Below are 144,179 nucleotides of genomic sequence, written 5' to 3'. Positions count from 1 at the left end.
GTACCACGTCTCACTGAGGCGAGAGGGCCTCTAGCTGTTGTAACTGGTCCTTGATATCCTGCGTACTGTCTCTGAGACGCAGCTGACGTCCGAGGTAGACCACCCCCCCCCCCCCCCCCCCGGCCTTCTGTTTATCATCAACCGCTACATTTCCCGTACTGTCACCAAGAGAAGGTATTTAATTATTTGTAGCGTTCACAGATTTTACGTACAACCGATTTTTTTTGTTTTTTTTTAGAATCTGCAGATGAAGAACATTGCTCTCAAATTCGTTAAAAGAGTCTCTCATTGAGCTTTTGACAGCTGCTTTCGTTTCGCATAATTTCTATTTGTCAGCGAGGCAGTGACTACGTTTGAAACGATTGTCCAAAATTCTCTGCTTTCTCAGCAGTGTGACGTCACGAGTTCGTTGCACTGCCCGTGTATCTCGTTGGTCCGCGATGGCGGCTGACACACCCTGACGGCACGAGTAACACCGCTGTGGCTCTCCAAAACACGGTGGAAGCATGGGACCACTTCCCTGGTCGCCTTCGTTCGCGGTAGTGAGAAAACTCTATTCATCACTGAAGACAATGTGACGCAGTGCATAAGCAGTGGCTTGGCTCAAAAATGGCTCAAATGGCGTACCGAAGAAACACATCTGTCATCGGTAACTTACACCACATTGCCTCATCTCGCCACTGCTGCCTTCTCAAGTGTTCTAAATGGCTCTGAGAAGTATGGGACTTAACATCTGTGGTCGCCTAGAACTTAGAACTGATTAAACCTAACTAACCTAAGGACATCACACACATCCATGCCCGAGGCAAGATTCGAACCTGCGACCGTAGCGGTCACTCGGTTCCAGACTGTAGCGCCTAGAACCTGACGGCCACTCCGTAAGCAGTGGCGACAGCACTCAAAGCGCTCCCGTTTGTGTCGTGTTGTGTTAACGGCAGCCTACGCACGGGACGCAAATTACTCAGCCAGGCTGCTGCTACTTTCTGACCAATTGTGCGTAACGACGCAGAATTTAGCAGGGAGTCCGTTACCTGTTCTCGGGTGGCAGCTGCAGAAGGCGTGCTTGCTGAGAAACACGGGACGCTCGCTTGTGGTGCTGAGACGAGGGCGGCCGGAACCTTGGCAACTACTGTGCCTACCTTCAGTTCAGCACCAGCCCACTGAACATCGAATGCCCCACATATCTCAATATTGCACGATTCGACCAGCCGTCCAGTGACGCCTGTGGTCTGAGGGTGACACGGCGGCCGGTCGGTACCTTTGGGCCCTCATGGCCTGTTCGGGAGAAGGAGTTTGACAAATAGCCCTGTTTCCAATCACATCTTAGGCAGCTACAATTCTGGCAACTAATTCCATCTCTGTATCCACTGGGGTCTCATACACAAGTGACCTTAGATACCCCCGTAGGAAGTAATCAAGGAGATTCAGCTTAGGTTTTCTCATAGACCGTCTCTTCAAAATCGGATGTGTGAATGGTCCTTATGTTGCCAGATCCCTCGTTTCTTCTTCCAGATGAACCATTCTCCCGCATCGTCGATTGAGAAAAATGATAGAAATGATCATTGGTCCTGATGGACGATGCCTGTCAGGAATTCGTTGTCTGTACAGCCTTTCAATAGCGAGAGCATTGCGACGTACTTACCCATGCACAAGGTGCATGTTAGTGAGTTCTGCGAACCTGTACCAGTGCTGCTCCATCGTATCGTACTGTATGTCTCTGACAGCACTGAGTAATAAATGGGTCTGTCGTTGATTCATAGCACATTCTGTCATGGGTCAATGTAAATACGATACAACAGAGCCACCGCACGGACAAGTAAACAAAACCTGTATCATGACTTCCAGGTAATCAAGCTCGTCGTCCTTGTTTCCTTGTAGATAATAAAGTAGGTTCACGTAGATAAATAACATAGTACCTGTAAACTTGTACGCGTGTTAGTTGTAAATAGGCTGGAAAAAAGTAATTTTAGACAAAGCGATACATAAGTTCACTACCACATCTCATTAACGTGGCTTTTCCGACCCCAGTTTCCCTACTTTAAGGGGAGATTTACTATCTTTTGGTTAAAAAATCGATATTTTTAAAAGTGCATTTTTGGATCCATAAAAGTGTTTAGAATCCACCCCTGAAACGGTTTTTCCGAATACGGAACAGAAGTGTTTGTTATTCGCGGTTGAAAAAAAAATGCACCTGCCTGAAATCGGCCTTTTTCACGTACCAGTCTTTTTTTTCCGAGGACGACTTATTGTACCGGTGCTTGGGAGGAAACACAAAATTCACATGAAAGTTTGAACGCGTGTGTTTGGAAGATAGCCCCCGAGAATTTGCATTCTGGTGCGAAGACTTTGCGACTTTCCTGGCAGTGAACAGCTTCAACGAAGGGTGTTCAGCAATTCTGAAGACCATGACAACGATGGACGTCACCCTGGGACTCTATTAGACGCAGTTCGCCAAGCATTCGGGCGACCACCGGATTCGAGCGGCCGAAAACCGCTTGTCACCGGCCGTACGAGCGGCTCTGGAGCAGCGCAGGAAGGCCCAGATCGAGCAGAACGCCCTCCATGAGGAAGAGGAAGGGCTAATTTATGGACCTGGAATAGCAGATTGAACGCAAATGGCATAATATTGCATTTATATGTAGTCAAAACTTCAACCGCGTTTTTTCCTATCGCGCGGTATGGTAACTTCAAATCTACTGAACCTATTGGCATGATTTCCGACGAAGCTAACTAAATTGTCTAAGAGTTGTACCACTTGTATTTCAAGCCATCAACTACAAATATTTTTACTTGGCCGAAAAATCGACGAAAAAAACCCTATTTGCTTTCAAATGGCCGCCAATTTGTTTCCTATGGTCCAAATAACTTAAGCGAGGTCCAACTCCTGAAGAATCTTATATACTTCGCTAACGTCAACTCAATTTTGATTTCAGACGAGCCGGCTGACCTATGACATACCGCGCGCGGAGGTCTACATCGAAATATTGTTTCGTTGCGACGGCACTTCCGCCTTTGCTCTTCGACATTTCCGGTCGAAAAAATTCCATTTTGTAGAGGAAATATCAATAAACATTTTGACCAAATTTTTACACATCTATAACACATCCCGAGAAAAAAATTCTCCAAGAACATGGTTTTTTTCAGGCCAAAGATAGTAAACCTCCCCTTAAATTATTCAGTGGAGCGCTCTCTCTGTTCTCTTACATTCCTGCATGTTCTTACGGAGACACCCTGTACACCCTACCAGGCTTGGGAATGACGCTGAGCACGAAGAGCGCTGAGCTGTGTGGTGGCTGTTCAATCTGACGCAAAGAACAGCAACACCTATCATTTTCGTATCCACCGATGGTTCAAATGGCTCTGAGCACTATGGGACTTAACTGCTGAGGTCCCCTAGAACTAGTTAAACCTAACTAACCTAAGGACATCACACACATCCATGCCCGAGGCAGGATTCGAATCTGCGACCGTAGCAGTCGCGCGGTTCCGGACTGCGCGCCTAGAACCGCTCGGCCACCGCGGCCGGCTCCACCGATGGTAAGTGCATGTACGAAGAAGAGGAGGGGATGACTAATAAAGTCATCAGAAGACCAAAACAAACTGCAAAACGATTTAGAAAAGATATCTGAATGGTGCGAAAAGTGGCAGTTGACCCTAACTAACGAAAAGTCAGAGTTCATCCACATGAGTGCTAAAAGGAACTCGTTAAACCTCGTTTACACGATAAATCAGTCTAATCTAAAAGCAGTAAATTCAACTAAATACCTAGGTATTACAATCACGAACAACTTAAGGGGGGTAAGACGTCGAACGGGCCGACTTGGAGCAGGAGAGGCAGCACAGGACATTTTAATTTCCACTGTCTATACTTTTAGAAATAAATTCATAAAACTTTAACAGCATGACAAGGAAGGATTCAGTATTCATAGTCATAGCAGTGGAAGCTCAAAAACGTAACAAAACACTTTTTTTTAAGCGTGAAATTTCATCATTTTTTCACTTACTACTGGCTGCATTTGTTGCTATAGGTACACTTTTTTTCCTAAGTAAGAGAGATTCATCGATGACTTTTGCACAGCATACAAACCATAGTTACAGGTGTAAGAAACTCTACAAGTTATTTAATTTATGAAAAATGAATGAACTGTTACATTTTAAACTTCATGTTTAGAAAAAACTCAAGTTTTATAGTTAATTATCTCAATTTTTTCCACAGTTTTTTAAAATTCTAGAGTTTCATACACCTGTAACTACTGTTTGTATGCTATGAAAAATTCATGGAAGAATCTCTCTTACTTAGGAAGAAACGTGTACCTATAGTAACAAATGCAGCCAGTAATAAGTGAAAAAAATGATGAAATTTCACATGTAAAACAAGGAATTTTGCTACGTTTTTGAACTTCCACTGCGATGAGTGTGACTCCTCAATCCTTCCTGGTCATGGTGACAAAGTTTTATGAATTTATTTGTAAAAGTATAGACAGTGCAAATTAAAATGTCCTGTGGTGCCTCTCCTGCTCCAAGTCGGTCCGTTTGACGTCCTACCCCCCTTAAATTGGAACGAACACATAGAAAATGTTGCGGGGAAGACTAGCCAAAGACTGCGTTTTATTGGCAGGACAATTAGAAAATGTAACAGACCTACTAAGAAGGCTGCCTACACTACACTTGTCCGTCCTCTTTTAGAGTACTGCTGCGCGGTGTGGGATTCTTACCAGGTAGGACTGACGGAGTACATCGAAAAAGTTCAAAGAAAGGCAGCACGTTTAGTATTACCTCGAAAGAGGGGGGAAGAGTGTCACAGAAATTATACAGGATTTGGGCTGGGTATAATTAAGAGAAAGGCGTTTTTTCGTTGCGACGGAATCTTCTCACTAAATTAGAATCGCCAACTTTCTCCTCCGAATGCGAAAATATTTTGTTGACATCGACCTACATAGAGCGGAACGGTCACCACGATAAAATAAGGGAAATCAGAGCTCGTAAGGAAAGAGATAGGTGTTCGTTCTTTCCGCGCGCTATACGAGATTGGACTAATAGAGAATTGTGAAGGTGGTTCGATGAACCCTCTGCCAGGCACTTTGCAGAGTGTCCATGTAGATGTAGAGGCAGGAGCGACAGTCGTGGCGTGCAAAGTATAGATCTAGTGTCAATAAGGAGAGCTGTAATTCGCGTTAGGGTGTGCGCGTTACGCACACAGGATCTCGAGCAGTCGTTTATGTCCACCGTTGTGATGTCGGCCTGTACGGAGGGGTCCAGTTAACCCAGACATGAGGCCAAGTGAGGTGTCCGCCGCTACTCGGAGTGCATGTGTGTCCTGACCTGGCGCACTGTATTGCCGCCTGCGATTCGTCCGGTCTCCGTGGTGGCAGCGGGCCAGAGGCCGTCCCTGCCCCACACATCTGTCAAACCGGTTTGCGGCCACAACAGCCGCTGGAAATGTGTTGCCGCCTGGGAGGCCAGACTAGTCTCTCTCTCTCTCTCTCTCTCTCTCTCTCTCTCTCTCTCTCTCGGCGACATTTCTGCCACCACACAGCAGGAGAAGCTGACTGGCAAGATGCTTGCTGACATCGGTTTCTGGAAATCAGGCACAGGTCTGAAGCATGTTTCACTACACGACGTCCCGTCTCCTACTGCGCGGGACCCAGCCAGTTGGTTATCCGACACTAACTTGCTCCGGTGGGCGGAACTGCCGGAATTACCATTAGTCACCACTCAGCGCTCCAGTCACGACGTCATCCAACAGCTGTAGAAGGACGGGATTTGCACAGACGAATGTTAGGGATAGACGTCTATGGGGATAAGAGAAATCCTATCTGCATCTTCATCCGCTTCCGTGGGATACTAAAACTTTAACGGAGCTGTAGGTAGTAAAAATTGCAAGTGAACAGAGAGGTCAGAATACATATAACAAGTAACAGAGGTCGTTGGCAGCGAGTGCTAATCGAAAATACAGGGTGTACATAAAGTTCGGGAACACTTTCAATTACTTACTGCACAAGAACTAAACATTGTACAGATGTCATACATATTGCATTTTGAAGGGAAACCCTGAAAGTTTTTTCCACAAACATTCGATGTACGAACCATGCGCTATGCTGACTTGCTCGGAATATATGTAATGCTACGGGTCTACAAAGTGCGCAATGAACTTCAAAAGCGCTTTTCTCAAAAATCAAGGCTCGTCGCTAAAAAACCGAATAGCCAGGTACTCGGGGTATGTGCCTGTATAACGTATTTGAAGCGCATCAAAATCCGTGATTTACAGTATGGAGGGTCCCTTTGTTAGTGATCCCAGTATGAAGACGCGTTGTGTTTCATAGGCGCGCTTACCCGCAAATCGTTGTACACCGGTCAGCGATGCTGCGGTACTGTACTCCTCCCGCACGTATGGCTTTTCAGGCGTGCCGGTTTCATTTTTATGGATGTTAATGTACGACCGCAGCGAACGTAGAAGGTGGAGCAGCTCTTGGAACGAGAGGATACTCGGCGAATGGACTACCATTGTCCCGACTTAAATCGCACTGGGCACGTATCTACTACTACATTCTACATCTACATTTCGCAAGCCACCCAACGGTGTGTGGCGGAGGGCACTTTACGTGGCACTGTCATTACCTCCACTTTCTGTTCCAGTCGCGTATGGTTCGCGGGAAGAACGACTGTCTGAAAGCCTCCGTGCGCGCTCTAATCTCTCTAATTTTACATTCGTGATCTCCTTGGGAGGTATAAGTAGGGGGAAGCAATATATTCGATACCTCATCCAGAAACGCACCCTCTCGAAACCTGGCGAGCAAGCTACACCGCGATGCAGAGGGCCTCTCTTGCAGAGTCTGCCACTTGAGTTTGTTAAACATCTCCGTAACGCTATCACGGTTACCAAATAACCCTGTGACGAAACGCGCCGCTCTTCTTTGGATCTTCTCTATCTCCTCTGTCAACCCGACCTGGTACGGATCCCTCACTGATCAGCAATACTCAAGTATAGGTCGAACGAGTGTTTTGTAAGCCACCTCCTTTGTTGATGGACTACATTTTCTAAGGACTCTCCCAATGAATCTCAACCTGGTACCCGCCTTACCAACAATTAATCTTATATGATCATTCCACTTCAAATCGTTCCGCACGCATACTCCCAGATATTTTACAGAAGTAACTGCTACCAGTGTTTGTTCCGCTATCACATAATCGTACAATAAAGGATGCTTCTTTCTATGTATTCGCTATACATTAAATTTGTCTATGTTAAGGGTCAGTTGCCACTCCCTGCACCAAGTGCCTATCCGCTGCAGATCTTCCTGCATTTCGCTACAATTTTCTAAAGCCGGAACTTCTCTGTATACTACAGCATCATCTGCGAAAAGCCGCATGGAACTTCCGACACTATCTACTAGGTCATTTATATATATTGTGAAAAGCAATGGTCCCATAACACTCCCCTGTGGCACGCCAGAGGTTACTTTATCGTCTCTAGACGTCTCTAAATTGAGAACAACATGCTGTGTTCTGTTTGCTAAAAACTCTTCAATCCAGCCACACAGCTGGTCTGATATTCCGTAGGCTCTTACTTTGTTTATCAGGCGACAGTGCGGAACTGTATCGAACGCCTTCCGGAAGTCAAGAAAAATAGCATCTACCTGGGAGCCTGTATCTAATATTTTCTGGGTCTCATGAACAAATAAGGCGAGTTGGGTCTCACACGATCGCTGTTTCCGGAATCCATGTCGATTCCTACAGAGTAGAAAAATGGCTCTGAGCACTATGGGACTTAACATCTAAGGCCATGTCCCCTAGAACTTAGAACTACTTAAACCCTACAGAGTAGATTCTGGGTTTCTAGAAATAATATGATACGCGAGCAAAAAACATGTTCTAAAATTCTACAACAGATCGATGTCAGGGATATAGGTCTATAGTTTTACGCATCTGCTCGACGACCCTTCTTGAAAACTGGAACTACCTGTGCTCTTTTCCAATCAATTGGAACCTTCCGTTCGTCTAGAGACTTACGGTACACGGCTGTTAGAAGGGGGGCAAGTTCTTTCGCGTACTCTGTGTAGAATCGAATTGGTATCCCGTCAGGTCCAGTGGACTTTCCTCTGTTGATACTCGGGTGCATCGGAGAGACGTGTTGAAACTCGTCGCCTTGTACTAAGGATGACGCACCAGTCGTCGACGGCGGTGGTAGAGGAACTGGACGCGCTGCCGCAAGATCTCCTTACCAACATTGTGGCCAGAATGAGTGCGCATTGTATAGGCACGCCGTCCATCAGATGTGATCTCACACCCTATTAAGTACCGTGTCCCGCCGTTTCTGATGTCCAGTGGAACACAATAAACCGCGGTGACCTCAGTGTAATTGTTGTCTTTGAATAAATATGGCATTTCTGTTCGTCTCGCTGCGTATTCCTTTCAGTTACCTTCTCTATTACACTGCAGCAGTTCTCTCAATGTATGGTCCATCTTACTATGCTACGTCATTCGTTAGTGACATCACATAAAAGCTACTTTCGTCCTTACGTTTTGTCCGCCAGTGTACTTGTAAGATGTGATGTGGTGAAAATGATGAATACCAACCTTATAATCGGATTTTACCGGTACATTTGCTCTTTGGTGTATGCATTTCCCGGCCGGGGTGGCCAAGCGGTTCTAGACACTACAGTCTGGAACCGTGCGACCGCTACGGTCGCAGGTTCGAATCCTGTCTCGGGCATGGATGTGTGTGATGTGCTTAGGTTAGTTAGATTTAAGTAGTTCTAAGTTCTAGCGGACTGATGACCTCAGAAGTTAAGTCCCATATTGCTCAGAGTCATTTTGAACCATACTGTATGCATTTGTCTTACAATTACCTACACCAGTGGTTTCCAACAGGTGGTCCGCAGACCCCCCAGGGGACCGCGAGCTATGCCACAGGGGTCTGCAAGATGCTATTCGAATAAAAAATATTTTAAATGTATTTCGTATGGTAACAGATGTTTTGCTTTGCTGCTTCCTGCATGAGCAGAGCTTCAACGAACGCTAACTTCTGCGTCTAGTGTCTTCCTAGAGTCAACTGACACTAGCACACTCTAGCGCAAAACTATAATTAGATAAAGGCAAATAGTTCTATTGTATGCTATTAGACTGCGCACGCTGCCTCTTTGCAGCTGACAACTGACAGTCACTTTACACAGAAACTCGCATTTCAGGCGACAATTGGCCATTGTTGATTTGTTGCCAGTGCATTCACAGACCGTGTTGTTTACATATTCAATATTCTATTTTAATTTTTTCCTGTAATTTTCAGTTCATACTCAATTTTTATTTTTTTAAGGAGTTTGTTACACTAAACACCCAGATTTGAATACAAAGAGTTTGAGCAATAATCAAAAATTCAACAATAACAATGATGGCTAAATTGAAAAAGTTTTAAGCTCAATATTTTTTCAATAATGAATATGTCAATGTTTTTTTCTATCAAAAATAGAAAACGTGTAAAAACTCTCTTAATTTGGCTTTTTTATGTACTTTATACTGGATGTGACAAGGGACCGATCATGCTGGATGAGAGGGTCCTCGAGAAAATTTTGATAGGGACCCCTGATCTACACTGAAGGGCCAAAGAAACTGTAACACCCGCCTAATATCGTGTAGGGCCACCGCTAGCACGCAGAAGTGCCGCGGCACGATGTGGCATTGACTCGACTAATGTCTGAAGTATTGCTGGAGGGAACTGACACCATGAATCCTGCAGGGCTGTCCATTAATCCGTAAGAGTACGAGGGGGTGGAGATCTCTTCTGAGCAGCACGTTACAAGGCATCCCAGATATGCTCAATATTGTTTGTGTGTGCGGAGTTTGGTGGCCAGCAGCAGTGTTTAAACTCAGAAGAGTGTTCTGTCCGCACTTGTGGTGTATCGCATTGTCCTGCTGGAATTCCTCAAATCCGTCAGAATGCACAATTCACATGAATGGATGCAGGTGATCGGACAGGATGCTTACGTACATGTCGCCTGTCAGAGTTGTATCTAGACGTTCTGACATCCAGTACCACTCCAACTGCACACGCCCCACACCATTACAGAGCCTCCACCAGCATGAACAGTCCCCTGCTGACATGCAGGGTCCATGGACTCATGAGACTGTCTCCATTTCCGTACACGTCCATCCGCTCGATACAATTTGAAACGAGACTCGTCCGATCAGACGACATGTTTCCACTCATCGAACAGTAAAATGTCGTCTTCACGGGTCCAGGCGACGCATAAAGCTTTGTGTCATGCAATACACGAGTGGGGATTCGCATCATAATGCCCATATCGATGATATTTCGTCGGATAGTTCGCACGCTGCCGCTTGTTGATGGCCCAGCACTGAAATCTGCAGCAATTTGCTGAAGGGTTGCACTTCCGTCGCGCTGAACAATTCTCTTCAGTCGTCGTTAGCCCTGTTCTTGCAGGATCTTTTTCCGGCCGCAGCGATGTCGAGATTTGATGTTTTACCATGTTCCTGATATTCACGGTATGCTCGTGAAATGGTCGTACGGGAAAATCCCCACTTGATCACTACCTCCGAGATGCTGTGTCCCATCGCTCGTGCGCCGACTATCGACTATAAGACCACGTTCACACTCCTTTTACCTTGATAACCTGACACTAAAGCAGCAGTAACCAACCAAACAACTGCGCCAGACACTTGTCTTATATAGACGTTCCCGACCGCAGCGCCGTATTCTGCCTATTTACATATCTCTGTATTTGAATAAGCTTGCCTATACGAGTTTCACAAGCTGCGACATTCTTGCGAAGAAAACAGTGACACGAATATAGAATAAATTTGCTTTACTTTACGTCTATGGTCACAAACGTTTTGTCAACAGATTACCCGTTTCGGTCTATAATGACCATCTTGCATCTGTTTTATAAATCAGATCTGAATATGGTCATTATAGACCGAAACCGGTAATCTGTTGACAAAACGTTTGTGACCATAGACGTGAAGTATAGGAAATTTATCCTACACCAGTTTCTTGGAGGCTACAAAGTAATCGGATTTTAATGGTATTTTTGTCGTTCGCTACATGCAATTGTCTTGACTTTATCTACTGGGTGATTAAAAAGTCAGTATAAATTTGAAAACTTAATAAACCACGGAATAATGTAGATAGAGGGGTAAAAATTGACACACATGCTTGGAATGACATGGGGTTTTATTAGAACAAAAAAGAAAAAAAAAACAAAGTTAACAAAATGTCCGCGTGAAAGATCTCTTGCGTGCGTCGTTTGGTGGTGATCGTGTGCTCAGCCGCCACTTTCGTCATGCTTGGCCTCCCAGGTTCCCAGAGCTCAGTCCGTGCGATTATTGGCTTTGGGGTTACCTGAAGTCGCAAGTGTATCGTGATCGACCGACATCTCTAGGGATGCTGAAAGACAACATCCGACGCCAGTGCCTCACCATAACTCCGGACATGCTTTACAGTGCTGTTCACAACATTATTCCTCGACTACAGCTATTGCTGAGGAATGGTGGTGGACGTATTGAGCATTTCCTGTAAAAAACATCATCTTTGCTTTGTCTTACTTTGTTATGCTAATTATTGCTCTTCTGATCAGAGGAAGTGCCATCTGTCGGACATTTTTGAACTTTTGTAATTTTTTTCTTTAATAAAACCGCATGTCATTCCAAGCATGTGTGTCAATTTGTACCTCTCTATCTATATTATTTCTTGATTTATTCAGTTTTCAAATTTATACTGACTTTTTGATCACCCAGTATATTTGAAGACAGCTACGACTCGTTACAGCAAGTGCAAAACTAATAATCAAGAAATCGCTTCACATGAATATGTGTTACCATAAGAGATTTTTGGATTCCTTTACCCGCCGAACTCAAGCCGTTCTTAAGGCTACAGGCGGTGGATTCCGGCATCAGGGTAATGTTTTTCCCTGGGTGTGCCTTTTTTTACTTGGCCGGCGCGCTTACTTAAAATGCTTAGTAAGATAATGTTACGTTAGCTTTCTGCAGAACCAGGAGCCCGTCGTGGTGGCGGAGCGGTTCTAGCCGCTACAGTCTGGAACGGCGCGACCGCTACGGTCACAGGTTCGAATCCTGCCTCGGGCATGGATGTGTGTGATGTCCTAAGGTTAGTTAGGTTCTAAGTTCTAGGGGACTGATGACCTCAGAAGTTAAGTCCCATAGCGCTCAGAGCTATTTGAACCATTTTTTGCAGAACCAGGAGGTGGCAAAAGATTTGCGACCTGTTGTGCCTGAAGGGCTCCGTGGAGGCAGCAACCAGCGCGGGCGAGTGCCAAGTGAGCCGGCGCAGCTGCTCTGTGCGTCCGTGGACAGACACTCCTCCCCCTCCCCCCCCCCACACTCTCTCTCTCTCTCTCTCTCTCTCTCTCTCTCTCTCTCTCTCTCTCTGTAAGTGCCAAATCTTAGGGATTCCGTTAACTGGGAGACTGTAAATCCGCCTCTGGCCAGACACTCGCCTGCAAGTGTTGCAACGTATAGTCTCACTAAATGTCACTGGTATTCCTCCGGGTTCACCAACGCACGGTAAAGAGACCAAAGGGTGTGTGTTTTGTCTACAGGGCGTATAAAGACATATGTCTGAAACTTCAGGGATTTATTCTACACATCAAAACATTACAGAGAGTTCATACGAGCACGGGTCTGAAATCACTTCGCTGCTGAGGCATGATCGGAATTCCAAGTTGGTCATGGTACTCGTTTTATTCTACTGTCCTTGGTTCTGTTTTAGTGTAAACATATTTAGTATCTGAAATGACGAATATGCTGTACACGTACGGCCTAGCACATGGGGTGTGGACGCAGAGCATCAGCTTTATACCGGACTTTACCGTGAGATTCAGTTAATTACCTTGATCAGGATTATTAATGTGACTCCATCAACACCTGCGAGAGACAGCCTCGTCTGATAAGAGGATTGCAGATGGTGGGAAACCATGTGATGTACGAACGTCTGAGTCTTTGTATGTGTTGCTATAACAAGGCGGACTGCGAGAAGGGAAGGAGTTAACCACATGACAGTCTGGAACATTTCGCGTGAAAATCATCTCTACCAGTACCGCCTTCGAGTCCACAGTAGACTTTCAGCCAAGTGTAGCTTCCTGTCAGTGTACAGGGCTACTACAAATGATTGAAGCGATTTCATAAATTCACTGTACCTCCATTCATTGACATATGGTCACGACACACTACAGATACGTAGAAAAACTCATAAAGTTTTGTTCGGCTGAAGCCGCACTTCAGGTTTCTGCCGCCAGAGCGCTCGAGAGCGCAGTGAGACAAAATGGCGACAGGAGCCGAGAAAGCGTATGTCGTGCTTGAAATGCACTCACATCAGTCAGTCATAACAGTGCAACGACACTTCAGGACGAAGTTCAACAAAGATCCACCAACTGCTAACTCCATTCGGCGACGGTATGCGCAATTTAAAGCTTCTGGATGCCTCTGTGAGGGGAAATCAACGGGTCGGCCTGCAGTGAGCGAAGAAACGGTTGAAAGCGTGCGGGCAAGTTTCACGCGTAGCCCGCGGAAGTCGACGAATAAAGCAAGCGGGGAGCTAAACGTACCACAGCCGACGGTTTGGAAAATCTTACGGAAAAGGCTAAAGCAGAAGCATTTCTTAAACAGGAGATTGGAAAACCGATGGATCGGTCGTGGTGGAGGTCATGATCAACAATTCATGTCATGGCCTCCACGCTCTCCCGACTGAACCCCATGCGATTTCTTTCTGTGGGGTTATGTGAAAGATTCAGTGTTTAAACCTCCTCTACCAAGAAACGTGCCACAACTGCCAGCTCGCATCAACGATGCTTTCGAACTCATTGATGGGGACATGCTGCGCCGAGTGTGGGAGGAACTTGATTATCGGCTTGATGTCTGCCGAATCACTAAAGGGGCACATATCGAACATTTGTGAATGCCTAAAAAAACGTTTTGAGTTTTTGTATGTGTGTGCAAAGCATTGTGAAACTATCTCAAATAATAAAGTTATTGTAGAGCTGTGAAATCGCTTCAATCATTTGTAATAACCCTGTATGTTAGTGCAGTGTGGTGTCTTTTGCAGGTCTTCGCAAGTATTTTATTCATTGGCGACACTGGCTTTTCACGTCATGGGACCTTCAGTTGTCATAACAATCACTTTTGGGCTTATGAAAACCTTCATGAACTACGACAAGACAGACATCAACAGAGGTTCAGCCTCAAAGCCGGCCGGAGTGGCCGCGCGGTTAAAGACGCTACAGTCTGGAACCGCACGACCGCTACGGTCGCAGGTTCGAATCCTGCCTCGGGCATGGATGTGTGTGATGTCCTTAGGTTAGTTAGGTTTAAGTAGTTCTAAGTTCTAGGGGACTTATGACCACAGCAGTTGAGTCCCATAGCGCTCAGTGCCATTTGAACCATTTAGCCAGGTTCAGCCTCAAACTGTGGGGTGAAATCATTCATGACCAACCTATTGGCCCCTGTTTCTATAGAGACATACCAGATCGCAACCTTGAATGCAATGGATTTCTCCTTTACGGGAAGTTTATAATCCCTGGTGTACTCAACTTCCGCACCCAATGTCACTGTTATAATGGAGCTTATCCAAAATTTATTTGACCAAATACGGAAGACATCAGGAGTTTCCGACAATGTAGGATATAGCAGAGTATGGAAAGCAGGCTCAAGGAATGCACGGAAGCAGGAGACGCTCACTTCGAGCCACTTCTGTCAATATAAATGTGTTTGGTTATGAATAAATACCTTGATAGCTCTCGATCTAAAAAACTTGTCGCACCCCTTCATACAAACTTTTCAAATGATGTGATGTCAAGTTTTCTCTAGCTAGGCCGTGTATTTCCAGGACGGCCTTTTCCCGTTATTTACCGCGGGTCCCATGGTTCCTCTACAGGTTGCATTACTGCCAAGGATTATGTGACCATTTCGGCTGATCACATTCATCCTGTAGTACAATGTTTGGTCCCGAATGACGACGCTGTCTTCCAAGACCAGAGGGGTCACTGTTCATACAACTCGCATCGTCCATGGCTTGTTTTTTGACCACGAGGATGGTTCGCCGCATCTCCCCTGGATACCACAGTCACCAGATCTCAGTATCATTGAGCCTTTGTGGTCTACTTTGGAGAGTAGGGTACCTGTTTGCTTTCCACCTCCTCCATCGTTACATGAAAGTGCCGCTATTTTGCAGGAATAATGGTACAGGATTCCGTTGAGAACGATACAGGATTAGTATTTATCCATTCCGAGACGACTGGAAGCATTTTTGAATGGCACCTCGTTTCATACACCGTATAGACTTCCGACCTGGTGACTGCCGTTTGATCCAAGAGGATGAAAGCCCAGGACATGTCTGGAAAAAAAGGGAAAACAGAAAGGGGTATTCGGAGAAGATAGAACAATATAAGGATTATAATACAGCACACTTTAGAAGGGCAAGTATAGCACGTCCAGTTTATCTGGTCACCTCCCTGCATGGTCATCAAAGTAACGAGGACGTTTCGAATTGATATCGAGACAGATATTTATAGCTTTGTTTGAAATCACTGCCTACTACTATCCTAATGACAGTAAAAGCATGAAGTGAAACTGAGGTTCATGTCCTTTTTTTAAATTTCGTGGAGCCGTTAATTTTTACTTAAGATATTTTCTTGAATGTTGAAAGGAAAGATATATAAATTTCAAGAAACTCTTGTGTAATCTCGACGGCACCGCAGGGTTGCACGGAAAAGAGGTTTCTGACTCATCAGTTTTCTGACTGGTTTGATGAAGCTCGCCACGAATTCCTCTCTTGTACCAACCTCTTCATCTCCGAGTAACACTTGCACCCTACGTTCTCAGTTACTCCTCCGCTTTTGTCCTCTACGGCTCTCTCCAGTACCATGAAGTCATTCCCCGACGTCTTAACAGATGTCCTACCACCCTGTCCGTTCTCCTTATCAGTGTTTTCCACATATTTCTTTCCTCTCCGATTCTGCGCAGTATCTCCTCATTCCTCACCGTTCACCCAATTTTCGACATTCTTCTGTAGCTCCGGTTTTCCCACAGTCCATGTTTCACTACCATACAATGCTGTGCTCCAAACGTACATTCTCAGAAACTTCTTCCTCAAATGAAGGCCTCTATTTGATACTACTGGACTTCCCCTAACCAGGAATGCCCTTTTCGCCAGTAGTAGTATGCTTCTGATGTCCTCCTTGCTCCGTCCGCCATGCATCCCAAGCAGCAGAAGTGGTTCAGATGGCTCTGAGCACTATGGGACTTAACTTCTGAGGTCATCAGTCCACTAGAACGTAGAACTACTTAAACCTAACTAACCTAAGGACATCACACACATCAACGTCCGAGGCAGGATTCGAACCTGCGACCGTAGCAGTCGCGCGGTTCCAGACTGAAGCGCCTAGAACCGCTCGGCCACCCCGGCCGGCGCAGCAGAATTCCTCGACTACTTCTACTTCGTAATCGCCAACCCTGATGTCATATTTCTCGCTGTTCTCATTACTTTCGCCTTTCTTCTATTCACTCTCAATCCACATTCTGTACTCATCAAACTGTTCATTCCATTCAGGTGGTGATGTAAAAAAAACGTTGTTGTTGCCGTGATCTTCAGTCCTGAGACTGGTTTGGTGCAGCTCTCCATGCTACTCTATCCTGTGCAAGCTTCTTCGTGTCCCACTACCTACTGCAGCCTACATCCTTCTGCATCTGATTAGTGTATTCATCTCTTGGTCTCCCTCTACGATTTTTTCCCTCCATGCTACTCTCCAATGCTAAATTTGTGATCCCTTGATGCCTCAGGACATGTCCTACCAACCAGTCCCTTCTTCTTGTCAAGTTGTGCCACAAAATTCTCTTCTCCCCAATTCTATTCAATACCTCCTTATTAGTTATGTGATCTACCCATCTAATCTTCAGCATTCTTCTGTAGCACCACATTTCGAAAGTTTATATTCTCTTCTTGTCTAAGCTATTTATCGTCCACGTTTCACTTCCATACATGGCTACACTCCATACAAATACTTTCAGAAACGACTTCCTGACATTTGAATCTAAACTCGATGTTAACAAGTTTCTCTTCTTCAGAAACGCTTTCCTTGCCATTGCCAGTCTACATTTTATATCCTTGCTACGTCGACCATCATCAGTTATTTTGCTCCCCAAATAGCAAAACTCATCATCCTTAAGTGTCTCATTTCCTGATAGGAATCTCACAGAATCACCTGATTTTATTCGACTACATTCTATTATCCCCGTTTTGCTTTTGTTGATGTTCATCTTATACCCTCCTTTCAAGACACTGTCCATTCCGTTCAACTGCTCTTCCAAGTCCTTTGCTGTCTCTGACAGAATTAAAATGTCATCGGCAAACCTCAAAGTATTTATTTCTTCTCCATGGATTTTAATACCTAAATTTTAATACCTGTATTTTACACCTGCCACCTTTAGAATTTGAAAGAGGGTATTCCAATCAACATTGTCAAAAGCTTTCTGTAAGTCTACAAATGCTAGGAAGGTAGGTTTGCCTTTCCTTAATCTTTCTTCTAAGATAAGTCGTAAGGTCAGTATTGCCTCACGTATTCCAACATTTCTACGGAATCCAAACTGATCTTCCCCGAGGTCTGCTTCTATCAGTTTTTCCATTCGCCTGTAAAGAATTCGCGTTGGTATTTTGCAGCCGTGACTTATTAAACTGATAGTTCGGCAATTTTCACATCTGTCAACACCTGCTTTCTTTGGGATTGGAATTCGTTAGTGTAGATAAACAGGAGTTCCAGCCACACACTGGCGAACGGCTGCAGTAAGAGGGAGTCGCAGGCGCCCCTGCGGGCGTAGCAGGTGCGGAGGCGGTTGTGGGCGGAAACGCGTGCGGCTGCGCCGCGCCGCTGATGGCGACGTGAAGAGGCGGCCCGTCATTACTTAGTGGACACAGCTCGTTTGCCCGCGACGACAGCGGCCGCGGGCGGCCCGCTGGAGGCCGGCCAACAGCTTTGCAGATGTAGAGCGGCGCGCCCTCCCAGTCGCTGGTGTGCTGGCGGAGGTGGTGGAGGGGGAGGGTGCGGCCGCTTCGATCGGCGCCCGCCCGCAGTCGGCCCGCAGCGTCGGGACGTCCTGCCCGCCGCCTGCCTGCCTGCCTGCCTGACGCCGGCGTCCCGTCTGCTCTACCTGCCTGCCCAACTCCTCTCCCGCCCTGCCCAACAACTCTCTCTCTCTCTCTCTCTCTCTCTCTGTCTGTGTGTGTGTGTGTGTGTGTGTGTGTGTGTGTGTGTGGCACTACCAGTGCGGTTCAACAACAACAACAAAAAATCATTCATAATCATCCTCTGTCTTTCAGCAAGATCAAGCCATTGGGAGGCAACTGAATAACATATGACTGATTGGCTCAACAAAACCACTCTAGAGAAGAAGATGTCAAACGACTGGTCCCAAATTGGAAACAGAAGTGGAGTACAGCTGAATGACCCAATTGCGAGGTGCCGGGGCTAGCAGTGTATTTAACGCTAAATTCTTCTAGAATCTTCATATGGAAATGATGCTCTAAGCCCCCCCTTTTCTAACTCCTACTTTTGCTGTTGACCATAGATTAAGAAGAAACGCGAACTGATTGTAATCGACCCTGCAAGTGGAGTAGAAAAAAGTTTGGCACCTGCAATAATTCAGTCTGATAGACATTAATTAGATAAAGGAAAGTTTCATTAACATAGTGAGAAATGAAAGGGTTGCTCTACTGATTAACAGAATGAAAGTTCTGTCCAAAATAACAATTTGATTTATTATGACTAAACTCATAATAATAAACAAAACACATGAAACATTTACAATACATCAAATTGGCTCAAATTGGATACTCAAATAAATGCTGTGAAGGTGAAGTTGTCCATAAGCTAGATTGTGACATTTATGACGAAGTGGAATGTGGAGCCAATTCCTTGCAACTCAAATCTTAAGAGAAACACCCAGCCAACCCAACATTAATTGCTGCTACAATAGTCATAACTCAGGCAATTAACACCCAAGACAGAACCACGTAAGGAAAGACAGGAACAGGCGCGCTCTGCTGAGCTCTGATTACCACCTAGCAAAATTCCCTGATTTGTCGGTGCTCCGGACGTACATTACCAAGCTGTCTTCTTAACTGCAAGGACACGATCTGGCCTACCGGAGGCGATGGCTGGTTGCTTCGACGTCCCGTCGTGGTGATGATAATGTCGCCAGTATAGCCCGAAACAAATTATCCTGGTCTGGTTGTTCCAGACTTCCTAACAACACAAATACGCCTCTGAGGGAGAAGAAGAAGGCTCGCTACACAATCACTGACGGTACAGTGAGTGATTTTGACAAGCGAAGTCACACAGTAACTCCGATACAGTCAACTTTAGCCAAAACTGCCCAAGACAGACAACATAATCTGCTTGTACGCAGACCGCTCAATTGCCAACTGTACCCGGAAAATTACGTTGAAGTCGAAACTTCAGCAACTTCGTCAAACAGTTACAATTAAATGAAAGTATATTAGACAGACAACGGAAGGCAGGCCGTCCAGAGCAGCGAGAGCTCAGTCTTGTAACCTACTCCGACCGAAAGGCGAGAGCCGACCCCCCTCAAGAGCACCCGTACAGGCCGAACACAGAACATTCCTGCCACCACGGCAATGGCCGTGGTTAATACGTGCCAATCAGCAACTCGAAAACCGGCGGAAAATTCCACTCTATTGCCGAAGCACTACTATTCCACCAATGGACATACTGGGCGCCAATTTCTGTGCTGATTTTGCGGCGTCACGGAGCAGTCCCCTGAGCAAGCCAATCACAGTTATGATTTTGCAGAAAACGCGAGAATTTGCCCACCAAGACTGCCTGGGAACAGGAGTCATTCACACGCCTCACTGGTACCCCGCCAGAAAGTGTTTTCACAAAGTTTCTGCGAAGTAACGGAATCTCTAGCACAGCCGCTCCGTCAGGCCCCTGTGGTCGTGTCGCCCCCGCTCTTATGACAATGTCGGCGTCTGGAAAGCATCCACTCGACTCCCTCACACCCGTCGGCTTAACCCTCTCTAGATCAGCAGATACCGCCTGTCAACGAACCACCCGGGTGACGAGAGACGCTGTGTGGGAAGTACGCGGTGTGAAGGAATAGCAACTTTTCACCGCATGCAATTAGAGACGAAAATCGAATTACTCAGAGTAAGTCAGAAATATGAGAGGGGGGCGCATGTCACCTCTCACAATTACCGACCTATACGTCTCTGATCTTACATTCGAGAAGATTCCCAGCTGACCTTCCAATTTCACGAGCTCATCCCATGAAATTATTTTGACATGCACGCCTTCTGACCAAACTGCCTATGGAGCAGAATGTACACTACCTGCCGAAAAGTATCCAGACACCTCTCAGTGGACATTAGTGCGGGGTACATCCACCCTTCGCCTTTACAGCGACTACAATTCTGCTGGGGACGTTTTCAGCGGTGTGTGTGAATGCCTATGGCGGAATGGCAGCGCGTTTTTCTTCCAGAGCCGAAACCAGAAAAGGCAGTGGTGTTGGATTGCTGGCACCTGGAGTGACATCAAAGTTTAACTCATTCCAAAGATGTTCCATCGATCATGGGCAGCTCTGTCCATTTCAGATGTTTGGTTTTGGGGGGCGCTCAACTGCCTGGTCATCAGCGCCCATACAAAGTCACAATTTTTACAACGTCCAATCTAGCCACTGTCAAGAAATACGATGATGAAATGATGAGGACAACACAAACACCCACTCCCCAGGCAGAGAAAATTCCCAGGAATCGAATCTGGGACCCCGTTATCCAGAGGCAGCAACGCTAGCCACTAAACCGTGAGCTGAAGTCCGTTTCAGGAATGTTACTGTCTACAAGCCATTGCATCACAGAAGCAGCTGTGTGGCAGGGTGCACTGTAATGCCAATGAAAACAATCATTCCCTCCCACCTGTTCCTCCAGTGTCCACAATGCTGTAAAATGATCTCACATCCTTCCTCTTTTACCGTCATCTTAAGCGCTACAACGGGAGGACACCGTCACTACGACAGACACCTCCATATGGAACACTACCCCCTCTATACTTTATGAAAAACATTCTATTACTTTAGTGCACTCTAGTGGGCACAATCAAAACTAAAATCACAGTCCCCCCTATCCAATATTGTCCTCAATCGGCTGATACATAAACTATGTGAGCGTCTATCTGTCACTATCCAGCTCTGAGACACATCTCCCACTTAACCGCCTCCAAGGCAGGACCGTTATACGGCGCTACGCCTCAAAAGTAGCGCATAATCTAATATGGTTTGCCCTCTGAAAGTACATTATGTGATCAAAAGAATCCGGACACCTGGCTGAAAATGACTTACAAATTCGTTGCGTCCTCTAACGCTAATGCTGAAATTTAGTAGGGTGTTGGCCCACCCTTAACCTTGATGACAGCTTCGACTCTCGCAGGCATACGTTCAATCAGGTACTGAAAGGTCTCTTGAGGAACTGTAGCACATTCTTCTCGGAGTGCTGCACTGAGGAGAGGCCTGGCACGAAGTCGGCGTTCCAAAACATCCCAAAGCTGTTCTATATGATATCTGTCTCGCGATGATGATGATGATGATGATGATGTGTTCCAGGACCCAGGACCGCTGTTCACACGGCTCCCATTGCCCAGGACTGGTTTCGTGAAGACGAGGATCAATTCCCGCATATCAGCCAGCCACGACAGGCACCACATCTCAACGTTACTGAGCCTCTGTGGTCTACTTTGGAGACATGGGTTCTTGAACGACCTCCATCATCGTCACCTGGGCTTGGCGCTGTTTTGCAGACACAGTGGTGTAAGATTCCTTCGAGAACCACGAAGGATCTATATTTATCCATTCGACCGGAATCTGTTTTGAATACTACCGTTTTTCCTGCAGCGTAAAACAACCTTTGGTGACATTTAAAGCAACGGTGGTAACATTAAGAGTGCAACGGGAATTCCACAGTTCAATGCAGAGGAGAGAGCAGATAGGTGGAAAGAATACATTGAAAGCCTCTATGAGGGTGAAGATTTGTCTGATGTGATAGAAGAAGAAACAGGAGTCGATTTAGAAGAGATAGGGGATCCAGTATTGGAATCGGAATTTAAAAGAGCTTTGGAGGATTACGGTCAAATAAGGCAGAAGGGATGGACAACATTCCATCAGAATTTCTAAAATCATTGGGGGAAGTGGCAACAAAACGACTATTCACGTTGGTGTGTAGAATATATGAGTCTGGCGATATACCATCTGACTTTCGGAAAAGCATCATCCACACAATTCCAAAGACGGCAAGAGCTGACAAGTGCGAGAATTATCGCACAATCAGCTTAACAGCTCATGCATCGAAGCTGCTTACAAGAATAATATACAGAATAATGGAAAAGAAAATTGAGAATGCGCTAGGTGACGATCAGTTTGGCTTTAGGAAAAATTAAAGGGACGAGGGAGGCAATTCTGACGTTGCGGCTAATAATGGAAGCAAGGCTAAAGAAAAATCAAGACACTTTCACTTTCATAGGATTTGTCGACCTGGAAAAAGCGTTCGACAATATAAAATGGTACAAGCTGTTCGAGATTCTGAAAAAAGTAGGGGGTAAGCTATAGGGAGAGACCGGTCATATACAATATGTACAACAACCAAGAGGGAATAATAAGAGTGGACGATCAAGAACGAAGTGCTCGTATTAAGAAGGGTGTAAGACAAGGCTGTAGCCTTTCGCCCCTGCTCTTCAACCTGTAAGTCGAGGAAGCAATGACGGAAATAAAAGAAAGGTTCAGGAGTGGAACTAAAATACAAGGTGAAAAGATATCAATGATACGATTCGCTGATGACATTGCTATCCTGAGTGAAAGTGAAGAAGAATTAAATGATCTGCTGAACGGAATGAACAGTCTAATGAGTACACAGTATGGTTTGAGAGTAAATCGGAGAAAGACGAAGGTAATGAGAAGTAGTAGAAATGAGAACAGCGAGAAACTTAACATCAGGATTGATGGTCACGAAGTCAATGAAGTTAAGGAATTCTGCTACCTAGGCAGTAAAATAACCAATGACGGACGGAGCAAGGAGGACATCAAAAGCAGACTCGCTATGGCAAAAAAGGCATTTCTGGCCAAGAGAAGTCTACTAATATCAAATACCGGCCTTAATTTGACGAAGAAATTTCTGAGGATGTACGTCCGGAGTACAGCATTGTATGGTAGTGAAACATGGACTGTGGGAAAACCGGAACAGAAAAGAATCGAAGCATTTGAGATGTGGTGCTATAGACAAATATTGAAAACTGGGTGGACTGATAAGGTAAGGAATGAGGAGGTTCTACGCAGAATCGGAGAGGAAAGGAATATGTGGAAACCACTGATAAGGAGAAGGGACAGGATGATAGGACATCTGCTAAGACATGAGGGAATGACTTCCATGGTACTAGAGGGAGCTGTAGAGGGCAAAAACTGTAGAGGAAGACAGAGATTGGAATACGTCAAGCAAATAATTGAGGACGTAGGTTGCAAGTGCTACTCTGAGATGAAGAGGTTAGCACAGGAAAGAAATTCGTGGCGGGCCGCATCAAACCAGTCAGCAGACTGATGGCAAAAAAAAAAAAAAGAAAGAAAGAAATTACGCGTAATAACGTGTGTTCTTGATGTTTACAAGTTTTTCACCACCCTTTGCGTGTCGAAGCATGTTGAACTCTTTGTATCAATTTTGCCCGCATCTCGTGGTCGTGCGGTAGCGTTCTCGCTTCCCACGCCCGGGTTCCCGGGTTCGATTCCCGGCGGGGTCAGGGATTTTCTCTGCCTCGTGATGGCTGGGTGTTGTGTGCTGTCCTTAGGTTAGTTAGGTTTAAGTAGTTCTAAGTTATAGGGGACTTATGACCACAGCAGTTGAGTCCCATAGTGCTCAGAGCCATTTGAACCATTTTTGTATCAATTTGACGATCGTTGGATGCTGCCATCGTTACGTGGTATTTTAACGGCAATCAGTATAGAGAAGGCCTTTGATCACAATTAGATCAAAAACGGCTTAAGACGATGATGAGTGCTAAAGATATCGAAGAGTCAAAACCAGAATCTTTATGTGTAATGTTATTTTCCACATAGACTGCAAGTATCCAATGCATGAATTTTTGTTACTTCGGTAATTACGAGGGTCGTTGAATAAGTAATGCCCACATTTTTTAAGAAATGTGTGTGTGAATTCCTAAAGGACCAAACTAGTTCAAATGGGTCTGAGCACTATGCGAATTAACTTCTGAGGTCATCAGTCGCCTAGAACTTAGAACTAATTAAACCTAACTAACCTAAGGACATCACACACATCAATGCCCGAGGCAGGATTCGAACCTGCGACCGTAGCGGTCGCTCGGTTCCAGACTGTAGCGCCTAGAACCGCACGGCCACTCCGGCCGGCTAGGGACCAAACTGCTGAGGTCATCGGTCCCTAGACTTACACACTACTTTAACTTACGCTACGGACAACACACAAACCCATGCCAGAGGGAGGACTCTAACACCCAGCGGCAGGGGGCGCAATTCGTGACATGGCGCCTCACGCCGCGCGGCCACTCCGCGCGGCCTTTATTTATTTTTTTTAAAAGCCATTAATATACACAGATAAACGTCCTTGTCGGTGCTTCACATTTGATGATTGTTTTCTGCGCCGGTGAAGTTTCCAGTTGTTCTGGCAGATGTCAGAGCCGTAGTACATCGTCAAAATGGCGTCTATATACGACACACGTTACAAGCAGGGTACTGTTGTTGAATTCTTCTGTGCAGAAAAAGTAACCATGATGAACATCGATAAACTTTTGTGTGCACTGTATGGCGATGCTGCAGTTGATAGGAGTACAGTACAGGGCATCACAACTCGACAATTGACTCTACAGTTGTTGGTCAGCTTTCGAAGTGCAATGATCGAGACTCTCGGATATTCAAAGAGGTGCTCACGATGGGTTCCACGAATGCTCACAGCGGACCACGAGGTTATAAAAAAGGGCATTTCATCTGAATTGTTGGAGTGTTTTGAGAGCGGCGGAGAGGCCTTTCTGTCACGGATCGTTACGGGGGAGGAAAGCTGGGTGCACCACTTTGCGCCGAAAACAAAATAGGCCGTCCATGGAGTGGCATCATCCTCATTCACCACAAAAGACGAAATTCAAGACAACTCCCTGTGCCGGAAAAGTCATGGTAGCAGTCTTCTGGGATCGTGGTAGCCTCATTCTCGTGGATGTGACGCCAAGAGGGTCAACCATCAATTCAGAGCCGTATGTGAAGTCTCTGAATAAACTCAGGAACCGTTTCCGACGTGTTCGCTCGGACAAGAATCCAGCAGAAATCTTGTTCCAACACGACAATGCACGCCCACACCCAAGTCTGGGAACTCGAGAACACATCGCCAAGTTGGGTTGGACACGATGGCCTCGTCCACTCTACAGTCCAGGCACGGCACCCGCGGACTTGCATTACTTTGGGCCGTTTACACATTCTCCACGGCGAACACACTTTGAAGATGAGGACAGTGTCAGTCGTGCAGTGAAAACATGACTACGCCAACAGGACAAGAGCTTCTACCAGCAGGAAATACATGACCTTTCACAACGTTGGCGTACGGTCATAGACCGTCATGGAGACTATGTAGAAAAATAGGACGTGGACAAGACATGTCGATGTATATTGCCACCAAATTCTGACTCTTAACAATAAATGTGTTTTGAGAAATAAAGTCTGGGGCATTACTTATTGAACGTGCCTCGTACAAAACAACATTGTAAATTGACTGGTGGCAGAAAATCAGTTTCTCTGTGGGAAGTAACCCTTCATAATGACACACTTCCCCCACCTCATACTCTGATGCTGTGAGAAGATTTATGGCTGTACTCGCAAAAAAAAAAAAAAAAAAAAAAAAAAAAAGGCCTAACATGCCAGTGGAGTTACACGCTCTTCGTTAATGAGTTCATGAACTTTATCTTGTCCTCCATCAACTTGCACAGTCGCAGTAACTTAACCACCGGTGACCATAAAGCAATTGGCTGGCTGACAGAGACTTGACGCGACGCACACCTGGGGGCAACGCAGGACACGAATACCTGTCTCGGGCGCTCCTTCGGCCGCAGAAGTTTCCGGTAGCTGTTAGCAGGGCGCGCTTACCTGCAACAAAAAGAGAGACACTTTCTTAGAAACGCACCTTTAATACGACAAGAGGCAGAAAAAAAAAGAGAGGCTGCACCTTGAAACACACTTCCATCTGTTATAATTTAACCTGAGTGCATATGACTCAAATATTAATACACTTATTATTCCCTTTCGTATGAAAATTGACGCGTACATACACAACAGCGTTATCTGACTCTAAAATAAATGAAACTTTCATAGCGCCACGGAAATATATAAAAGAAGCCTTTAAGATAAATTAAAAAAGATAAATTGCTATCAAGGTTCTAAACCGTCCTAACAAACCCTCTACAAGAATAAATGTCTTTCTCCATGAAGAAGAGACGCGTGCTATGCAGATGTAAATGCACACGGCGTGCCCTACAATTTGACGGCAAGAAAACGCTTCTTAGCGCTGCGACATCTCTAAGCATTCAGTACTGCAGGACGTGACCTTTTAAGTTTTTCTGGAACTCGTAATTATCTTGCATGTCTGAAGAACTGCACATGAAACGGGAATATAATGTGTCTGCCTGAGGCAATTTAACGCCTTTTTAATTCCGCAGAAGGCAATTCATTTGAATATGTTGCACTTGCAGCGGCACTAACACGACCAGTAAGTGAGTATATTTGTTTATAAGCATAAACGATACTAGTACTGAAAATTACTTCTAGAGTATGGGTGCCACCGAATATTAGGGATTGCCTCTACTCTTCTGTAGCTATACAGTGGCCCTACGTCAGTATGACGAATATGTGTATTCTATTTTCTGCTGCTGCGTCATTCACAAGGTACGTTAGCAAAGCTAGAAGCTTTTCTCAGAAAGATGTTAAGAACCTCTAACAGCTGAAGACAAAAACGGTAGGCATTTCACAAGTAAGGGAACCGATTTTTTCGTTTGCCTACACAGTGACCCACGTCTTGTCCAAATGGTTCGAATGGCTCTGAGCACAATGGGACTTGACATCTGAGGTCATCACTCCCCTAGAACTTAGAACTACTTAAACCTAACTAACCTAAGGACATCACACACGTCCATGCCCGAGGCAGGATTCGAAACTGCGACCGTAGTGGTCGCGCGGTTCCAGACTGAAACGCCTAGAACCGCTCGGCCACATCGGCCGGCATCCACGTCTTGTCACAGTCGTTTAATACAGTCTTTCTTCTTCTCAATAATGGTCAGACTGTTAATCATGGGAAACTTACTATTCAAAACATTCATGCACCGAATGGCAGTGGCAGTAAAAGCTGTTGCAGACGAGGAGAAATGTAGAACACGCACAGGTTGTTCCAAGTCTGACAACATGTACGTCCGAGTCAGGTCGGCGCGTGTACGGGCTTTGGCGAGCACGAGCCTAAACCTCCCATCCGAAACTATCTACACCTGTATCTACACTCGAAGGCCAAGGCAGAGGGAAGTTCTCATTTTACCAGTAGTTAGGGCTTCGACCCTTTGCATTCACGTACGGGACGCTAGAGAAGGACGACTGCCCGGACGCCTCTGTGCCCGCTGTAATTAGGCTGGTCTTGCCTATACTGTCCTCACAGGAGCCATACGTAGCGAACTCTACCGCATTCCTGGATTCCTCACTTAATACTTTTTTAGTCTACTCATTAGTTATTGCAAAAACCGTGACTAAAAAAACACGATAAAACTACATCATTGATTCAAACATCTGACTATTTTTTTTTTCAAATTTCTAAAAACCGTGCTAGTACTGCGTGCGCAATACCCCATACAGTTAGTTTCACAAGAAAGTGTACGTCGTTATCAGTACGAAATAAAAGACACTATCATAAATACATGTTTACGTGAAACATATGTTTTTGCTAATTGAACCATTACGTAATAGTTAATCCAATCGTCGCCATTATCGATTATAGCTTGGTACCCATTTGGCGTGCTTTCCACAAGATTTTCTGCGTATTCTCTCGCTAGCGATCTCCATATCGTACTGATTTTATACGACTGCTACTTCAAAGGATATTGTAGCGATGCAAGGGGCACCAAATCTGTTATGAAAGTCAGTAAATTGCTCAACGGACAGTATTTTTCAGTACAGGCATTTCGTTCATTCCAAGCAAGTGTCGATTCGTGACGTCATCGTCCAGGCACGAGTTGACTGTTACCTGAATCCGTTTTATCGAACTAATAATTTCTCTCAGGCGACAAAATTTTATTGATTATCAAATACAAGTTCCTGAAGTCTAATCAGAATCGGAAATGTTTCATTAGTAATTACATGCCATAATTTATTTGTTTAATATAAAGGTGTTTTGAATTTTGTATGAATTAAAAAAAAAAATGGTTCAAATGGCTCTGAGCACTATGGGACTCAACTGCTGTGGTCATTAGTCCCCTAGAACTTAGAACTACGTAAACCTAACTAACCTAAGGACAGCACACAACACCCAGCCATCACGAGGCAGAGAAAATCCCTGACCCCGCCGGGAATCGAACCCGGGAACCCGGGCGTGGTAAGCGAGAACGCTACCGCACGACCACGAGATGCGGGCTATGAATTAAAAAAGTGTGAATTTATGTGCGGCTTTTACTCAGAGACGAGTTATCACAGAGTGCTGAAAGTGCGCGTGTAGAGTTCGCTTACCTATGTGGTGAATTTTATTTTGGGAGCTTGACCCGAATGGAGAGTAAATCCAGTTTCATTTAAACTTTACGGGAGATAGACACATCACGTTATTACAAAAGAGTCGTTTAGCCCATTAGGGGAAACTAAATCCTGAGCGCTCGATTTGAAATACGTTACACTTCAGTGCGTGATCGAGTTGTCCAGTAAATCGAGTACAATAGTTGCAAATGCGTTCGGACTTAATGCACCAAGTTATAAATTAATTTAGAGACAAGTGCTCATTTTGACAAAAAATGAACCGAAAGTTTATTCAAAATATCGACGTCAAATTTTAATTGAGACACGTATCACCTTGTTGATTAGTTGCCTAGCAAATACTGTAAAGCAGTTTAATTAATTAATGAGAACAATTTGCGACGTAGTAAGAACCATTACACACACAAAATGTTACATGAAGTTTGCTGATCGCATGAGAGTGTTCCTTTCCGTAAATGGAAATAAACCGGCAGGTTCAAAAGTTAGTACACTGTTGTGTAATTTCATTGATTGTCCTGCATCGCCGGCCGATGTGGCCGAGCGGTTCTAGGCGCTTCAGTCTGGAACCCCGCGACCGCTACGGTCGCAGGTTCGAATCCTGCCTCGAGCATAGATGTGTGTGATGTCTGTAGGTTAGTTAGGTTTAAGTTGTTTTAAGTCCCATAGTGCTCAGAGCCATTTGAACCATTTTTTCGTCCTACATCACTACGGAACTTGTTGTATCATGTCTCTTCACAAGACAAGAAGTCGGGATAAACAAGAAGAAGAAAAAGACTAAAGAAGAGGCATTGGTATAATATATTGGCTTTCATCGAAGCTTTATCTTAATATACGACCAAACATTCTCAATCGGATTTGCATCCGGAGACATAGCGGGCCAGTCCATTGTGGCCACCCCATTGTCTGGTTTCTACGCTGTGGGGAGACGGCTGCGATGTTTCGGATCGTTACCCTCTTGAAGCCCCCAGTTTCCCTCGTTCGAACCAAATAGCTTCTTAGCGGACCTCATAAGGCATTTTTGATAAATATTGCACTTTTTTCAGGGTTTAAATTGGCTGTAAATATACTGACAAAACGATACATTCAACTCTCACCCTGTTCATCTATAAACTGCGCAAAAGCGCATTGATTAGAAATTCAGGAGCACTACCTGGAGGAGTCGCTGAGGACGTTACATTTAAAATTATTTGCGGACTGCGCGACTTCCATCGTGGAGACACCTCATTTTGGGCAGAAAAACTTTAATTACTCGGATGTGGGGCATAACTATGAATGAATTTCTTTAAAAAATCAGAATATGTTTAAGTATCAATAAATAATGTGCAGAAAAATTTACGCTGATTTCTTCATTAGCATTTCAGAAAAGATCGTAACAATAGCTTATTTTACAGACTGCCTGAGCAGAATGGGCCCATAACATTATCGCGGCCTTGGGCTCTCCGCAGAGGTCACGATAGCCGCGCCACCCCAGCCACCCACACTCCCGTGTTCAGAGGTGGAAGGCGCCAGCCCCGCTACGGAGTCCCGCGCTGTCCCGGGAAGTTCTATTTCTGGCCGTCTCCTCAGCAGCAGCAGCAGCAACTGCAGCAGCCTGTCCTTGCCTCTGAGCCCGACAACGTCCACTCCTTACCGAGACGAGAAGCCCAAAACAGTTTCGGCGTAATAACATACACGCACTGCCGGAGAAATTGCAGATCGACGACAAAGTACGTTCCGAATGAGTAGTTGACAACCGCTAAAGATCTTACAATTAAATTTTATCCGAGGCATTTCAGTCTCGTTTTTATCTACGATACTGATGGGCGCTGAATAAATGAATTAAAATTTTTGCTACTGCCGAGACTTGAACCCGGGTCTCCTTTGCTTACTAGGAATGCTGACGATTACGCCACCGCAGCACTATGGCTAACACTTCTCCACAGACTACCGAAGTCGAACGCCCTCCGTAACACAAACTTCAGCTCATATCTTAAGCTTATTTTCCCCCAAATCATCACAATTGCCAGGTCTCTCCGGCATTGGTGGTGGTGGTGGTGGTGGTTAGTGTTTAACGTCCCGTCGACAACGAGGTCATTAGAGACGGAGCGCAAGCTCGGGTTAGGGAAGGATTGGGAAGGAAATCGGCCGTGCCCTTTCAAAGGAACCATCCCGGCATTTGCCTGAAACGATTTAGGGAAATCACGGAAAACCTAAATCAGGATGGCCGGAGACGGGATTGAACCGTCGTCCTCCCGAATGCGAGTCCAGTGTGCTAACCACTGCGCCACCTCGCTCGGTCCCGGCATTGGAATAACACCTCAGCGTTGGACGTAACTGAAGTTTACGTCAGGGAGGGCATTGGACTTGGGTAGTCTACATCTACGTGCATTGCAGGAGAAGCCCTCGGACGTTCGCGCGCCAGGTACATATAGTCTGCGCCCGCGAGCTCGGCTCCAGTTCACCACCCGCAATGGAGGGTGAAGCTTTGACAATGAATGCCAGCCACTCGTGCTGGCGAAACGTCAGAAAAATCATTAGATGAACGTCGGCCGAAGAACCCGAGACAGAAGCCAGTAGGCAGTTTGTCAACAAGTGGCCACGAAAGCCTCAACAATTTTGCATTGCAGTAATGTTGGCCACAGTGCTGCGGTGGTGTTATGAGCAGCGTTCCTACCTGCAGTCCCCCTTTAGCCGCGGAGCAGCTCGGACTTGTTTACGTCCCGGCTGCGAACGTTCGCGGAAGAAGTGGTGTTTACACCGTCGTCACTCGCGTGTGTTACTGTTTGAGTCGAACGCAGTGGCACACAATTTCCGAAAAACCACGATACAGTTCACGTTCTGTAACGAGTATGCACGACCGAAGGCTTTCGAAATCGAACGTTTCTTGAGGGACGAAGTGCAACTTAATTACACGGAGATTATTGGAATTCATTTATCAATCGTAAAGATGATTGACGTCGCAGCATGCGATAGGATCATTGAAGCCGATTCGAGTCTTCGAGCTGCCTTTCGAGGTACCCGAATCATTGGTCGCTGAATCACTCCAGCCATATGGCAGAGTTATTAGTCATACGGCCGAACGTTGGGCAAGTTTTAGTATGTATCCAGTACTCAATGGTGTCCGACAGGTGCGAATTGCCCTTACGAAACATGTGCCATCGTACATAAACATCGGCGGCTGTAGAGCTATTGTCATCTATGATGGACAGCCCCGGACATGCTCCGGGTGTGGTGGTGAAGGACATCTGCGATCTGCGTGTATGCAGAGGAGACTCGTGCAACTCCCCAGCGGAGACTTCCAGAATCCGACTACACCGACGTCACTGCCGATGACTTACGTGACGGCACTTCGCGGGGAGGTGACGCCGAGGTCGGAACACCCTATCGAACCGACGCCGCAGTTGATTGAGGAGCCTTCGGACCCCACTGAAGAAGGAATGGCTCCGACCAACCTTCAATCTCAGACACTACAGGCGGTGCAGAAAGAGGATGACAGCATCCCAGTAGGCATGGAAGCTGAAGTGGAGCGGCCCCAGGGCGCTGTGGCGGTGGCGAGACAGCAGGAGATACAAGATTCGCCCACACCAGAGGCCGAGGTTAGGGCTCGCAAACAACGCTCGCCAAAGCGCCGCAAGAAGCGCCGACTAAACTCTGCGGAGACGCTCCCGTCTCTTCTTGGGAGCCCAGATGAGTCTTACTCCATGGACCTGTCTGACTTGGAACCACAAGCTTCGGATGTCGCAGACCATATGACTTCAGACGGTGAAAAGATGTCATGACGTTCAGACGATGCATCCGCTCAAGGGCCTGATACCCCTTCTGCGGCGGAGTCTAATGCTGCGAAAGAACAGCAGATGTCACACATCAATGCCGCACTGGAAAATTTGGAGCACCCCAATAATATCAGCTGGTATGAGCAGGACGACGAAATCACCGATGCGGACCATTCTATTGGTGGGGACTCGCATCCGTCCGCATCTCAAGACACCTAATGCCGCAGGGACACGTCCGTCGGGCGACCCTCTGCGGATGTGCAAAGGGACTATCGATACGGTGAAACTATGCCATTTTAACATCATGTGGAGATGACAGCTACTCGACCCCAGGCATACAGAATAGGGACAGTGAATGTAAATACCATTAGATCGCCCGTGAAACAGCAGTTGTTTAGGGACATGATATATGCGTCGGATGTGGATATACTGATGGTGCAGGAAATTTACATTCCTGAGTTCCAGGAAGTACATGGATGCATCTCCTACATCTCGCCGCACTCGAACAACGACAGTGGAACGGTGATATTGGTCCGGGACGGGATTCCGGTTCGCGACCTCGTTTATCTACCTTCGGCACGAGGACTGGCGATAACTGTTCATGGAATTCGCATTCTCAATGTTTATGTCCCTTCCGGCACAGACAACAGACGGGCGCGTGCGAGATATTATTCAGAAGAGATTGTGCCCTTATTTACCGGCAGATTCGATCATTTCATTATAGGTGGTGACTTCAATTGTGTTTTAGCCCAAAAAGACCAGACTCCACATTACAATACCTGTCGTGAATTGCATGTGCTATGCCGGGATCTGGAGTTAAGCGACACCTGGGACTTGATGCATAGGAATCGTGAGGGATATACTTTTTTTACCAGTCACTCGGCGAGCAGACTCGATCGAATATATGTTTCGGTTAGCCTACAGGATAAGGTGGTCGACGCGGAACGATGGCCTGCGGCATTTACTGATCATCTGGCTTACATTTGTACCATGTCACTCCCTAGGCAAAGTGTGTGGAGAAGCCGCCGCACATGGAAGCTCAATTCGTCACTTTTGGCGGACCCCGAATGTCGTCAGAGAGTCGAGGCGGTATGGACCACATGTCAACGCCGTCTACCAACATATACCTCCGGACTTCAATGGTGGCTAGAGTGTACTAAGCCGGCAATAAGAAGAGCTCTAATACAGTACGGTCGGGATAAGACGAGATGGCAAAGAGGCACTCTTGATTACTATTACATCATACTTTGTGAGCTGTCATTCCAGGTGCCGTCTGCAGAACATCATGCGGAAGTTCATCGTGTCAAGGCACAAATCCTATCGATCACGCGACGGCGGCTGGGTGGCCTCCCAATACGGGCAAGATGTCTCGGTACCATCACTGGGGAGCGTACCTCGATGCACCATGTGTCGCGGGAACATAAGCGTTACCGCCGGGCATTGGTAACAGTGCTCCACGGTTTAGATGGCCGTCAACTGACAACACAACAGGACATTGCAAAAGAATTCTTAGAGCATTTCCGCCACCTTTATGCCGGTACACCGACAGACCGTCTGGTGGGGGAAGAGATACTGCAACATCTGCAAACGACACTGACAGAGACGGATAAGGCAGCGCTTATGGAGCCACTCACAGAAGACGATATAAAGGTGGCACTCACAAAAGGAGCGGCCCATAAATCACCAGGGCCAGATGGGATTACGCTAGAGTTTTATCGAGAATTCGTGGACATGATGATGCCACAGTTGGTGTCGATGTACAATGAGGCGATGAGTCCGAACATGCGCCTACCGTCGGGTTTTGTGACGGGCTTTTTTCTTCCTATCCCGAAGATGGCGGGGAGTCGCCGTGTTAATCAATATCGGCCTCTCACTATGCTAAACACCGACTATAAAATCTTTGCACGACTACTAGCGTCTCGTGTCAAGCTGGCGGTATCCAGGACAATATCCCCTGATCAGGCTTGCCTACGGGGTGCGAAGCAACATCTCCTCGGCGTTAAGTGAATACCGTGACGTTATCGCCGTTGGGGAAACGTGTAAAATGCGAGCAGCGATGATATCTGTGGACTTCGATCGTGCGTTCGACAGAATAAACCATGGCTTCTTGTCGTTAGTCATGAGCCGAATGGCGATTCCACCTGTCTTCATCTCCATCGTTATGAGGCTCATACGAGGGGCTACATCGAAGGTGATTGTAAATGGTCGGGAAGCGGGCTCGATTCCTATTAACAGCTCAGTCCGACAAGGGTGCCCACTCTCCATGATGCTGTTTGCGATAGCGCTTGAGCCGCTGATGTGTGTTATGGGGCGCTCACTTACTGGGATAGCGCTTAATGAGAACTCTTTGTCGCGCATATGCGGACGACCTGATCCTTCTTGTCAGATCAGGACATGAAGTGCGTCAGGCTGTTGAACATCTAGACTCTTACGGGACGGCAGCAGGCAGTGTCGTTAACATGACGAAATCCAAAATTATGCACATTGGACGGGGTCTGGAAGACATACCGGGACCGTTTCAGACGGTGGAATCGCTGAGATGTCTGGGGATTACATTTACCCGTTCACTACGGCGGTCAGCGGCGGCGAGTTCTCGGCGGCTTCTGCAGAATGTTCGTCTGACGATAAGCAACAACTCACTGAGAGCCTTTGGCATGATCCAACGTGTGGCATACACTAACGTCCACATAGCGTCACGACTGCCCCATTTAGCGCAGATCCTACCAATACCGAAGGGTATTGCAGACCGCCTTATGGCTGCCTTTGGTTACTATGTTAGTACTGAGATGTTATTTAAGATCACATATGACACGTTAACGCTACAGTTCCGGAACGGTGGCCTCAACCTCACAAACGTGCGAAACAAAGCTCTGGCACTTTACATGCGAGCGATGATACGAAATTGGCAACAACGTAAGCATACCATAACGTCAGCTCTGATAGAAGTACTTGTTCCGCCTTCGTACGAACACCCTATTGCGGTGGGCAATATTTCGCCTTCTCTTGCACACATTGCCTCATTTCTTGTTGATTACAGTTATGTTCGTCTGAAAGTACCTTCGACGAGAATACCCACGACTCGGGAGATCTATAGGTGCTTGATGGATCACCATGGCCGCAACATAATGGAATTCAAATATCCGTCGAGAACGTGGAACCACATTTGGTGTGCAGTGCATACTCCGTTACTGTCAACAGCAGCGAGATCGATGTGGTATATTCTTATAAACCGCAAACTTGTGACCAGGAGTCGATTACATACAATTCATATGGTCGATTCTCCTCTTTGCACAAACTGTGGACTGTTAGCAACGAAGAACATGGTTTAGTGTGTGGCGCAGCGAGGGACGTCTGGATGCTGACGCGTCGAATACTGGCCTTCCTTCGGCGCACTACCTACACAGAAATCACATCGGATGTACTCTTTGTACCGGACAAGACCATTTTTCCCAAACAAAAGACGTATGCGGTCAATTGGATCGCTGGACATGCGACGAAATATTTGTATTCGTACGATATTAAGTCCGTGATGGATTATTGGATGTATTTACAAGAACAACACGAGCTCATACGGAGTCATACGAAATACAGGACTTACTTTTCCAATTTTTTAGGAAGTGTTTTTCACAATCCGCCCGACAGCTGGGGTGTCCCAGAACTGGGAAGACTCCTGCAGCAGAACGACTAGAGACAGTACTGCGCGGTTCAATTATATTGGCCTATAGAACACTGAGAAGAAAACTGGCCCCCACCTGTTGGCGCCAGTTATGACTGCATTATGTTACCGTGAAATAAAAAACCACACACACACACACACACACACACACACACACACACACACACACACACACACAACGATGGTAAACACGGAAACCGCCTCAGATAATGGTCCTTGGAATGGTCGACGCAGGAGAAATAACTACCGCCCACACTGGCAGAAATGGTCAAGATTATATGGCTTTCTGCCAGGTTTATGATGCGACACCGCGTGCTGCAGGGATTGTGATGCAGATGATAACTTCATTTTCACTCCCGCCCGTGACTAGGATTGTCATTTACTTTATTCCTGTTACAAAAACAAAAAAAGAAAAAAAGAGGGCGGCCTTTACGTTGATTTTATATTTTATGGTTTTCAAACTGTTTTTGCTGTCTCGATACTTTCCCCTAGGACAGCACAATTGTACGAATAAACATTTTTTTTACCCTGCCTTCCCGTTACCAAAAAAAAAGTGGTCGCGTTGTTGGACCATAAAGAGAAGGAATCGCGTTTTTATTTTTATTTTACCTTTTCTTAAAAAAAAGGAAAAAAGTAAGCAATGGAGACGCGGGTTCAAGCCCTGGTTGTAGCAAAAATTTTAATTCATTTATTCGGCGTTGATCATTATCATAAACACCAATGAGCTAAAACATTTTAGTAACTGACCATATTGACTGTTGGGGCCAATTTTAGTATCCGATTCCACCCTCCAGCTTTGATCAATGATGTCATACCTAAGGCAAAGACGCTACATAGAGACAATCTTTGAAAGCACCTGATGATATTTTTAAACGAACGAATTTACAATACGATAAAATTACAATCACAGTTCACGTGATTAATTGCGAATTGTATCAAAAAGAATTGACGGTAACGAAAACAAATTACATCAGAAAAAGAGAACTATACATCTATTACTATAAATATATATGCATATACAGTTTCCAATTCGAATCATTCCAGGGTTAGTTATTTAGATCGTTCAGATGTATGCAGCGAAATGTAATACGATTTCTGCATTTGTAATTGCTATGAAAAAGTAACTAATATCGGAATCGGTAATTAAAATTACTGTGTACAGGTCAACTGTAGTTATTACTTTTTCTCAATTTTTTATTTGTGTATTTTTTTGTATTTATGTATAGGTTTCTTTTTTACATTTCACGCTACTGTTTCATATACCTTGTTATTTCTTTCATTTTCCTGTTGTGTTACATTTTGGTTTCTCCCCTGCCAGAACTGCCACTTTACCGCGGTACTCCCGTTACATTCTTTAACTTTTGTTACAAATTAACGCTGTTTTATAATATTACGATTTCACCAAGCGTAATAATGTAATGCAATTTAAACGTACTCTGTGCTTTTCTTACTTCAGACTGAAAAGTCAAACTGGTACAGCTGCCTAATATCGTGTAGGACCCCCGTAAGCATGCAGAAGTGCCGCAACACGACGCGGCATGGACTCGACTGATGTCTGACGTAGTGCTGGAGGCAACTGACACCATGAACTCTGCTGGGCTTTCCACACATCTGTAAGACTACTTGTAAGTGGAGATCACTTCTGAACAGCACGTTGCAAGGCATCCCAGATACGCTCAATAATGTTCATACCTGGGGAGTTTGGTAACCAGCGTAGGTGTTTAAACTCGGAGGAGTGTTCCTGGAGCCAGTCTGGACGTATGGGTTGTCACCTGCGAGAGTCGTATCTAGACGTATCTAGGAGTCCCGTATCACTCCAACGGCACACCCCCGTATCATTACAGAGCCCCCACCAGCTTGAACAGTCCCCTGCTGACATGTAGGGTCGTTGGATTCATGAGGTTGTCTCCATATCCGTATACGTCCATCCGCTGGATACAATTTGAAACGACACTCGTCCGACCAGGCAACATGTTTCCAGTCATCCACAGTCCAATGTCGGTGTTGACGGACCCAGGAGAGGCGTAAACCTTTGTTTCGTGCAATTAACAAGGGTACACGAGTGAGCCTTCGGTTCCGAAAGCCCATATCGATGATGTTTCGTTGAATGGTTCGCACAGTAACACTTTCTGATGGTCCAGCATTGAAATCTGCAGCAATTTTCGGAAGGGTTGCACTTCTGTGCTACTGAGCGATTCTCTTCAGTCGTCGTTGGTCCCATTCTTGCATTATCTTTCTCCGGCCGCAGCCATGTCGGAGATTTGAGATTTTACCGGATTCCTGATATTCACGGTACACTCGTGAAATAGGGGTACGGGAAAATCTCAACTTCATCGCTACCTCGGAGATGCTGTGTCCCATCGCTTGTGCGCCGACTATAGCACCACGTTTCAAACTCACTTAAATCTTGATAACCCACCATTGTAGCAGCAGTAAACGATCTAACAAATGCGCCAGACACTTGTCTGATAAAGGCGTTGCCGACCGCAGCGCCATATTCTGCCTGTTTTACATATCTCTGTAGTTGAATACGGATCATTATACCCTCTTATTTCTTTCCGTTACCTTCCATTCGTTTCGATGCAATTCATGGCTAAGTGAACAATCGCGTGAACTGTGATTTAATTTTATAATATAGTACAGTACTTTGTTTACGAATATCATCCTCCCGCTTTCAAAGATTCTCTCTATGTCGCGTACTTGTGTCCGGTGTGACGTCATTGCTCAAAGCCGTCGAGTGGAATCGGACATTAGAATTTATCCGAATGTCGCGTGGTGGCGTTGTGGGCATATGTCGCGGTGAGGAAAGAATATAAGCCGATCAGAGAAGCATTCGAAATCATTCTAGAGACGACACGGACCGCAAATCGAAGAACACGCCGACATAAGCGACTTTGACGAAGGGCAGACTTTCACCGCCCGGCACATGAGAACGAGCGCGAGGAAAACGGCAAAGCTGGTCGGCCGTTCGCGTGTGGCCATCATCAGCGTGAATGAGGGGGATTGAATGACGCTGAAACCAGCAGTAGCTGTGGGCGGCAAGGTGTAGGACGTAAATATCTTATCTCATCAGAGGCCTGCCCGCTCTGTAAAAGAAAAGATGCGCGGCGATCTGTGTCAGACCTGACGGCGGACTAGAATGCTGGCGCCGACAAGTGTTTCGAGGAGGACGAGGAAGAGATTAGTGTTTGACACCCTGTCGACAACGAGCCTGTTAAGGCACAAGCTCGGATTAGGGAAGGACGGGGAGGGAAATCGACTGTGCTCTTTCAAAGGAACCATCCATGCATTTGCCTTAAGCGATTTAGTGAAATCACGGAAAGCCTGAATAAGGATTGTCGGACGCGGATGTGAAGCGTCGTCCTCCCGAATGCGAGTCCAGTGTAAGTGTTTCGCAACACACCGTTCAGCGCACATTATTTTTAACACTATCTGGTACCCGCTCGCAAACAGTTTTCGTTTGACTGGTTTGTGGCTTTTGTTTTCATCTGGAACATTTGACAAGGACGAAATACTTTGTTATAAAATAACATATGATCTGGAGTTGAAATATAAATAAAATTTGGTTGTTTAAAGGAGTGTAAAGAAAAGGAGTGTAAAAAAGGAAGAGTGTGACAAAAAAGAAGAAGAGTGTGACAAAAAAGAAGAAGAGTGTGACAAAAAAAGAAGAAGAGTGTGACAAAAAAAAAGAAGAGTGTGACAAAAAAAAAGAAGAGTGTGACAAAAATAAGAAGAGTGTGACAAAAAAAGAAGAGTGTGACAAAAAAAAGAAGAGTGTGACAAAAAAAAGAAGAGTGTGACAAAAAAAAGAAGAGTGTGACAAAAAAAAGAAGTGTGTAAAAAAAAGAAGTGTGTAAAAAAAAGTGTGTAAAAAAAAGAAGACAGGACAGAACTGAGACATGTGAGCGCCATCACCGATTGTGACTTGCGGTGAACGCACTGGAATGGCTTCTTCGACTTGTTGACCGCCAGTCATTATAAAATAGTTTACAGTTAGTAGTAGATAAATGGTACTGCTAATATTATGTATTAACATTAGATATCCATCCACATACAACACTATAAATTATTGGCTAGATTGCCTGCACCTTACTCTGCATTCACTCTAGCATTTGCTATCGTTTACCATTATTTGACTGATATGTACAACTAGTCAGTGCATTTCGGCATGTTGTCTCTGATTCGTAAGTCTGTGTGTCTTACTTTTTGTTAGATTTCATCTTCTATCTCCTCCTGCTGCTCTCCAGCGCCACCGTTGTCCATGTCACAGTGGGTGTCGCTGTCCACCCTCTGGAGACTGCTGTTACGTTGCGTATACACATGTCTGTTATGCAGTGTCGGGGTGCACTCTTCATGTGCTGTTTTTGAAATACTGTCTGGTAATGCATGTAATTGCGCCAATTTTTCTTCGTCTCTTATAACTGTGTATATATGTATTTGTGTGTATGTGTATTCCAAGCGTAGTTCAAATGTATGTGAAATCTTATAGGGAATCCGTACCACCTCTTATCCTAAATGGAACAAATATTAACTTCTCTCCCTCAGCAAAGAGTTTGGGAGTAATAACAGATGAAAATCTAAATTGGACAGAGCACGTAACTGCAGTGTGCAAAAAAAAGCATCAGCATCCCTTCATGTCCTACGAAAATATAAAAAACTCTTCCCTTTCGATCTGAAAAAGAAATTAGTACAAACGCTTATACTCCCAATCATTGACTACAGCGATATTATCCTACAAGGCCTCTCTCAGGAAAATTCGCAACGTCTGGAACCCGTCATGAATGCCTGCGTCCGATATATCTGTGACGTTCGACTTTTTGATCACATTTCACCAGCATATGCAAAATTGTCCTGGTTGCGTGCAGACAAACGCGGAGATTTGCATACACTGTCTCATCTACTGCCTTATAAATGTACACTGTCCCTCATCTCTCTCCTCGTCCCTAACGCTCATGTCGGAACAACATGACAGAAACACACGTTCCCATCATAATAAAATCCTCTCTGTTCCACTTCATCGCTCAGTCACCTTCTCCAAGTCCTTTACAGTACCGGGAACCCGACTCTGGAATAACCTCCCTATGTTAGAGAACTTAAAAACATGTCCGGCTTCCAAAAACAGTTAATGACGTATCTACTTAAGCAACAGTAATGCCTTCCTCTGTACATGAATGCACTTCACCTCATTACTTTCCCTCTTTCCCCCTCCTTAAATCTCCCTTCACCAAAAATCGCTATACTAGTAAACATCTACTTTACACACCAAGATATTAACGTACATCTGCACAAACCTCCGTTGCTATTGCCAATCTTTCTCATGTTTGTAATTATCATTTGATTTTTTTTACTGTTATTATTATTATTGCTTTTATCATAATCTGTATGTATAGCACCTGTTGTAAAAATACTGCCAGCATTTACTTTATTAGGTCTTAGTCACTACTCTTTATTCATATTGTCACTAGAGTAATCTAATTTCCTCATTTAAACTATGGTCATGATGTAACTCTGATGTGTGAAATGCTGCATGTGTGGAACACTGGTCCGATGTAAGAGAGGGCCTGATGGCCCTAATCTGATCAGGTTAAATAAATAAATAATAAATTAACTGCTAAGGTCATCAGTCCCTAAGCTTACACACTACTTAACCTAAGTTATCCGTTGCTGCGGATTGATGGGCTGAAGGATGAACAGAGGCAAGACTTGGCAACGCTACTCACAGCCCAGAGTAACATCGCGCGTTTCCGCAAAGGAGCACTGGAAACTGGGCCTGACTACTACTCTTCTCTGTCATCCATACTACACCAAAATGTCACACTCATACCGTTTGATATAACTGTGGTGTCACCGCCAGACACCACACTTGCTAGGTGGTAGCCTTTAAATCGGCCGCGGTCCGGTAGTATACGTCGGACCCGCGTGTCGCCACTGTCAGTGATTGCAGACCGAGCGCCGCCACACAGCAGGTCTAGAGAGACGTCCTAGCACTCGCCCCAGTTGTACAGCCGACTTTGCTAGCGATGGTTCACTGACTACAGACGCTCTCATTTGCTGAGACGATAGTTAGCGTAGCCTTCAGCTACGTCATTTGCTACGACCTAACAAGGCGCCATTATCATTTGCTATTTATCTTGGGATGCATGTACCGTCAGACCGATGTTCACCAATTATGGATTAAAGTTAAGTATTCCAACAGCTACGTACTTTATTTGCTAGACTCAAATCCCTTAACTGTTCCAGACCTCACGCCAGCCTGCGTGAGTTTAAACGCGTGCCTTTCGGCTATCTCCTAGTGGCTTGGCTGTCTTGCCAAGTCACAACAATAACAATGAAAACAAATAGAATAAAACTATTTTTCGAAGTCTTGGTAGCGCCGGTATGCTCTGGCCCTTACGAACGAGTGGCCCCTGCATTCACCTGAGTTCACTGATGGGATTCCAGTTCGGCTTTACAGAGAGTACTCTACTGCATTGGCTCCTTACTTAGTTTGCATTTATCGCGAATCTCTTGCCCAACGTAAAGTCCCGAGCGACTGGGACAAAGCGCAGGTGACGCCTGTATACAATAAGGGTAGAAGGACGGATTCTCAAAATTACAGACCAATATGCTTAACATCGGTTTGTTGCAGGGTTCTCGAACACATTCTCAGTTCGAATATAATGAATTTCCTTGAGACAGAGAAGTTGCTGTCCATGCATCAGCACGGCTTTAGAAAGCATCGCTCCTGCCAAACGCAACTCGCCCTTTTGCACATGATATCTTGCGAACCATGGATGAAGGGTATCAGACGGATGCCATATTCCTCGACTTCCGGAAAGCGTTTCACTCGGTGCCCCACTGCAGACCCCGAACTAAGGTACGAGCATATGGGATTGGTTCCCAAATATGTGAGTTGCTCGAAGACTTCTTAAGTAATAGAACCCAGTACGTTGTCCTCGATGGTGAGTGTTCATCAGAGGTGAGGGTATCCTCTGGAGTGCCCCAGGGAAGTATGGTAGGTCCGCTGTTGTTTTCTATCTACATAAATGATCTTTTGCATAGGGTGGATAGCAATGTGCGGCTGTTTGCTGATGATGCTGTGGTGTACGGAAAGGTGTCGTCGTTGAGTGACTGTAGGAGGATACAAGATGACTTGGTCAGGATTTGTGATTGGTGTAAAGAATGACAGCTAACTCTAAATATAGATAACTGTACAGGGTTATTACAAATGATTCAAGCGATTTCACAGCTCTACAATAACTTTATTATTTGAGATATTTTCACAATGCTTTGCACACACATACAAAAACTCAAAAAGTTTTTTTAGGCATTCACAAATGTTCGATATGTGCCTCTTTAGTGATTCAGCAGACATCAAGCCGATAATCAAGTTCCTCTCACACTCGGCGCAGCATCTCCCCATCAATGAGTTCGAAAGCACCGTTGATGCGAGCTCGCAGTTCTGGCACGTTTCTTGGTAGAGGAGGTTTAAACACTGAAACTTTCACGTAACCCACAGAAAGAAATCGCATGGGGTTAAGTCGGGAGAGCGTGGAGGCCATGACATGAATTGCTGATCATGATCTCCACCACGACCGATCCATCGGTTTTCCAATCTCCTGTTTAAGAAATGCCGAACATCATGATGGAAGTGCGGTGGAGCTCCATCCTTTTGAAAGATGAAGTCGGCGCTGTCGGTCTCCAGTTGTGGCATGAGCCAATTTTCCAGCATGTCCAGATACACGTGTCCTGTAACGTTTTTTTCGCAGAAGAAAAAGGGGCCGTAAACTTTAAACCGTGAGATTGCACAAAACACGTTAACTTTTGGTGAATTGCGAATTTGCTGCACGAATGCGTGAGGATTCTCTACCGCCCAGATTCTCACATTGTGTCTGTTCACGTCACCATTAAGAAAAAATGTTACTTCATCACTGAAAACAAGTTTCGCACTGAACGCATCCTCTTCCATGAGCTGTTGCAACCGCGCCGAAAATTCAAAGCGTTTGACTTTGTCATCGGGTGTCAGGGCTTGTAGCAATTGTAAACGGTAAGGCTTCCGCTTTAGCCTTTTCCGTAAGATTTTCCAAACCGTCGGCTGTGGTACGTTTAGCTCCCTGCTTGCTTTATTCGTCGACTTCCTCGGGCTACGCGTGAAACTTGCCCGCACGCGTTCAACTGTTTCTTCGCTCACTGCAGGCCGACCCGTTGATTTCCCCTCACAGAGGCATCCAGAAGCTTTAAACTGCGCATACCATCGCCGAATGGAGTTAGCAGTTGGTGGATCTATGTTGAACTTCGTCCTGAAGTGTCGTTGCACTGTTATGACTGACTGATGTGAGTGCATTTCAAGCACGACATACGCTTTCTCGGCTCCTGTCGCCATTTTGTCTCACTGCGCTCTCGAGCGCTCTGGCGGCAGAAACCTGAAGTGTGGCTTCAGCCGAACAAAACTTTATGAGTTTTTCTACGTATCTGTAGTGTGTCGTGACCATATGTCAATGAATGGAGCTACAGTGAATTTATGAAATAGCTTCAATCATTTGTAATAGCCCTGTAAATTAATGCAGATGCATAGGAAAAAGAATCCCGTCTTCGGTTCATTGGTAGAATTTTGGGAAGATGTTGTTCATCTGTAAAGGAGACCGCTTATAAAACACTAATACGACCTATTCTTGAATATTGATCGAGCATTTGGGATCCCTATCAGGTCTGATTGAGGGAGGACATAGAAGCAATTCAGAGGCGGGCTGCTAGATTTGTTACTGGTAGGTTTGATCATCACGCGAGTGTTACGGAAATGCTTCAGGAACTCGGGTGGGAGTCTCTGGAGGAAAGGAGGCGTTCTTTTCGTGAATCGCTACTGAGGAAATTTAGAGTACCAGCATTTGAGGCTGACTGCAGTACAATTTTACTGCCGCCAACTTACATTTCGCGGAAAGACCACAAAGATAAGAGAGATTAGGGCTCGTACAGAGGCATGTAGGCGGTCATTTTTCCCTAGTTCTGTTTGGGAGTGGAACAGGGAGAGAAGATGCTAGTTGTGGTACGAGGTACCCTCCGCCACGCACCGTATGGTGGATTGCGGAGTATGTATGTAGATGTATAGTTGACTCGATGGAAATCACGTGGAAGACGGCGAGGATGGCCCGTCGGTCGATCCCCCGTGCTGTAGCGTGCACCGTGGGCCCCCCGCTCACTGGGACGTGACATGCCTCGGCGCCAATTGGGCCGCTTTAGCCGGGCGCGCCATTCGCAGAAGGGAGGCAGGAGCGGGCAGCCGCGGCTCCCGTGGCGGGGCGCGCCTGTACTGGGCGCGATCGCAATGAATTATTCAGCAGGCCCGCGCTGCAAACAAACGGCAACGGCCGGCCGACCCGAGCCGTGTTTTCGACGCCCGGCGTCAAATAACGCCGCCACCTGCGGTGCTCGCCTTACCGCAACTCTGCTCCCGACACGGTCGCCACTCCACACCGCCACCCAACACCTTCACTTCTTTGTGGTAAATAATGAGGCAATCAAATCCGAAAGAAAGAATGATAACTGGCGAGTTTAGATTGTTGCGAGTTCGCGCTTATTCTGCGAACCAACGTCATGCAATACCTACAGCCAATGAGCGTTCAGTAGCTACTGTTCTGGACGATCCGGTGCAAATTGGGCTGCCATCTGTACTGGCGGAATTGAAGCCGTGAGGACGGGGCGTGAGTCGTGCTTGACGTGCCTGACATCAGAGAACACTGCCCGCAATGTCAAGCTGTTTCCGATGTGTGGAGGACTTGCCAGTTAATGGTGGCTCTCATCACGCAAACTACGCCGGCGCACGTTATTGTACCGGATTTTAAATATTTCCCACGCGCAAAAGACAATACTGCTGTGTGGTTGTTGGGCCACACTGTTTACGCCCTTATCGACCGGCAAATTCACGATGGATTCACCTTTTTGACTTACATTTGGGAAGAATATGCTAAGATCAAAAACAATGAAAAACACCATGAGTACTTCGCCAATTTCTAATCAGCTGCATTGCATCATGCGTATGCGAAACAACTTTAAAATGTGTGCGAACTCCTCAATTTATGCCAATTGTCCATTTAGTATCGCAATTGAGCTTTGATAATTCGTATACTGAATCTCATTCTTGGGTCTTACATGTTGGTCTAGCAAAAATAAGTCTAGATATATAGTTAGCGTCAGGTGATGAAATATAATAAGTCTCCATGTATCGGTCTATCTTTGTTATATGCCTACCTATAAACCAGTATATATATGATCATATTAGGGAAAAAAAGGAAAAAAAAGAAAGTTAGAGAGAGAGAGAGAGAGAGAGAGAGAGAGAGAGAGAGAGAGAGAGAGAGAGAGAGTAACTGAGTAATAGGATGCGGTTCCACTTGGAAGAATTATTAATAAAAGAAAAAGCAAAGGAAGAAAAAAAGAAAGAAATATAAAAGAAAAGAAAAAAGGAAAACAAAAAATACACCGGTTCTCGGCCGATCACCGAAGTTAAGCAACATCGGGCCCGGTTAGTACTTGGATGGGTGACCGCCTGGGAACACCGGGTGCTGTTGGCTCTATCTCATTTTTTAGTTTTTACGTCGCTACACCCGCCAGCCCTCTTTTTCATACAAACTTTCAGGTGTGACAAAGAAGCTTTCACAAGCATTTTTAGCTACTGTAGTAAACGTAAGATACGAAATTACGGTAGTGAACTCAGTTTGAGAAAGAATGCGTGAAGGAAGAGTGCTAGGAATTCCTCGAAAATAACGAAACACTATGAATCGACAGACGCGAAAAAAGAAAGAAAAAAACAAAAAAGAGAAAAAAAGAAAAAAGTAGCTCAGTCAGTAGAGCACTTGCCCGCGAAAGGCAAAGGTCCCGAGTTCGAGTCTCGGTCCGGCACACAGTTTTAATCTGCCAGGAAGTTTCATACCAGCGCACACTCCGCTGTAGAGTGAAAATTTCATTCTATTATACATTATTTCGGGGAACGTCCTCTGTACTTTGAGAACAATAAAGTGCGTGAAAATATTTCACTTATGATTTTTTTTCCCGTATTCATTATACATAAATCATAAAAAGACCACAGAAGTTGATCGTAATTTTGCCTGTAACGGTTGGCTCAGTACCTGAATCACGAACTGAGTGCTGGTTTATGAACACAACCATCCTCAAATGCCAATATCTTCAATAAATTTAAAAACCAGTGCTCAATTCGACCATCTTGTTAACGTTCTTGAATATTTAAAACCGCAAAAAGTCAATTCAAATATTCATCGTCTTTAGGGGAAAACTGCATTATTAAAGAAATATATACTTTTGGAGGTTCTGCAGAATTTTACACTACACAAAAATGGCAACAAATATTTAATAAGACAAATGTTGATTTTACAGATTTTTGGAAATACTGACTGCGAAGGTGCTGTGAAACTGTTTAGTAGTGACAGTTATTTGTCTAATACTACTGAAAGGAACAATAAATATCTATTTAAATAAAATAATTAAGCAAAATAATTGATACTTTATTTTGATCCGATGTTCTTTTTTCCCTAATTCTTAACATCCCACACTCTTCATTTTCTAAAATAAAAAAAAAAGCGGGGCTAGCCCTAAGTGTGAATGTACACTACTGGCCATTAAAATTGCTACACCACGTAGATGACGTGCTACAGACGCGAAATTTAACCGACAGCAAGAAGATGCTGTGATATGCAAATGATTAGCTTCTCAGAGCATTCACTCAAGGTTGGCGCTGATGGCGACACCTACAACATGCTCACATGAGAAAACTTTCCAACCGATTTCTCATACACAAACAGCAGTTGACCGGCGTTGCCTGGTGAAACGTTGTGATGCCTCGTATAAAGAGGAGAAATGCGTACCATCACGTTTCGACTTTGATAAAGGTAGTATTGTAGCCTATCGCGATTGCGGTTTATCGTATCGCGACATTGCTGTTCGCGTTGGTCGAGAATCAGTGTTAGCAGAATATGGAATCGGTGGGTTCAGAAGGGTAATACGGAACGCCCTGCTGGATCCCAACGGCCTCGTATCACTAGCAGTTGAGATGACAGGCATCTTATCCGCATGGCTTTAACGGATCGTGCAGCCACGTCTCGATCCCTGAGTCAACAGATGGGGACGCTTGCAAGACAACAACCATCTGCACGAACAGTTCGACGACGTTTGCAGCAGCATGGACTATCAGCTCGGAGACCACGGCTGCGGTTACCCTTGACGCTGCATCACAGACAGCAGCGCCTGCGATGGTGTACTCAACGACGAACCTGGGTGCACGAATGCCAAAACGTCAATTTTTCGGATGAATCCTGGTTCTGTTTACAGCATCATGATGGTCGCATCCGTGTTTGGCGACATCGCAGTGAATGCACATTGGAAGCGTGTATTCGTCATCGCCATACTGGCGTATCACCCGGCGTGATGGTATGGGGTGCCATTGGTTACACATCTCGGTCACCTCTTGTTCGCATTGACGGCACTTTGAACAGTGGACGTTACATTTCAGATGTGTTACGACCCGTGGCTCTACCCTTCATTCGATCCCTGCGAAACCCTACCTTCCAGCAGGATAATGCACGACCGCATGTTGCAGGTCCTGTACGAGCCTTTCTGGAAACAGAAAATGTTCTACTGCTGCCCTGACCAGCACATTCTCCAGATCTCTCGCCAACTGAAAATTTCTGGTCAATGGTGGCCGAGCAACTGGCTCGTCAAAATACGCCAGTCACTACTCTTGATGAACTGTGGTATCGTGTTGAAGTTGCATGTGCAGCTGTACCTGTACACGCCATCCAAGCTCTGTTTGACCCAATGCCCAGGCGTATCAAGGCCGTTATTACGGCCAGAGGTGGTAGTTCTGGGTACGGATTTCTCACGATCTATGCACCCAAATTGCGTGAAAAAGGTAATCACATGTCAGTTCTAGTATAATATATTTGTCCGATGAATACCCGTTTATCATCTGTATTTCTTCTTGGTGTAGCAATTTTTTGGCCAGTAGTGTAGTACCCCATCCGAGCATTAAACGTGATCGTAGTGAGTTATTTCGTGAATTTTTATTCGAGTTTGCGAGTTGCGGTGGTGGTTGTTGGATGTTTAAGGGGGACTAAACAGCGAAGGTCATCAGTCCCCCATTCCAAAATCAGGCGAGCCGAAAATCTACGAAGCAGATAAAATCCAAAGGGGGGGGAGACGTCCCCCCAGGCGCTAAAAGCACACAAATTCAGCAACAAACACTACAGACAAGAACAGGACAGAGGAACACCAGACAGAAAGAAACAGAAGAAAGGAAGATGGCCGGAGACTGGTTGACTGACCACGAGATCAAAAATGGGAAAGAGTCAACCATCTCACGGCACACCAGAACAGCAACAGACACAAGGACAAAAGACACAGAAAGGGAAAGGCGCAGGACCTCCCTAAATCGAACCATAAAACGGACTACCACGGATAAAATTTAAAACGGTATCAGCCATGGAGGCATCGTCGGATAAAACCAAAGCCAAAGTGCCCGGGAGATTAAAAGATTGCCGGAGTGTGCGCAGTCGAGGACACTCCAGCAAAATGTGGCCGACCGTCAGCCGGGACCCACACTGACACAAGGGGGGATCCTCCTGACGTAACAGATGGCCGTGCGTCAGGTAGGTATGGCCGATGCGCAGCCGACACAGGACTACCGAGTCCCTGCGAGAAGCCCGCAGGGAGGAACGCCACACATCGGTCGTCCCCTTGACAGCCCGTAGTTTATTCGGGGCTGTCATGCCACGCCACTCAGCAGCCCACATCCCACTCAGCTTACGGCGCAACACCAGCTGCTGGTCGCGAGCCGTAAGGCCGATCTCCAAAGCCGGGGCGGCGATCGCCCCTTTGGCCAGCCTGTCTACACGTTCGTTCCCTGGGATGCCAACATGACCGGGCGTCCAAACCAGGACCACCGAACGACCAGAACGGGCAATGGCGGAAACAGATTCCTGAATGGAGGACACCAGAGGAGAGAAGGGATAGCAGCGGTCGATGGCCTGAATGCTGCTCAGGGAGTCACTGCAGATGACGATGGACGCATCTGAGCAGGAACGCATATGCTCAAGAGCTCGCAAGATGGCCACCAGCTCTGCAGTAAAAATACTGCTGCCAGCTGGCAAGGAGCGTTGCTCAACATGGGCAGCGTGAGCAAAAGCGTAGGCAGTGCGACCATCAACCAGGGAACCATCAGTGTAGACAGGCTCACAGCCCGGAAATGAGTCGCGGAGCGCAAGAAAACGGCGACGGAGGGCCACAGGCGGAACCGAGTCCTTAGGTCCCTGTGCCAAATCCAGATGGACGGACGGCCGGGACAAACAGCAGGGAGGCGTAGGTGTACGGACCCGAAAGGGAGGCAGAAGAGGGAATGACCCCAGTTCTGACAACAGGGACTGGACACGGGCAGCTACGGAAAGCCCAGACCGAGGTCGCCGTTCGGGCAGGTGGTGGACCAAGGCAGGGAAAAGCAGGCGACGGTTGGGATGGCCTGGCGAGCAATGTACGTGGACAGCATAGTCGGCGAGCAGACGATGGCGGCGAATCCGCAGTGGGGGAACCCCGGCCTCCACCAGTAGACTATCCACGGGGCTGGTGCGAAAAGCGCCAGTTGCAAGCCGAACCCCACAGTGATGTATGGGGTCTAACAACTGCAACACTGAGGGTGACGCAGACCCATAGGCCAGGCTCCCATAATCAAGCCGGGACTGCACAAGGGCTCTGTACAATTGCAGTAGCGTGCAGCGATCTGCACCCCAAGACGTGTGGCTAAGGCAGCGGAGGGCGTTGAGGTGCCGCCAGCATTTTTGCTTCAGCTGAGTAACATGAGGAAGCCATGTGAGCCGGGCATCAAACACGAGTCCCAAGAAGCGGCAAGTGTCCACCACTTCAAGCAGGTGGCCGTCGAGGTAAAGGTCAGGATGAGGGTGGACCGTCCGACGCCTGCAGAAGTGCATAACCCGAGTCTTGGCAGCAGAGAACTGAAAACCATGAGCCAGAGCCCATGATGCTGCCTTGCGAACGGCGACTTGCAACCTGCGTTCGGCGACTCCCGTAGTTGTGGAGCTAAATGAGATGCAGAAGTCGTCGGCATACAAAGAAGGAGACACCGACGACCCCACTGCTGCAGCCAAACCATTAATGGCCACTAGAAATAACGAGACGCTCAACACCGAGCCCTGCGGGACCCCATTTTCCTGTATATAAGAGGAACTAGAGGTGGCACCGACTTGCACCCGGAAAGAGCGGCGCAATAAAAAGCTTTGAAGAAAAGCCGGGAGCCGACCACGAAGACCCCACCCATGCAACGTGGCGAGGATGTGATGCCGCCATGTGGTGTCATACGCCTTCCGCAGATCGAAAAATACAGCAACAAGGTGCTGACGTCGAGCAAAAGCCGTACGGACAGCAGATTCCAGCCGCACCAAATTGTCCACGGCAGACCGGCCCCGACGGAAGCCACCCTGGGATGGAGCGAGGAGACCGCGCGACTCAAGGACCCAACACAAACGCCGCCCCACCATACGTTCGAGCAATTTGCACAAAACGTTGGTGAGGGTAATGGGACGATAGCTGTCCACCGCCAGTGGGTCCGCACCGGGTTTCAAGATGGGGACAATAACGCCCTCCCGCCATTGCGACGGGAACACGCCTTCGCTCCAAATGCGATTAAATATCGCGAGAACGTGTCTCTGGCAGTCCCTGGAGAGATGCTTCAGCATCTGCGCGTGGATGCAGTCTGGGCCTGGTGCTGTATCAGGGCAATCGGCGAGGGCGGCGAGGAATTCCCTCTCGCTGAAAGGAGCATTGTATGTTTCAAAACGACGCGTGTGGAATGAGAACGGCGTCCGCTCGGCTCGCTCCTTTAGAGAGCGAAAGGCGGCGGGATAGGATGCAGTAGCAGAGCTCTGAGCAAAGTGCGCGGCTAGCCGTTCAGCAATGGCGGCAGCGTCCGTGCAGACAGCGCCGTCCAAGGAGAGCCCAGGGACACCCATAGGGGTCTGGGAGCCATAAATCCGCCGGATCCGGGACCACACGTGCGAGGACGAGACACGGGAGCCCAGGGAGGAGACGTACCTCTCCCAGCACTCCTGCTTACGCCGTGCAATAAGACGACGGGCGAAGGCACGGAGCCTCTTAAAGGCGATGAGGGTCTCCAGAGACGGGTGCCGCCTATGACGCTGGAGAGCCCGCCTACGGTCGCGAATAGCCTCAGCAATCTCCGGCGACCACCAGGGGACAGCCTTCCGCCGAGGGAGGCCAGAGGAACGGGGGATGGCAGCCTCGGCCGCCGAAATGATGGACGTGGTGAAAACACGGACCACCTCGTCAATGTCACCCTGTGGGGGAGACGCAATGGTTACAGCGGAAGTAAAAGCTGGCCAGTCAGCCCCGTGGAGAGCCCAGCGGGGCAAGCGCCCAGAAGAATGACACTGTGGCAGTGACAAATAGATGGGAAAATGGTCACTGCCACACAGGTCAGGATGCACCCTCCAGTGGAGGGATGGGACAAGTCCAGGGCTGCAAATAGAGAGATCGATGGCTGAGAACGAGCCATGGGCCACACTGAAATGCGTGGGAGCACCGGTGTTCAAGAGGCGAAGGTCGAGCTGAGCCAACACATGCTCCACGGCCCGACCGCGATCATCGGAGACAGTCCCACCCCATAGAGGATTGTGGGCATTGAAATCGCCCAGAAGCAGCAATGGTGGCGGGAGTTGAGCCAGCAGCGCAGCCAAGACATGGCGGGGGAGCTCCCCATCCGGAGGAATGTAAACAGAGCAAACAGTAATAGCCGGCGAGAGCTCAACCCTGGCAGCAACTGCCTCTAAAGGCGTCTGAAGGGGTACTGGCGAGCTACAGACAGAGTGGTGAACAAAGAGGCAAACCCCACCTGACGCTCGTTGACAGGCAGCACGGTTCTTATAGTATCCCCGATAACCGCGAAGGGCGGGGGTCCGCAGTGCAGGAAACCAAGTTTCCTGCAGAGCAATGCAGAGAACAGGGGAATCACTCAAAAGCATCCGGAGCTCTGGCAGGTGGCGGAAATAACCGCCGCAGTTCCATTGGAGAATGGAAGCAGGAAGGGACTGGGAGGGCGTGAATGCGACTAAGAGGCAGACAGCGCTTCAGAGCCAACCGCCGCCACTGGGGGAGAGTCAGCTGAGTCCATAGGAGAGGCCCCCAAGGGTTCCGTGAGGGCGAGATCCGCGGCAGAGGCGAGGATCTCCACCTCATCCCCGGAGCCAGGACTATGTACAGCAGGCGGTGCTGAAACCGCCGGAACGTCCTTCTTCTTGGACGCATTCCGTTCCTTCTTCTCGCGTCTGCCCTTAGGGTGAGAGGGCTGGGAGAGCTTCTCTGAAGGAGCGTCGGAGGCTGACGACGACGCAGAAGCCCTACGACCAGCAGGTGGCGGAACCTTCAGCCACTGGCTGACATCTGGCTGGGAAGGAGAAGAAACGGAGGAAGGGAGAGCCCCGAGGGACCCCTTCCGCGAGAGAGGAACCGGCGGAGGCAACGCCGCCGGAGAAGGAGGGGGAGGAATCGAGCCTCCCGGTTGTGGAGCAGATGTCACTCCCGAAGTAAGCTTGGGGGGAGCGACAGAAGAGGGTTTGCCCCCAACTGCTAAGGGGGCAAGAGAGGAAGGCTTGCCCCCAGGCACGAGGGGGGCAGACAGAGATACATGGCCCCGAGGGCCCACTGAAGGCGGCACAGATGAAGCGGCAACCGTCGCTCGTGCGGGCGACGATAACGTGGCTGCAGCATAAGATGTTCGAAGGGAAGCAGGATACAACCTTTCATATTTCTGTTTAGCCTCTCGATAAGTAAGCCGGTCCAGGGTCTTAAATTCCATGATCTTCCGCTCCTTATGAAGAACGGGGCAATCCGGCGAGCATGGAGAGTGGTGCTCCCCACAGTTAACACATACAGGCGGAGGTGCACATGGAGAATCAGGATGAGAGGGGCGTCCGCAATCTCGACATGTAGCGCTGGATGGGCAACGGGAGGACATATGCCCAAACTTCCAGCACTGGAAGCACCGCATTGGGGGAGGCACGTATGGCTTGACGTCGCAACGGTAAACCATCACCTTGACCTTCTCGGGCAAGACATCACCCTCAAAGGCCAAGATAAAGGCACCGGTGGCCACCCTGTTTGTCTTGGGTCCTCGATGGACACGACGGACAAAATGCACACCACGTCGTTCCAAGTCGGCTCTCAGCTCGTCATCGGATTGCAACAGGAGGTCACGATGGTAAATAATCCCCTGGACCATATTTAAGCTACTGTGGGGAGTGACGGTAACAGGGACGTCACCCAGCTTATCACACAAGAGCAACGCTCGTGACTGGGCTGGGGAGGACGTCTTGAGGAGGATGGACCCATTCCTCATTTTTGACAACCCCGCCACTTCCCCAAACTTATCCTCCAGGGGTTCCACAAAAAACATAGGCTTCGTCGGAAGAAAGGAGTCACCATCAGTCCTGCTGCAGACAAGGTATTGCGGTACGTAAGGCTCCCGCTTGGCACTAGATCGGCGTCCCTCCCATGGCGCAGCCAACGAGGGGAACGTCTGAGGGTCATACTGCGCAGCATCGAAGTCGACTCTACCTCGCTTAGAGACGCTGGTGACCGTGCGACCACCAGCTTGATGTGATTTATTGCGCTTCATTGCGCCACATCCGCCCAGATGCCACCTACTCCGAACGAGGGCTCTCCCCAAGGGCGCCACCCAGCCAAAGCAACGGGTACCTGGCCGATATTCCGTTGCCCGGAGTCCCCGTGCCCCAGACAAGATGGGCACATACTCCTTGGCATGCATGGGGAGGAAACAGCTCAGGCATCTGTAGTGCGATCCCTGCGTGGTCAGGGGGCTACCACCAAGAGGGTACATGACGACCCCACCACAACGGACTGGCTACCGTGCTGGATTTTAGGTGTTTAAAGGGTCCACAGTTGTCGTAGGCGCTAAGAAGAAGAGTGCGCACAAGGCGAGAAGGAGACCACCCAGAAGATGTTGGGCGTAGTCCCCCCCACACGACAATAGGTAACATGCAAGATGGTGGAGCATGATGGACCAATACAAAAACACCACGTAAGGTGTCCTTCCCCAAATGGCACGCACTGACGACGGAAATTTGGAAGAAAAAAGGAGGTCAAACCCAAGAGGGGACCATCACAGAAGGCCGAAACGTTTGAGACTCCTTTTAGTCGCCTCTTACGACAGGCAGGAATACCGCGGGCCTATTCTTACCCCCGAACCCGCAGGGGGTTTGCGAGTTGCCATCGCTGATGGTGGTGACAAGTGACAAATCGACTCAACACCGACAAGGTTCGCACGTTGTCGTTTCCATGCCTGCTGAGGCAGAAGTTGTGAGGAACAGCTGCCCGATGAGCATTTTATACGAAAGACAGTTATACAGAAGAACGGAAAAGGAAACTGAGGATATAACGATCACTGAGGCTTCAGCAAGGTAAAGTAACCAGAAAGCCAGCAGTTCTGGAGCTGCAATTGGTAATGGGACTGATCCTTAACAAAATTCGATAGCAGTTCACATGATTTGCCGATGCAGGTAAACCTTTCTAGAATGTACAACGGTGCCAAATGTTCGAAATTCTCGCGGAAAAAACGTGTTGAAAAGTGTAAAGATTTCCGCCAATACTGTCAGTCTGTTTTTCGAAGAAATGAGAACAGTGATAAACGTCAAAATTGAGGGCCACGAAGAAGATTGAGTTAAAAACCCTGTTACCTTGGAAACAAAATAACACATGGTGGACGAAGTAAGAAGGATATAAAAAGGAGACCTGCACTGACGAAAAGGCCAAAAGAAGCCTATTGGGGTCAAACATCTGCCGTAATTGAAGGAGTGCGTTTGGAGCACAGTACTGTACGTTCGTCTACTATAGACTGCGGGAAGACCGGAAAATAAAAGAAACGAAGGGTTTCACTTGCTGCTATACAAGGCTGTTGAAAATTAGGTGAATGGATACGAAAGGAAATACGGAGGGTCACCCCAGAATAGAAGAAAAAAAGGAACGTACGGAAAACTGTGAAAGGAAGAGGAGATGGGATGATATGAAGTAGACTCAGACATCAAGGAGTAAGTTGCATTGTATTAGCAGCAGAACATAGAAACTGTAGGGGAAGAAAGAGATTGATATCTAAAAAGAAATTTGATGACATACGTTGGAGGTACTCTTCCGAGATTTAAAGGTTGGCGGAAGACAGGAATTCGTGGTGGGCTGCATCAATCAAACCAGTCTGAGGACGAATGGGAGAGGGAAAAAGAGAGAGAGAGAGAGAGAGAGAGAGAGAGAGAGAGAGAGAGAGGGTGGGGAGGCGTGGGTGGAGAGGGGAGGGAAGAGAGAGACAAGAAATTCATTCCGTTTGGGTCTTTGTGCCCTGGGGATCTCCTGTTGGCTGTGTAACATACTACTCCAGGCTGTACCTTGGGATCATTCTTTTCCCCATTTGGGACACCAGATCAGGTTTCATCTTTCCCTCTGGAGCGAAGTCTATATACCCTTACTCACATGAAGAGGGCACTCCGCAAGAAAAGATGTAACATAATGATGACAGTACAAGTACATTAAATGCATCAATACATTTTACTGTCGGCTGCAACTTCATTTTCTCCTCCTCTTCACTGTACTGTATACATAAATTGTACTGCCGCCGGCTGACTTCTGTCTCTAGGAATATGTCTCTGGAACTACTGCAGGTATTTTAATCTGGTTTTCTGTAACAGATAAGATTGATTCGCGAGGATGGTTCGTGTACATTATCTATAAATGTTTCATTGAAACTGGCTGCACTGACAATGAGATGAATTCGAGTGCGCTGCCAATGTGGAAACGATGGCATCGCCATCCAGTAGTACAGCCGCCGCAAGTCCATACCACGGTGAAGCTTGTGCAGAATCCAAGTCGGGCTTGTGGTCTAGCACGTGGCTGAAAACCAAAGGCGGCGCGTTCAAATCTCGGTCAGAATACGGACTTCTCTATCTGTTTTTTAACATACCCATCACATCCAAATGACGAGTACATTCGCCTGAAACGAAGCGTGTTTACAATTCGACGTTAAACTTTAGGTCACCTTTTCCAGCTTAGATAACTGACTAGGGAGACGCAGGTAGCGGAAGTTTCGTCCAATTGAAACACTTGGACCGGGACACTGAGCCATAAGAAATTACGATTGCGTAAATCTATTCGTATATACATATACACGTTCTGTCTCTATAGATGTTTACCGCCGCCTTTTTTTTTGGCTATCTATCTCATCAACAACTGTAGGGATTTTGATAACATTTTGACTGAGAGATATAGTGATTCCCGACGAAGATTCGTGTACATAACTCACAAATATCTGGTGCAAATAGGCTGAACCATGATGAAGTACAGTCCCCCGTCGCGCTCTGCTGTCTGTACGTGGTGGCTACCCTCGGGAACTGTTGTAGGCATTTTGATAGCCGCGGCCACATGGGTGGCACGTCTCGCATTGTTAGAGGTTTGCTATTGGGCAAACGGCTCACGTCTTTAGGCGCTGCGGTACTCCGGCAAGTGCTGTGTGCGCTGCTCAAATGGTTTAATTTACGAAACTGTATATTCAATTACCTCAAATTATTCTCTGATTTTTAACCTCCGGCAGCGGCTCCTGAACAAACATACGGCTTTGCCAGACAAGTTGCCTCGGCTGTAGATACTCCATGCTACCTGTGCGAAGCTAGGGTGTGTCGTCGGTATCCAGATAGACGTCAACGTCTGATAAAGAGGTAACAGCCTGCAGTATTGCCGCGATGGGACACGGAGGAAGTGCTGCTTCCATGCTGTCCGTGCAGTTCACGTGTGTAGTTAGCTGTTTGATTTCGGCTGTCAACAGTCCACTGACGTCTTACATTAACTTCACTTTCTGCCGTATCAAATGTCATCTTAAGAATTTTCGAAGCCCCTCTGACACAAAAGTAGGAGGAGTTTGAATTCCAAGGAAAATGAGACTTTTTCAAGAAATCTAAATCTACGCTTAACTTCAACATCTCCAAACTCTTGCCTGAAGTGAACTTATCACTCCGTTGCAGAGCGAAAATTTCATTCTGGAACCACCCCCTAGGCTGTGACTAAGTCATGTGTCTATAATACCCTTTCTTCTGGGAGTGCTGCTCCCTTGACAGTAGACTTTCTGTGAAGTCTGGAAGGCAGAAGACGAGTTACTGGCGGAAGTAAAGCTGTGAGGACGGGTCGTGAGTCGTGCTTGGGTAGCTCAGATGGTAGAGCACTTGCCTGCGAACGGCAAAGGTCCCGAGCTCGAGTCTCGGTACGGCACACAGTTTTGATCTTCCAGGGAGGTTCAAATCAGCGCACACTTCGGTGCAGAGTGAAAACTTCATTCTGGAGTGTGATAGTTGGGAGCTCCAACGTTAGGCGCGTAATGGGGGCCCCTTAGGAGCAGGGCTGCCAACGAGGGGAAGGAAGCCGGTGTACACTCCGTGTGCATGCCGGGGGAGTCATTCCGGATGTGGAAAGGGTGCTTCCGGATACCATGAAGAGTACAGGGTGCAGCCAACTGCAGGTGGTGGCCCATGTCGGTACCAATGACGTGTGTCTATTTGGATGGAAGGAGATTCTTTCCGGGTTCGGACGGCTAGCGGAAACGGTAAAGAATGGCAGTCTTGCTTGCGAAATTAAGTGGCAATTGATCCTGGATAATGAAGTGTGAAGTTATTCACATGAGTACTAAAAGAAATCCGCTAAATTTCGAATACGCGATAAGTCACACAAATCTGAAGGCTGTAAATGCAACTAAATACTTAGAGATTACAATTACAAATACCCTAAACTGGAACAGTCACATACATAATGTTCTGGGTAGAGCCAACCAAAGACTGCGATTCACTGGCAGAACACTTAGAAGGTGCAACAGGTCTACTAAAGAGACTGCTTACACCACGCTTGTCCGCCCTGTTCTGGAGTATTGCTGTGCGGTGTGGGATCCGCATCAGGTGGGACTGACGGATGACGTCGAAAAAGTTCAAAGAACGGCGGCTCGTTTTGCATTATCGCGAAATAGGGGAGATAGTGCCATAGACATGATCCGTGAATTGGAGTGGCAATCATAAAAACAAAGGCGTTTTTCGTTGCGACGAGGTCTTCTCATAAAACTTCAATCACCAGTTTTCTCCTCCGATTGCGAAAACATAGCGTTGGCACCCATATACATAGGGAGAAATGATCACGATGAAGTAAGAGAAATCAGGGCTCGCACAGAAAAATTCAAGTGCTCGTTTTCCCGCGCGCCGCTCGAGGGTGGAACGGTAGAGACAGCTTGAAGGTGAAACTTCCTGGCAGATTAAAACTGTGTGCCGGACCGAGACTCGAACTCGGGACATTTGCCTTACGCGGGCAAGTGCTCTACCAACTGAGCTACCCAAGCACGACTCACGACCCGTCCTCACAGCTTGAAGGTGGTTCATTGAACCCTCTTCCAGACACTTAATTGTGAAAAGCGGAGTAATCACGTAGATGTAGATACGAGTCAGGCACACGCTTATGCAATATTAAGCAACAGGTAGTGGCATGACGCAACTTCTCGGCCACTGCGGCATTCGCTCCTCGTCTTCTATTTCAACAGATTAGGTCTTAAAACTCTTCTTGAAAGAAAAGGAGAAGAACGAAGGGGTCTGAAGAAACAAGAAATTCGAAAAAAAAAGTAAGGAACACCGTAATGTCGCACAGGTCAAGATAGGAACTACAGTAAGTACGCGGTGTAGGAATCACTGCCAAGAGATAGCCACGGCGTCTCGGCTGCACAGTGTCCAGTCGGCAAACGCGAGACTGCTACCACAGAGGGTGGGCCTTTAGCTAACTGCAGCCGAATCCGGCCGCGGCCTCACCTTTGTTTGGGCTTTTTCTTCGGTGGCTTTCTTTCCGCGGAGCATGACCGGCCTGCGGTGTCTTTGTCTAGCCGGCCGTACAATGGATCCGCTTCCTTTGTACGCAGTGCGTGCGTGTGTGCGCGCGGGCTCGCAGTTAACTCTGCCCTGGCAGGACAATGACGCCCCCCTGTGTCCAGCTGGGCCGCCGGGGTTCGTCTGAGAACCCGGCGACACCAAGCCGGTCCGCGGGTCGCGCCCTGCGTCGCGTAGAACCAACACCGACTCAAAGGAAGGCCTCGGCGCTTGTTCGTGACGTCACGTCAGCTAGGCACGGCGAACGCCAGGTCTGTTGCAGGCGTACTCATAATGGTGGTGTCTCCCTCTCTGACACGGGAAAATGTGAAACTATTGGCGGTAGTTGACCAACACACATTGTTCTGAGAGATTTCTGCAATCAATTAAGTGTGCGATTCATTACACTGCTTAACAAATAGTGTACTCCTGAACTTAAATTTCCACCTGTCTTAAGGATTGACTTACAAAAACAACTTCATGGGCCAGCAGCAATAGAATTCGTTCTTCTTTACCTTACTTGTAAATCTGAGGAAGTTACGTTTGTACTGGGTTTGCTTTTACAAGAAACTGTGAACATATTGGTGCTCTTCTTTAGGTATCTTGGTTGGCTATGGGCTGAGGAGCACTGAATGTTATGAAATATCTTGTGATTGCACACGTTGGGGGAGGGGGTGGGGGACAGAAGAAGAGGCAAAAGAGAGATACTTGTTTTATCAAGTAATTTTTTTTTATCTTACAAAGTTTCACCTTTCAGTTGCAAGAGGGGAATATTTATCTTTTCTAATGTGCATCTTTAAAGAGTTTAAGCTCACCAGTATTTTCGATGTATGAAGCTATTTTGTTTCCTGTTTAGAATTCCTTTAGTTGAAAACGACTGTAATCTAATGACTGGCAACAGTTGGACATTTACACATGTAAATTAGTTCACATTTCCAGTGACGATGTCAAACGAAAATAAATAAATAAATAAAACAAACGAGTTAATTGTAAGGGGGTTGGCGTAAGTTTCGATAGCAAAATGGATCAAGTGAATATAGTTACTGGAATGTAAAATTTCCGAAGCTTGAAATGGGGCAAAGCATCTTCTCATATTCATCTACGTTTGTTTCGACAGGATTCAGTAATACAGAACTATGATCTTCATTTGTAGCTTTAAGATAGTAAGAAAATCTTTCATCTAAATAAAACTGCAGAATCCAAAACAATACCAAACATTTTGTCCAAAAATAAGAGATTTATAGGAATAAGTACGCCCAGACGTTTCTGCCTGCAACAGACCTGGCGTTCGCCGTGCCTAGCTGACGTGACGTCACCAACAAGCGCCGAGGCCTTCCTGTGAGTGTTGATAGAACGCGTCTGGGCCGCTTCGTGGACCCCCTCTCTACCGCCACACTCTAGAAGCCACTGGACAGTGCGTGGTGGGAGGTACACGGAACGAATATAATCGTTTTTCTTTTGTGTTCCATTCGTGTATTGATAATCGACTTTCTTTCGTACCTCATTCGCGAATCGAGCGGAGGAAAAATGCCTAAGAGCGGTGCCCGTGGCATTAACATGTACGAAACGACGTTCCTTCGGACATGTGTGCGAAGGAACATAACTGAGACGGGTGTTACGATTAATCAAGGAAAACCCCCAGTTGGGAAACGGGGCCCAAAATTAGTTGGTTACTGTCGAGTTGCAATTTACAATTTCTTTATTGATTACTTCAAACATTAGAAGTCATTTCTTTACCACTTGACCAGGAACAGATCCAAAAGCTAGCAGGCATGAGTGCCTTTTCAAAACAATTTACTTTACAGTTAACGGCCAAGCTATTTTACTTAAAACCGGCTTTGATAAAACATTTGATAACAAATCAAATTTTTCCAAGTAATGAAATTAAAAAACTTTACCATTAATAGCCAAGTCATTTTACTTAAAACAGACTTTGATGAAGCATTAAATAACAAAATTAAAACTTTCCAAGTAATGAAACAACAACACCAATTGCATACAATTTCGCTACCGAACATGTAGGGAGCCACTTCTTTTAAACTTTGCCAAAACAAGATATTAAATTACAAGGGCTCGGTAACAGGGAGGCAGAACTAGCATTTTCAAAGAATGCCAAGTAGACTAAAACAGTCAAAGTAAAGATGCACTCATTCACCTTTCACAATAACTAACAATTTTAAAGCCACGCAATTTTTAAAAAACCACCAATGAAAGGCAAACTTAACATTTTTAAACAGTGGCCAAAAACAATCAGAGTAAAATACAACCATTTAACATTTTACAATAACTAACAACTTTAATACCATGTCCTGCCACCAAAATGTCCTGGGATAGAAATAATTAACCGACCTGGTGTAAGGGCGGCCACAATTGTCTCCCAAAGGATGCTCAGGCTAGAAGCGGACTAACAGACCCACAACGCCTCACATTCAGCAATCACATCGACCTCACGCGAGGCCAGGGGAGGAAGAGGAATCAAATCAGGAACCATAATCCCTGCCCAAAAATACACTTCCTCCCAGGCAGTACTAACAAGAAGTCAAAAGATCACTGTCTATAATTACACCGGCGACAAAGACAGGAAACCCGGACGCAGGAGGCCACAGGGCAGAAAAGACGCTGGTTGTACAAACCAAAATTCTTCAATTGACATCTAAACTTAACGTGCAGTTTATGAGAGAAACAGCAGGTGAACTCCGATGCAAAGGTTCCTCACAGCCGACCGTGTCCATGTCGCCAGCCCACCCAGTCTCGCAGCCACGCGCTCTGTCGCCGGAGCCTTCGTCTTCTCTGCACCCACGGCGGCGAAATACCACTCCTCAGGTTAGGCGAGTTACTAATCATTCCCGACTCCAGATGGACAATTTAAAGACATCCGTTGCCGCTCCCACCAAGTAGTGACTTGGAACCACAGCCGTGGCCCCTGGGTGTCCACAGCAAGAGCTTACAGCCTTGTCCAGTCAACTCGTCCCACACGTATCGCACCGCCAGGATAGACCACGCGGCTTCTCGGAACAACAGCCAACTCTCCACTGCCATGCCACGCCGCGGTCTCATCGTACGACATTCTCAAATTGCCGATTTTAAAAACTGACCGACCGACTCTTCACCGCTAGGCAACCAACCGGCCATCCCCACAAAGATCTTATTCCCTTACACAAGGCTAACAGGAAGCAACGACTCTAAGATCGATAAGACCAGACACGCCACCAGAGGGGAACCTCAACATAATCGTCCGCAGCGTAACTATAAATATGAAAGAATCAATTAACGATGGAATGGAAGGACTCAGAACAATCTTAACAGCACGATATATACTGAGAGGCGAAACACGGCTCAGTAACATCGCATCACACTTCTTAATAACACAGACAGTACTCTTTCGTGTTTATTCGTCAATATTAGGTCCTAGACTCTCAATAAATCTTTCCTTCCTACAAGGGGATATACGTAACGTACCAATGTAGATTGTGAGACAAGGACGTCGACATGCGGAGGTTTGAGCCTGGTCGTGATTCGTGCACTGATAGACGAAGCGGCTAAGACCGTCTTTCGATGTTAAGCATTGAAAATACGCTTTTTCGTCATCAACTCAGACCTCGATTTTTTTCAGAAACTATACGGAATACCATCTGGTGAGCAAGATGTATGAGACAGGCCAAATACCCTCAGACTTCAAGAAGAATATAATAATTCCAATCCTAAAGAAAGCAGGTGTTGACAGATGTGAAAATTACCGAACTATCAGTTTAATAAGTCACGGCTGCAAAATACTAACGCGGATTCTTTACAGACGAATGGAAATACTGGTAGAGCCGACCTCGTGGAAGATCAGTTTGGATTCCGTAGAAATGTTGGAACACGTGAGGCAATACTGACCCTACGACTTATCTTAGTAGCTAGATTAAGGAAAGGCAAACCTACGTTACTAGCATTTGTAGACTTGGAGAAAGCTTTCGACAATGTTGACTGGAATACTCTCTTTCAAATTCTGAAGGTGGCAGGGGTAAAATACAGGGAGCGAAAGGCTATTTACAATTTGTACAGAAACCAGATGGCCGTTATAAGAGTCGAGGGGCCTGAAAGGGAAGCAGTGGTTGGGAAAGGAGTGAGACAGGGTTGTAGCCTCTCCCGGATGTTATTCAATCTGTATATTGAGTAAGCAGCAAAGGAAACAAAAGAAAAATTCGGAGTAGGTGTTAAAATCCATGGAGAAGGAATAAAAACTATGAGGTTCGCCGATGACATTGTAATTCGGTCAGAGACAGCAAAGGACATGGAAGAGCAGTTGAACGGAATGGACAGTGTCTTGAAAGGAGGCTATAAGGTGAACATCAACAAAAGCAAACCGCGGATAATGGAATGTAGTCGAATTAAGTGGGGTGATGCTGAGGGAATTAGATTAGGAAATGAGACAAAGTAGTAAAGGAATTTTGTTATTTGGGGAGCAAAATAACTGGCGATGGTCGAAGGAGAGAGGATATAAAATGTAGACTGGCGATGGCAAGGAAATCATTTCTGAAGAAGAGACATTTGTTAACATCGAGTATAGATTTAAGTGTCAGGCAGTCGTTTCTGAAAGTGTTTGTATGGAGTGTAGCCATGTATGGAAGTGAAAAGTGGACGATAAATAGCTTAGACAAGAAGATAATAGAAGCTTTCGAAATGTGGTGCTACAGAAGAATGCTGAAGATTAGATGGGTAGATCACATAACTAATGAGGAGGTATTGAATAGGATTGGGGAGAAGAGGAGCTTATGGGACAACTTGACAAGAAGAAGGGATCGGTTGGTAGGACATGTTCTGAGGCATCAAGGGATCACCAATTTAGTATTGGAGGGCAGCGTGGAGGGTAAAAATCGTAAAGCGAGACCAAGAGAAAGAATTAAGCAGATTCAGAAGGATGTAGGTTGCAGTAGGTACTGGGAGATGAAGAAGCTTGCACAGGATAGAGTAGCATGGAGAGCTGCATCAAACCAGTCTCAGGACTGAAGACCACAATAACAGCAACGGAATATCCAGCAAGAAGTTGAAACACGTGTAAGCAAAATCGGCGGCCCACATGTCTGGCCTTCTCCCTTGTACGACCCCTTCTAACTGGGCTCACGTGACGACAGGCGAACCAGGAATAAAGGACCGCGAGCGGTCGCACATCTCTCGGCGGCAATTTGGAAGTTCTCGTCCAAGTGTCACACTTCAGCTGAATCGTAAAGGAGGTGGGCAGTTTCCAGGCCTATATACCGTACCTGGAGGTGGTGTTTTTACACTCGGCAACCAGATTCTCGTATGGCTCTTTGGCGTGTTCCCCCTCTCAAAATTAGGAAACTAATCAAAGTTGAAACATCCAATTTCTGAAGAGGATGCCCATTTTGGATTTTATGCTGTTGTGGCTTTCCGTAATTTAGGCGGTCTACACTGCACTTCTTCTAGAGACTTGTTTTCCCGGAGCACTGTCGCAAACATATAAAAAGTAGATAAAACAAGGCGAACACCAGTATTAAACTTGACGAGAAAGAATCCATCTGTTCACACACACAAGACAGTATATACAGCAAAGTTGGTTACGAGCGCAAACGTAACAGAGTCCTGAACCGTGTTGCCGAGTCGGACCACTCAGCTCGTAAACAAACAGTAACTGACGACTGCATCATTCGTTCTCGGCGGCCGAGTATTCAAGAGGTCGTCTCATCCGACTTCCCTCACTTTGGCCTGGGTAAGGGAGGGGCGCCGAAATGGCACTGCCTTACACAAACTCCGCGACTTTTATCCGCCCAACACACCAAGTCTTTACGTTCCCGAACGATGCAACTGGCTGGCAGTGGACCTGCGATTTCCTCTTGTCCACGCCTCGCAACACCCCACTGAGCCGTATTGTAGCAGCGCACCAATGGTAAGTAAAACGGATGTTACTACATCTTTGTCCTAAAGTTTACAAAAATGTAATTCCTTACCTCCAATACCTAACTGACCGATACAAGGCGAAAAAAATCATCAAATAAAAAAAATTAGAAGACTATACAGCGAACACTACATTTATTCAGAAGACTTTTAAGATAACGTTTGAACTTTGTACGAAACACTCATCAATAAATGCGAACTACCCATTTCGCAATTAAGCAATTTTGTTCTGGAAGGATACTGGCTTTTCTTTGATTTTTCCATCATTTTTCGCTACGGAAGCAGAGCCTACACTTTTTAGCCGAACGTAGCGGTCTGCACTCTTTTCAAGTTAGAAAAATGTCGATCTTAAACCGCAATGAAACCTGTCGCATACATCTGTCGTTCTCCAAAACGAAGGTGACTAGTCTTCATTGGACAAATATATTATACTAGAACTGACATGTGATTACATTTTCACGCAATTTGGATGCGTAGATCCTGAGAAATCAGTACCCAGAACAACCACCTCTGGCCGTAATAACGGCCTTGATACGCCTGGGCATTGAGCCAAACATAGCTTGCATGGCGTGTACAGGTACAGCTGCCCATGCAGCTTCAACACGATATCACAGTTCATCAAGAGTAATGGTGTATTGTGACGAGCCAGTTGCTCGGCCACCCTTGACCAGACGTTTTCAATTGGTGACAGATCTGGAGAATGTGCTGGCCAGCGCAGCACTGGAACATTTTCTGTATCCAGAAAGGCCCGTACAGGACCTGCAACATGCGGTAGTGCATTATCCTGCTGAAATGTAGGGTTTTGCAGGGATCGAATGAAGGGTAGAGCCACGGGTCGTAACAATCCATTGTCGGTGTCGACGGTTCCAGGCGAAATGTAAAGCTTCGTGTCTTGCCGGCATCAAGGGTACACGAGTGGACCTTCGGCTCCGAAAGCCTATATCGATGATGTTTCGTTGAAAGGTCCGCACGCTGACTCTTGTTCATGGCCCAGCATTCAAATCTGAAGCAGTTTGCGGAAGGATTGCACGTCTGTCACGTTGAACGATTCTCTTCAGTCGTTGTTGGTACCTTTCTTACAGCATCTTTTTCCGGCCGCAGCGACGTCGGAGATTTGATGTTTTACCCGATTCCTGATATGCACGGTACACTCGTGAAATGGTCATAAGGGAACAACCCCCCTTGATCGATACCTCGGATATGCTGTGTCCCATCGCTCGAGCGCCGACTATAACACCAAGTTCAAAATTACTTTAATGTTTCCAGAATGAGATTTTCACTCTGCAGCGAAGTGTCCTCTGATACGAAACTTCCTGGCAGATTAAAACCGTGTGCCCGACCGAGACTCGAACTCGGGACCTTTGCCTTTCGCGGGCAAGTGCTCTACCATCTGAGCTACCGAAGCACGACTCACGCCCGGTCCTCACAGGTTTACTTCTGCCAGTATCTCGTGTCCTACCTTCCAAACTTTACAGAAGCTCTCCTGCGAACCTGCGAAAGGCAAAGGTCCCGAGTTCGAGTCTCGGTCCGGCACGGAGTTTTAATCTGCCAGGAAGTTTCATACTTTAATGTTGATAACCTGCCATTGCAGCAGCAGTAACCGATCTGACAACTGCGCCAGACACTTGCTGTCGTAAACAGGCGTTGCCGCCCGTAGCTCCGAGTTCAGTTTGTTTACATATCTCTGTATTTGAATACGATACCAGTTTCTTTGGCGCTTCAGTGTATGTTGTGGACACGCCCGTCTTTTCAGAGAACAGCCGAATTCGCAGGGTTGCGTGTTTACGTTCCTGGTTTGACGAACACTCTGGCATCCTAACCGCGTCTGCTCGCGTTATGAGCGTGATGTCTCCCGTGGGTAACCAATCTTTTTGTCCGTGGCGTTTACAGTCACAAGCTAGTAGCACTGGTTCCTGCCGCGTTACCGATTACGCTCGGGGCCCTGGACGACTTCTGTCGACGTGTCATTGAAGGCGGCGACAACAGTTCTGTCCGCGACTGACGCGTCCTCACGACTCGGTGCATCTACCAAGGTCTGTAGCTGACGTCACGGCAACGCGTGGGCGTCTGTGACAGTATGACTACCTGTGACAACCGGGACCCAGCAGCCGGCACAGTTCTCAGCTCGGCATGTTCTACTGACGGGCGAAAGAGAACAAAATGGTGAATCAACTTCGCGTGGTTCCTGTTCAGTCTCAACGCAAATGATCTATCTGCTGCGAAACGCGCAAGGTCTTATTTTGTTAACAGAGAATATCGGTTGTGAGCACTGCAGTATCTGGAGTAACACATGGAACTGATATCAGAGTTATATAACAATCTGCGTAAATTGCAACAGGCTGAACACTTTCACAAAAAAAAAGGGAAATTACGCGAACGAGATGTAAATGAGTAGATGTGACGTACATGTACAGTCAAACAAGATTGTAATTCCAGAAAAATTGAATGATATATGTAAGAGAAAGAGCTTCACAAACTGAGTACGTCAATAACGCGTTGGTCCACCTCCGGAACTTACGCAAGCAGTTATTCGGCTTGATACTGATTGATGGAGTTGTTGGGTGTCCTGCTGACTGTTATCGTGCCAAATTCTGCCCAACTGGCACATTAGATCGCCAACATTGGGAGCTGCTTGGAGGGCCGCGCCCATAATGCTTCAGACGTTCTCAATTAGGGAGAGATCTGCCGACCTTGCAGGCCGACGTGGGTTTGGCAAACAGTAGAAACTTTCACCGTGTGCGGGTGGGCATTATCTAGTTGAGATACAAGTGCAGGGTTGGAAGTTAAAAGCAGTGACTAAGCAGAGCATACATCCGTTGAGGCTCTGACGGTCGTAATTCAGCGATGGCAAATATTGTTGTACCGGCGTGTTGCGTATGTTGTACATGAAGCACGCCACAAACGCCAGTTATTACTTTAATGTACTTGACTCTACTAGTAGAATACAAACGACTCCAAGTTGCTGTGATAGCAGACCTTATCACCAATCCGCAAAGACATCAAAGGGACACAGTCCGGGTCGAAGCATCGTAAGTCACGACTAAACTGTTGGCAAGAATAATATGGAGAAGAATACGAAGAAAAATCCAGTAGGAAGATCTGATTTGATTCATGAAGGGAAGAGGTACACGACAGACAATTCCGACTTGTTACTTGTTTGCGTCTTGTGAGACTAGGTAACTCCTTCGGCAATGTAAGGTCCAGTTAGATGTTCGCAGTTCTTGAAGTGAGGATGAAATACAGAGAATGGGGAATAACCTGTAACGTTCTATACTCAATCGTAATGGTCGTCCTAAATATACCGGGTGACGCTAAGAGAAGCCACCCCAAATATATCCATAATGAATAAATATATCGAGAGGCGGTTCCCGTCAAGTTATAGCGGACAATATGGCGAATTTCTGTCGTTCGCTAGTACCTTTTTATCACGTATGGTCGCCTGCTTACGAAATCGACTTTTTCTACGTTTTCTGTGCCATCTGAAAGAAGCTTCCAAGAGAATTCTAAGACATAACGTGCTTGGAACTTGATCAAAAGTATGAAGATACCAGCGACGAAAAATCACTCTTCCGCCGTCAGGAGTAGTCCAGTTACGTGTGTCCAATTTTACAATATGTAAGCAAGCACTTAACACAGGTACCGTTCGCCATCGGCAAACGTCGGTGATTCCTAACAAAAGTCTAGTATTAATGTTTGCCATAGATAAAAATATAGAAGTGTTAAATCTGGCAATGTTGCAGACGATTTTACGTTTCCTGAACGATCGTTCCACCGATCTCCAAATGTTCTATTACGCAGCTCTGTCATTACAAGTGCGAAATGGGAGTGTCATCCGTCATGTTGGTACCATACTGACTGCCTTATATGTCCAGTGGCATGTCTTCCAGGACTGCGGTAGCAGCCTATTTTAGGAACTCTAGATACTCGAGCGTATTTAGATTCCCATCTACAAAACAGGGACCAATGATGCGGGTCTAGTAAAACACGCACCATACAATAGACCGAGCGCGTTGTTTTCATCCACTTCTTTCAGTCAGCATGGATTGTCAACTGAAGAGTGGTGCATATTGAGAAGAATAAACTGTCCATGGTTTGTAAACGATCCTTTATCCTTAAGAAATATTTTTCATGGGTATGCCGCATCACTTTGCATTTTTCACAGATAACTTTAGGAGCCACTGCCATGTAGCTACAGACATACCGATGACCAGCAAAGACGTGACTGGAGACGCCCTGGACAGCGGTGGGGCAACAACCTGGCTGTCGCTCGCCATTCAGCCCGACATCCAGGTCTGATGGTCTGGAGTGCCGTTCCTTTCCACAGCAGGACCCATTTGGTTGTCATCCGCGCCACCCTTACGGCACAGTGATACGTAGAACATGCCGTATGCCCTGTTTTCTTCCCCTTCATGGCAAGCCATCCTGGGTTTACATTTCAGCAAGATAATGCCCGCCCGCACACGTCGAGAGTTTCTACTGCAACTGTTTCGCGCTTGCCAAACTGTACCTTCGCCAGCGAGGTCGCAGGTCTCTCTGCAGCTACACCATTATGGACAGTGCCCTCCAACCATCTTGGGATTTTGGCAGTCACACTCGCAAATAGGGCACAATTTGGCACTACATCCCTCAAGAGGACATTAAAAAACTATCTGCCAATGCCAAGCCGAGTAACTGCTTCCATAAGGGAAGCAGAGATGGACCAACGTGTTATTGACGTACTCCGTTTGAAGCTCTTTGTCTTGAATAAATCATCCAGTTTTTCTAAAATTCATATCATTCGTCTGTCTGTACATGTACATCAGACCTACCGATTTCCGTCCCATTCGGATAATTCCTTCGTGCTCCGTCTTTTTTTCGCTTTTTTTGTGTTAGAGAGTATTTTCTGGAGGTTGTAATTAAGTTTAGAAGGCAGGACAGACGGAGACCCATCTCTGAATGTGTCTTAAGTCCTACTTGGGCAGCTCATTCGGTAGAGCACTTGCCCGCAAAAGTTTTACACTCCGCTGCACAGCGATATTTCGCCCCGGATATTAAAGGGAGACTATATAAACATTTTCTTCTTATTGTTTTATTTCTTACTGTTGTGTCTAGACAAGACAGCCTAGACACAATGAGAGGAAGCCGAAAGGCACGCGCTATAAGCTCACGCAGGATGGCGTGAGGTCTGAAACAAGATACGTAATGAATGCTATAAAGAAAAGTACGCAGCTTCTGGAATACATAACTTTAATCCATCCTTGGTACATGAGACTCTATAGTTTCAGACAATATATTGCTAATGGTGCCTTGCTAGGTCGTAGCCATTGACTTAGCTGAAGGCTATTCTAACTATCTGCTCTGCAAATGAGCGAGGCTTCGTCAGTGTGCATCGCTAGCTACGTCGTCCGTACAACTGGGGCGAGTGCTAGTACGTCTCTCTATACCTGCCGTGTGGTGGCGCTCGGTCTGCTATCACAAAGTGGCGACACCCGGGTCCGACATGTACTAATGGACCGCGGCCGATTTAAAGCTACCACCTAGCATGTGTGGTGTCTGGCGGTGACACCACACATAGGAATCGAAAAAACTGGTAGAAGCCGACCTCGGGGAAGATCAGTTTGGATTCCGTAGAAATGTTGGAACACGTGAGGCAATACTCACCCTACGACTTATCTTAGAAGCTAGATTAAGGAAAGACAAACCTACGTTTCTAGTATTTGTAGACTTAGAGAAAGCTTTTGACAATGTTGACTGGAATACTGTCTTTCAAATTCTGAATGTGGCAGGGGTAAAATAAAGGGAGCGAAAAGCTATTTACAATTCCTATAGAAACTCCATGGCAGTTATAAGAGTCTAGGGACATGAAAGGGAAGCAGTGGTTGGGAAGGGAGTGAGACAGGGTTGTAGCCTCTCCCCAGTGTTACTCAATCTGTATATTGAGCAAGCAGTAAAGGAAACAAAACAAAAATTCGGAGTAGGTATTAAAATCCATGGAGAAAAAATAAAAACTTTGAGGTTTGCCGATGACATTGTAATTCTGTCAGAGACAGCAAAGGACTTGGAAGAGCAGTTGAATGGAATGGACAGTGTCTTGAAAGGAGGGTATAAGATGAACATCAACAAAAGCAAAACGAGGATAATGGAATGTAGTCGAATTAAGTCGGGTGATGCTGAGGGAATTAGATTAGGAAATGAGACACTTAAAGTAGTAAAGGAATTTATTTGGGGAGCAAAATAACTGATGATGGTCGAAGTAGAGAGGATATAAAATGTAGACTGGCAATGGCAAGGAAAGCGTTTCTGAACAAGAGACATTTGTTAACATCGAGTATAGATTTAAGTGTCAGGAAGTTGTTTCTGGAAGTATTTGTGTGGAGTGCAGCCACGTAGGGAAGTGAAACATGGACGATAAATAGTTTGGACAAAAAGAGAATAGAAGCTTTCGAAGTGTGGTTCTACGGAGGAATGCTGAACATTTGATGGGTAGATCACATAACTAATGTGGAGGTATTGAATAGAATTGCGGAGAAGAGAAATTTGCGGAGCACTTTGATTAGAAGAAGGGACCGGTTGGTAGGGCATGTTCTGAGACATTGAAGGATCACAAATTTAGTATAGGAGGGTGGAGGGTAAAAATCGTAGAGGGAGACCAAGAGATGAATACACTAAGCAGATTCAGAAGGATGTAGGTTGCAGTAGGTACTGGGAGATGAAGCTTGCACAGGACAGCGTAGCATGGAGAGCTGCATCAAACCAGTCTCAGGACTGAAGACCACAACAACAACAACAACAACAACAACAACAACAACAATCTGTGAATTGTATTTTCTGCTTGTTTTCTGGATGAAACAGGACAGTTTTTGCGTCTGCAATGGACGCAGTTTGGTGGGTCCCTGAAGAAACAATGCGTATGCACGCTATTAGATTTGAAAGTTTCGAGGATTTGCTTCGACGCGAGCAAATCTTGAATTACGTCGCGTTACCCATTGATCTGAAACTGTTTCGTGGGGTCACGGAGCAGGACACTGTATACACCGATGAGCAAAAATATTATGACCAACTGCTTAATAGCCGGCCGTAGTGGCCGTTCGGTTCTAGGCGCTGCAGTCTGGCATCGCAAGACCGCTACGGTCGCAGGTTCGAATCCTGCCTCGGGCATGGATGTTTGTGATGTCTTTAGGTTAGTTACGTTTAAGTAGTTCTAAGTTCTAGGGGACTAATGACCTCAGCAGTTGAGCCCCATAGTGCTCAGAGCCAACTGCTTAATAGCTTGTTTGTCCGTCTTTGGAGCGAAATAAGTCACTCATTATGCGAATCAGGGATCCGTCAGGATAACTGGCGGCCGTATTTTGGGTCCTCTCTTTCTTCCACGTCGCTTAAAAGGCCGGAACTATCGGTGTTTCTTGCGGTTGACTTTGCCTCCCTGCTGGAAGAAGTGCCACTGATGATTCGAAGGGTTACGTGGCTGCTAGATGACGGTGCTCCAGCCCACTTCGCTGTTATCGTGTCTTTCCTGGGCGAAGGATCGGACGAGGGGGGCCCAGCTTCATGGCCTACTCATTCACCGGACCTCAACCCGTGTAATATTTGGTTATGGGGCCATCTCAGAAGTATCGTGTATGTAGAACCGATTCCAGATGCGGATAAACTGGAGCAGCATATTCATGTTGTCTTTGACACTGTTCGAATGCAGCCTGGGCGATCTGAACATGTCAGACAGAAGATGCTACACGCGAGTACACGCATGCGTTGAGGCACATGGAAACCATTTACAACACATACTGTAAATTTGGCTGCGTGGTACAGCGCGTATTAGACCGCAGGCTCTGAACAATGTATGATTGAATAAATGGTCTCCTGTATGGATAGCATGCATTTCCGGACTTAAGTTCGTTAGAGCTTTCCTGTTCGGCATGAAACGCTTCAAATGGCTCTGAGCACTATGGGACTTAACATCTGAGGTCATCAGTCCTCTAGAACTTAAAACTACCGGGTGATCAATAAGTCAGTATAAATGTGAAAACTTAAGAAACCACGGAATAATGTAGATAGAGAGGTAAAAATTGACACACATGCTTGGAATGAATGGGGTTTTATTAGAAATAAAAAAAAACAAAAAAAACAAAGTTCACAAAATGTCCGACAGATGGCGCTGGACAGCAAAACATCAGTGAATGCGCATGACAATCGTGTATAAAAGGAGCTGTAATGAGAGATAGGATCAGATGCGCCAGCAGTCGCAGCATGTTGACGTTACCTGAAAAGGCGCTTTTAGTGAAGCTGTATTATCAGAATGGGGAATGTGCTAGTTCAGCGTTACGATCCTATCGCCAAAGGAAGGAGATTCGAACGGGTAAAGGTCCGTTGACAAATGCAGCTGTGGCGAGAATGATTTCGAAGTTGGAAGCCACGGGTTGTTTAGACGATAGACCCCGTAGTGGCTGACCGAGCATAAAGCGTAATGCTGCTGAGACAGTTCAGGAAGAAATGGAGACTGTAGCGGGTTCGTCTATGCACGGGGAAGTCAGCGCTCGTGCAGTCGCACGTCGCACCGGCATTCCATACACTACTGTTTGGTTGGCACTGACGCGTACCCTCCGATGCTATCCGTACAAAATCCATCGGCATCGTGAACTGTTACCTGGCGATTTAGTGAAGCGGAGGGCATTTGCGGTGTGGGCGTTTCAAAAGATGGCGGAAGATGACGATTGGTTGAGTAACGTGTTGTGGACCGACGAAGCTCATTTCACGCTCCGAGGGTCTGTCAACGCCCACAACTGCAGAATTTGGGCTACCGAAAATCCTAGAACTGTCGTGGAAACTCCACTGCACGACGAGAAAGTCACGGTATAGGTTGGATTTACCACATCTACTGTTATCGGGCCTTTTCTCTTCGAGGAAATGTGTGATTCTGGTTTCGTAACTGCTATCGTGACGGGTGAGAGGTACGCCGATATGTTACAGAATCGCATCATCCCCAGCCTGGCTGATAAACACCTGCTGGAACGTACGATGTTTATGCAGGATGGCGCTCCGCCCCATATTGCTAGACGCGGGAAAGATCTCTTGCGCGCGTCGTTTAGTGATGATCGTGTGCTCAGCCGCCACTTTCGTCGTGCTTGGCCTCCCAGGTCCCCAGACCTCAGTCCGTGCGATTATTGGCTTTGGGGTTACCCGAAGTCGCAAGTGTATCGTGATCGACCGACATCTCTAGGGATGCTGAAAGACAACATCCGACGCCAGTGCCTCACCATAACTCCGGACATGCTTTACAGTGCTGTTCACAACATTATTCCTCGACTACAGCTATTGTTGAGGAATGGTGGTGGACGTATTGAGCATTTCCTGTAAAGAACATCATCTTTGCTTAGTGTTACTCTGTTACGCTACTTATTGCTATTATGATCAGATAAAGCGTCATCTGTCGGACATTGTTTGAACTTTTGTATTATTTATTTTTTTTTTTTTTTTTTGTTCTAATAAAACCGCATGTCATTCCAAGCATGTGTGTCAATTTGTAGCTCTCTGTCTACATTACACCGTGATTTATTCAGTTTCCAAATGTATACTCACTTTTTGATCACCCGGTACTTAAACCTAACTAATGTAAGGACATCACGTAAATCCATGACCGAGGCAGGATTCGAACCTCCGACAGTAGCAGCAGCGCGGTTCCGGACTGAAGCGCCTAGAGCCGCTCGGCCACAGCGGCCGGCTGTTCCTCCTCCTCTCATCGGTCAATCCGTAGACTGTACGCGGTGGAATGAATGTCCGTTCCTTCGGACATGTGAAAGTCTGTAATTCCTTTGTGTATCAATTCATATCGGCTGCAGTATCAAAAAACGATTTAAGCACCCTGTATGTAAAGTTTACTGCATGAATCAACTACTGTTCAAGACATTTTACGTAAACTGTCGTAATATGGTATGTAAAGAGTTTAGTATAGGTGATCTAATATGCAGGTATTACACTCGGCGCACCACGGACAGTAATGCGCACTCCACGCCCGATGGACGTCGTCGCGCTCTCTCTCTCTGACACACACACACACACACACACACACACACACACACCACCAGAGATCTGGGTCAGTAGCACGTTACCTCGCTGTACACACAACTCCATTCTGTGGTGCTTCCGCAGCGCTGCTACCGTCCAAACACATTCCACATAAATACGGCCAAATCCCGACAAATGCTACGAGCACATATCGGCGGCGCGGGTACAGGAATGACTGACTGAGCCGCGCGACGCGCCGCCGCGGCCCTACGTATCGCAGTGTTTGTTGGCCGTGGGCAGTGGCTGGCGGACAATGGGATTGGCGCCGGCTGGCGGCTGCCGCGAGTTACGCGGAGCGGGACAAAGGCTAAACGGCCAAGGGCGCCACGCCGAGCCAGCCTCTCCTGTCCGTGTGACGGGCCGCCGCAGCCGCCGCCGCTAAACCGGACCTCGCGAATTAATTACCCAGGACTGGCCAAACACCGCGCTCCCCGAACGCGTGGTCACGCGAGACATGCGCGCCACAAAGTAGGCCCACTCTGCACCGCGATACGGCGCTGGTCCAAGGTTAGGAAGTGAAACTTGATCTCTGACAGACAGGACAGCATTCTCTCTCTCTCTCTCTCTCTCTCTCTCTCTCTCTCTCTCTCTCTCTCTCTCCCTATCCCTCTCTTTCTCTGCTAGTACACTGCCCACTGTCTACTAACACCAGTGTGATCAGCGGCTACGTTCATCGTCAATTCCGTTTTACAGAGAGTACTCTACTGCATTGGCTCCTTACTTAGCTTGCATTTATCGCAAATCTCTTGCCCAACGTAAAGTCCCGATCGACTGGAAAAAAGCGCAGGTGACGCCTGTATACAGGGTGTTACAAAACGGTACGGCCAAACTTTCAGGAAACATTCCTCACACACAAATAAAGAAAAGATGTTATGTGGACATGTGTCCGGAAACGCTTAATTTCCATGTTAGAGATCATTTTAGATTCGTCAGTATGTACTGTACCTCCTCGATTCACCGCCAGTTGGCCCAATTGAAGGAAGGTAATGTTGACTTCTGTGCTTGTGTTGACATGCGACTCATTGCTGTACAGTACTAGCATCAAGCACGTCAGTACGTAGCATCAACGGGTTAGTGTTCATCACGAACGTGGTTTTGCAGTCAGTGCAATGTTTACAAATGCGGAGTTGGCAGATGCCCATTTGATGTACGGATTAGTACGGGGCAATAGCCGTGGCGTGGTACGTTTGTATCGAGACAGATTTCCAGAACGAAGGTGTCCCGACAGGAAGACGTTCGAAGCAATTGATCGGCGTCTTAGGGAGTACTGAGCATTCCAGCCTATGACTCGCGACTGGGGAAGAATTAGAACGACGAGGACACCTGCAATGGACGAGGCAATTCTTCGTGCAGTTGACGATAACCCTAATGTCAGCGTCAGAGAAGTTGCTGCTGTACAAGGTAACGTTGACCACGTCACTGTATGAAGAGTGCTACGGGAGAACCAGTTGTTTCCGCACCATGTACAGCGTGTGCAGGCACTATCAGCAACTGATTGGCCTCCACGGGTACACTTCAGCGAATGGTTCATCCAACAATGTGTCAATCCTCATTTCAGTGCAAATCTCTTTACGGATGAGGCTTCATTCCAACGTGATCAAACTGTAAATTTTCACAATCAACATGTGTGGGCTGACGAGAATCCGCACGCACGCAATTGTGCAATCACGTCATAAACACAGATTTTCTATGAACGTTTGGGCAGGCATTGTTGGTGATGTCTTGATTGGGCCCCATGTTCTTCCACCTACGCTCAATGGAGCACGTTATCATGATTTCATACGGGATACTCTACCTGTGCTGCTAGAACATGTGCCTTTACAAGTACGACACAATATGTGGTTCATGCACGGTGGAGCTCCTGCACATTTCAGTCGAACTGTTCGTACGCTTCTCAACAATAGATTGGGTGACCGATGGATTGGTAGAGGCGGACCAATTCCATGGCCTCCACGCTCTCCTGACCTCAACCCCCTTGACTTTCATTTATGGGGCCATTTGAAAGCTCTTGTCTACGCAACCCCGGTACCAAATGTAGAGACTCTTCGTGCTCGTATTGTGGACGGCTGTGATACAATACGCCATTCTCCAGGGCTGCATCAGCGCATCAGGGATTCCATGCGACGGAGGGTGGATGCATATATCCTCGCTAACGGAGGACATTTTGAACATTTCCTGTAACAAAGTGTTTGAAGTCACGCTGGAACGTTCTGTTGCTGTGTGTTTCCATTCCACGATTAATGTGATTTGAAGAGAAGTAATAAAATGAGCTCTAACATGGAAAGTAAGCGTTCCCAGACACATGTCCACATAACATATTTTCTTTCTTTGTGTGTGAGGAATGTTTCCTGAAAGTTTGACCGTACCTTTTTGTAACACCCTGTATAAGAAGGTTAGAAGGACGGATCCTCAAAATTACAGACCAATATCCTTAACATCGGTTTGTTGCAGGATTCTCAAACATATTCTCAGTTCGAATATAATGAATTTCCTTGAAATAGATAAAGTTGCTGTCCATGCATCAACACGGCTTTAGAAAGCATCGCTCCTGCAAAAAAGCGTTTCACTCGGTGCCCCACTGCAGACTCCTAACTAAGGTACGAGCATATGGGATTGGTTCCCAAATATGTGAGTTGCTCGAAGACTTCTTAAGTAATAGAACTCAGTACGTTGCCCTCGATGGTGAGTGTTCATCGGAGGTGAGGGTATCATCTGGAGTGCCCCAGGGAAGTGTGGTAGGTCCGATGTTGTTTTCTATCTACATAAATGATCTTCTGGATAGGGTGGATAGTAATGTGCGGTTGTTTGCTAATGATGCTGTGGTGTACGGGAAGCTGTCGTCGTTGAGTGACTGTAGGAGGATACAAGATGACTTGGACAGGATTTGTGATTGGTGTAAAGAATGGCAGATAACTCTGAATATAGATAAATGTAAATTAATGCAGATGAATAGGAAAAAGAATCCCGTAATGTTTGAATACACCATTAGTAGTGTAGCGCTTGACACAGTCACGTCGATTAAATATTTGGGCGCAACATTGCTGAGCGCTATAAAGTGGGACAAGCATGTAATGGCAGTTGTGGGGAAGGCGGATAGTCGTCATCGGTTCATTGGTAGAATTTTGGGAAGATGTGGTTCATCTGTAAAGGAGACCGCTTATAAAAGACCAATACGACCTATTCTCGAGCGTTTGGGATCCCTATCAGGTCTGATTGAGGGAGGACATAGAAGCAATTCAGAGGCGGGCTGCTAGATTTGTTACTGGTAGGTTTAATCATCACGCGAGTGTTACGGAAATGCTTCAGGAACTCGGGTGGGAGTCTCTGGAGGAAAAGGAGGCGTTCTTTTCGTGAATCGCAACTGAGGAAATTTAGAGTACCAGCATTTGAGGCTGACTGCAGTACAATTTTACTGCCGCCAACTTACATTTCGCGGAAAGACCACAAAGATAAGAGAGATTAGGGCTCGTACAAAGGAATGTAGGCGGTCATTTTTCCCTAGTTCTGTTTGGCAGTTCAAATGGTTCAAATGGCTCTGAGCACTATGGGACTCAACATCTTAGGTCATAAGTCCCCTAGAACTTAGAACTACTTAAACCTAACTAACCTAAGGACATCACACACACCCATGCCCGAGACAGGATTCGAACCTGCGACCGTAGCAGTCCCGCGGTTCCGGACTGCAGCGCCGGAACCGCTAGACCACCGCGGCCGGCTGTTTGGGAGTGGAACAGGGAGAGAAGATGCTAGTTGTGGTACGAGGTACCCTCCGCCACGCACCGTAAGGTAGATTGCGGAGATGTATGTAGATGTAGAATGTGCAAAACAACTTAGAGACAGTAGGTGCCACAACACTAGCGTTAGAGAGAATGCAAAGCATACCGGAGGGACGGAAAAAATAGTGCCGTCGTTGTCATAACGAGGAAACGGAGCCATTTATCCGACGTCCACGAGGGCATCAGCATTGGTTTTCGGGCCAAGGATGGGTACATTTCTGAAACTACTAAGTTTGTGAGCTGTTCCCTGTACTGCCGTTGTTAAAGTACACCGTGCATCGCAAAATGGCGCTACCCAAAACCGGCTACGAGCCAAGTGTGTTTCACCACGGGCCACGGATGATGGGCAGACGTGTACAGGCAAACAGACGTGCGACTGATGAGCAACTCACCGCGTAGGAGGCGTTGCGTTACCAACCGTGTCTCCTCAGCGACAGAATACAACGAACTTTGCTGCGTACGGGCCGCTGCAGCACGCACCGGGTTCATGCATCCATGCCGACTGCTGTACATCGGCGACGAAGGCTGGAGTTTCCATACCATTACTACACTGAGTGACAGCAAGGAGTTGAGCCCTGCCGCGGCTCGCATTGCTGCTGTTCGTAAGTTTCTGCCCTCTGTTGGAGGCCAGACGGTATCCTTTAGTTGGCATGGTTGCGGTTTTTTGTCTTCTCGTCTTGACTGGCGCCACTCGTTTCGCAAGCGTTGCCTGGCCGCTAGTGGCAGCAGTGGCAGTTATCGATATGCAGTAACCGTTGCCCTATCTTTGGAGCGACGTCCCTTCTTTTCTGTGTCGTTTGAGTGGGCCAGTTCGATTGGGGACTCAGGCGGAGCCAGGTCCGCGGAGTGCGAGAACACGCCGGGACCGCTGGCGGCGCGCATGGACTGCTTGATGGAAGGGCTGTGGTCACGATGCTGCACAACCTCGTCGTAAACCAGATCCTGCACGCTTAAAGACGAGTGCATTTCAATCCAAGCAGAGACTGCGACATCCCGCGATTCTCCAGTGAGTTGGATTCGTCTTGCTGCTCGTAGTGGCGCCGAGGCGAAGAGCAGAGAGTGGAGTGTTCGCAGAAGGCGGATCTGATTAGCTTTCCTCGACTTCTTACTACTATTTATTTCGTTTAGCTTGTTACAATTGCTTACGTTCAACCAGTGGTGTTTTTCCTGCCTGGTGGCCACTAACGCCTCAGTTACCTGCCCTGGAGGTTAGTGTATGTAACGGCTTTCTTGATTGTAGGCCGGTTGGTGATTTTTCTACTCTGGTGGTAATGGTTCCTTCTCGTTCCGGGCGCTGTAATCACAGTATTCCGTGGATGTAGTGCACACCGCCGGTTCCGGCTTTGGCGCATTGTTCCATCGTGGCATTGGTTTATTGGACGTCAGACAGCTTTAGCAAGGTTATCATTAGTCATTCGTTAGACTGCCACTAGTCTGAGTTACCATCTTGTGAAGTGAATGCAACTCTTGGCTGCTTATCTCATCGCTCGCAAAAGTGTTTGTTGCCGGACCTTCTCAGAGGTCGATTCATGGAGCACCGTCTGTGACTGGTCCTTGTGTTTTATTATTGTATTATTTATTATCATACCTTGTGATGCCTACATTGAAGGTTATATATGTCTAGTTAATACACTCCTGGAAATTGAAATAAGAACACCGTGAATTCATTGTCCCAGGAAGGGGAAACTTTATTGACACATTCCTGGGGTCAGATACATCACATGATCACACTGACAGAACCACAAGCACATAGACACAGGCAACAGAGCATGCACAATGTCGGCACTAGTACAGTGTATATCCACCTTTCGCAGCAATGCAGGCTGCTATTCTCCCATGGAGACGATCGTAGAGATGCTGGATGTAGTCCTGTGGAACGGCTTGCCATGCCATTTCCACCTGGCGCCTCAGTTGGACCAGCGTTCGTGCTGGACGTGCAGACCGCGTGAGACGACGCTTCATCCAGTCCCAAACATGCTCAATGGGGGACAGATCCGGAGATCTTGCTGGCCAGGGTAGTTGACTTACACCTTCTAGAGCACGTTGGGTGGCACGGGATACATGTGGACGTGCATTGTCCTGTTGGAACAGCCAGTTCCCTTGCCGGTCTAGGAATGGTAGAACGATGGGTTCGATGACGGTTTGGATGTACCGTGCACTATTCAGTGTCCCCACGACGATCACCAGTGGTGTACGGCCAGTGTAGGAGATCGCTCCCCACACCATGATGCCGGGTGTTGGCCCTGTGTGCCTCGGTCGTATGCAGTCCTGATTGTGGCGCTCACCTGCACAGCGCCAAACACGCATACGACCATCATTGGCACCAAGGCAGAAGCGACTCTCATCGCTGAAGACGACACGTCTCCATTTGTCCCTCCATTCACGCCTGTCGCGACACCACTGGAGGCGGGCTGCACGATGTTGGGGCGTGAGCGGAAGACGGCCTAACGGTGTGCGGGACCGTAGCCCAGCTTCATGGAGACGGTTGCGAATGGTCCTCGCCGATACCCCAGGTGCAACAGTGTCCCTAATTTGCTGGGAAGTGGCGGTGCGGTCCCCTACGGCACTGCGTAGGATCCTACGGTCTTGGCGTGCATCCGTGCGTCGCTGCGGTCCGGTCCCAGGTCGACGGGCACGTGCACCTTCCGCCGACCACTGGCGACAACATCGATGTACTGTGGAGACCTAACGCCCCACGTGTTGAGCAGTTCGGCGGTACGTCCACCCGGCCTCCCGCATGCCCACTATACGCCCTCGCTCAAAGTCCGTCAACTGCACATACGGTTCACGTCCACGCTGTCGCGGCATGCTACCAGTGTTAAAGACTGCGATTGAGCTCCGTATGCCACGGCAAACTGGCTGACACTGACGGCGGGGGTGCACAGATGCTGCGCAGCTAGCGCCATTCGACGGCCAACACCGCGGTTCCTGGTGTGTCCGCTGTGCCGTGCGTGTGATCATTGCTTGTACAGCCCTCTCGCAGTGTCCGGAGCAAGTATGGTGGGTCTGACACACCGGTGTCAATGTGTTCTTTTTTCCATTTCCAGGAGTGTAGTTCCGGTTGCCTTCTGGAATAAATCTAGCAGTGTAAGGGTTTTGTTACAAGGTTACCTACATCTTTTCACCCGTTTGGTGGTCAGCTGCTTATTTCTTTTAATTAACCTTTGCTAGTGTTTGCTGTTTTATATAATTGCCGTTGCTGGCGTGTAAGGCCTTCAGCCATGGCTGTGCTCATTTGCTTAAAAAAATCGATATTTGTATTTTAGCTGTATGCCTTAAAACCTTATTTACTGCCGTTCCTGGCGTCTGATACCTTCTGCTGTGTTTGTGGCCATTTACTTTCTAATATTTCAATACCTGTAAGTTGTAATCGCAACGAGTTCTTAAACATTCTTAATTCATTGCCATTCCTGGCGTGTAAGGCCTTCTGCCCAGATCACAGCGGCTTGCTTTTAAAAAATTATCTGCTGTATCTGTATTTAATGGCGATTTGTTAAATTGTAACTCACTGAAAACACTATTATTTACACAGTTGTTTATTCCTTCATTAATAGTGTGTGGTATTTCTATTTATTGTTGATTCTGGAATTATTGGTTTAAAATAAATTGTAACTGTAAAAGGCAACCAATTGTAACTGATTACAATCGTAACCGAATCCTGCCCTACCTTGACTACCAGGTTTCAGCAGTCTTTCCGGATGAATCACGTTTCATGCTGCATCGGACAGACGGCCGTTGACGCGTACGGCGTGAAACGTCTGAAAGGAAACACCCCTCAACAATCTCCAGAGGAGTCCAGGCCTGGGTGATCGCGTCGTTCTGGAAGGCACAACGGACGAACTTAAGTATGCATCTAACCTTTCGGGTCCACCCCTACATGCAGTTTGTTCTTCCTCGGCATGATGGCATCTACCAGCAGGACAATGCAACGAGTCACACAGTTCGCAGTGTATGTGTATTGTTCGCAGAGTACCAGGATGAAGTTACTGTACGCTCCTGACCACGCAACTGCCCGGGCTCAAACGCAATCGAAAATCTGTGAGTAACATCGATGGGCCATGGATTCCCAACTGAGAAACCTGGCGTATCTGGCCACGTCACTGAAGTTGGCATGATGCCACATCCACGCCATCCAGCATCATTAAAAATTCTTCCTGCACCTGTTGTAACGTTCCGCACTTCAAAAACTGGCTACCCAGGCTTTTGACAGGTGGTCATATTAATGTGACAACACAGTACACTATCTCTGGCAATCTTTCATAAAATAAATGAATTAAATGCACTCAAATGAAATGAATGGATCGTAGGTGATGAACTTATAACATTATTTCCAGCGAGTGCCTTTGTACGCATTCTCTTCGGTACTGTGGACGCCGTGGTCGGTTTCCTGTACCCAGAGATGGGTGGCGACTTCCTGGAGGTGATGGATAACTCTTTTCCAAAATCCTTAATGACTTACAGGCAAGTATGTGTCTTAGATTGGACCGAGTCGTCCAGTATCTGTTTGAAAGTAACTTTGGAAAGCCCTAGCTAGGAGTAACTCTTGTCCAGAGCGCTATTATTTGGGGCAGTAAATGGCATTGTCGGGAGAGCCCCAAGAAACTGAGATAGGGCCGCTCTTGTTCGCTATACAGAGGGTGAGTTTGTTATGTGCGGAGAATGTACTACATCCGTACTGTATGATGTTATTGTCAATGTTCGTGTAGCATAAGAAATAATTAAGATGATGTATTCTCAGTATCAATGATAAATGCAGTTGTAAATGCTGAATACTCAATTCTACTGACATGTAATGGTGTTCTCTGACATGAAAAGTTGCAAATTAGAAAGTGTATCACCATTAAAGCCACCTTAATTGAGCTTTGCTATTTTCAACAAAAAGAAATGTACTTTTCCTGGGCGCCTTGGCCCCACAAACTTTAGTTTTCTGAGGGCCTGTCGATATTAGACTATTATGTTTCAAGTACCTTTTGTCGTTTGCAGATGCGCAATGCCGCTGTGCAACACAAAGCTGACATGCTGTGTTAAAGTGCACCAAAATCTTGACGGTTACGTGTAAGACTTTGATTGTTGTGCGAGTATTGTTAATTTCTTCCGCGAGTTTAAGCAGTCTAGCATATTAGTGTTTAACGTATTAGACATGAAGCTAAATGTCGTGCACATTAAAATCCGACCAGCTTCATTGTTCTGTTAATAAGAAGAGCCTCTGGGTTTTCTGTGAGGTTCGCATTGACATCTTGTTATAACACTGATTAAAATTCTTTGAAAGCTATTTTCTATTTACATCTGAATTAGAATTATTTTTTATGTACTGAATCGTGTGAGACCTGATCCATGCTGACTGGTCCAGGCAAACACAAAAACTGTTTCGGCAGTGAAAAAAAAAAACAAAAAAACTTAAAATTATGTACTCGCTCGTAATGGCGTCTTTGAAACAAAATCAGCACCGTATATGAAAACTGCAAATTATTCAGTAATATTTATAGGATACCTTTCCCTACACTATTGAAAGGAAAACACAAATTTACACATTTATAGTATTATTTATTATCATCATAAGAATGCTTTTTTCTTACAGTATTAGTAACAAACACATGCCACTCTCATCACGAATCGTCAATGGCGTCCTTCTACGGTCAAGAACAAAACGAAGAGTAGTTAGTTTTTTTTCTTTCTTGCTCGTTAGAGGACTGTCTATTCATTTTTATCTTTGTTCACAGATTATCCTTCAAATACATAGTTTTCGTTCAAATGGTTCAAATGGCTCTGAGCACTATGGGACTTAATATCTGAGGTCATCAGTCCCCTAGAACTTAGAACTACTTAAACCTAACTAACCTAAGGACATCGCACACCTCCATGCCCGAGGCAGGATACGAACCTGCAATCGTAGTGGTCGCGCGGTTCCAGACTGAAGCGCCTAGAACCGCTCGGCCACTCCAGCCGGCCATAGTTTTCGTATTAATAGTAATTTTCATTGTTCTTTTTCAATATTATTTTACAATATTTCACTACAATAATCACAACACATCGTCTTTATGGCTTTTATCAATATTTTCGTTATTACGATTGTTTTTATATCGTCACTCTAGTTTCGTAAATTTTCACAATAACGTCATGGGGATGGTACAAGAAACTGCAGGAAATGATCTGTAAGAGGCCAATGGGCAAAACAGGTCGAATCGTTATATGGCCGGAAAATGCGTTCCAACCGAAGATAGGGAAAAACAGATTTTTGACAGTCTAAGTTCCAATGACTGAAGGCAAGCACACATGAGAACAGAGCATACAAGTACAAAAGTTCTCATTGTACTACGGTTTTAGATCCAACGTAAAAATGACAGTGAACTGGAGTACCATCATCTAGTAGCCACAGTACCCTTCGTACCACGGAAAAAGCGTCTCCCAGAAGTGAAAGCAGTATCACCCGCATGCAGTGCCTATGAGGTATTGTTGGAGTATGACTTGTCCACGAAGCGGTCGCCGATATTCCTCGCCCACACCGTCAGGCTGAACTGGTGTTGACGGTTCGCTGGCACCATACCTTTGGGATTATTCTCCGTAGCCCATACCCGTCGTGAAGGCAGGCTCATCCGTGAATGGGATGGATCACAGAAATTCCAGTACCATGGTGGCCTGTGTGACGAACCTGCGGAAGAACCGTAGCTACGGAATCAAGTGCGTAGGTAAGTTTTAAGGATAGTAGCAGCTGTCGTCGCCGGCTTCTGTGGTCAAGCGGTTCTAGGCGCTTCAGTCTAGCATCGCGCTGCTCTTACGGTCGCAGGTTCGAATGCTGCCTCGGGCATGGATGTGTGTAATGTCCTTAGGTTAGTTAGGTTTAAGTAGTTCTAAGTCTAGGGGACTGACGACCTCAGATGTTAAGTCCCATAGTGCTCAGAGCCATTTGAAAGGAGCTGTCGTAGAGACTGCACACGGAATGCTTGACAGACTATATCTCGAGAACGGCTCGAATGTTTGGAATCCGCATCAAGTCGGGTTAAAGGATAATTTAGTCGACGTGCTGTAACCGGTAGGTTCGACCAACACGCGAGTATTACACTAACGCTCCGTAAACTCAAATGGGAATCCCTGGAGGAAAGACTGTGTTCTTTTCGCGAAACACTATTGAGAAGGTTTAGAGAATCGGCATTTGCGGCTGACTGTAGAATGATTCCACTGCCGCGAAACCGCTTCTCTCTCTCTCTCTCTCTCTCTCTCTCTCTCTCTCTCTCTCTTTGCATAGCTCACTGCGAAATCTTTGACCGTGGGACAGGCCCCAGGAAGTTTGTGCAACCTGCTAACACGGGTGTAAGCAAACGGGAGCCGGCCTTGTCACTTACGACACGGTATGTGTACAGCCGACCGTCAGCCGTGAAGCAGGCGCGACAGTAAAGCACACGGCTGAAGTCAACATGTTTTGGTCTCTACAGGAGCGTCGTTGCTCACTATTTTTAACCTTTCCCCCTCCCTGCCCCCCCCCCACCCCTCTATACGCATGAAATGAGGATTATACTTGCTATTCATTTTTTTTGAATTCTCCTCAAGCTCCACCAACTCCTCTCGCCACCATGCTGTCCTCACAGCCCGGTATAAATTACGTCTTGTACAACAACTGTGCGTCGCTGTAATTACACCAACCACTTCTATTTTCATTGCGTATAAAACTGTATGCCGTAATGTTATCGTACAACTTACTGGTAACAACTGAAGTTTCACTGGTGTTTCAAGGAAGATTGTGTCACCCACGGAACTGGTTTCTAAAGTTTAAAAGGGTGTTAGGCTCAACTGAAGCCTACATTCGCGTAAACATCGTGGGATACGTAAATCGTGCCCAAAGGTGGATCCCAGCAGGGAAAAGAGATGTAGGTGAACTTCAGGAATCTCTCTCCTTGTCTGACAGCGTTGGAAATCTATGGGCCAGAGTCTTAGCACGGAATTTCGTTGATACAGGTGGTGATGGCTCATGATATGGATACAGAGGTCAGTGGGTATGGGTATGGGTATTCTACGTTCACTGTGACCAACAGACCCGCTCGTGCTTCTCCGAAATAAGACAGAGGAGAGGTAGCATTGCGCATATTTTGCTTCGCATAAGGGGATAGTTCATCACATGAATTAATCAAATAGAAATAGTCTACAATAGAAGCTTTAGCTATGTATATAAAAACATTCAGGAACTTGAAAATAAAAAATACATAAAAAATACATAAAAAATACATAAAAATCCATAAAATCTACAAAACCACAAACGGTACGAAAACAAAATTACAGCCGAATGTCCATACAGCTGATATATTCTATCATCTTTCTAGTAGCACGTAGGAATTCTGTGCGGGCACCAGTGCAGGCTGTCAATGGGTAATCTTCAACTAAACAGACAATGATTTGCCTAGCAGCTATACAGTCGCTGTTAGAAGAAGCTACTTTCTCCCATCTATACAACGAGTCACCACATCTGGCACGGTTTGAATTCTATTTAGGATACACCAGATTTTGCAAGGCTTGTCGAATTCGAGTGGTGAGTCAATGTAGATTATGAAAGACAGGGGGTGCCTCTCTGGTCCAGCGATCAATTAGCCTGAAAGCATTTATTCAAAGGATGCCTGTCTGGTCCACTCCTCTTTCCAGCGACCAGTTAGCCTGAATCTATTTCCACTTCAAAACGTCTGCACTCTTCAGGGGTTGATGTCTAGAGGAAAGTCTACTTCTCTCGCTGTCGCGGATGTCTTGGTGGATTAAGAGATCTTTTCCAGTCCACTAGAGAGTGATTTCTTTCATCGCAGATGGGAAGGAGCTATACTCCTTAGTGTAACCTTCACTGTGCTTATTATTAGGGCGCATAGCTCGATTTCGACTCGGGTAACGACTGTCTGGTTTCAGTACGAGTTGTAAAGAGCCTTTCTCTCGCTATATTTTTTATTTCTGCTACCTTCAAAATTTCAAGGAGCATGAAAAAGAAGCAGCGGTTGAGAGGGAATTGGGACGGTGTTGTAGCCTATCACAGATATTATTCGATCAGTGCATTCACAAAGGAGTGAAGTACACTAGAGAAAAATTTGGAGAAGGAATTAAAGTTCAAGAAGAAGAAATAAAAGCTTTGCAGTTTGCCGATGACTCGGCAATTCTGTCAGAGACCGCTAATGACTTGGAAGAGCAGAGGGAATGGACAGTGTCTTGAAAGTGGGATATAAGAAGATTAACAACAAAAGCAAAACAATGGTAATGAGATGTAGTCGAATTGAATCAGGAGATGCTGAGGGAATTACGTTAGGAACCGAATCACTAAAAGTAGTAGGTGAGTTTTGCTATTTAGACAGTAAAATAACTGATGATGGCCAAAGTAGAGGGGATACATACTGACAGAAAAACAGGTGGGAAGACCAAGACGTAGTTGTGCGGGATAAATGAAAGTTCGTAAGCGTGGTTCTACGAGGGTAAGTCAATTATTATCCGCAATTTAGTTATGTTTTTGTTTATTTTGGTAGTACTGCCGTTTCACGTTGATGACGCACGCTTTGTTTATTTGTTGTTATATCGTTGCAGTTTTCAAGCCGCTAGTTTAGTTTCGTTATCGCCGCTGTCCAGTTAATCATGGCTGCTCCGCTGTGCATTTGCACCAAAGAAGAGCGACGTTCAAAGATCCATTTTCTGTGGTCGGAAGGCATACGAGAGACCGAAATTCATGGAGTAATTTCGGTACAGTACGGGAACAGTGTTTTGCCACAACGGAGTCTCTACGAATGGATTCAAAAATACCAAAATGGTCGCACATGTGTTACGCCCGATGAAGGAGAAGAACGACCGTTTACAGCCACAAATGAGGAAACCTTTGAGCGTTCACGTAAAATGATTAAGACAGACGATTAACCATTGACGAAGTGGCACATCGTCTGCATCTTAGTGACGGTTCTGCCGACGAAATCATCCACAACAGACTTCGTTTTCATAAAGTTTATGCAAGACGGGTCCCAAAACAACACACAGAGTTGCATAAACGAACGCGCTTGGACGTCTGCAAAAATTTGCATAAACGAAAGCGCTTGGACGTCTGCAAAAAACATTTGGATCGTTACTGGTGACGAAACATGGAACCATCATTACGAGCCGGAGAGCAAACGGCAGAGTACGGAATGGAAACATCCAAATTCGCCATGCAAGAAAAAGTTCAAGACCCAATCGTCCGCAGGGAAACTGATGCTTACGGTTTTTGGGATGCACACGGTACAGTACTGGAATATTGTGGGGAAAGGGGCACAACAATGAACAGTGTACGTACGTTACAGTGAGATGCTTACTGCCAGGCTAAAGCTTGCAGTTCGAAGCAGACGCCGAGGATTGCTGTCAAAAGGTGTTGTGTTGTTGCACGACAGTCCCCGTCCACATACTCCTGCTCACATTGCTGAAACGCTCCAGAAACTCAAATTTGAAGTACTGGATCATCCTCTAGTTAGTCGTGATCTTGCCCCCTTCTGACTATCACTTGTTTTGTCCACTCAAACAGGCATTAAGGGGCCGTCGATTTGGATGAAGCAGTGAAAGAAGCGGTGCATTCCTGGCTCGCAGCTCAACTGAGAACCTTGTTTTATTGGGGCATCGACAAGCTTGTACAACGACCAAGTACGTTGAAACGTAAGGAGACTATGTCGAAAAATGATGTTCTTCCAAGTTTCCTATCTGATTATAATATAATTTTATAGCTGCTTTGCCGATAATTGACTTACCCTCGTACATCCGAAAAACGGTAGCCATTCAAATTTCACGCCACTAGCTTAAGATCTTGCACAGTTACTCACTTAAATATGCTACCTAGACAAATGTACTCCCGAAATTTTATTACTCTATCCTGATTATTTGTGTTGCGATGTTTTTCCGTCGGCGTAAAACTGACAGTGGCAAGAAAAGCCTTTCTAAAGAAGAGAAATTTGTTAACATCGAATATAGATCATCGTGATAGGAAGCCTTTTCGAAAAGTATTTGTCTGGAGTGTAGCCATGTTTGTAACTGAAACATGGACGATAACGAGTGTAGACAAACAGAAAATAGGAGCTTTTGAAATGCGGTGTTATAGAGGAATGCTGAAGATTAAACGGGTAGATCACGTAACTGATGAGAAGGTTCAAATGGTTCAAATGGCTCTGAGCATTATGGGACTCAACTGCTGTGGTCATTAGTCCCCTAGAACTTAGAACTACTTAAACCTAACTAACCTAAGGACATCACACACACCCATGCCCGAGGCAGGATTCGAACCTGCGACCGTAGCAGCAGCGCGGCTCCGGACTGGAGCGCCTAGAACCGCACAGCCACCGCGGCCGGCTGATGAGAAGGTAATGAACAGAGATGGCGAGAAAATCTATGGCTCAGCTTGACTGCGCGGTTATCAGCGCCCGTACAAAGTCCCAATCTTTACACAGTCAGTCGCCACGACCACGAATGATGATGAAATGATGAGGACAACATAAACACCCAGTCCCCGGGCAGACAAAATCCCCAACGCGGTCGGGAATCGAACCCGGGACCCCGTGATCCATAGGCAGCAACGCTGGGATTACAAATGTAGTACTGGAGGGGATGGGAGGGGCGGTGGGTGTAAAAATCTTAGAGGGAGGTTTAGAGATGAATAAATTAAGCGGACTGTAGACGCAGTTTTTCGGATACTTGCGCAGGATGTAATAGCATAGACAGCTCCATCACACCAATCTTCGAACTGAAGACCCCCAATTACAGTTCTATTTAGCTGAACACTGATGCGACTAGAGTGAGTATGTTGAACCAAAGTGGTGCAAAATACCTCGCTACAGGATATGCTAGACGAAAATCTTAAGTTCGTTCAAATGGCTCTGAGCACTATGCGACTCAACTGCTGAGGTCATCAGTCGCCTAGAACTTAGAACTAATTAAACCTAACTAACCTAAGGACAGCACACAACACCCAGCCATCACGAGGCAGAGGAAATCCCTGACCCCGCCGGGAATCGAACCCGGGAACCCGGGCGTGGGAAGCGAGAACGCTACCGCACGACCACGAGATGCGGGCTCTTAAGTTCGTAGCGTTGCGCCTGATGCCCCCCATGAAGTACTGGCAGGTTACTGCGAGATGTTATCGCGATTTGCAAGTTTGGCAGCTGTGTCCGACAGATGATTCTCGAAGCTGAGCGATTTATCCAGGCAACAAATGGTTCAATTGGCTCTAAGTACTATGGGCCTTAACATCTGAGGTCATCAGTCCACTACACTTAGAACTACTTAAACGTAACTAACCTAAGGACAGCACACACATCCATGCCCGAGGCAGGATTCGAACCTGCGACCGTAGCAGCAGCGCGGTTCCGGACTGAAGCGCCTAGAACCGCTCGGTCACAGCGGCTGGCTCCAGGCAACACCTAGATATGTTGGGCGTTGATTGTGAGACTGTATCTTGCCCCCAAAGGAAATACTGAGCCCTCTGTTGGCCAACTTTGTGCTGATCGGTGGGAACAGTATGACCACCTTCCTAACACCCAGTATGGCCAACTTTGGCTCGGATAACAGCGGCAATGCGTCATGGGGTGGAAGCAGTGAAGCCTTGGTAGGTTGCTGGAGGGAGTTGGCACCACATCTGCATACCTGGGTCACCTTATTCCCGTAATTCCGGGGAGGGAGGCGATGAGCTCTGGCGTCACATTCAATCACATCCAAGATATGTTCGATAGGCTTCAGATCTATCGAGTTGGGGACCAGCACATCGCCTGCAACTCGCCACAGTGTTCCTTGAACCACCCCATCGCACTCCTGGCCTTGTGCATTATCTTGCTCAAAGATGCCACTGCCATCAGGAAACATGATCGTCATGAAGGGGAGTACGTAGTCTGCATCCAATGTACGATACTTCTTGGCCGTCATGGTGCCTTGCAGTAGCTCCTCTGGACCCATGGATGCACACGTCATGTTCCCTAGAGCATAATGGAGCCTACATCAGTGTGTCTCCATCCCGAAGTACAGGTGTCAAGGAGCTGTTCTCCTGGAAGATGACAGACTGGCGACCCCTCGTCGGTCTGATGAAGTCGGTCTGATGAAGTCGGTCTGATGAAGTCGGTCTGATGAAGTCGGTCTGATGAAGTCGGTCTGATGAAGTCGGTCTGATGAAGTCGGTCTGATGAAGTCGGTCTGATGAAGTCGGTCTGATGAAGTCGGTCTGATGAAGTCGGTCTGATGAAGTCGGTCTGATGAAGTCGGTCTGATGAAGTCGGTCTGATGAAGAAAGTACCGGGATTCATCAGGCCGTGCAACGCTGTGCCATTGCGTTGACATCCAGTGCCGATGGTCACTTGCCCATTTCAGTTGCCGATGTGCTGGTGTTAACATTGGCACATGCATGGGTCATCAGCTGCAGAGGCCCATCATTAGGAGTGTTCGCTAGACACTGTGTTCAGACACACTTACACCGAGCGAGGTGGCGCAGTGGCTAGCACACTGGACTCTCATTCAGGAGGACGACGGTTCAATCCCGCGTCCGGCCATCCTGATTTAGGTTTCCCGTGATTTCCCTAAATCGCTCCAGGCAAATGCCTGGATGGTTTCTTTGAAAGGGCACGGCCGAGTTCCTTCCCCGTCCTTCCCTAATCTGGTAAGACCGATGACCTCACTGTCTGGACTGCTCCCCCAACCCAACCCAACCCACTTGCACTTTGCCCAGCATTCGTGTCTGATGTTCGTTCCGACACAGTTCTCCGCCTGTCCTGCTTTACCAGCCTACCCAGCCTACGACGTCCGACATCTCAGGAGTGGCAGCCCAGCCTCACAACGTCTGGACATGGTTTTAACTCTGTTTCGCCACGTGTTGAAGAAACTGACCACGTGTCTCCTCGAACACTCGGCAAGTCGTGCAGTGTCCGAAATGCTCGTGTCGAGCCTCCGGGCGATCGCAATCTGCCCTCGGTGAAACTCGGCTAGATCGTGCGTCTACCCTATTCTACATGCGGAGAGCACACACGCTCACTGATACTCCATGCACCGTGCGTGTGTCTCACTGGGATTCATTCATCACTAGGTGACGCTGCTATCGCCTGGACGCGTTTATATCGATAGTAGGTCGTGGTCATAGTATTCTGGCTGATCAAGATATTGTCTCGAATGAAAAACAGCCCACAGTTGCACTAAATTGCGTTTATTTTAAATCTTGACCATGGTTTCTGCTATAATAATATAGCCTTCTTCAGAAGTCATTATATTATTATAGCAGAAACCGTGGTCAAGGTCTAAAATAAACGTAAGTTAGTGCAACTGTGGGCTGTTTTTCATTCGAGACAATTTCGTAACGGTTGCTGTTGTCGCTGCCATGATGAAAATAATGTTCAAGTTATTTCACAATAATTTAAGAGTTGTTTCTTCAAGAATTCCTCAGTGGTCTCCCATGTATTTAAAACATACCGCCAAGCTCCAGTTGTGGGTAATTTCAAACTTCCGTGGGGTAGCACACTGGACTCGATTCGGGAGGACGACTGTTCAATCCCGCGTCCGGCCATCCTGATTTAGGTTTTCTGTGATTTCCCTAATGCCGGGATGGTTCCTTTGAAAGGGCACGGCCGACTTCCTTCTCCGTCCGTCCCTAAGCTCTCTGTTTGGTCTCCTCCCCCAAAACAACCCAATCGGTGTGGTAGTTTCGGGCACATCAGCTATATAAAGGGTGAATAACAGGGGAGCCAATACAGATTCTTAAAGAAGAACATAGTTCAGCTTCATTTAGAGTGCTGAATCTATTACCAGTCATCATCTGAAAGCATCTATTAGAATTTTGGTTGTAAGTGTGCATACAACGGAATCAACGCTTTAGACTCGGAAGGAAAGTATTAATGACGTACTGTACTAAACTTCGTGCATTTCCATATATATTTACAGCACTCATTAAACTGCTCGTTTAAATCATTCGGAAAAAACTTGAGCCTGTGCGGAAAAGCAGGAGTAAAGAATGGAGGCGGGTGTCGCACGGGGACGGAGCGTTTGGCTCCCGACCACGTGGGAGGGGCGGCAGTGGAAGTACAAACTGGGAACAAGGGGAAGACGAGTCGCAAAGTGGCTGCGAATAAGTAACGACCGCGCGCCCGGCCATGAATCTTAAAACTGCGCGCCCACAGCACAGCAACAAGTTGTCAAGGCGGGCGCAGCCGGGGCTCCTCTTCCCCGGTAATTCTGCAGGCATTGTGATCAGCGCGACCGCGCGACGCTACAGGAGTCGAGACGGTCTGTTATGAGCGAGCGACACGGGTGGTGACAGGGATGTATAGCGGATCCGGGTAACCGGCGAGTAAACAGGAGCTCCCGGTTGTCTCCGGTACTGCGCGCAGGGGGGCGACGAGCAACCGCGGAGCAGACAATGGGGGCAGTCAGGTCAATTTCTGCCCTGCCCCCTCTGTCAGTGCTATCGAAGGGAAGGGGTCTATGAGAAAACAGGTAAGAATCATTTCAAGAGCCGCAGCACATCTAATTTGAAACTGTGCTTTACGAATATACTACTGTAAGGTGGGCATGTCATTTCGATTTTTGTAAGCTCTCGATGTGCACGTTAGAGAGGGGGGGGAGGGAGAGGGAGAGGGGGGGGGGAGAGAGAGAGAGAGAGAGAGAGAGAGAGAGAGAGAGAGAGAGAGAGAGAGAGGGAGAGAGAGAGAGAGAGAGAGAGATGTTACTCTTAAGCAATTTTTGCCCTTGTTGTGACACAGTCCTTGCCTCTACGCAGCCTGATATGTTCTTAGTTGAAATGTGGTAGGTGATGGACGTATTCAGTAGCGCCATGTTGACTTGTGTTTACAATAAATTTTCCTTCATGTAACAGATGCATAGGACAGCAAGGATGAATATGATGTATATACTAGAAAGCGAAAAGAATATAAATTTCGAATACTGTTATTAATTTTGAAGAAAAGAAGTCTGAGGGAAGACTTCAGCACTACGCAGCTATTTTGTCAGAATAATTATTGTCAGCTACTTAACTTTTTCAGAGCTGAGATGAAGTCCACCCCACTTCTCTGAGTGATGCAGTAAGACATCAACTGATTAACCTGTTTGGTTTCTACAGAAATTCTCTCTGAACAGTGTACCTTTTTCAAATCATTGTTCACTTTGTTAAGCATAGTACTGTTCAGACAAATTTTACGTGCGAAGATCACGCAAAATTTTACTCTGTCTTTTTGAATACAAACTTCATTCTAAAATCGTTGTCTTGGAGTATCATTTTATAGGAATCGTTACTCTCCCCATCCCACTGTTTAAAGTTTGATCATTACGCATTACCACATTGCACCGTATGGTATGCTATAATTTTAATATTGTTTGGAAATGTTATTTAAAAAGTATAAATTTTGCTTAGCCGCTGCCTGCTTGCTGTTAGCTGTTGTGCTTTGGAGAAATCTATTACAATATTGTCAAGAGGCGAGGTAAGTGGAAATTTTGTTTAGCTCCAGATAATTGTTTTACTTCAGTTGCGCATTTAATATAAAGACAAGGTTCTGTTTAGCCAAAGGTTTGCTCACAACTTTAAGTAGGGTAACAGGTTGTGGATGCACAGTTACGGTAATACGTAGATTTTATACAGAGTGGGAGGTAAATTGGTCTCAGTTTCATATAGAAACACCGAGTGGGGAGCTTACACCATTACCAATTAAGTGTGTGTGTGTGTGTGTGTGTGTGTGTGTGTGTGTGTGTGTGTGTGTGTGTTCCTTTGCGTAAGTTAGTTTAAGTTATATCAAGTAGAGTGTAAGCCTAGGGACCGATGACCTCAGCAGTTTGGTCCCATAGGAACTTACCACGAATTAAAAATTAAATTATCAAGTATCAAAATAATTTTGTTAGAACTTGCTAACTGCTCTCGTTCTGAAATATGGATTACTATAATGTGGGTAACTCACACGCCATGCGTTTACGCTGTCTGAAGACATAGACGCAGTTTCTAATACTTAACGTTTTGTGTTAAGCCTCTGACTTACGGTTCACCTTTTAACAAGCAAATAATGAAAGAAATACCAAAAAAATCATGTTCCTATTGCTCCCGGAAGCCCTTAGCTAGGCAACCTGCAACAACGTTCGGGTGACCGTACTTTACCAAGAGAATTTGGGAAGTTTGTGAAGATCACTTATTTTGCTACAATTGACCCATACTCTACAGCGCCTCGCTTCGAAGTTATATGGTGATTATGATCTGTTAGGTTTGTGACTAATTACCTTTCTTTCTGTAAAAAGTACTTCTGAGCAGTGAAAAAGCCTCTAATACGTAATCGCCAAACATAGACCGGAGAGCAACAACCCCCATCGACACACGTACACTTTTCGTTCTTTGAATGTACAGTACAGTACGTTAAGAACCAACGAAGAACTATTCCCTTACAGGCATTCTCAAAAATTTCTATCATCATGGTCTCGGCGACCGTTAACGTATGACTATCTAAACTATACCTAGTCCTAACAGCACTTGGAAAGGCCAACAGCACTGATCGACCGCCGTGTCATCCTTAGCCCACAAACGTCACTGAATGTGGATATGGAGGGTCATGTGGTCAGCACACCGCTCTCCCGGCCGTATATCAGTTTACGAGACCGGAGCCGCTACTTCTCAATCAAGCAGCTCCTCAGTTTGCCTCACAAGGGCTGAGTGCAGCCCGCTTGCCAACAGCTAAGCAGACCGGATGGTCACCCATCCAAGTGCTAGCCAAGGCCGACAGCGCTTAACTTCGGTGATCTGACGCGAACCGATGTTACTACTGCGGCAAGGCCATTGGTAACGTATAACTGGCACTGCCGAAAAACAAACCTGGCACAGAACCAAGCCGTACTGAATACAGATACCTTTTACAATGCTCGAAAAATCTCTGCAGCTTGGTCTTTTGGGTAGCTTTAGCGCCGATTGTTTAACCTTACCTTCGCCTGTAAAACGGCGGTCCTATTAGGAATTCTTTATTTTTGGGAACAAAAAAAAATCACATCAGGACATATCTGGCGAATATCATTACGGCAGGCTATTGTTTTTGGCCAAAATTTCACGAACGAAAGACGAAGTGTGAGCAGAGGCATTGTCGTGGTGCAAAAGTTATGCTTTTCCTTCCATTAATCCTGTCGTTTTTTTTTCGGATTTCTGCACACAAACTGATCGTTCGACCTTGTGGGAAGAATTCATGGTGCACAGTGTCGTTAAAATGGAAGAGCGAAGTATGCATAATCTTCACATTCGAGCGCACTTCTCAAACTTTCTTCCGTCTTAACAACCCTAAGTTCTGTGTCGCTCTTCATACAGCGACTCCTGGTCAACATGCATTCATACTGTTTTTGCTCAAAATTCAACAACTTTGGAACAAATTTAGTGTTATATCCTAGACAGTAATGCCACCCGAGCCCGCTGCCAAAAGGTTGGCAGCATCAAAGTCCGGACGCCGTCCGCATAAGCAGCGCCAGCGAGACAGGAAATCGCCGCAAGTCTGCGCGCGCCACCGCTGGCTTCTGGCTTCTTAAGCGCTGGAGTCGCGAGCGCTAGGACAGTTCTGTATTCGCCGCTCAGTTGTATACTCGCCACCGAATTGTGTACTTGCTAGTCAGTTGTGTGTTCATCGCAGCAGAGTTGTTGTTTGTCGTCAGCCGACGCTGACCTAGCCGCTCCGACTCGAACCAGACAGATTTCTGTAGACACCGAGTTCACTACTGTGTTTCTGTATCTTCATGAATAAAGATAAGTACCGACTTTTATTTAATCTGAGTGTTTGGGCTTTCATCTTTCTGTTCACTGTTCCAGCGGACCGGTCGGCCCGCTATTAAAAGTGTGGCGGTGACTTCGTAAGCCATTTCTACAGCCAAGTGTTTGACGCTACGAACACCGCCACAAAATTTAGCTATCAAAGTTCCATACACAAAACAAACGAAAAAAGCTGATGCCGTGAGCCAACTGACATGCTAACACCATTAGCGACTAGCGACTGGTTGTGACTCAGTAACTGTTGAAAATCATTTGTATCACTTTTTCCAAGAATTCTTGTGTTCATGGGTGCTGGGGTTGTGTAGATGAATCATCATTTTTACCTCCTTCAGGGGCTTCCTCGAAACGCTTGTTCACTCGTAAAACCCTGTTAAATGCAACATTTAATAGTGTCATCGAATGCAATATTTAATATTTCTAGAACTTTGTCAATATGCTTTACAGTTTAAAGATACTTTTGAAGCACGTTTACCAACACAACAAGAAAAAAACATCACGCAACACGAAATTACTGTTAGTTTTTAATGTCTTGTGCCCACTAGCAAGTAAACTTCCGCAAGTCGCTTGCATAATCTACATCTGGAAGTTGTTTGACGTGGAAACGCTGCCAGCAAGCCGACTTGCCCAAGTTTTGTCAACTTGTGCGCGTAGCTTCCGCAAGTTTTCTTGCGTCTTGCTGTAGGTACAGGGTGGCGCGCAAAAAGTCACCCGATTGAATTTTGATCCTACAAGAATGCTATTGCGGCAATAGCTTTCAAACTGTGGGCTCAGTTTCGTGCAGTTCATGGAAACTACGCCATATGTCGTTGCGAGTTCATCGCTTCAGTTGTGAGTCCGCCATTTCCGCGATGGCGGACAAAGGAAGGATAATCGTCGTACAAAAGACGAAGATTGTGTTAGTGTTCGCGGCGACGAACGGCGTTGCATTGACGCAATGATGGTTTCGTGCTCTTTTCGGCACACGGCATACGCAGATTACATCAAAAATTTGAAAGTACTGGATCTGTTTTGGAGTGTCAGCAGCCACATGAACGTACCGTGCATTCGCCGCAAAACATTGAAGCAGTTCGAGTGGCTTTGACTCGTAATCCGAGTAAATCAACAAGAAGAGACAGTGCCGAGTTGGGAATTTCACGCCGATCTGCACAAAGAATTATCCAATCCGACCTTCGCTTGTATCCATACAAAATGACTGTGGCGCATAGGCTTACTGCGAGAGATTGCAGTTTGCATGGTGGGCAATCGAACAAGACCGAGAGGCAGTGCTACACAACTCACGGTTTTCTGACGAACCTTATTTTTAAGTGAACGGTGTTGTCAACAAACGGACCGTTCGATTCTGGGCACGTGAGCCTCCACGAATAATCCACACGAAAGACACCTAGGGGGCAGGAAGTGTGCGTGTGGGTCGCGATGTCAAGCTGTGGAATCATTGGTCCGTTCTTCTTCGATGCTACAGTAACCGGTGAACGCTTTTTACAAATGCTGCGAAACCAGTTTTTTCCTCAACTCATGGCCTCACGTCTTCCACTGCAGGATGGAGCACGCCCCCATACTGCCAACGTTGTGCTTGGTTTCCTACTCGAAAAAGACTTGACCTTATGGCATTGTCAAGCAGATTCCAGAATATTTACCATCAAAAACAGTCTTGATCACAATTTATTTATTATGGTGACCGGTTTCGACCACTACTATGATCACCTTCAGACCTACAAGTTGTATACAAAGCATTAATTAGAGGGCTACATACATTAAAGAAAATACATAAAGTTATAGAGCTATAAAACGATGAATTACCAATGAGTAAGAACCTCCTTCTGCTGGAGAATCACTAGTGGAGAAACCAGTGCACGTCTTACTATATGTAATGGAGGCTCCGCCCACTTCTGACGGTATGATGTCATTACTAACCAATGAATTACAAGTCGAATTACAATGTAAAATTTCTTAGTTAAAAGAACATTGTCAAGAAATAAAAATAAACACATACTAAACTTAGCTTATTTAACAGCTATTGTCAATTAAGAAGCGTTGAAAATATTTAAACATGTAGGATAAATGAACTTCGTTTTGACAGTACATGGGTTGCCCTTTCAAGGCATGTTAGTGAACCATTTGGAACCACTGGTTGCCATGGTGAAGTTGGACGCCGTTCCAAAGATGAGGCAGCAGGCTTCTTTCCACTGAAGTTGTTGTAAAGTCGATAGGCAACCTAGTGGTTGCCAAGGTGAGGATAAACGCCAGTGCAAAGTTGTTGCGAAAGTGGAATAGCAAAGACTGTCACGTCAGACGACGTACTATTGAGCGGCATCATGTCTTTATTGAAACGATTTGCAATGAGTAAGCTGCAATAATCTTTAGCTGACATGTATAGTAGATGCTGCACAGATACGATGCGAAGTAGTTGTGCATATTTATGAAATATTGTCTATGAAGTTCGTATGTTTTTCATAGTAAATAATTGTAACACATTGATCACTGTCACTCCCATAATGTATTCGAAAGTAAGATTGCAGAATGTTATGCGGGAGGAGGAATGTGGCCGCCCCACAGTCCGGGCATTAACCCGTGTGACTTCTTGCTTTGGGGGTTCCTTAAAGAGAAGTGTATAACAGAAAACCCGAAAATGCAGTGCAGCTTAGGGCCATCACTGTGGAGTATGCCGCGCCATTCCAGAAGATTTGTGTCGGAGAGTAGTCACAAATGCACGTGTGGGACTTGAAATTGTAAACCAAAACGGCAGTCATATTGAACATGTGAATCATAAGGGTTTGTGTTTTCAAGCTGTATTCTTCACTTCTACATCAATAAATTACAAATCTCGTCAACGACAAATGCGTTATTCACGAAACAAATCAGGTGACTGTAGTTGCCAAACTTGGCAGTTGCTACGAGTTGTTCTCGAACTTGCAGAGGTTTTGTGCGTTCGACACCGGCACTAAAAATGTGTCGGAAAGAAGAATGGCGCAAAGACAGACCGGCCAAAAGAAATTCACCATTCGAATCCCTACCACATAAAACTGGCCACCACAGGCATGGAAGTGTGAAAATAATTTACCGGTTACTTCGTTCCACCAGAAGGGGAAGTGGCATGGTAGTACACACTTACAGACGACGGCTTTGAACTTTAGCATATTTTTTAATGCTAGGCATAAATAATTATTTACATTTGTAATAAAAGCAAGAAATCATTGACTTTCAAAAGGCGTACGACTCCATAGACAGGGAATCTCTAATCTCCATATTAAAAGAATTGAACCTAGACAATAAAACTACAAACCTAATTAGAGAAACCATCACCAACACATACTCCAAAATTAAATTTATGGGAGAACTCTCAGACCTATTTGAGATAAAAACTGGAGTACGACAAGGTGATGGACTCTCTCCATTGTTATTTAACTGTGCCCTAGAAAAAATAGTAAGAGAATGGAACAAGAAAATCAATAGTGGAATCCGACTAGGAACAAAAAACAAAGGCATCAAGGTTAATTGCCTAGCATTTGCAGATGATATGGCCCTACTAGCTGAAACATGGGAAGAAGCCAAAGAACAGATCCTCGAATTACAGAAACAAGCAGAGAAAATAGGCCTTAAAATTTCTTTTGAAAAAACCAAAATAATCACAAACATAAAAAAGCCAATGAAATATCTTAAAGTAAGAGACCAAAAGATCGAAATTGTTAAAGAATTCAAATATCTTGGTGAATGGATTAGCTGGAACGCCCTTGAGAAAAAAGCAATAGAATTAAGAAGAAACAAAGTTGAACTAGCCTTTCAGCTTACTAAAAATACTTATAATAAAAAGTCCCTCTCATGGAATTCAAAAATAAAACATTACAACATCGTCATTAAACCAGAAGCACTATATGCAGCTGAGACATTATCTATCACTAACCATGGCCCAATTGAAAGGCTAGAGATCAAAGAAAGAAAAATATTGAGAAAAATTTTAGGCCCCAAATTTCATAACGACAAACTAATTCATACCAAAAATGAAACACTCTACAAAACCACAGAAAAACTTTCGGATACAATGAGGAAAAGAAGAATTGAGTTTTATGGGCACATTCTCAGAATGAACCCAAATAGACTTACAAAAAGAATGTTTGACTACTTCAGGAATAAAAAATCCAAACCAAATTGGTTTATCCAAACAGAGAAAGACTTAAGAGAACTACACATCACAGAAAAAATGCTCACAGACAGGACCGCAAAAATGATAAGCAAAGACAGAAAAGAGGGATTCCAGCTCCAAAATAGAAAGAAAAGAACGATTGTCATCTCTGATGAGGAAAGAAAAGCAAGATCAGAAAGAATGAAGCAGTACTGGGCGAAAAGAAAGGCACAGAACACACAGAAGTGATTGATTCAACGTACCCCAAAGTTGGGTGAAACGAAGAAGAAGAAGAAGAAGAAGAAGAAGAAAAGCAAGAAATACTGTTTGAAACAATCGAATATAGATTAAAATTCCTTCTCTTTGTTGTGTAGCCGGCCGCATTTTTGTGTACTGTTATCGAATTTTTGATTTACAATAGACAGGGCATGTTCGAAACTATCATATGACATTCTCGGGAACTTTTTAATCAGAACAAGGTACTCTGATTTTATTTCATTCAATACTGTTTTCTGCTAAATATGCACGCCTATCTATCTATTTCATACCCTAAACATTTGTTCTTAATTTTGTGTTTCGTAAGGACTTTTCTCCAATAATAACGATCATTGACGGTGGCGGCTGCTCTATTTTTAGCCTCGACACCGTCAACTTCCACTTGCCTACCTCACGACGCAGCCCTAGAGGAAATTGACTCGCCGCAGTGACTTGTAGAACTAAACTTGCGCAAGCTTTTGCAACACCTCAGCAAACGCGTGGCGAAGTTAATTGCGGAAGTTATTTTTTCGTCGCTACCGCGGTCGCCGGCATTTGTAGATTCCCTCGATCCCTGCAGTCCAACCGAAGAAACATGTCTGAAATGGCGCGAAATCACCGCATGCGGAAAATCCAACTACTGGGGGTTTCGCCACTGCCACACCCTGCTTGCTATAACGCGGAAGGCAACATCGCGCTGCCAGCTGCTCCGTGTTTGCCGCTGTGTCCGACGTGAAGCACACCTGTCGTGGAGTCGTGTGCTATTACAAATGAGGAAACGTTTATGCCGCTCCCCTGCTTTAAGCTACGTTTTCCTACCTGCGGCAATTTCCCGCAACGTGCTACGTGAAGCGCGTGCGAGACCGCGCTCGCTCACTGTATTTCGGTTGCTGGCTTGCTAAATTCCACGTCGTACGTGACATTTTAATTTATTACTTCACTGTTACCGGCTACTGGCCAGCACGTCTGAAGTCGTTCTCGACATGTACTAATGAAGCCAATTATGAAATTATGTTGTTGTACGACACACACCGATATGGCGTGATAAATATTCAGTAACGCGAAAAACCATCTTTTTCTATTCCAACAGCGGAAGACTTTCATCCAATTAAAATCAACTGCCACAAGGCAGTCCTCGTATGTCGTTGTGGTCTTCAGTCCGAATACTGGTCTGGTGTGCAGCTCTCCATGCACTCTATCCTGTGCAAGCCTCTTCTTCTCCAAGTACCTACTGCAACCTACATCCTTCCGAATCTCTTTCGTGTATTCATCTCTCTACGATTTTTGCTCCTTGCACTCCCCTCCAGTACTAAATTGGTGATCCCTTTATGTCTGAGCATGTGTCCTACCAACTGATCCCTTCTTCTTTTAAGTCCCATAACATTTCACACACATTTGAACCTTTGTTTTCGTCCATGTTTCACTTCCATACAAATACTTTCAGAAACGACTTTCTGACATTTAAATCTATACTCGATGTTAACAAGTTTCTCTTATTCAGAAACGCTTTCTTTCTCATTGCCAGTCTACAATTTATATCCTCTCTATTTCGAGCATCATCACTTATTTCGCTTCCCAGAGAGCAAAACTCATCTACTACTTTAAGTGTCTTATTTCCTAATCTAATTCCATCAGCATCACCCGATTTCATTCGACTACATTCCATTATCCTCGTTCTGCTTTTGTTGATATTCGTCTTACATCCTCCATTCTAGAATGTCCATTCCGTTCAAGTGCTATTCCAAGTCCTTTGCTGACTCTGACAGAATTTCATTGTTATCGGCAAACCTCACTGTTTTTATTTCTTCTCCCTGGACTTTAATTTCTAGTGCAAATTTTTCTTTTGTTTCCTTTGCTGATTGCTCAATATATAGATTAAATCGACTAGCATAACTGCAGTTTGGTTTCTTCACAAGCTATAAGTAGTCTTTCGCTCCCTGTATTTTACCCCCGCCAACTTTAGAACTTTAAATGCAAAGCTGTCAAGTTATAAAGAAATAGACTTACATTTTGTTCTGACACGCACTGCCCCGTGCCTAAGAAAGTTCCACGCAGCGCTCCTTGCGGGTCCGCATCGGACAGCGAAGGACGTTTGATATTGACACGTGAGTGTATTACGCAGCACGCCGCGACAAATTTCCGCACCTACGAAAATGTGATGCGTTATTTCGTCTTCACTGATCTCATCTCCTTCGGCCCATTTGTTCATTTAGTTCATTTCGTTTTAGATCACTAAGGAGTAAAAAAAGATGAATAGAAGTACAAATACACTAACTTTTCCCGAAGTGAAAAAGTCATAATATAGTTTGTTTATATTTGCCTCAAATATATAAACGGACAGATTTAATGCGTACCTACAAATGCACGTACAAAGCTAAAACAAATTACCGCAAACCGGGATGTTTAGATGCACATGAATGCTCAGCTATGATCTGTAAGCAGGACGGAACAGAGATACTTGAAAGATGAGTTATTAGAAAAATAACAGATGCAATACAGTTATATCTGCAATAGATATGAGTGAGAAGTAATGAGGAGATCTACCAAAAAATATAAAATGCATCAGAAGTAATTGTAAAGCGGAGGTTAAGCTTCTTTGGACACATGTACCGCATGAATCAGAACACGCCAACGAAACAAATGTCCCTGTATCCTGGAAGAAGGAATAAATGTAGCATGGATTACAGTAATAACGAAGGAAGTAGAAAGAAACATCAAAGAACCGGAAATAACAGAAAGAAACTTTTTTTTAAAAAAAAGGAAATTTAGATGGCTTTAACGACAGAAGAAATGAGTCAGTTACATCATGAACAGAAGAAGGGAAAGACAACATGGGTAGATTAATGAGTATCGGAAAAATAGGGAACAACAATGAAAGAATAGGATCTGAAGTTATTGCATGATGCACGTCGTCAATAGGAAGATTAACAATAGGATTAACAACAATAATAATACTGATCATGATGATAACAATCTGATTAGAAGATGGAAGTGTCTGATATACCTCGACGTAGCGTGATACGGCCATTGAAGTTATTTCGAACCGCGATGACTAGAATTTTTCGATGAATCGGACTTATCGAGTCCCACGAAAAAAAACTTCGATAAATGAAAGAAATCCAATGTGTTTCGGTAGTCTCGACAAATCGAAGCGACTGTCATGGTTAACGACCATACGAACACTATTATTCAACGGCAGCAACTATTTTATACCCCGTAACTCCGACATTTCGTCAATTGTTCACGTAACTGTTTCGTCACGTAACTCTCCACGACACTCCTTTGTTTTCTCAACAATACATAACACACGACAGAAATCAGTCGCAAAAATGACTGCGACAGTAAGTGTTTGGATTTCGCGAAAAAGAAACTGGTGATTGAAGCCGTAAAAACTAACCAGAGTCGAAATGGAGAGTAAAAACACTCGACAGAGAACTATGCACTGGTCATGCAATCCGTTATTATCACGAGTACGTGATTTGCGGGCTCCCAACAAGAGATGTTTCCTCAGTTTCGACAGTCGATTGATTAACAGTGGTGTCATCCACAATCGTGTGTGTGTGTGTGTGTGTGTGTGTGTGTGTGTGTGTGTGTGTGTGTAGCACCCGAACAGCAGCTGTCAACACTCTTTCGATGGGTAATCCCTGTGGTCTTTCGATGTGTAATTCCTTTGGCGAATACTGCCAAGCTGAAAGTTCAGGAATATGTTCATGGGGGATCATGAACATCCCGCTTCGTTTCTGGATTATAGCCACGAGTTCGGCGTACGGCAGTTTAATCCATTTTTGCTCTGTTGTGTTCGTAATTATGGTAATGGAAGGTACCGCTGATGCGCGCCAGAACTAATAGACACGATTAGCGATTCTCTAAGTGTGTTTACCGTGGAGCGCTGTTTTCGCTTGTTTCGCCACCATCGCGTAAACGAACGAAAGACGACGAGGTAACAGCTCTGACACCAATACCCCGCCGCTGAAGCAACAACTACCGCACGCATGAACGTTAAAGCACACTAAAACAAACTCGAGATAGTTTGTGAGACGTCAATAAAGCGTTATAAGAAAAACAACGACCGGTCATTATCAACGCCTGTTTGTAGACAGGTCAAGGTCCTGTGAAACCATTATTTCGCTGAGGTTTTGTTGCGGCGAAGGGTTAACAGTACGGGTGCAAAATACCGACTGAATTTTGAACCTATGCATTCTCGAGACAAATACTCATTACAAATTATCCGTGAGACGTTACTTTTCATTGCTGAAGGTCATTACTGTTGTAGCCTCTACACACAAATGCCTCTGAAGATGCAAGTGTTCAACTCGTCATATCAATACTATTCCAAATTTAATACCAACGCCTCTGCTTTAGTTAGGACATTAAAGGCGAGCATTATAACTCTATGTACAAACTTCTCTCCTCCTCTCGAACAGGCCATTATGATCCAATGGTACCGACCGGCCGCCGTGTCATCCTCAGCCCACAGGCGACACTGCTTGCGGATATGGAGGGGCATGTGGTCAGCACACCGCTCTCCCGGCCGTATGTCAGTTTACGAGACCGGAGCCGCCACTTCTCAATGAAGTAGATCCTTAGTTTGCTTTACGAGGGCTGCGTGCACCCCGCTTGCAAACAGCGCTCGGCATACCGGATGGTCACCCAACCAAATGCTAGCCCAGCCGGACAACGCGTAACTTCAGTGATCTGACGGAAACCGGTGTTACTACTGCGATAATGCTACTGGCTATGTACAAACTTAATAGACTATTAAGTTTCTTCGTAGAGTCAGGATGTGTGTTATAACTGTCCGTTTGGTAAGCACAGTTAATTTTTTTTATATACGAGGGCCACACCGAGAGTAATGAGCAACAAATTTTAAAATTTTTGATCTTTCTTTTTGAGACAAACCAAGTACCGTATATCATCTTAACCAACGTACCAGATGATCATAAAGTGGAGCTAAGATGTCCAGTCAACGCCAAAGCCTGCAACAAACGGCTGATTGATAAGATAGAGTGAAAACCCTACTACGAATGCTAAATAACCTCGGATAGAGGAATACGGACGCGAACGGGCCACACTGAAGCCCGATCAGGATCTGGTGACGAAGCACCCAGCTTCCCGCGGGGGGAATGAAACCAGTTGGAAACTAACGAACATTTGTATTGAGGTTTATTTATTTATTTATTTATTTATTTATCGTATGATGATACAGAGCAAACACACAAGAAGTCCTTCTCAGGACGGACAAGAATTGGACCATCTATTCGCATATATGCACACTTAACATCGAACGAATAAGCAAGTCGAAATGTATTGAGGTGGGACGTAGATTGACTTGGACGATCTGGAAGTAAGGACACTGGGGGAAAAATGATTTATCCACATCCTGGTGTCTTCCAGAAGTGCGCTAGTCTCGCAAGGCATACAGGAGGAATTCTGTGAAGTTTGAGACGTAGGAGAACAGTTACTTGTGTAAGTAACAACCGCGAGGACGGATCGTGAGTCGTAATGAGACAGCTCAGCAGGTATCAGTTTCGAAGAGTACTGGTACTACCTGACTGCAATGCATGGTTATAATTAAGTGCAGTTACTCACAGAGGTCCATTGTGGGCTGTAATTATCGTATGACAGCGAAATTTGGTAGATATTCTAACACGTTAATGCGGAACTCATGTACACTGTAAAAAAAAATTAGTTCCAGTTAAAGCCGCGAGGTGCAAATCTGGCGCTGTACAGTATCTCGTCGACTTCTTCGGTGCTCACACTGTATACACTGTGTAAGAGGTGGTTAATAATAAAATCAACAATATGCCCTTTCACTTGTTTGACCTTTGCTGCCCACGTCCTGTCGCAAATCCGTTACATACAGAAACATTTCTGTATGTCTGTCTTACATTCACCGCGCCTGATTTGCACATGGTCGCCAAAATTGGAACTAACTTTTTTCGGTCCTGCACAAACGCATTAAAATATCTACCAAGTTTCGTTGCCATACGATAATTACAAATCAGACTGAGACACTGCGTTTTCCTTCTAACCACCTGGTAACTGTTGCAAACCAACTGCAACAATGCACGAAGTACACAGAGATTTTGTCCGACGCTAAGACCATAGCGCAAGAAGAGCCGAACATCGTCAGAAAAGAGGATATGTTCCGGGTTTCCTGTGGACAGAGTTCTGCTACGGTACAGGTGACAGGTGCATCACAATGTTGTTTTTAATTGATGGTGAATTTTCGGATTGTATGATCGTAGCCCAAGAAATCATTTTCTTTCCTTTATTGATCTTTCGTCTGGAGCTGCGTAGGAGTCTTATCGAGTGACGGACCAGACGTCGGGGAGAGACATAAACACCGTGAAATGTGGGCGTGGTACAAGTTCACAACTGACAGGTGGAGATAGTGCCTATCGATAATAAGGTTCAACGGTATCAGGAGCGCCTCTGAAGATGTCCAAGCCAGTCCTTGGCGAAACGTCAGGAACGGAAATGTTTCGATAGGTCACCATCCTACAAGTCGGAAGACACACTAGCAGCTATGTCATTGTATAGCCACCACCGAAGTCTGCTTCAAACGGTTGAGTGATAAGATGGTGTGAAAACCCTACTACTAAATTACCTCGGATGGAGGGATACAGAGGCAAACGGGCCACATTGAAGCTCAAAAAAATGTTCAAATGGGTGTGAAATCTTATGGGACTTAACTGCTAAGGTCATCAGTCCCTAAACTTACACACTACTTAACCTTAATTATTCTAAGGAGAAACACACACACACCCATGCCCGAGGGAGGACTCGAACCTCCGCCGGGACCAGCCGCATAGTCCATAATTGCAGCGCCTAAGACCGCTCGGCTAATCCCGCGCGGCCATTGTAGCTCAGTCCAGCCTCTAGTGACGATGGTCCGAGCTTCCCACGGTGGGAATACAACCAGTTGGAAACTACCGAATAGCTGTGTTGAGATGGGACGATACTGAGGAGAAATGATTTAGCCACAGGGTAGTGGCTTCCAGGAGCGCTAGTTCCGAGAGATACGCGAGAGAACTTCTGTGAAGTTTAGAAAGAAGGAGAAGGGGCACGTGTCGAGGTAAATCAGTGAAGGTAGGTCGTTGAGCCGTAATTACGAGGTTGTCCAGAAAGTAATGCAACGCATTTTTTTTTCTCAACTGAAAACAAGGCTACGAATGCGAAACGTTACGTATGTATTATTTGAAGTCTCATGAGTGAGCGCGCGAAGTTTCCGTCACTTCCGACAGACAGCGTGGCTGCAGGTCAGTTTCAAAATGGCCTCTACGTTGCAAGAAACGTGCCGTCAATGAAGTTCTCACTACAGAGAAGAAACTGTGGAGAATATTCGCAAACGCTTGTGCAAAGTGTTTCGAGCATGTGCTGTCGACAGAAGTACAGTTAGTCGCTGGGCACGGAGGGTGAGGTAATCAGAAGGGGATTCGGCGGAGCTCCACGATTTGCAGCGGTCGGGGAGACCGTCCACGGCTCTCGCACCTGATATGGTGCAGCGAGCTGATGACGTCATTCGCGAGGACAGACGCATTACGACTCGGCGGTTAACGCTGCATCTCTGAATCAGGAAAGGAAGTGTGGATGTAATTATCTGCACTCTTGAATATTCAAAGGTGTCTTGAAGATGGGTCCCGCTGTGTCTAATGGTGTATCACGAACCGCACAGAAAAAGATTTGTTGTGATTTGTTGCAACGTTTTGAAGCTGAGGATGAGCCATTCTTGCCCCGGATGGTGACAGGTGATGAAACCTGAGTTCACCATTTTGAGTCCGATACAAAAGTACAGTCGATCGAATGGAACCGTTCCCACTCCCCACAGAAGAAAAATTCAAAGAAACTGCTTCCGCCGGTAAGGTCATGATCACCGTGTTCTGGGACTGTGAAGGTGAGAGTCTCACTGATGTGATGCCAACAGCCGGTACCATTAATTCAGAAATATATGCCAAGACATTAACAAAACTCAAGACGCGCTTCCGGTGACATGGGCGCCACAGCAACCCAGGAGGTGTTTTGCTGCAACACGACAACGCTCGGCCCCACACAGGACTGCTAAACACGTCGCAAAACAGGGATGTACAGTCTTACCCCATCCATCCAACAGCCTGACCTACCACTCTGAGTTCCACTTCTTTGGGCCATTAAAGGATGCCATTCGTGGAAGACATTTTGAGGACGTTGAGGTGGTTATTGAGACAGTGAAGCAATGGCTCCGCCACCAGCACAAGGATTGGTACCACCAGGGCATACACGCCCTTGTTTCGCGCTGGAAGAGGGCCGTAGAACGGGATGGAGATTACGTGGAAAAACAGGGTGTGTAGATAAAACACCATTCTTTCGTGTGTGTAGTTCTCATTATGTTCAATAAATAATTGTTGAAGAAAAAACAATACGGTGCGTTACTTTCTAGGCAACCCTCGTAGACAGCTCAGCCTGTATCAGTTTCGAAGACTACTGGCATTACCTGACTGTAGCAGTTGCAAACGAATTGCTACGATAGACGAAATACGCAGGGACTTCCAAAAGTTGTACATGTTGTCTGACGCTAACATCATTGAGCTAGAAAACTGGAACATCGGTAGAAGAGAGTTCACATGACGTATTTCCTGCGGATAACAGGTATCCGAGCGAAATGCGGCGGCACGTGGAAACGAACTCCGAAGTTGAAATATGCATGAAGGCATGACTTTTGTGGGCAAGACGTCTACACTGGGCACAGATTCACTGTGAAATTCTGGCGGCACATTGGCCCAATTTAGTGTCGCGTCTAGCTGTTATAAAACGGTGCCAAACAGTCTGAGCAAGGCCACCTGTGTGACGCTGACTGAGACGTCCGGATCTTGCGCCATGCGATCTCCATCTTTACTGCAAGCTGCGGGGAGGAATTGCCAGCGGTGAGGACATTCTTGAATGGCTCGTGACCAAGAGGCGAGGATCTGTCGTCGAGGAACTGAACGATTTGTAGAACGTTCGGTACAATGACTTGGTGACTATATCGAAGAATAGTGTCGGATATCTACGTTACTTTGAAGTGTAGAGCAGCATTCAATGAAAGTTACTCTGACGGCCACAGTAATGCGCAACTTACTTTTTGAAGTCGCTACGTACGAAGATAAACTTGGTTGGTTTTTGACGTTGTACTAACACACTAGCGCATGTACAGGAACAGAATGATACTTCAAAACTCTGAAGGAGTGAAAATCGATAATACAACGATGTGAACGTCCGCTTAATGTATATTTATGTGACCCACTAACTGTTCAAGATTATTGCTATAGTTGAAATTTAGGAGAGCGGCCCTGTTTGTCTTAATATAGAAGCCTGGATGTTTCAAAACAGAAGTCTTGATTCTTACAGAAGGGGAGCCGTGTACGTTTCAGAAGAAATGGTTTCTCTGATTTGGAAGAACAACCTATTTGGTGTTAAACAGCAGAGTGGCTTGTGATAGAAGAGGGGCCTTCATTTGTTTTACACGAAGGAGGGAAGTTCAATTAAGAACAGGAGTTCATCTGTTACCTACGAGGAGATTTGTTTCTTCATGGAGGTATTTTCGATCTGCGCAACCGGCTGTGGCCACCAGTATTTTATCTTGCTAGCAGCTCGCCTTGATGCAGCTTAACGCACGTGAAGTAGCATATGGTACGAAAGTGGAGTGAGGTACAACCAGCAGATGGTACGGTATGTACCAGTCCCATGGGACAGTCCGCTAATTGAACTAATCTTGCTTCTGATTGGTCGGCACATTTGGGTGTTAGGCGCCAAAACCCCTAACTTCTCTTATAAATTATTTATATTGTGGGTATTAAACTGCGGACCTAGAAACGACGGAGAGGCTTCGTCCCGATGTAGCTCTCAGTGGTTCACCACCCCACCACAAACCACAGCAGTCCACCCACCCCACCGCCACCCCACACCGAACCCAGGGTTACTGTGCCCCCAGTGGACGCCACCCCCACTGCCCCTCCGCCCACCACCCGGGACGTCTCATACCGGACGAATGTAACTCCAAATGTTCGCGTGGTAATTATGGTGTACGCGTACGTGGAGACAGTCTTTGCCCAGCAATCGCCGACATAGTGTTAACTGAAGCGGAATAAGGGGAATCATCCGGCACTCGCTGAGGTAGACGGAAAACCGCCTTAAAAAGCATCCACAGGCTGGACGGCACACCGGACCTCGACACTAATCCGCAAAGCACAGAAGCTCGGGGAGGCAGCGCGTTACACCGCGAGGCTAGAATTATTTTGTACTTTTCATTGTATTTAACCCAGTTTTCAGTTGGACAATCTCTCATGGTGACCCTACGAGTCAACCGTTTTTGTTTACTAAATTTCACTAGTTTTGCGAAACATGGGAGTAATGATATTACAACCGAAGTGCTTCGGACACCTTCGGGTGGCTTCGATGCGCCTGGGAGACGAAGTACTTGGGCTGCGCTAGCCAGACTGTTTCGGGCGTTCTTCAGAGAACCGGACTTCTATCTCTGTTTCGGACGGACATGTCGTACTCTATATCGGAAGTTATCAGAAAAGTTACCGTACTATCAATAAAGCTATGTCAAGTCTTGTCGAAGACAGTGTAAAAAGTGAGTATTTAAAATATAAACAAACAGGATATATTTATGAGAGGTGTCGCTTACCACCATGGTCAGTACTATAGATCTTGCCCTCTGTAGATACAGATAGTAACTTGGGCAGGTGACATCCCATAAAAAGCACAATCACAGGTTCAACTTCGAGATGACAGCATAGCGACCTCCGCCGAAGAAGATCCCACGACCGACGAGCTGTCTGCGCTGGGGGGGGGGGGGGGGGGGGGGAGGGGGGCAACTTAAGAAGACGACAGTTTGGTGGAAAGAACAGTTAGGGACTCCTATCTCTACAGACCTCTCGAGCTTCCAGATTTGACTTCCACCACGACAGTGTATGATGATGTTAACTAACTGAAGGCATATTCTTGAATGTGTTGTATAACTTGACGGGAAACGCCTGACATGGCTTTTATCGTAATTTCTTTTACTGTTTCTCGTCTTTCCTTAGTTACTTCAAAATTCGTGGATGTATTTTCCATCCATCCAACTAATTGAAGTTTATTGCCATACGCGTTTCGCTTCTTATATTTGTGAAGCCTGTTCAGTGGCCACGAATTATAAAGCAATTAACGAAGGACGGAAAATGGGGAAAAATGGAGAATTGTTTGTGTTAGAAGTGGATGTTCGTAGTCTTAAGAAATGACTCTTGGTTATCGTAGAAGAGCAGTTTTTAAGAAGTTTCTCGCTTGTGTTTGAACAGAAGCTCTAATCTGGAAAAGTAGACTCGTTTCCATTAGACAAAGCGCAGAAGGCCGGTTTGTTTCAGAAGAGATAGGAACTCAGTTATAAAACAGGAAACTCGTTTGGTTTAGAAGAAGAGTTTTGTTTGCTCTTGAGGGCGCGTCATGTTTATTTTGGAAGTGGTATCACATCTGTGTTTTGAACAGTTTTTTTTTTGTTGTTGTTTAGAAGAGGAACAGTGGTTGCTGCGTAAATTTGAAGACAACTGTTACTTGTTATGGTTTAGCAACCACTTTCAGGAATACAGCGTGTGAAGATAGAGACAGGAGAAATATAAAAAAGAAAGAAAAATGTATCTTTCCTGCGACATGCAAACGTTCATGTTCGAGTCACACTCTAGCACATCTATTCTGCCAGGACGTTTCGAACAAGTGCACACTCTGCTGCAGAGTGAAAAATTCTGGAAATTTTAAAAAGAAGAGTAAAATAAAACAAGTATGTATATTACGAAACTATTTAAAATGTCGCCCAGTCCCAGTTGTACGTTGCCTATCAACGGCGTTCAGGAGCGACAAGAAATTGATTTGCAGTATTTCACTTAATCATAGCTCGACTTTAAAATGCTATACATTTTAAGAAGTATATCTAGAATGAAGGGTTTAATGCAATTAGTCGTGTATATAAGTTAGAAAGTGTGAAAACACTGCCGGGAAAAGAAAATTAGTAGGCATGGAAAGAGGACGTAGATTTTCATCCGATGACGGCATATCCCACCTGGGGGACAGTCGAGGTACTGACGATGGTTTCAACATCGTCCGCTAACAGACAGCGTAGTGGCGTAGCTACCAGAGCGCCATGTGTGTCAACCCTTTAACACGGTATCAGAGAATACTCACAGCCAGAAGGCTCGGCGTGGTGCAAACGAGTGAAGCTGGCGGGCAACCATGCCACGGACACGCACTCGTGCTTCCTAGAGATGGGTCGTTCGCGAACTAACTAGTCCAAAGGAACGGTTGACCAAGATGAACGGAACGACCGAGGAACGAATTGTAAGGGAAGGTCTTTCATAGTTCACTTCGGTCGCGGCTTTCTACTTACAGTTCCCGGGAACGGGAAACGGTCGGTCTCGTTCGCGCAACGGCGCGTCGGCCGGTCTCGATCCAGCCTCGGTCCCGTTCCCGCCTGTCTCGCTCTCGGTCTCGGTCTCGCTCGGCCGGACTCGTCCTTCTTCGCGTGGCCGCTCGTCGCACTTCCACTGCCGACTGCTCATAGTTAGTTCAGTATCGAGTTGTTCGTTTCGTTCGCTGCGCACGCCCATTCTAGATCTGTTTCAAACCTTTTTTAAACTCTGAACTTCTGGTTATCTTCGTATTCTATTCAGCGTCCACGACCGGTAATTAAAATGTATTTTATAATTATGTAAATTACATAAAAAGTACGTGGTATGTAATACATACATCTTTTGGGGTAACAAAACGGCGTATGAGCTTACTTCACTATTTCGATAAACAGCACAAGCAATACTTGTAAAAATTCAAAATTTTTTCTTATTACACATGCAAAGGACATCGGCACGGCACACACGTGTGTCCGTTTTCCGTCTTTTTTTGATCCGACGTAAAACAGCATGTTCTCTGTTGTGGAAGGCAGACCGACTTACAACCGAATGAAGCCCGCGCTTCGTAATCGAGTGCATGGTGCCACATTTTGTAAAGAGAATATGATAACTCCTACAATATTATTTCGGTGGTACAGGGTGGCGCACGAAAAATCGGCCCCGAGTACTAGACTGCTCATTGTCGCCCACCAATCGTCATCTACTGTTTCCAACTTGTTGTTTGCATTAGTTTATTTGCTATTTCTTCACTGCCTAATTATTACAGCGGTCGACAAATCGTGCGTAATTGGCGAGCAGTCTGAACTCGGGGCCGGTTTTTCGTGCGCTACCTTACATTATTTCACTGCCATCAGCCACACAGCGCTACAGTTGGCTAAACTAGAAGTTTTGCAGAATCATGAAAATTACAAGTGTGTGCGAATTCTGTTATGAATAAAAACTCTGTACTCCAGGGGGGAGGCATGTTGCCCCTGTTGGCGCCTTCCACCTTCAGTCACCTGCGCTACTAATTTTCAACTGTTGATAAGAATCATATATCAAGCACAATGCACAGTGAAAATGAACGGTTCCCAAAAAAATAACGGTCAACAATGAACTAGTTCCCAAGGATGAACGAGTTTGCCCATTCTAGTGCTTCCTATAGCCTACTGAAGGAGATTAGGAGGGGTCGGCTCCGAGCACTATGGAGCTTAACATCTGACGTCATCAGTCCCGAAAGGGGTCGAATTACGGCCTTATTCCGAGTGGTGAGATGGTCCTTTCAGAGAATTGCGAACAACTTGGACGTGCTGCGTCAGTTGTGCACCGACGATGGTATCATTGGTCACGTAGACGCCCGCCAGGGTGGTCGTATTGTAAGGACGACTGTCGCAGGTCCTGCAGCCACCACAACGCAGATAAGACGGCTTGTGAGCCCAGACGTTTCAGCACGAACTGTCGCGAACCGGTTATTAGCAGTGAGGGCACGCACACTTCTGTGCCGCCTCCCACTCACGCCACAGCATCGACGTGGACGGCTTGACAGGTGCCGTCAGCGGACCACTTGGACTGCAGCGCCGTGGTCTTCAGCGATGAAAGCAGATCCTGGCTGCACGTACGTGATGGTCGTCTGCGCGTACAATGTAGACTCGGTGGTATAAGCTACAACTCTCCTTCATGTCTGCTGTTTCTGGATGGGACGCTAACCAGCGCTCGGTATGTCCAGAATGTTGTTAGACCCTTTCCTTCTTTCTTTGCAACAAGGTGATGTGTGGTTCCAACAGGACAATGCTCGACCACACAGTGCCCGTTGAACTCTACGTGTTCTGCAAGACGCGCAGCAATTTCCTGGCCATTACAATCTCCACAGTGATACATGATGGGACGAGAAGTGATTCGTGTGACTCGTCAACCAACAACTCTTACAGAACTACGTGTATATGTCGGGCAGCGTGACATAACGTATCCAAGGACAGATTTCTCCATCTGTACGATCTACTGGACACCAGAGCCAGCGCCTGCGTTGCCGCCCGTGCGGGCTACACTATGTACGAGGGTAATCCCAAAAGTAAGGTCTCCTATTTTTTTATACCTTTTTATTTCTACAGTGGTTTACATCAATTTACAGCTTGAACATTTAGCTATTTCTCGACATAATCACCATTTCTGTCTACGCATTTCTGTGGACTCTGTGGCAGTTTTTGTATGCCCATGTCATACCAGCTCGCCGCCACGTTGTTCAGAAAGTTACGAACCTCTTCTTGCATCTCGTCGTCACAACTGAATCGCTTTCCGGCCAAATGTTCTTTCAACCTAGGCAACAGGTGATGGTCACTGGGCGCCAAGTCAGGACTATAGGGTGGATGGGCGATTACGTTCCACTGAAACTGTTGCAGGAGAGCAACGATTTGCCGACTGACGTGTGGGCGAGCGTTGTCATGGAGAAAGTGTACGCCCTTGCTCAACATTCCTCTTCTCCGGTTCTGAATTGCCAGTCTGAGTTTCTTCAGATTCTCACAGTACCTGTCAGCGTTAATCGTGATCCCAGCGATTCAGCTCCGACGAGGAGGTGAATGAAGAGGTTCATAACTTTCTGAACAGCATGGCGGCGAGCTGGTACGACATGGGCATACAAAAACTGCCGCAGCGTCTACAAAAATGCATCGACAGAAATGGTGATTATATCGAAAAATAGCTAAATGTTCAAGCTGTAAACTTACGTAAACCTCTGTAAAAATAAACAGGTCTATGTACTTTTGTGATTACCCTCGTACTAAGATGCATGTTTCAGGGTGGCGTCGCGTCTGTAGTTTCATGTGAGCGGATCAGGATGGGAGCTAGACGCTAAATCCTCAGTAATGAGGTGGCTCGTCCAACTCGAAGCCCTGGTGCTGAAAAACAAGCTGGTAATTCTTTCCAGATAAGGGAACTCGGTGGGATAAAAGACGTATCCTTCTGATGAAATAACTGAGATGAAACACGAGGTAGGATAAGACCACTGTCGAACCCTAAGAGGCACCAACACATGGAATGTAAGTTGGGAAATCCTGCATGTACCCCGTGCAGCGAAGTGCCACGAGAAAACTAAGTCCCGTCACGAGGGCAGAGTAACTCAGGTCCAGCGTCTGTGGCAACTGTCGAAGGAATCCCCCCAGCAGCACCAGCGGCCCTGCTTATACAGGCTCGTCTGACGCAACCCCCCGCGATCTCACGCGTCTGCCGTGTCCTGCCGTCCTTCCACAACATTCTGTCGCAGCTGGTCACCTGTCTCCAGCGTCCCTTGCCACCAAAACGAAACCTCTCCTGCTTCCCAGCTCCCTGGCTGACGTTAGGTTGCTTTCCTACAGGTCCATCTTATGCAATCTTATGCATCTCTACTAACATCCGCGACCAATTCGCGACTATGGGTCGATACCCACAAGCACAGAAACGTTTGTGCGATAGACCTGTGATTGTAACCATTTCATGTGCTCACTATGCACTTTTGTTACAATAAATCTTATTTGCAAACCTGTACAAAGGGTGCACAAATTTTCTTTCCGGCAGTGTACGTCACCTGATGGTGCGCAAATTATGGAGACTACATTCATCCAGTATTTGAGGAGGAGAGTAGCTAGCGGCTTCCACACAAAATTCCAAACCTTTGTAAAAGTTGTTCTCTCTGACACCAACCACAAGACAACGAATGGAAAATCGTTTTTTTTTCTACATTTTTTTCTGAACAAGCAGTGAAAGTACATCAGACATTACGTATTACTACTTCTTTAATACTTTTATTAGTAACACAATTTACTAATCGTATCGACATACGCCACTGACTGTATCTAATATAAATTATATCAATGTACAGTATACAGGGTGCTTCACTGATACTGACCGGGCCAAATACCTCACGAAATAAGCAACAAACGAAAAAACTACAAAGAACGAAACTCGTCTAGCATGAAGGGGGAAACCAAATGGCGTTATGCTTGCCCCGCTAGATCGCGCTGCCAAAGAACAAACGGATATCAACTGCGTTTTTTTAAATAGGAACACCGATTTTTTTTTATTACATATTCGTGTAGTACGCAAAGAAATATGAATGTTTTAATTGGATCACTTTTTTCGCTTTGCGATAGATGCCACTGTAACAGTCACAAACATATGGCTCACAATTTTAGACGAACAGTTGGTAACAGGTTTTTTAAATTAAAATACAGAATGTAGGTACGTTTGAATATTTTACTTCGGTTGTTCCAATGTGATACATGTACCTTTGTGAACTTATCATTTCTGAGAACGCATGCTCTTACAGCTTGATTACCTGTAAATACCAAATTAATGCAATAAATGCTCAAAATTATGTCCGTCAACCTCAATGCATTTGTCAATACGTGTAACGACATTGCTCTCAACAGCGAGTAGTTCGCCTTCCGTACTGTTCGCACATGCATTGACAATGAGCTGACGCATGTTGTCAGGCGTTGTCGGTGGATGACGATAGCAAATAACCTTCAAAGAAAGAAATCCGGGAACGTCAGATCCGGTGAACGTGCGGACCAATCCACCTTCGACGACCAATCCACCTGTCTATGAAATATGCTAACTCAATACCGCTTCAACCGCACGCGAGCTATGTGCCGGACATCCATCATGTTGGAAGTACATCGCCATTCTGTCATGCATTGAAACATCTTGTAGTGACATCGGTAGAACATTACGTAGGAAATCAGCATCCATTGTACCATTCAGACTGCCATCGATAAAATGGGGGCCAATTATCCTTCCTCCCATAATGCCGCACCATACATTAACCCGCCAAGGTCGCTGATGTTCCACTTGTCGGAGCCATCGTGGATTTTCCGTTGCCCAATAGTGCATATAATGCCGGTTTACGTTACCGCTGTCGGTGAATGACGCTTCGTCGCTAAATAGAACGCATGCAAAAAATCTGTCATCGTCCCGTAATTTCTCTTGTGCCCAGTGGCAGAAATGTACACGACGTTCAAAATCGTCGCCATGCAATTCCTGGTGCATAGAAATATGGTACGGGTGCAATCGATATTGATGTAGCATTCTCAACATCGACGTTTTTGAGATTCCCGATTAACGCGGAATTTGCCTTCTACTGATGTGCGGATTAGCCGCGACAGCAGCTAAAACACCTGCTTGGGCATCATAATTTGTTGCAGGTCGTGGTTGACGTTTCACATGTGGCTGAACACTTCCTGTTTCCTTAAATAACGTAACTATCCGGCGAACGGTCCGGATGATGTCGTCCAGGATACCGAGCAGCGTACATAGCACACGCCCGTTGGGCATTTTGATCACAGTAGCCATACATCAACACGATATCGACCTTTTCCGCAATTGGTGAACGGTCCATTTTAACATGGGTAATGTATCACGAAGCAAATACCGTCCGCTCTTATTTCGTGAAATATTTGGCCCGGTCACAATAAATGGACCACCCTGTATACTTAAGGAGATATGAGGACATAAACATGGAGATGCGTGAAAAAGATCGCTTTTTTTTGAAAGGTGGGAGTTCGATACTTTATCGGGGGTGAGAGATTACTGGTTATTAAATAAAAACCATCACATAAACTGCATCACCCTGTACGTATGCGGATTTTGCCCTGCAAACGACTCTGTAAAATAGATAGAGCAATACTGGATCCGAGAGATGTGAAAAATACCATCGGCAGTTGCTATGGGAAATGTATGATGGAAAACGCTGTCTCGACTAAAATGGATCAGTACTCGCTAAGCTAAGCACAAATGATGAATTTCGACTGTACATCGACGCTTTAGAAACACGTGTAGGACAAGCTGCTTAGTCCATTAACATACGGGAGAGACCGCGCTAACAGCTGCGGCTATTTGTTCTCGGTGGCACAAGACGAACGCCTTACACGGCACGGGCTGCCGCGTGCGATTTTTAAGTGGCACGGCGTCCGAGCGGAGCCATCACTTAGCGACCGGTCCGGGAGAAAGCGAAGAGAGCCGCGGGCCGCAAGAACGCACCCGAAATCCGGCAGCACACGTGAGGACTGCCCGGTCCTGCTGACACGTCACTTCCTGGTCCGCCTGCGCCGTGGTCGTGGCCGCGAGGTCGTGTCTCCGGCTGCAGCGGGTGGGCTTGCAACGACGGTGGTCGGGTCTTTCTCTAAGCCTCCTAAATGGGCGGTCGTCGGAAGCCACCTTCCTGATTTCGATGGCAAGTGATTTCCACACATCGGCCGGTGTTTTCTTACACCTGTTGCACAGGAACGTCTGACAGTCCTGAAAACAGGCACCGTCTTACAGACGCACTCCGAACAGAAATGGACGATGAATAATACCTGAACTCTGCTCCTGGTACTGAATGGCTGGAAGGCCTAAATCCTTCGTCATCAACTGAGTTATTTCTTGCAGTAGAGAGAGGTGAGATATTCCGAAAGTCTGTTCCCATTCGAGGGCGTGGACTTCGGGTTGAACCATTTAGGGTTTCTACCCGAATGACGACCTTTGGTGTGTGCGTGTGCGTGTGTGCGTGTGCGTGCGTGCGCGTGCGCGCGTGCGCGCGTGCGCGCGTGCGCGCGTGCGCGCACACGCTCACTAGGCGTAGAGCTCGGAGTAGATTTCTGAGGCCGACTAACTAGTCGGAAGGTGGTGTTCAGTGAACAAGACGAACTAGACGAGGTCTCCAAGGAAGACAATAAATTACATTCCTCTCCGTGGACATCTGAGTGCCACTTTCCAGTGGCTCTTTCCGTATCGACTTTGAACTGTTCTTTTTTTTCTTCTTCTTCTTTTTTAGAGAGGATCATCGGCGGGAGATGCTAAGAGCCAGGTCCAGGTGGTTCAAATGCCTCTGAGCACTATGGTACTTAACATCTGAGGTCATCAGTCCCTTAGACTTAGAACTACTTAAACCTAACTAACCTAAGGACATCACACACATCCATGCCCGAGGCAGGATTCGAACCTCCGACCGTAGCAGCAGCAGCAGCGCGGTTCCGGACTGAAGCGTCTAGAACCGCTCGGCCACAGCGGCCGGCGGCCCAGGTGGTGTACGAACTGTTAGCGATAAACATATTCCAGTCCAGTAGAAACTTTCGGAAAGTGGCTGCGGCGCTCCAGGGCTTTTAATCATGGACTTTTCAGTAGTGAGAAGCTCAAGCGTGTTTGACGAGTCGAAGTGAGGTTACGTGTGGTTTTTTCTGCATGAAGCTTATTCTGCTGACTTCAAATATCGTGACACCATACGCAGGCTGATCAGACGGGGCACAAATTTCATATGAAACTTTGTTAATTATTATCCGTACTGGTTACGCAGATTTGCCGCCGTGGTAACAACGGTTCCCGTCAGATCATCTAAGTTACGCGCTGTCGGGCTGGGCTAGCTCTTGGATGGGTGACCATCCGGTCTGCAGAGAGTTGTTGGCAAGCGGGCTGCACTCAGCCCTTGTGAGGCAAACTGAGGAGCTGCTGGACCGAGAAGTGGCGGCTCCGGTCTCGTTGGCCTTCCGAACGAGCTCCCGCCATCCATCACAATCACATGCTACCCTCCTCCAGATTGGTCATCCAAGCTTCCGTAGGTCCTTCCAGCCATCTTGCTCGAGGTCGACCTCGCCCTCTTTGTCCTCCTGGATTACCACTGAGAATCTTCTTTATCACCTCAGACTGTTCCATTCTTGCCACGTGACCTGACCATCTTATCCTCCCTGGTCATATGATTTTTGTTACAGGAGCATCGGCATATATAGTGTACCACTCTGCATTGTACCTTTTCCTCCTTTGCTCTCTCTCATACACAGGACCAATTATTTTCCTCAAAAGTTTCCTCTTAAATCCGTCGAGTAGCCTTGCAGCAGTTTCCGTCAAGGGCCATGTTTCCGAAGAATAAGTAAGAACTGGTCTAACAAAGGTTTTATAAATATTTAATTTTGTCAGGCGGCTGAGGAGTCTTGATTGGAATAAATTACTCAAGGCGGAATATGCCTTATTTGCTGATATCAGCCTAATCTTAATTTCAGTTGGGATCTCATTAAAGCAAGTGACTGTGGAACCAAGATACTTGAAGCTATCAACTCTTTCAAATGTGTATCCATTCACACTGAAAGTTGACGGCATACTGGGTTGATATGCTTTCGCACAGGCCATGTATTTAGTTTTATCTTCATTTATCGTAAGACCCATCTTCTTACTTGCTTGACTTAAGGCTGTAAAAGCTTCTTTCAGTGCTGGTACTGTCCGTGCTATGATGTCTACATCATCTGCATATGCTAAAATCTGCAAAAAGATGGCGCCCCTGGTCTGTAGGCCTGCTTCCCTAATCACCTTCTCGAGTGGAACATAAAATAATAAGCAGGCTGATGCATCTTCTTGACGTAGCCCATTTTTTTTATTTCCAGGGTGTCTGAGTGATTTCCTCGAACTCGAATGCAGCTTCTTACGTCAGACATCATCATTTTAACCATTCTCCGGAGTTTCCCATGTATCACCATCTCCTTTAAGGCACGATACATTTGGTTTCTATTGGCGCTGTCGTATGCAGCCTTAAAGTCAATAAAGAGGTGATGTGTTCCAATTCTATATTCAACAGTTTTCTCCAAAATTTGACGCAGATTGAAAATCTGGTCTATTGTTGACCTTTCTCGTCGAAATTACGTCTGCAGGCTCTTTTTCCTTCGCGTTTCCACTTCACCGACACGTGACCAATAGTCGACTTGGGTATATTTCGATGGGTTGAGTTGTCCCTGATGAAACTACTACTTGACTGGTCCAAGTCTGAACTCACTGAGCTTTCGTGATCAACCCATTCTGCTGCTAGTGCTCGTCTTCAGACCAGACAGTACTTCCCGCCTCCTGTTATACTAGCTGGTCCGTCTCTCTCGTGACCTCTGGTGGTCGGTTCCGCATAAGATGGGGTGTCCAGACACTTTTGATCAGATAGTGTATCTTACACAAGTTGTTTTCAAGACTACATCATGAAATCCGAAGAGAAAATTTGCCAACCAAACTGATCACCAACCGCACCGCTGTAGCTGTAACAAACAGTCAGTCAGAGTTGGCAGTGAGGCAGGGAAGCGCGTGGCCCTGTAGCTGGATAACCCGTGGCCTTGCGCCGTATCAGTAATGTTTGGGTTTGCAAGCAGCCTCGCGCCATCCCTGCTACGCTCGCACTGCACATCACGCCCAAGGCCGAGATGAATTCTGTTTACTCAGCCGGGCCTTCCTCACCGCCACAGCGATGCTCTGAGTACGCTGCAGGTTCCCGGTTCGTAACTCTAGTCTACAGTGCCCGCGCAGGGGAAATCTACGTGTATCGCACGTATCGTAATAGTAGTACTAATGCAATAGCATTGACAACGGGTCAAGTCTGCACGGGGCAATAATTCTCAGTGGCAAGCGGACATGACAACCCTCCTATTCTATTTGTAAGAAGTAGCTGAAACCACATCACGAAACTTCCAGCAAGATTAAAATTATGAGCCGAACCGAGATTCGACCTCCGAACCTTTGCCTTTCACAGGTGAATGCTGTACCGACTGACCTACCCAAGCACGACCTGCGACCATTCCCCATAGCTTTACTTCTCCCAATAATTCATCTCCTACAGTCCAAACTTCCCAGACGTTGTCCAGCGAAACTTGAAGGGCCAACACTCCTGGAAAAAAGGGTAAAGCGAAGACATAGCTTAGCCACAGCCTGGGGGATGTTTCCAGAACGAAATGTTTACTCCGCAGCGGGGTGTGCGCTGTTATGAAACTTCCTGGCAGATTAAAACTGTGTGCCGGACCGAAACTCTTAACTCGACAGAACTACCCACTCACGACCCGTCCTCGCAACTCCTAAGTACCTCGCCTCCTACCCATCTAAACTGTACAGAAAGTCTCCTGCGAAACCTGGAGGACTTTGTGAGTACACTTACGAATCAGTTAAGGCATCTAAAATAACATTGATGAGTCCGCAGCTCGTGGTCGTGCGGTAGCGTTCTCGCTTCCCGCGCCCGGGTTCCCGGGTTCGATTCCCGGCGGGTTCAGGGATTTTCTCTGCCTCGTGATGACTTGGTGTTGTGTGATGTCCTTAGGTTAGTTAGGTTTAAGTAGTTCTAAGTTCTAGGAGACTGATGACCATGGCTGTTAAGTCCCATAGTGCTCAGAGCCATAACATTGATGATGCATAAACAGCCATGCGACAACGTCGAGGATGAACATTTATCAAGAAAGAATAAAATTTAAAACTCAAAACAGCATTTTCTACCTACATTTGTACAATAAATTGCGTACGGTTAATGACATGGTTACTAAACTGTATAAGACGGCAGATAAAAAGTACGCGTTTCGACAATCACTTCATACAGTGAAGGGTTATTTGGATAACACAAAGCAGTGGATTGGTACAGAAATATTACAGGAGTCAATTGGTGATAAAACAGCCCCTCTATCAACTCGCATTACACTTTCGCAGGTGTACAAACACCGAGTGTTTCTCCGAACAGTCGTCAGGCACATTTTCTCTGGCGTTTTGGCGGATATTTGCTACTTCATTTTTGCATTGTGTAGCTGGAGTCAGGCCAAAGAATTACACCTCATTTTGCCTTTCATGGAGCGCCCAGCGCCAACAGAAAACATCAGTTCCTTTCCAATTAGAAACAAAATTAATTTTAAAATCGAAATATTACGTGCCCATTCGAAAGAGCGTTCCCAAAGTAATTCCGATATTCTTTTTATCGACATGTATTAAGAGAGACAGTGAAACACGAAGAATGAACGGCAGTCTAGCAGCGACTGAGTAGCGATGTATGCTTGGCGGTACTAGTTCTTCGAGCCTCACCCTCGCCATGTTACTACATATAACGATAGAACAGGTATCGGAATTAATTTAGGAAAGCTTTACCCAATGGGCACGCAATATTCCGATTTAAAAATAAATTTGTTTCTAACGGGAAACAAACCGACGCTTTCTGCTGACACTGAGCCTTGCGTGGAAGACGTGACGAGCAGTAACTGTGTGGCCGGCTTCCGGCTGCATAATGAAAAAACAAAATTCCAAATATCTTTGGAAACATCAGAGAGACTGCGTATATTCTCTTTTCTGGAAACATCGAGACTAAGTCTCCACAATGGTTTATCCGCTTTCCAGACTCAACACCTCACTCATTATGGAATGATAGCTGGTTAACTGTTCTAACGAAGTTAGCGGGAAGTTGCGGTTCAGAAAGAGGGAAACCTCACACCTTCGCCGTTCTTATGATGTCGGATGATAGTCATTGCGAAGTGTGTGTGTGTGTGTGTGTGTGTGTGTGTGTGTGTGTGTGTGTGTGTGTGTGTGTGTTGCGATGCGACTGGTGTGACATCAAAAGCCTAGCATTAGCCACAAACATTACGAAACAACTCATTTGGCAGAATGTACACAGGCAGTAGACTGCTCCATTCGCACCATCAACAGCCTGCTCTGCTAACGGTATACTACTCCTTCCACATCGCTGGCAACGGGTTCTACACAACGCTGGTGACTACTTTGAAGGACAGTAAGAGGTGCTAAAATGAGCACTACTGGCCAATAAGATTGCTACACCACAAAGACGAACTTTAACCGACAGGAAGAAGATGCTGTGATATGCAAATGATTAGCTTTTCAGAGCACTCACACAATGTTGCCGCCGGGGGAGACACCTACAACGTGCTGAAATGAGGAAAGTTTCCAACCGATTTCTCATTCACAAACAGCAGTTGACCGGCGTTGCCTGGTGAAACGTTGATCTGATGCCTCGTGTAAGGAGGAGAAATGCGTACCGTCACGTTTCCGACTTTGATAAAGATCGGACCGTAGCCTATAGCGATCGCGGTTTATCGTATCGCGACATAGCTGCTCGCGTTGGTCGAGGTCCAATGACTGTTAGCAGAATATGGAATCGCTGGGTTCAGGAGGGTAATACGGAACGCCGTGCTGGATCCCAACGGCCTCGTATCACTAGCAGTCGAGATGACAGGCATCTTATCCGCATGGGTGTAACGGACCGTGCAGCCACGTCTCGATCATTGAGTCAACAGACGGGGACGTTTGCAAGACAACTATCTGCACGAACAGTTCGACGACGTTTGTAGCAGCATGGACTATCAGCTCGGAGACCATGGCTGCGGTTACCCTTGACGCTGCATCACAGGTGGGAGCGCCTGCGATGGTGTACTCAACGACGAACCTGGGTGCACCAATGGCAGAACGTCATTTTTTCGGATGAATCCCGGTTCTGTTTACAGCATCATGATGGTCGCATCCGTGTTTGGCGACATCGCGGTGAACGCACATTGGAAGCGTGTATTCGTCATCGCCATACTGGCGTCTCGACCGGCGTGATGGTATGGGTTGCCATTGGTTACACGTCTCGGTCACGTCTTGTTCGCACTGACGCCATTTTGAACAGTGGACGTTACATTTCAGATGTGTTACGACCCGTGGTTCTACCCTTCATTAGATCCCTGCGAAACCCTACGTTTCAGCAGGATAATGCACGACCGCATGTTGCAGATCCTCTACAGGCCTTTCTGGGTACAGAAAATGTTCGACTGCTGCCCTCGCCAGCACATTCTCCAGATCTCTCACCAATTGAATACGTCTGGTCAATGGTGGCCGAGCAACTGGATCGTCACAATACGCCAGTCACTAGTCTTGATGAACTGTGGCATCGTGTTGAAGCTGCATGGGCAGCTGTACCTGTACACGCCATCCAAGATCTGTTTGACTCAATGCCCAGGCGCATCAAGACCTTTATTACGGCCAGAGGTGGTTCTTCTGGGTACTGATTTCTCAGGATGTATGCACCCAAATTGCGAGAAAATGTAATCACACGTCAGTTGTAGTATAATGTATTTGTCCAATGAATACCCGTTTATCATCTGGATTTATTCGTGGTGTAGCAATTTTAATGGCATCTAGTGTAACTCTTTTGTATCGATTGTGAATAAATAGTTGTTACTAAGTTACAACGCTCTTACATTTCTTACTTTAACAGCAGTTGGTCTCATGCTACACCTATGACGGACATTTCGACAGACACAACAACCAAGACGCTCCTTACTACACGGAAATTCTAGCACGTATTTTACAGACGTGTACTCGACTGAACGACCGTATCAATGAGCTCAGCTGACTAAGACAGCGCCTGTCTGGAGGAGCGACAAAACGCACTGCAGCTCACGGTGGACTTCTTGAACATCATCTATGAGGAAAAATAGATTACAGTGTTTCATTTACTAACCGGCGCATTTGTCCTGTTCACCTGTGCTTTTATCAGTTTTCTGGGAAACCTTTAAGAACAGGACTTGTCTTTCCTCCTGACTCACCCTGTATAGCACATACACAGGTTGGTGTTACTGCTAGCCAGCAGCGCCACCAGAGTTTCAGCGAACAACAAAGCGTTTTCGATCACATGGTCGATTCCTGAAATTTAATTATCGTTTAGCATCAATTACACAAAAGTAACAGATGTTTTGGTGAAAATTTGATATGAAAAGCTGTCTGAATGTCATATTGCTGCTATCGGTGAGAGCAGGTCCATCTCAATCAGTCAATCAGTACTGCACGCATGGTGGTGGAGAAGAAGGGGAGGGAGCGAGGGGGGAGTGGGAGGGTGGGAGGGAGGGAGGGAGGGCGGGCGGGAGGGAGAGAGAACCGCCTGCGAACGGAGTCCCGCTGCTAGGTGGGTGGTACGCTGCACAGCCGCCCGCCCCGGGCAAGCAGGCAGGCAGGCAGGCGATGAAGCCGTATCAGACGCACGCGCCCTCCCACGCCACGCATTAAGCAGGCGCTACACATCACGGTCGCAGGGCGACGCGGGGCTTCCGTGCCTTACGACTGCTCGCCCCGCCAAAGCACACGCACTTCACTTCACGCACGCGCCTGCTCGCGCCAAAGTTAACAGCCACTTCCGAGCAATACGTGAGGGCAGATGTAGTGCAAAACTGCGAAAAATGTCGACTTATTTTCCCGCGTAATTCATTAGATCGATTCTTTAAATATAACATTGCAAAGTTTCATAATAGAATTCTGGCTACAAATACACTGAAGAGCCAAAAAAAACAACTGGTACACGTCCCTAATAGCGTGTAAGGCCCCTGCGAGCATGCAGAAGTGCCGCAACATGACGTGGCATGGACTCGACTAATGTGTGAAGTAGTGCTGGAGGGAATTGACATCATAAATCCTGCAGGGCTGTCCACAAATCCGTAAGAGTACGAGGGGGTGGAGATCTTTTGTGGACAGCACGTTGGAAGGCATCCCACATATGCTCAGTAATGTTCATGTCTGGGGAATTTCGTGGCCAGCGGAAGTGTTTAAACTCAGACGAGTGTTCCTGGAGCCACTCTGTAGCAATCCTGAACCTGTGGGGTGTCACATTGTCATGCTGGAATTGCCCAAGTCCGTCGGAATCCACAATAATGGATGCGGGTGATCAGAGAGGATACTTGCGTACGTGTCACCTGTCAAGAGTCGTATCGAGACGTAACAGGGGTCCCACATCACTCCAACTGCACACGCCCCCACAACATTACAGCGGTTCCAACAGTTTGAACAATCCCCTGTCGAAGTGCAGGGTCCATGGATTCACGAAGTTTCCTCCTTGCCTGTACACGTCCATCCGTTCGCCACAATTTGAAACGAGACTCGGTGCTGACGGGCCCCGGCCAGGCGTAAAGTTTTGTGTCGAGCAGTCATCAATGGTACACAACTTTCAAAACACTGTAGAAATAAAAACACTAGTCAGACTGAAGTGATTTTACCCCGGAATACTATCGGAAAAGGGGAAAAATGTAGGTCGGAAAAAAAGTGTGAAAATTGATCAACAGATGGCGCTGTATGTGTCAGAATACGTAAATGAAAACACCTGTCATGCGCACGACACAATCAAGTTGGTATAAACACGCCGGGTGCACGGTTTAAATCCCTCATCCGCCCTATCCTTTGTTACGCCCATCCGGACTGCATCTCCGCCCCCCTACCTTTTATAAATCCCTCCAAATCCCTGAACGCCATGCTCTCCGCCTCGCCTATCGCATCCGTCTCCCCTCCCCCACGCGGATCCTGTACGATCTCATTCCCTTCCCCCACCTCCTCCTTTTCCTTGAAAGGATACGGATCCTGTACACCTCCCACAAACTCTATCCTCCTCACCCGCTTGTCTCACCCATCCTCTCCCACCCCCGCCTGCTGCCGCGCCTGTATTCCCCCGTCCCACCTGGTCTCCATCTCTCCACCCTCCTCACCCTCTCCCAAGGTGGCTTCCGCCAGCTCCCCCTCCATGATGATGCGCTCCTCCCGTCCATCTACCCCTCCTATCAACTTTGATCCTCCCCCTCCCCACTTCCTGTGTCTTCTCCTTAAGGCACCCTCCCTCCCTTTTCTTTTCTTTTCCCCCATCCCCCTTCCTCCGCCCCTCTTCCCCCGGGCTTCCCCTCCCCCTTCCCCCTTCCTCCCTCCCCCTATCTCCCGTGCCCCTGGCACGTCTGCTCTCCCCTCTCCCTCTCCCACTCTCCTTCCTCCTCCTCCTCTCTTGGCAGGTCCCGGACTCGCACACGCTCAGTGGACTTTCGCGCGCCGGAGACCTTCGCCGTCAGTGTCTCGTGTGTGTGCCTTCGTTTGTGTTTAGTGTTTGTTCGCCGTCACGCCACCACTGTTCACGTGTGCCGTCGCCATCATCCCTGTTATGTGCGCCGTGTCAACTAGTGTTAGTGATGTTTCTCGTCCAGCGGGAACGGCTCCATGTTTTTTTGTTTTTTAGTGTCTACATTTTTTGCCCGCCGTTTTGATAGTATTCTCTGTGCCACCTATATGTACTACTTATTGTCAACTCAAGGCTGAAGAGCGGCGCACTGTGCTGCTGACAGCCCGCCTTTGTATAAGGTGTTTAAAATCACAATAAAGAAAAAAAAACTGTTTTCAGTCCTTCCGCGCCTGCGACTTTCGCCATGACTGCCTCAATGCAGGATCCCGCTCTGCCTGTAAAGCTGTATTACGTGAATGGTGACTGTGCACACGTCGCTCTGCAGATGTTCCGGACAATAGAGGGAGCTGCATTTGGTAAAAGCCGTAGGGCAACAGAGAGACTGGAATACATTCAACCAACAATTCAGGAAATTGTGTGCTAGGCGCTACTCTGAAATGAAGGGCCTGAATCTCGTCACGAAGCCAAGGTGGTGAACTTGACACCAGTCAGGAGAGCGGGGATAAGAAGGATCCAGAGACGAATAATCCGTGAATCCGTGGCAAGTCATCTGACGAAACCACAAGAAGGATTAACGAAGTATCGACTGCCAAAATCTGTAACACGTTGCTCGCAACGTTGGCAAGGAGTTCCTGAGATGGGGCGTTCCACTGCTCACCTACGCGGCTGACAGCTGTTGGACGGTCGCTGATACGCGTGTCTCCGACTCAACTCACAGGCGCTCACACGGTGACGGGCATGCCAGTCCATTCGAAGAATATCATCTCATTCCGAGAGCTCCTCCAAATTGCGCTGTTCGATGCGATGGCGCACCGCCACCGATACAGATGGGATTAAGGTCAAATGCTTCCCAGAGGAGACGCAGGTGAAAGCGTACAGGGTCACAATAAAGTTGGTCGGTAAGTGTACCATGTTTATTTGTAAATCAGTAAGACTAGCATTATTCCTCACCATATCTTAACACCTGGACCACCAAAACGGTCATGTTTGACAACGTTCTTGGGCACATTCTATGCTCCCCGGTCTTGCCATAGGAGGTTACGCCCAGTATTGTAGAACGGGAAGGTGTCGTCGTTGAGTGACTGTGGGAGGATACAAGATGACTTGCACACGATTTGTGATTGGTGTAAAGAATGGCAGCTAACTCTAAATATAGATAAATGTAAATTAATGCAAGATGAATAGGAGAAACAATCCCGTAATGTTTGAATACACCATTAGTAGTGTAGCGCTTGACACAGTCACGTCGATTAAATGTTTGGGCGTAACATTGCAGAGCGATATGAAGTGGGACAAGCATGTAATGGCAGTTGTGGGGAAGGCGGATAGTCGTCTTCGGTTCGTTGGTAGAATTTTGGGAAGATGTGGTTCATCTGCAAAGGAGACCGCTTATAAAACACTAATACGACCTATTCTTGAGTACTGCTCGAGCGTTTGGGATCCCTATCAGGTCGGATTGAGGGAGGACATAGAAGCAATTCAGAGGCGGGCTGCTAGATTTGTTACTGGTAGGTTTGATCTTCACGCGAGTGTTACGGAAATGTTTCAGGGAGTCTCTAGAGGAAAGGAGGCGTTCTCTTCGTGAATCGCTACTGAGGAAATTTAGAGAACCAGCATTTGAGGCTGACTACAGTACAATTTTACTGCCGCCAACTTATATTTCGCGGAAAGACCACAAAGATAAGATAAGAGAGATTAGGGCTCGTACAGCGGTATATAGGCAGTCATTTTTCCCTCGTTCTGTTTTGGAGTGGAACAGGGACAGAAGATGATAGTTGTGGTACGAAGTACCCTCCGCCACGCACCGTATGTTAGATTGCGGAGTATGTATGTAGATGTAGATGTAGATGATCGTTTTGGTGGTCCAGGTGTGGGATGTCAGTGTTGTACGGGTGCACTGACCTACAAATTTTTGGGAACTCTACACCCACCGGTTGCAATATTGCAGCCATATATTCGGCTACAAGAAGCTGCTCTTAGAGTAGTTGAGAAGGCAGCAGTTGAAAGATGAAGTAATGTGGTGTGAGTTTGTTCGGTGCAAGTATCGTGACAGACACACCACGTAAATCCCCCCTCCGCGATTGGCAGCTGCTTTCTGATGGTTGCGCGCCAAAACGATAATCTGCTGTTCTTAATATTAGACATACTTAATAGCATATTTACTTGCATTTCGCCGCGCGGGATTAGCCGAGCGGTCTCAGGCGCTGCAGTCATGGACTGTGCGGCTGGTCCCGGCGGAGGTTCGAGATCTCCCTTGGGCGTGTGTGTGTGTGTGTGTGTGTGTGTGTGTGTGTGTGTGTGTGTGTGTGTGTGTGTGTGTGTTTGTCTTTAGGATAATTTAGGTTAAGTAGTGTGTAAGCTTTAGGGACTGATGACCTTAGCAGTTAAGACCCATAAGATTTCACACATATCATCATCACTTGCATTTCATATTAAAGCATCTCTCAATAGCGTGCTTTCATTCCATTATTTCACAAGTATCAATAACCAGCAGAATAATAAACAACTATTAAACGAAAAGGCAGACGAAGGTCTTCAGCGATCTTCGGATCGCGCCTAACTTGGATGGCGGGCGAAGTTGTTCGGCTGTAAGATCAGAGCTGGTTCGGCAGTGTCGGAGGACGGGCATGTTGTCTGCCGCGGTCGGTGTCAGTTAAGAATTTGTCAGCAATTTCTGGTTATGTGGACATGTAATTCAGAACGGTGTGATAGTAATTACGGAAATACCCAGGTCATTATTTTATTGCATAATGGAAATTATTTTTCAGCCATAAATTAGAATATAATTGTGCAGTTTCTCGTATTCTGCTAATAAAAAGCGAGTGGCATCCCTCGTAAACAAAATAATTGAAAATTTAATCATTCCGATTCTATCAGTTCCTCGCTAAGAGTTTCTTACAGCCTCAAGGTAATGGATTAACGACGTATGTGCTGGTTTGCGAGCAGGGGACAAGAACTGTAGAACACTACAGGTTGGTGAACATTTGTTAGAAGTTATGCATTCCACTTACAGTGGTGGAAGCAAATAGACACCTCGCATGCACTGCAATCTTACAAGGAGACGGCACGACCGTGGGGTCGGGGATTTGTCCGAAATTTTTTGTGGTGAAAGAAGACCCCTAACACCTCACGTGGTTAAAATATTAGGACGCACCACTCGGCAAATCCAGAGAAAAATCGATCAAAAGTTTCTTAGGTGCCACATGAGTATAAAATATTAGTCCACTGCCGAGCCGCCGTCTGTCCTAGATGATTAGGGCTTGGACTCTGACTCTTACGCTAGAGGTCTCGGGTTCGATTCCTCCTCTGGTACTTCTTTTCCTTCTGTTTCATTTTCTTTTGCTATTCCACCAATTATTCAAAAAGTTTCCCAAACCTACATTATTTTAGTTCAAGAACGCAAAGCTTTTAATTCAATGAAAAATATTCCTGCTCGCTGTTCTATTTCGTTTTATGGGATTTCAAGGTTTAAAGGGGCTTTGTAAGGGTCCCCTTGGGATTATAACGGTCATCTGCGCATAGAACTGTGCGCGAGCCGTGAGAAGTAAACGGCAGTTTGTTTTTCGATATCGTCGTGAACAGACGTGCCTGTTTCAAATTTCGACGTGTTATTCCGATCCGAGGTTAAACATGTCGATTGAAGAAGTTTCTGGCTCATCTGGAATAGGAGAAGAAATTCCTGAAGAATCCATTCGTAATGATCCATCAAAATTACCATTGAAGGACGCAGTGGTGTATTATGAAAAGCTTTGACGGAAAATAATTTAATTGCAAAAAAAAGGATGTCGCCAATTGAAGAGAAAAGAATATCTTCCACAATGGGAGAAAGATATTGAAAATGGTGGTACGTGAATGGATAAATTTGAGGAGATAGATTCGTGGACCTGCAACCGTTTCGTGGAAGCAAGACAGCAATTTCAGCAAGTCACGACAAGAAATTTACAGCAATGGGCCTTGGCTGCGGCTGCACAATTCATCGATTTCAAATTCAAGGCGTCTGGTCGATGGGTCACGGCATTTAAACAGAAGCACAGAATTTCACAATGCAAGATCACGAAACTGGTTTAGAAAAAAGAAGCGGCGTCAATGGAGGACATCCAGGCGCCTGCGGAGAACTTTCGTCGGCAGACGTGCCGTTTAATCCCTCACTAGCATGAGGATTATGTGATAAATACTGACCAAACAAGTAAATACATGCTTTCTGCGTACAAAATGTTTTTACCGATGTAAAATATCAACGAGCATGAGCACGAATATTTTCCAGTGAATGAAAAACTTTCCGTTCTTCAGCTAAAATGTTGTTTTAAAAATAATGTAGGTCAGGGAAACTTTTTGAATAATTGGTGGAATAACAAAAGAAAATGAAACAGACGAAAAAAAGTGCCAGAGGAGGAATCGAACCCGAGACTTCTGGAGTGAAAGTCCGAGTCTGAGCCCTAAGCATCTAGGCCAGACGGCGGCTCGGCAATGGACTAACGTTATATACTCATAAGGCACCTAAGAAACTTTGGATCGATTTTTCTCGGGACTTTCCGAGTAGTGCGTCCTAATATTTTAACCACGTGATATGTTAGGGGTCTTATTTCACCACACAAAATTTCGGACAAATCCCCGATCCCACGGTCGTGCCGCGTCCTTATTAGTACAAATGAGATCAGTGACAGGCAATGTGTGGTAATACAGGGAAGCAATGGAGGAGAGAAATTTTCGACGGAAGGGATTTATCATACACACCTGCCTATCTCTCACTCTCCCGTCCCTCTTTTTCGACTCGCCGTACGCTCAACGTTAGACACTGTACTCCTTCGCCATGTGCGTCTTTTCGTGGCTGCATTGAGCCCTGATATTTATGGATGACAATCCGCGAGCGCATCGAACGGCTTAGGTAGAAGAGCTCTTGGAACGAGAGCATCTTCGGTGAATAGACTGGCCTGCTCGTTGCTCCAACTTCAACCCATCCAGCGAGTGTGGGATGGGTTGGGGAGGCGTACTGCAGCGCGGCCGCGTGAGCGAACGACCGCCCAGCAGCTGTCATCGTACTGGTGGAAGGAAGGAACGCCGTGTCACAAGACGACCTAACGAAGCTTGTGGCCAGCATGGGAGCGCGTTGGGGAGCACGCATTGCCGTCCGTGCTGACCGCACATCCTATTAAAAAATGTCCACGCCTTCTGTAATGTCCAGCAGACCATGAAATACCGCGGTGAATTCTATGTAATTATTGTCTTTGAATAAAAGTGTCATTTCTGTTCGTGTCATTGCAAGTTTCGTTCAGATATCTCCTGTACTATTCTATAGCAGCATTTTTTCTACATATGGCGCAAGCTTGATCGACTTGCGTTATCTAGCAGCGACACGCCAACCGCAAGTTACTCTCGTCCTTTGTTTCGCACACCAGTGTATAAGAGGGATAGTACGACGGCAGTTTGGATCCCCCCCGCTCCAGAATATCCGTCCAGGCTCTCGATCGTGGCTGCGCTTCGCTCGGTCCCGGCTTCGAGTCCCATAGACCAGCCCGTACTGTTTGCGAGATGTCAACGTCGGGAATGGGTTTCTATATCTACATCCGTACTCCGCAATCCACCATACGGTGCGTGCTGGAGGGTACCTCGTACCACAACTAGCATCTTCTCACCCTGTTCCACTCCCAAACAGAACGAGGGAAAAATGACTGCCTATATACCTCTGTACGAGCCCTAATCTCTCTTATCTTTATGGTCTTTCCGCGAAATATAAGTTGGCGGCAGTAAAATTGTACTGTAGTCCGCCTCAAATGCTGGTTCTCTAAATTTCCTCAGTAGCGATTCACGAAAAGGACGCCTCCTTTCCTCCAGAGACTCCCACCCGAGTTCCTGAAGCATTTCCGTAACACTAGCGTGATGATCAAACCTACCAGTAACAAATCTAGCAGCCCGCCTCTGAATTGCTTCTATGTCCTCCCTCAATCCGACCTGATAGGGATCCCAAACTCTCGAGCAGTACTCAAGAATAGGTCGTATTAGTGTTTTATAAGCGGTCTCCTTTACAAATGAACCACATCTTCCCAAAATTCTACCAACGAACCGAAGACGACTATCCGCCTTCCCCACAACTGCCATTACATTCTTATCCCACATCATATCGCTCTCCAATGTTACGCCCAAATATTTAATCGACGTGACTGTGTCAAGCGCTACACTACTAATGGAGTATTCAAACATTACGGAATTCTTTTTGCTATTCATCTGCATTAATTTACATTTCTCTGTATTTAGAGTTAGCTGCCATTCTTTACACCAATCACAAATCGTGTCCAAGTCATCTTGTATCCTCCTACAGTCACTCAACGACGACACCTTCCCGTAGACCACAGCATCAGCAAACAGCCGCACATTGCTATCCACCATATCCAGACGATCATTTATGTAGATAGAAAACAACAGCGGACCTACCACACTTCCCTGGGGCACTCCAGAGGATACCCTCACCTCCGATGAACACTCACCATCGAGAACAACGTACTGGGTAAGGTGGCTCAGGCCAAGTGTTGGAAGCCGCCCACGACTGGAGGGGTGGGCGCTGAGGAGGGGGCAGAGGCGGCCCGAGGCGGCCGGCGTGGTGTGCCGTGGTGTGCCGAGGTGTGCCGTGGTGCGCTGTGCTGGGGGCCCTCGTATCGATCCCCGGCCGTCACGCGGCGCCTGCTGGGTCACCGGCCGTACCAGCCGGCCGGCCCGGCCCGGCCCTGCTCCCACTCCCTCCTAATGACGCCGGCGCACCCGCACTCTCGTCAACACCTCTACTGGCCCGTACTCATCATTAATCGTCATTTTAAATGTGTGAGGGGGGGATTAAAAACGATCTGGACGCCTATAAACAAACTTCTGCACAATATGATCAAAAGTATCCGGACACCCCAAAACATCAGGTGCATTGTGCTGCCACCTTCTCCCAGCCACTCCATATCAGCGACCCCAGTAGACATTAGACGTCGTGAGAGAGCAGAATGGGGCGCTCCACGGAACTCACGGACTTCGCACGTCGTCAGGTGACTGGGTGTCACTTGTGCCATACGTCTGTGCGCGAGATTTCCACACTCGTAAACATTCCTAGGTCCACTGTGTCCGATGTGAGCCGGCACGGTAGCTCAGCGTGTTCGGTCAGAGGGTTAGCAGCCCTCTATAATAAAAAAAACTGAGTTAATGGATAAACAGCGAACTGAAACGGCTGTCTTGCGACGTCCGCACCAAGCAGATGCAACGAACTAAAACGAACAAAAAGAGATTATTACAAAAAAAAGATGTGATAGTCAATGAGATTTTCACTCTGCAGCGGAGTGTGCGCTGATATGAAACTTCCTGGCAGATTAAAACTGTGTGCCCGACCGAGACTCGAACTCGGGACCTTTGCCTTTCGCGGGCAAGTGCTCTACCATCTGAGCTACCGAAGCACGACTCACGCCCGGTCTCACAGCTTCACCTCTGCCAGTACCTCGTCTCCTACCTTCCAAACTTTACAGAAGCTCTCCTGCGAACCTTGCAGAACTAGCACTCCTGAAAGAAAGGATATTGCGGAGACATGGCTTAGCCGCAGCCTGGACATGTACAGCACGAAAGCGCACAGGCCGACCTCGTCTGTTATCTGACAGAGACCACCGACAAGCTGAAGAGGGCCGTAATGTGTAATATGCAGACATCTATGCATATTATCACAGAGCAATCTAAAATTGCATCAATATCCACTGCAAGTACTATGCCAGTTCAGCGAGAGGTAAGAAAACTTGGCTTTCATGGTCGAGCAGTTGCTCGTAAGTCAAACACCATGTCGGTAATACCAAACGACGCCTCGCTTGGTGTAAGGAGCGTAAACATTTAACGATTGAACAGTGGAAAAACGTTGTGTGGAGTGACGAATCACGGTACACGCGGTACACAATGTGGCGATGCGATGGCAGGGTCTGGTTAGCGCGAATGCCCGGTCAACGTCATCTGTCAGCGTGTGTAATGCCACATTATCGCTACGCCGGAGAGGCTGCGTCCCATCGCTCGTTCGCCAACTATAACACCACGTTCAAACTTACTTAATCTTGATAACGTGCCATTGTAGCAGCAATAACCGATCTAACAAATGCGCCAGACAATTGTCTTATATAGTCTAGGCCAACAGTAAAATTCGGAGGCAGCGGTGTTACGGTTCGTCGTGTTTTCCATGGAGGGGGCTTGCATCCTTTGTTGGTTTGCGTGGCGTTATCACAGCACAAACCTACATTGATGTTTTACGCACCTTCTTGCTTCCCACTGTTCAAGAGCAATTTGGGGATGGCGATTACATCTTTCAAAATGGTTCAAATGGCTGTGAGCACTATAGGACTTAACACCTGAGGTCATCAGTCCCCCAGAACTTAGAACTACTTAAACCTAACTAACCTAAGGACATCACACACATCCATGTCCGAGACAGGATTCGAACCTGCGACCGTAGCAGTCGCGCGGTTCCGGACTGCGCGCCTAGAACCGCACGGCCACCCCGGCCGGCGATTGAATCTTTCAACACGATCGAGCACCTGTTCATGATGCACGGCCTGTGGCGGAGTGGTTACACGACAGTAACATCGCGGTAATGGACTGGCCTGCACACAGTCCTTACCTGAATCGTATGGAACACCTTTGGGATGTTTTGGAACGCCGACTTGGTGCCAGGCCTCACCGACAGACATCGATACCCCTCCTCAGTGCAGCAGTCCGTGAAGAATCGGCTGCCATTCCCCGAGAAACGTTCCAGCACCTGAATGAACGTATGCCTGCGAGAGTGGAAGGGCTAAAGGTGGACCAACACCATACTGAATTCCAGAATTACCCATGGAGGACGCCACAAACTTTTAAGTCATTTCCAGCTAGGTGTCCGGACACTTCTGATCACATAGTGTACCTTTATCACAAAAGCGTTGCTCGACATTGTTGCCGCACGTGTCCACCCACGACGGTGAAAGGTCTTCTCTTAAAATTCATGGGGCTGCGATGTTAACCACTTCCGAGCGTGCTGCTTGACGTCCTCGTCCTCGACGTTAATCGTTTGCCTCTCAGAGTCTTAGTGCACCAAAAATGGAGCAATCGCTGTGTGACACGCCAAGGCTTGTGCGCAGGCTGACGGATAACCATCCACTCACACGTGTCCAGGACTGCCTTTGTTGTACATGACCTTCCACTGTCGTGGAGCAGAATGACCACGTGGTAAGCTGCCCTGGTCGTATCGATTTGTTCGCTCTGCGATGCATGGTCAGGGTTTGTGAGAATCGCTGCGCCTTCACTCTAAGTCGATCACAAGTGAGCCTTTTTTTGGTCAAAGAAGAATGTGAGCGTCACCTTCCCGGCACTTGCGTGGACGGCACTGGACTTTCTAGGCAGTGGTTACTGTGCGTGGTTTCACTGGTGAGTGTCGCTTTCATTTGGGTTCGAAGTTCTGACACCAGCTCTTGACCCGTGAAACGCACTCGCTCCCTTTCCTGCCATAATGCTGCACGTGTTTCATGCTGGTTAAAGGCTGCGGAGCACCAACTGGGCGCACACTTTGCGAGATTTCCATCTGCTCTTGACGATGGCGTGAACACTTTCGACGCTCAATCCGACCTCTGGAGCGATGGCTTCCATCGTAACGCGCCCGTCTCCAGTAACGAGGGCATCCACCTACTGGGCAATGGTATGAGGAATGCGGCGTGGCGTTCAGAAAGTGCATCGTCGTAGAACGACTTCCGTCCACTTCTAAATCGCCTGCGCCGCTCCTCGACCCTTGCGATGGACATGCAGCGTTCTCTAAACACTTGTGCCTTTCTTCGATCAACTTCCGTTCCCCGCACTCCGTCCGCTGGCAGACGGCGCACCACATCTCTTCGCTCCTCCTCCTCTGTTTTCGGCATGACTCACTGCAGTGGACGGTCGACGCGTGCGCGTATTCCGTCTGTCGTCACGTGGGTGAGCGCCCGCGTGCCTCTAGCGGCAAGTTAGGGACTCATCGGTCTTATACGGACCTCACCTTCTTCTGCGGGCAGTGAAATTACGTTCCTTCAGTGGCTTTCATTTTACAGCCTCCGGTTAGTTTCTTTTTCAATGAACTTTCTATATCAGTATGTCGTCACAGTCAAATATGGGTCACAGCCGGACCTGAACCAGGACTCCCTACCCACCGCCAGTAGCCGCCTTAATCGTTAGCCTAGGAATGTACCATCAAAAAGTAAGCAAATGTTATACCGAGCTTACCGTGGTCCAATACGGTTGCATCAGAAACGTGGGTAATGAAATAAAAAAGATGGTGGTAAGCAGGATACGGATATAGCACACGAAATTCCAAAAAAGCAGAATAGTGGTAACTTGAATGGATAGGTTAAGGATTTAGACGGCGAGAGAAATAGTGAGCGAGAAGCCTATGCAAGACACCAGAGAAAAGACAAAGTTGAGATGTCATGGGCATGTCGAAAGAATGAAGTTGGCACGATACCAAGACACGCCCATGAAATGATAACAGGCGAAAGAGCTATAGGAAGAGAGAGAGACGGATCGTTGGAGTTAGGGAAGAGGAGAGGACGAGACATGGAAGAGTGGAGAGAGATACGTGGTGAGAGGGCAAGAGAAGCTGAACAGACACAACCAGGGAATGACGACATTAAAGACATTTTTAACCTGTTTGCACCTAGGAAAATGACCAGTGGCTCATGAAATGACGAGCAATGAGCTCTTGCGACTTCATTATGAACAGAAATAAAGACGTCCCAACTTTCCTTCTTTGGATGTAACACACATTTTTTGCCACCAGAAGAGCACACTCGGTGAGACAAACAGAGACACAACTCCGCTGCAGATATGACAGGAAATCACAGAGTAAAAATGCGTGTAACACACTTTTCATTCTCCATCGACATCTACATGATTACTCTGCAATTCACATTTAAGTGCTTGGCAGAGGGTTCATCGAACCACAATCATACTATCTCTCTACCATTCCACTCCCGAACTGAGCGGGGGAAAAACGAACACCTAAACCTTTCTGTTCGAGCTCTGATTTCTCTTATTTTATTTTGATGGTCATTCCTACCTATGTAGGTTGGGCTCAACAAAATATTTACGCATTCGGAAGAGAAAGTTGGTGACTGAAATTTCGTAAATAGATCTCGCCGCGACGAAAAACGTCTTTGCTTTAATGACTTCCATCCCAACTCGCGTATCATATCTGCCAAACTCTCTCCCCTATTACGTGATAATACAAAACGAGCTGCCCTTTTTAGCACCCTTTCGATGCCCTCCGTCAACCCCACCTGGCAAGGATCCCACACCGCGCAGCAATATTCTAACAGAGGACGAACGAGTGTAGTGCAAGCTGTCTCTTTAGTGGACTTGTTGCATCTTCTAAGTGTCCTGCCAATGAAACGCAACCTTTGGCTCGCCTTCCCCACAATATTATCTATGTGGTCTTTCCAACTGAATTTGTTCGTAATTTTCACACCCAGGTACTTAGTTGAATTGGCAGCCTTGAGAATCTACATCTACATCTACATCTACATTGATACTCCGCAAGCCACCCAACGGTGTGTGGCGGAGGGCACTTTACGTGCCACTGTCATTACCTCCCTTTCCTGTTCCAGTCGCGTATGGTTCGCGGGAAGAACGACTGCCGGAAAGCCTTCGTGCGCGCTCGAATCTCTCTAATTTTACATTCGTGATCTCCTCGGGAGGTATAAGTAGGGGGAAGCAATATATTCGATACCTCATCCAGAAACGCACCCTCTCGAAACCTGGCGAGCAAGTTACACCGCGATGCAGAGCGCCTCTCTTGCAGACTCTGCCACTTGAGTTTATTAAACATCTCCGTAACGCTATCACGGTTACCAAATAACCCGGTAACGAAACGCGCCGCTCTTCTTTGGATCTTCTCTCTCTCTTCCGTCAACCCGATCTGGTACGGATCCCACACTGATGAGCAATACTCAAGTATAGGTCGAACGAGTGTTTTGTAAGCCACCTCCTTTGTTGATGGACTACATTTTCTAAGCACTCTCCCAATGAATCTCAACCTGGTACCCGCCTTACCAACAATTAATTTTATATGATCATTCCACTTCAAATCGTTCCGCACGCATACTCCCAGATATTTTACAGACGTAACTGCTACCAGTGTTTGTTCCGCTATCATATAATCATACAATAAAGGATCCTTCTTTCTATGTATTCGCAATACATTACATTTGTCTATGTTAAGGGTCAGCTGCCACTCCCTGCACCAAGCGCCTATCCGCTGCAGATCTTCCTGCATTTCGCTACAATTTTCTAATGCTGCAACTTCTCTGTATACTACAGCATCATCCGCGAAAAGCCGCATGGAACTTCCGACACTATCTACTAAGTCATTTACATATATTGTGAAAAGCAATGGTCCCATAACACTCCCCTGTGGCACGCCAGAGGTTACTTTAACGTCTGTCGACGTCTCTCCATTGATAACAAAATGCTGTGTTCTGTTTGCTAAAAACTCTTCAATCCAGCCACGCAGCTGGTCTGATATTCCGTAGGCTCTTACTTTGTTTATCAGGCGACAGTGCGGAACTGTATCGAACGCCTTCCGGAAGTCAAGAAAAATAGCATCTACCTGGGAGCCTGTATCTAATATTTTCTGGGTCTCATGAACAAATAAGGCGAGTTGGGTCTCACACGATCGCTGTTTCCGGAATCCATGTTGATTCCTACATAGTAGATTCTGGGTTTCCAGAAATGACATGATACGCGAGCAAAAAACATGTTCTAAAATTCTACAAGAGATCGACGTAAGAGATATAGGTCTATAGTTTTGCGCATCTGCTCGACGACCCTTCTTGAAGACTGGGACTATCTGTGCTCTTTTCCAATCATTTGGAACCCTCCGTTCCTCTAGAGACTTGCGGTACACGGCTGTTAGAAGGGGGGGCAAGTTCTTTCGCGTACTCTGTGTAGAATCGAATTGGTATCCCGTCAGGTCCAGTGGACTTTCCTCTACTGAGTGATTCCAGTTGCTTTTCTATTCCTTGGACACTTATTTCAATGTCAGCCATTTTTTCGTTTGTGCGAGGATTTAGAGAAGGAACTGCAGTGCGGTCTTCCTCTGTGAAACAGCTTTGGAAAAAGATGTTTAG

Source organism: Schistocerca piceifrons, chromosome 9 (genome assembly GCF_021461385.2).
Source record: "Schistocerca piceifrons isolate TAMUIC-IGC-003096 chromosome 9, iqSchPice1.1, whole genome shotgun sequence".
Taxonomy (NCBI): Eukaryota; Metazoa; Arthropoda; class Insecta; order Orthoptera; family Acrididae; genus Schistocerca; species Schistocerca piceifrons.
The sequence above is the reverse complement of the archived record's forward strand: the minus strand, read 5'-3'. Positions refer to the sequence as shown.